Source organism: Triplophysa rosa, linkage group LG5 (assembly GCF_024868665.1).
Source record: "Triplophysa rosa linkage group LG5, Trosa_1v2, whole genome shotgun sequence".
In the NCBI taxonomy this organism is placed as follows: Eukaryota; Metazoa; Chordata; class Actinopteri; order Cypriniformes; family Nemacheilidae; genus Triplophysa; species Triplophysa rosa.
This window is the reverse complement of record NC_079894.1, coordinates 12,037,266-12,139,523: the sequence shown is the minus strand read 5'-3', so window position 1 is coordinate 12,139,523 and position 102,258 is coordinate 12,037,266. Positions and strand designations below refer to the sequence as shown.

Here is a 102,258-nt window from a genome sequence, read left to right as displayed (position 1 = left end):
ACTCACTTCCCTCAGAAGAACACAGTGAAACAATCCCCTCAATAGAACATAGTCGATCACTTTCCACAGAAGAACACAGCCACTCACTTCCCTTTGAAGGACACAGCCAATCACTCCCCTCAGAAGAACACAGCCAATCACTCCCCTCAGAAGAACACAGCCAATCACTCACCTCAGAAGAACATAGTAAATCACTCCCCTCAGAAGAACACAGTCAGACAATCCTGTCAGAAGAACACAACCAACCACTCCCTTCAGAAGAAGACAGGTGCTCCCTCCTCTCAGAACACAGCCGAACAGTCCCCATAGAAGAACACAGCCAAACACTCCCCTTAGAAGAACACAGTCGATCACTACCCTCAGAAGAACACAGTCCATCACTCCCCCAGAAACACAGTCCATCATCCACTCAGAAGAACACAGTCGATCACTCCACCTCAGAAGAACATAGTCAAACACTCCCCTCAGAAGAACACAGTCGATCATCCCCTCAGAAGAACACAGCCCACTCCCCTCAGAAGAACACAGCGCTCCCTCCCTCAGAACACAGCCTCACTCCCCTCAGAGAACACAGTCCTCACTCCCCTCAGAAGAACACAGTCAAACAGTCCCCTCAGAAGAACACAGCCCTCACTCCCCTCAGAAGAACACAGTCGATCACTCCCCTCAGAAGAAACAGTCACTCAATCCCCTCAGAAGAACACAGTCGCTCACTCCCCTCAGAAGAACATAGTCAAACAGTCCCCTCAGAAGAACACAGTCAGCTCACTACCCTCAGAACAACACAGTCGATCACTCCCCTCAGAAGAAAACAGTCATACAATCCACTCAGAAGAACACAGCCTCTCACTTACCTCAAAAGAACATAGTCAAACAGTCCCCTCAGAAGAACACAGTCACTCACTACCCTCAGATAAACACAGTCGCTCACTCCCCTCAGATAAACACAGTCAGTCACCCCCCTCAAAAGAACACAGTTTCTCACTCCCTTCAGATAAACACAGTCAGTCATCCCCCTCAGAAAAATACAGTCAAACACTCCCCTCAGAAGAACACAGTCAAACAGTCCCCTCAGAAGAACACAGTCGCTCACTACCCTCAGATGAACAAAGTCGCTTACTCCCCTCAGAAGAACACAGTCGCTCACTCCCCTCAGAAGAACACAATCAGTCACCCCCCTCAGAAGAACACAGTCGCTCACTCCCCTCAGAAGAACATAGTCAAACAGTCCCCTCAGAAGAACACAGTCGCTCACTCCCCTCAGAAGAACACAATCGCTCACTCCCCTCAGAAGAACACAGTCGCTCACTCCCCTCAGAAGAACACAGTCGCTCACTCCCCTCAGAAGAATGCAGTCAAACAGTCCCCTCAGAAGAACATAGTCGCTCACTCCCCTCAGAAGAACGCAGTCAAACAGTCCCCTCAGAAGAACATAGTCGCTCAATCCCCTCAGAAGAACACAGTCGCTCACTGCCCTCAGAAGAACGCAGTCACACAGTCCCCTCAGAAGAACATGATAACACACAATATAAACAGAAAAGCATGGATGTTTGCACTGACTGTGGAGAAAGTGAATCCTTACAAACATCCGAAAGTCTTTTATCAAAGGACATGAATGACAAACTCAGTCTAGAAAAGAGTGACAGTCTAAATTTAAAAAAAGTTGTTCACTCAAGTAGTGAATGTCACACGGACAGTGATTTAGCAAACATGCCAACATTTAATAGTGAAAATTCTTGCAACAAACAAGAGTTTATTGAAACACAGCTTTGTGGTACTCCTAAAAATTGTGAAAACGAAAATAAACTTTTTCCAGGGGCTCCCATGTATGTTTTAGAAGACATAAATAGAACCATGAAAAATCCTGTTGTTGCAGATTGTCCGAAAGAATGTACAATAGTTCCTTCAGTTGAGCAGTCAGTAATTTACTCCAATATTTCAGGACCCATGGAATACACTAGGTCTGTGTCATTGACTTTTGTGTGTTCTGACATGAAGACCACTGTGGTTGATGGATGTCCAAGGAGTCCTCTGGACAGCCCAGTCGAGTCTCTGGCTGGTTTGTTTGAGAATTTGTATGACAAGTCTCCAGTTAGCCCCACAGACATTTGCTTTGAGCTCAGCGATGACCTTCACATGAACTGTAAACAAACAGCACGTGGCATTGTAAATGTTATGTCTGACACATGTGAAGAGTACACAGAGACCTCTAAACAATTTCTGCCACCTGGCAACCTGTCTGACAAACGCACAAGGCTAAATGAATCAATTAACTCTAAACCGTTAGAGCCAGCCAGTATAGCCGAGCTGGGTGTTGATGTTTTTTCTAAAGCATGTTCTGATCCCTGCACAAATTCACAGTCTCCTTTTAATTATTCCCAGCTGAACAGTAGAAGTGAGGCTTTGGTGGTAAGAAATGAATACATCTCAGATACAAATAATAACATTAAGAATATTACCGTAGATGACCATGTCTCAGGTGTACAAAACACTTTACCTAGTTCCTTGCTAAAATACAACAGCTTTACTACTAATAATAAACATTTAGTCTCAGAAGAAGTTGAACACTGTAAACATGATGACATTTTTAGTGTTCCCACTGCTTTAAACAGTCTCGCTACCCCCTTTAAAGCACCTAGAATAATGACTGCAATGGACTGTAAAGATAATATTGCAAAACCGTCTGACCTAGCCGCATGTAGCAATCACAGAGATGTTATACAAAAGCAGTGTCAACTGCACTGGACTGCAGTGGAGGAGACGGGAGGAAGATTTCAGTTCAAGGACACAGACGCCAACAGTCAGGGTAGAATGGCAGTGTTACAAACCTTAACCTCCCTGCACACAGATAACAAATACAGCACCCATGAAATGGTAAATTCAAACTCTACAAACAGTGATGTTGTATATTTGCATGCGCCACAGACACATCTGGAGCTTGTCTGGGAAGAAAACAAGGTACCATTGAACTGCTCTGTCAAGGTTGCTGATACTCATCTGTTAGAAAACATGGAGAGAAGGCTTGTAACTCCTGAAAGCACTGATTTATTTTGTGAAACGTCTGATTGTAGAAATCTTTGTACACAGCCTTTGCAACCACCCAACACAGAGGCATGTTTTGCATGTTGTCACATGTTACCCATCACTAATTTAGAGGCCATTGTGGAGTCCGAATGTTCACCGGAGAGCCCCTTTGTGATGGAGGATGGATTGGAGGATCATCAGAGGGGATCTCCATTATCAGAAGGTGGATTTGATGATGAATGGAGCTTATGTGATAACATCCCAAACCCCATTTTTCCTCACTGCCCGCATGACAGCAATAATTCTGCCATAAGTAGAAATGCAAGGGAGATGAAAGAAGCAAATGCTGTTGAGAAAGAACCAGATGCTGGCGAGACAACATCTATGATGTTTAATGGGATTGATAACTGTGATGACCATAGTGGTTCCAGTTTTGTATCACAAGAACTCATCTCTAGTACCAACAATGAGGACATGGAGGACAGTACTCAGTCAACCTCTAGGTTCTCGAGAAGTAAGAGAAACCAGTCAGGGAAGGGATCCGTGTTCTCTGTATTCTCTAGAATGCCTTCGTTCCGCAAGACGAAACGAGAGCAAAAGGGCAACAACAAGGCTGATCCAGAAGTTGAGGACTCTGAGGATGGACATGAGCGGGAGGAAGGAAAGCCCAATGTAACACCTAGCAAGCTCCACCCATCATTTTACAAGAACCCCATTTCTCAGAGTTCAGATCATCTTATAGACATCATGAAGTATGGTGACCACTCCAATGCTGATGTTTCTGAAAAGACCTTTGCCTTAAATTTTCAAAATAGGGAGATATATGCACAGTGTGCATCTCAAAATTGTCATCACTCCGCCCAGCAGCAGAACAAAGATGGGGAAGCACTGAATTTTAAAACTTTTCCTATGACAGACGGATTACAGCAAAAACGGAGTAAAAGTACTGATAACTTAAACCTACGCATGAAGCTCGCAATGGCTCATAAGTCCCTGTCTAGCCTGTTTGAGTCCAAATATCCTGAGAGGGACAACCAGGAGCAGATCCTGCCCACACAGAATGAAGAGGTAAGAACCAGACAGTCCTGGAGGAAGGTGAAACGACCAAAAGATGTGGAACCGTACAAAAGAACCATATCTGTTCCTGGGACAGCCTGTGACACGTCCACACATCAGAACCACAGTGACTCTAGCTTCTGTTCTCCTCAGAGCAGGTCCAGACTTAACAGCTCACCTGGTTCCCAAAAGACTTTGAGGAACGCGTGTCATTCTGAACCACAGAGCTTCAAATCTGCACCACAGGAGCCGTCTGAAGATACAACTGAGAAAAACTGTCTGGATGGAGGTGAGCTGCGTAATGCGGTTTCCTCAGACTCTGACCATGCTTCTTTAGATGGCTTTGAGGCTGGGCACAATGTAGAGAATAGGTCGCAGTCTCCCGTACACCCCAGTGTTCTCGCACTTGCAAACCAGCCTACATGGGGCCGATCTGTGAGCTATTTCGAAGCCGCTGACTCTCCGACGAGACCTATGAGCCCCAAACCAAACAGTCCTGGGTTGTGGACACATCGGAGAAGCTTCCGTTACCCCTCAAGATCTGTGGCGTCATCTTTGTGCTCACTCGGTCAGGGAATGAGCGTCGAGGGTCTCTCCGATCCTCCTCAAAAGCCAAAATCTCTGAAGCCAAGGACAGCACAGCTTACTACAGCCCACTCGTTTGATTCTGAGTACTTACTAGAAGACAGCAGTTCAGATAACCAATCTCTATCCAGCCTGACATCAGGATCTATGACCAGTAAACCTGAGGTAAGTCAAAATGCATTTTTTATGTAATTGTGCATGTTTTCAACCATACAGATGGGGGTCACATAACTGGAAAGAAATCAGCAGTGTTTCGGAAAGAGCATACTTTTTTAATAGACATAATGAATAGGAAACTATTTACTCTCTGTATTTTTTTTCATAATTCTATTTCCGTTTCAGTCTCCCAAAACACTTTAAGCTTTATAAAAACAGGAATGTATATATGTGCATAAACCACAACGCATTGTGTTATTTAGCTGGATTTAGCTTGGAAATTTAGTTATTTTATGTAAATAAACCAAAAGTGCTGAAGAGTCTTCATTCAAATGTTCACCTCTTAAAAACAGTGCCATCTGGTGGCTACTTTAGATGCTGAACATGTATCTTTAATAGAAGCAAGAGAGTAATTACGTATTTTACTCTATTCTACTCAAATACATTTATTTGTATTTTGTGTATTTATTTCATTGCATTCTAAAGCCTAATATACCATTTACTATACCTTTTACCACTACATTTCATAAATACATTTTTGGTGTTTTTTACATTACATTTACATTGCACTTAAAGCATGTACAACATAGTGCTGAGCCAGCCGTCCAGTCAGCAGAGAGAAGACAACAAGGGAACGCATGTGTGCTTCGAGTAAAGCGCAGAGGACAGGTTGTGGCAGCACATAGACCCATGTCAGACCTGTACGGTTGGACGGTATCTCTTCAGGGCATCAGAGAGGTGGCAGGTGACCCGGAGAGGAAGAGAGAGTCAACGAAATCACGACGGCGTTCGTGCTCATACGACACACTGACGTATACGGAGAACATCCGTAAAAAGAATCTTAACGCACAGAGAAGTTTGCGCCAGATTAACATCCCAACATCTGACAAGCATGAGAAAGTAAGGATGTCATTGAAAAGAGAGACTTCCCCTGGCCGCCAGCATCTTCTACTGCATCTTTTCTTCTTCTGTGTTTTATTCCTGCTTCAAACTTTTGGACTCTGTACTCTTATAGCATCTATATAATTTTCGACTTCTGTTTCTTGTGTTTAGCCTGACAGTACAAATGTCGGCCGAACAATTTCACCATCTGTCAGAAATCTCAGCACACACGCTTTGCAGTTTTTTAATCTGATGTGATAAACTTTACATTATCTGTGTTTTTTAGTGTATTTTCTGCCTGAATGCTGTTCTCATCTATAGGTTCGCACTAGACTCTCCCTCGCCTCTCCGGAACAGTTCCCCTCCGTCACTTTCAAAGATCACTTCTTCTCTCAGAGCACACCTATTGGACTAGACTGCTTGGGCTGGCCTCACCGTGTGTCATCTTCAGGTGAGGAATCACGTGTTTTAAACCACTACATTCCTATACATTATATAGGAAGAAGATTATTTACTTTGTAAATCTTATCTTTAAATCCTGTAAGAGTTTCTGTAAGTCTGGGTGCTCTTTAATGACCTCCAGGGGGCAATGGTTGCCTTCATTTTACAACCTTTGATAACCTTTGGTGAGTTATTTATGGTTGTCTGCAACAGTTGGAACCCAGAGACTTACTAATGATGTCTTTGGTGTAAATTTATAGTCTTTCATCATCGAAGGTCGTCTCATTTAACTTTGTATACTTTTACATAAACCTTAAAAGTGGCTGCAGATGCAAAAAAAAAATCTGCCACTTTGAAAATATCTCCATCAAGGTCTTCCACCTACGAGTAGTTGAAATGTATGATTTCTTAAGAAGATGCTTTATTCAGTCGTGTCTCGTGTGTGCACGTCGCGGGAGCACAGAGGCTATCTTTGTGCAGTAATGCGTGGATCGAAGCGCTCAGGGCCCCCCAGCGCTAATCCTCTCTTTTTTTGCCAAACAATCCTGCTGATTATTTCTCACCCACTCACTGGCGCCAGGCCTTCTTTCACTCTCCTTCTCTTTCTCTTTGAGCTCAGAGGTAGACCTGGCATGCATATACAATACAGTTCCCCCTCACACACATTTTTTAAAAGGAGACTTTGATTTAAGAAAATTGAGTCAGTGTTTTAATAAAAGTCTAGACTTTTTATTTTAAAGTCTTATTAAATAGATTTTGGCCGACCTTGATTTGACTGTTTTGTTCACATGCTCTTATGCTCTTGTTCACAAGCATTATGTTTCTAATATCAACATCATTTTGTGTGTTTTTCCTAATCTTTGATGTAAACTGAGATTTACAGAGAACCGTTCTTTATTTATGATGACACGTTCTGTGTGTTTTGGTGAACATCTATAAATATTTTTGCCTTATGTAAAATAGATTCTTATGTGAAGAAAGACACATTTTGTCCCACTTTGACATCATGCCCACTCTACGACCTTTTCGTATACAGCACATCTAGCCTGTGCAGCATGCATTAATGCAGTTATGCTAATGTAAAAACTTGAGTCTTAGTTTGTATTTTGAGTACAAGATCACTTCATTTGAGAAACTAAGACAGATACATGCTGCTCTCTACAGAATCCAATCTCACCGCACCAGCACATGAGGATATTGGACAGCTGGGTGAGTTTACTCTTTCCATACCACAGTGTAAACTTGTCTTTTTTATATTATTGAAAACATTTACATTTCTATATTTGGCAAACAAAGCAACATATGGTGCATTCAAGCTGGTTTAAGTTTGTGTGTGTCCTGAGGATCGAACCATGACCTTGGCATTGCTAGTGTCATGTTCGTCCAATTGAGCTACATACGACAATTGATTTATTCTGTTTTTTTTTTGTTACTGTTAGATTAAACAAATTTTTCAGATTTAAATGGTTGCATACATATTTATATAAAAAATATAAATATTGATCTGACTATTCATGTTATTTATAGACTCTTGTCTTATCTAAAAGTCCATTTGCATTCTGAAGTGTGTGTGATCTAAACCAGTCAAAGGTTGAATATGTCATACTCAAGAATGTGAGGAATGTTCCCGCTGTGTTTTAGCTTTGATCTGGATCCAGTTTCCAGTTATGTAAACTGTAGTCACAGCTGCAAAGGGTAGAACATGTCAATATACTCAAATTTGAGTCTGATGAGAAAAACCCTCACTCAAACCGCATTCCTTTCTATTCAAAGTCTCATGAGATCGTGAGCATTTCCGTGCAATTGCGTATTTTAGTATCGCGTCAGCATGTTGCCTTCAACAAAGCCAATGCTTTTGTCACATTTTGGGCTCGTCATTAGCGTGATTTCAGATAATTATGGGTTAAATTCTTAGAAGGTGTTTGCAACCCTCGACATCGCTAGTGCACTCTCCAGGCGCTGCCTTTTGGTTTACTAACAGCTTGGCTTTAACAGTGGAGGAAGGGGGGCCTAAGGGGGGACTGAGGGGGAGGAGAAAGGCGGTCCGTTTCAGTGCCAGACTCACAGTTTCACAGTGAGTCTTGTGAGTCATATAAGCCCTATTCCCCTCAGAGGACCCCTATGACTGCGCGTGTGTGTGCGCATGAGAGAGAGAGAGCGAGAAGGCTGATTGTGTGTCTGGGCGTTTATGTTGAGCCGTGAGCTTTTTGAGACCAGCGCATCCGCGAGTGAAAGTAAAAGAGAGCAGGTGAGGAATGAGAGAAGAGGGCTGAAGCTACGTCGCAGACCCTGAGAGCAGGCGAGGCTGAGACGAGCTAGGAGACACGCACACGCGCAGCTCGGACCGAACACCTGCCGTAGCGACTCCACCCTTCTCCCCGTTGGTGTGCGGCCACATGCGCACGCAGCACAGTGCCAGCGAGGTGGGCATCCCGCTGGCAGGAGGCGGCTGCATCAGTGACAGCAGCGGCAGGGGCAGCTCAGTGCCATCACCTGGCTCTGAGTCAGCCTGCAGCCCCGCTCTGGGACTGGCTGGAGGGGTTAAGGCAGTACAAGGGGTCATGTCCCATTACTGGAGTCTGGAGAGCCTTCACTCCACCAATGGTAAGCCTCCGTCGCCTTTGAACCTGGACACAGAGTTGCACTTTGAGCTTGATGTGCATGTCAGCGGACGCTGTCATGGAATGGTGACATTCTCCTTCTGCTAGGTTTTTGTGATGGCTCTTGTTCATTGTATTGCGGTCTTTCAGTGTATGTGGTGGCATTGTCTTCAGCCCTTTATGGTCAAAAGGAGGTATCTGAAAGAGCTTCTGTCTCTATGCAAATGTAAACACATGGTGTTGCTGGCGTTCTTGCGTTTAGCGTGTTCGAGCAACAGGAGTTTGTATTGTTTATATATATATATATATATATATATATATACAGTACAGGATTAGTTTGAAAACAGGCTAGTTCGTGTAGCTAGCGGTAATCCAGATTAAAAATGATGTTTTACACCAATGATGTTGAACGAAGATGTGCCACCCCTTCTACTGTCTGCTCCTGCTTACATTATTGCATTACTGTTACGGATGTTGTGTATTGATCAATGATCTTGCTGGTTTGTAATTGGTTAAGTGGTAATGTTGTGGAAGGCTCTGTCAAGCGAGTATATATGTGTTTTTGATATAGACTGATGGCTCTGAGCGATGTGACAGCGTTCCTCATGTTCAGCAGCTACACATAGACCCTCACAGGAAATGAATGTACATCAACATCAACATTAACATGACAATACAATGGAGCTGTGCTAGCATTTAATAATGTTGCCAAATAACGCTAGGTCTTTACCTCAGTCTTAAGCTTTACCACAGTCGTGCATACAGTGTGCAAGCTTTGTATTCAGCACAACAGGCAGGAGCTGTGTTAAAAATATTCGAGGGGGAAACCAAACCTGCTTGGGTGTTAATCGACATATCAGTTCCATTCGATGAGGGCTTTTAAAAGCAAACCGATTCTTGAATTTCTTTTACCAAGAATAGAGCACCTCCGATCCGATCATTTACGAATACTTCCGCGCACCAGTGGCCGCATAGTACAGCTGTGCAAAAGGAGGTGAGGTGATATTAGATGCCCGTTTAAGCATTATTTTAGTCTCATTATCTTCTCTCAAGGTTGGCATGGTGACAGACAAGCCAATGACCGTCAGCCAAGGTAGCACTGATGTCAGAAACGGCCACAGTTAGCCATGTCAGCTGTAATTTGGATGTTTTTCTTTTTTTCTGCTTTGTCCTATGAGAGATGGGATGTGGCTTTTTCTATGATGGAGGGAAATAAATGGTGCGCTGGGAGCCGGGGGCGATAGCTACAGACATTTCAAACAGCACTGTCACCTCGTCACGGTCCACTGACCTCATTACAGCACTCATACAGTGTCTGTAGCTGATCACAGAACAGCGGAGAAATACTGACACGTTATGAGTAATGAAAAAGTAACACAAAAGAGTTTTTGGGAATATCTTAGAAGGATAGATTGATAGATGGTCGGAGTTCAAACCAGACTGGAGTTTCACAATTGTCTCATAGTCTTATTCGAGTTCTGGGTGTCCGATATGAAACAGTTTTTAGAATGACATAAAGATCAGTAAAAAATGACAGAATCTTAATTTTTGACTTTAAAATAAACCTGATTTAGTCATTATTGTTAAATTTGTTATGTTCCGTATATGAGCGTACAGTATGTTTCACAACATTTTTATGTCCTCTCCATCATGCATACTTACACATTGACACATTTAAAAGGCGTGAGGGGCTTTTTGGCCGTTTCATTTGCTGTAAGAGATGCGGATGGTGGGCTGGAGGTAAACACGCACCGAGTGGCCGCAGGTGTCAAAAATGAGCCACGCGCAGTGGAAACTGCCTTACAGGATGTGTCGCCGCCACTCATCATGCCATGCGTCTGCAAAGCCTCCTGTCTTCTGCTTTCAGTATGTGTGTGAAATGCCACCATCACCTCTAACTCGTCTCTGAGTCAGAAATAGAAAGTCTCAGTTCTTCTCAAAAGCATTTTCATTAAAGTCTTGAGTTTCCACTGCGGAGTAAGAGCAGATGTGCTGCTGTCCATGTTTCCTCCAGGGGGTACTTTGTCTTATTGCGGAATCTCGTGACCTCCCGGCGAGAGCTGGGGTCAAGTGATGTTAGTTTGTAAACGAACAATTGTTGGCTAATCCTCATAAATTAATGTTACTTATCTAAAAACTGAATGCATTCAGTGTTTAATTTAACAGAATGTTTTACACTTAATAAGCAACGGCTTTCTTCTATTCATAATCCATTAATTGCTGTGATAATCCAGTTAACGTTCATACAGGATTGGGAGGGGGGATCTGCGGGTTGTGAAGATGTTCAGCCCTCCAGGCATTATCACATCTTATGGCAGTAAGACAGATGGTGTTTCATTCACACCTTTTATACATGAACCACAAGCGTACAGTGTACAGTACTCAGCCTCCAAGCAGCAGTATTGTTTCTGGTATCTGGTTTGTGGTATGCAGAAGTGAAGAGATCGTGTTTGACGAAACCTGGTGTGAGTGTGAAGTCGCTGAACAGAAATTAAAATAAGGGAAGCATCTCTGTGGGTTTTCACTATGTATTCTTAAAAATGTTCTTTGTTGCATTTTAGATTAAAAAAAGCGCCTTCATCTTATCAAGAATTATTGTATATAGTTCTTTGGAGAGCAGTTATTTCGATGAAAAAAATTCCATGCTTGGTAGACTTAATAAAAAGAGCAAAAAAATTGTAATAGAATTTTTTTTAACCAAAATTTAAGATACTAATTTTTGTTGTTAAGATTCTAATGAGTTGGTTTGAGTCATTCTATATGAACAAATTATTGAGTGAACTTAAGTTCAGCCATCTTAAATTTGTAAAAAATTTAACTTTACTTTGTGTTTACAGACAGATTTAATGGCAAAATAGTGCAAGAGCGCAACTTCAAAAACAGCACAGATGGGAGTGGAAATTTCTGCGGGTGATTTACTAACAAGGCACACATTAAAAACACAGGCGTAATATCTCATTCCTATAATGACTACCAAGAGCAGAGCAAATAAGCGCAAGGTTTAAGACATGCTTTTTTGGGGGCGTTAAAGGACCAGTTAGTAAAATCTAACGGCAAGGTTGCAAAATGCAACCAATGGCTCACTCCATCCCTCCTCCCTCCCTTTCCAAGCACCCGCGATGTATGTAGACAGAAATAGCTCATTCTAAGGTAATAAAAACATAACGCTTCATTTATGCACCTCTGATGGCATAGTTATGTATATTATATTGCATTTCTGTGAAAAGATCATCCAAAAAATTACACACTGGACTTTTAAATAAAGCTGCAAATACCAGCACAATGACAACAGCAAAGCTCACTTAATCGTGTTGAGTGGTTCAGTTAAATACTGTCCTCCCATAAAGTTTGCGTCTGAAAAAGAAACTCCTACGATTGCATATCCAATAAGGTCAAAACAGCTGTGTCAACACCTTTTCAATGCTAATTTGCACTGCGTCTTTAGTAAATACCGAGAGTAGTTTTTTACGCCAAAAGAGGTGTTTGCGCTGCCGCAAGCCGTTAGTAAATCTGGCCCTTAGTGTTTAATGTTAATTTATCTTTAAATGAATAAATGAGGCATTTATATAGCGCTTTAATTTGTATTGCTGTACACCCAAAGCGCTTTACAATCGCTCACCACACACCAGCTATAGGTGGAGAGGAGAGGGAAATAGAGCCAATTCAGAGAGTGGGGATTATTAGGAGGCCATGTATGACAAGGGCCAGGACACCGGGGTTACACCCCTACTCTTTACGAGAAGTGCCATGGGATCTTTAATGATAACAGGGAGTCAGGACCTCGGTTTAAAATGTCATCCTGGGGCATAAGGACCCATACAGATCACAGGGTGAGCACCCCCTGCTGGTCACTAACACCTCTTCCAGCAGCAACCTAGCTTTCCCAGGAGGTCTCCCATCCAGGTACTGACCAGGTTCAGCCCTGCTTAACTTCAGTGGGAAACCAGTCTTGGGCTACAGGGTGATATGGCTGCTGGCAGATCACCCTGTAGTCATCTTTTGCCGTAACTTAATTGAGTAGATGTACCGTTTTGTTTTCAGTGATGATTTTTGTTTAGTACATCTACAAGAACACTGTAGAGCAACCACATCGTACTCAAAGTTTGTTTGCACTGTGACGCAGTTGCTTGAGTTTACCGTGGCATTTTACTGTGGGTGAAATGACACTGCAGTTTAATTGTACAGTGCTGGTAAGATCCACAGCGACAATGAGCTGAGGCCCACACGGCAACACTGAGCAAAGGAATTCTCTCCATTGTGTGAACGCCTCAGCTCTTAAACAGATCCACTTTGTCAAGCAAGACACCTCAAATTCTGCCTCTTCTGCCTGATCATGATAAACTGTCAACACAGGAGATGCCATGTCAGGATTGGTATATATTTTAAAGAAGACATGGCTATTGGCTAATGGTGTTTTAAGTCAGGATGTCATCTTCCAAACCCCAAACTTTAGTCCCTGGATGGAGAGATATTAGCTCTACTGTGAAATCATTCTGGCATGTTTCTATTTCTTGTGAGTTCATGAAAACGTTCCTGACACTCCTCACTCTGTTTGGGTCTTTAATAGACGTTCATCCTGTTCACAGGGTTAGTATTAATCTATTCAGCTCTGTTGCATAAAATGTATGACCGTCATGGGCTCTTTAAATCTCCTATAGAAATCTGAATAAAGCTTTCCACAGAATTCAAGTACCCATCAGTGATAAAATGATGTGTATAGAGAAATCTATATCAGCTCTTTGTAATGTGAATTTATATGAAAAATGTAAACACTGTAGAACGATCAGAAGATTAAACATCCCGATCAACCCGATATAGCAACTAAAAGTGCTTTCTGTTGGGATAATGATGTGCTTTAATGTAAAATATTTTGGCTGGTAATTTTTAAGATAATCAAAAAATTCAACTCTCAGCTCAGATTAAAATATTTTAACATACTACTAAACCAGTGGTGTAGTCGGGGCCATACGCACGTATACGCCGGATGCTTACTTTTTCCACAGCGCTGTTTGCGTATAACAACTTCTAAAGATCTATATTAGCGTATACCCACTTGTTCTCCTGCTTAACGTCTCCAAGCTGCTAAGGTGGTTGCTTTCCCTTTAACTGTATCACGTTCACTATTCGTTCGTACAATTGGTGCATTTCTTAAGAAAATACACAATATTTCCACGGCCCTGCCTGCGACAACCACGTCAAGCGCATCATCTTCAGTGTTGGCAAAAGCCGTCAGGTAATATTGATAAAACTGATCACTTTTAGTCAAAGCTGGACAAGTCAGAATCCTTCCATTTTCTCTGTATCCTCATTATCTTTCCGGTCGTTTTAAACCTTCTTGTTACATTTATTCTACATTTAAAATAATGTAGTCTGTTTTTTACCACAACATTTACTTCATTAATCTCTTCCCCTTAAATCATTAATTATTGACACAGAGATGGAAGTGATGACAAAGTTACATCTGTGTTCTGTAAAATCTTGCATATGTTTTTGCGTAATCTTGTATATGTGATATGTTAAAAAGATATGATTCTTTGTAAAAAAAAATATTGTATTGTGGTCAACAGCAGGACTACTGGCATAGACCTGTTTTTTCATAGAACTTATTTTTTTCCAATTCAACTTCATATTCAGTGCATAAGTGGAAAATTATGCATACATATTTAAAGGGGTCATATGGCGCGAATACGTGTTTCTCTGTGTCTTTGGTGTGTTATAAGTTGCCCATGCATGTAGTAGACACATAAAATTGCAAAAATGAAAGCGTCGGAACAAAAGATGCATTCTATCTAATAGCGAATGCTCACCCAGAGCTGCCTGAAACGCCTCATGTAACCACACCCCCACAAATCTACGTCATTTCGTGGTATGACTTGACTGCCCAAATGTATACGCAAGTAAGGTGGGTGTACTTGTAAATCTCATTGTATCGTCGCTGCCGCAGCCATGTCGTGGAGTGTGTTTCGTTGCGAAAAGAAAGCCTCTTTGTTTGCTCTTTCAAAAGATGAGACAACTAAAAACGAATGGTTACATTTTATTTACAATACTGTTCCAGAACAGTACAATCCGAATATTCAAGTGTGTGCAGCGCATTTCACAGATGATTGCTTCATGAACCTGGGAGAGATCAAGGCCGGCTGTGCATGAAAGCTTTGGTTAAAACGTGGGGCAATTCCAGTCTGGCGCTTCAGATTCGCAGCCTGTAAGTAAATATTCATTGTAAAAGACTTTGTTACGGACTAATGTGAGTTGAGTTTGTTGTGTGTTTGTGATCTACAAATGCAGACACACGCGCAATGTGAAAAAAGACAACATAAGTCCTAATAATCAGTAATTATGTTCCAACAAGAGGCAACAAATGTTCTGTTTATAATGGGGTTTATTGTCTTTGTTGAGTCGTGACAAGACATGGTGTAACACTGGTTGATCACTAACGGCAAATCTTTATAACATCGTATATAAAAGCTGGCAAAGTTGATGTATCGGCTTGATTATCTTCATTATCCGGATCAGATTCGGGCTCGAATTGATAAGGAAAGTACCGATGACATTTTATCACCTGTCAGTACAATTGCTTGGGAACATGATGTTCCAAATATGGTAAGAGGCGTTACATTTCCGTCCCACGCTTGCCGTATTCAACCAATCACTATGCACTGGTTATCATAGCACACCTTGCTTTTCAGAGCGATGAGCTTTGTAACATCAGCGCGTTTTAGAGAGGCGGGGCAAAGAGGAGATACAAAAATGCACGGAATGTGGAAAATACAGCGTTTTTGAACCTTAAAGGTGCAGTTTGTAAAAACAGCCGCTAGAGGGCGCACGATCAAAACAACAACAATGCCGTAGCTTGATGACGTTGTGAAGGCGCGTGGAATGATGGGATCTGTTGTCTTCAACTCCACTGCTGATGGCCATCAATCAGACGGGAACGAGAAATTATGTTAGCAGATGAGGTAAAGTTTTATAATTGTTGCGAATAATTGTGGTCCATAAATAAGTGACTGCTCGAAACAAGTGAGTGGCTTGCTAGTCGCTAGACAGACACTACTTCCGCATTTGTCCACGACACTGTTGTCATGTGGTTTCTACGTCAGTAAGGGCGGTAACAAAGGGGAACGCGGATATGACGCCATTGACAGGTGACTGCACAGCCCGTGTCACTGTTTAGAATGGCGATTTTCTCACGATTTACAAGTCGTTGGAAACATTTGAGATATTGTAAGTACTCAGCTGAACAAAATATATAACACTAGCTTAGTGTTTTTTGGATATTTTACTGCAAAATTGTTACAAACTGTACCTTTAAATCGTGTATACACATTGCATTACATCCAAAACAAATGATGATATTCGTTTTAGCCCTGTCATTTGACCCCTTTAACTGAAATATTTGTCATATGTTACTAGAAAAATAAACAAAGAAACACACTGACCTCTGTCTTTTGGCCATTTGAGGTCAGGGTTTTGGTTGTATAGTATAGTACACAACTTTTTTTGTTAGGACTAAATTAGCAGTTCATTAGAATATAGTCAGCCATAGTCTTGATCCTTTGTTACAGCCAGAAGACGAATCAGATGGAGGCTCTTTTTTCCCCTGACCCCTCTGTTTACTGTCTAAGAAACACTTCACCCAGAATTCCTCACCCAAGCGTCACTCTGTCTGGGTTCTATCATACTATCTAGGCAGCTTATGTTCACGTCAGTGTTCTTGCCACAGACATTTTCAGCTGAAAGTGAGGAATATCATGCATGTCTTCATCTGTCAGTAGATGGCATGTGTCTGTCTGTAGTGAGTACAGTTTATCAGTTTTCTCAAGTTTGTTCTCAGACACCAGTGGGAGTCCCCGACTGAGCTGTGCTAGGCACGGCCTGATCGGCCTGAACTCTATACATACCAGGGGCTCTGTCTGCTGTTGCATCGTCACAGGAAATTTGTTCTAAGCGCCCTTGAGTCTAATTTTCAGTTGCCTTATAGAACTTTGTTGTAGAAACTGAATTATGTTAGAGCGTGTGTATTGTATCTGATACAGAAAAACACTGTATTGGAAGAATGTTTATGGTGGTTCACTTAAAGGGATAAAACATCATTTATTAATCCTTATGTTGTTTAAAACCTATATGACTTTCTTGTTTCTGTGGAACACAAAAGAAGATATTTTGAGAAATACCTGTGATTTTGTGTCCATACAAAGGAAGTCGGTGGGATTTAATGCTATTTGGTTACAAACATTTTCAAAATATCTTCTTCTGTGTAGAAGAAAGAAAGTCGGACAGGTTTGAAATTACAAGATGGTGAGTAAATGATGAAGAATTTTTATTTTGGAGTGAACTATCACTTTAAATTTAGAAATAAATATTTTCCTATAACCCAGAGAATACTGTTATGCATGGCCATCAATTGGTTTATTGCTTTTACAAAAGGCAGTTTTAATTTTATTCTGTTCTGATATATTTTATTTTATTAAAAAATATGTTTTTTATTTTTTGTTGATGTTTTTTAGTTAGGGCTGTAAACATTTTATTGACAGAGAAAATGGATTACAATAACATGGCATGAGAACATAAATGGGGTTAAATGTTAAGTAATCACAATTATAATGTGATGGGGGAAATGAACAGTTATAACTTTTATTAAATATTTGTCATTTATTTGCAAAGTCAACTAATAACATCACTTACTGTATTTAAACTCAGACCATAAAAGAATAAGAACACAGTGATGCTGTTAGGCTTCATCATCTTCATCATCATCTCATTTACATTTAGTCATTTATCAGACGCTTTTATCCGAAGCGACTTACAAAATGCTCATATCATATCATTTTATTTTAAGTGTGAAGTCCATCGTAGACACATTAGTCTAGTTTGTGTAGAGTGAGTATATTAGTATGGTGTGGGTATGTGAAGTGAGGATTACTCACAGGGCCTGGTGTCTCTTCTCTGAGACTTAGGGAATGTCAGTCTGTCTGTTAGTTTGAATGTTTTCCAGTGCGGATCTTATCAGTGATTCACACACTATCTCTCAGTAGTCAGGCGCTCTTATGATAACTCTTCATCATCTTTATCTATATCTATATTTTATCTGTATTTCTTAAATACAGCCTCCATTAGGCTTTAAAACTTTAACACAAAGAGCACATGAAATGCACTGACTAGCACAGTTTTCTGTTCTGTTTCCTCACGTTTATTGACATCAGCTTTTTTAAGCTCTTAAACATCTGTTCCATGTGCTCAGGCTAGCAAAAGTTTTATATCATATGGCGTTTTAATACAGTATGTACACCTATCAGCATGTGCGTTTATAAAGCACATTCAGTCCTTGCTTGGCTAGTGTGTGTACTACTGTATATGGTCATTTCACGAAGCACACATGGGTTCTCCTGACCTGTGTACTTAAATGGAAGATTAAAGTAATTCCACTATAAACCAGTAGTGTGTTTTCCGTTCATAAAATCCTCCTATTGGTGACTTTTATATATAGAAGTAAATTGACTCTGTCTGACTCTGTTCTGATATCAACAATAAGCATGTAGTTATCTCAGGTTTATACATTTTTCACATTGTATCACAATAGCGATGTGCTTGGTTTACCTAACACGCTATCATTTCTCCTGTCAGGTGTGAACAGATGTGGGTCTTTCTGCTCGTAGCTCTCCTGTGAATTTAAATGTTTTACTAGGGCACATGTGTATCTAACATATGTTATGTCATGAAAGGGCTAATTTGAAATCAATCTGGTTTTTCAGCAATGCAATATGAATATTAATGGGGCTAATCATTTACTGCCAATTGGTATAATCTATTCATAAGCAACAATGTTATATGTTTAAAAGATAATGCATATTGTAATAATAAGGAAGTACAGTAGTGATTCATTTTATTTTGCCTGTTCAAAGTAAATGTAGGACACTGTTGGAGTGTTAAAACAAAGTCAGTCATGTGATAATGAGCTGATGAGTTTTTGCAGAAGGACCTTTTGGGCATATAGATCTGCATTGATCTCTTTGGCACTCAAAGTCAGTTTCTAAACCAACTCTTTACCTGCTATGCTATGTTTTAATACGCGGATGTGTATTAATCTAATTCTGTTGTGTAGAGACTGTGATAAATATAGAATGAAATCTGTATTTATTGCTGATGGAATTTGTGACTTTCATGAAAATGAGTTAAAACCAGCAAACATGTTTGATAACCACCCTACCTCTTTTACCATGGGTCACATTATTTAAAGTGGCTACAGACTATTTGGACACTTAAGCCACACTTAAAAACTTATGAATGTCATTGCATAAGACAACAGCGTATCAAGAGGCATTTATATTACAATTAAGAATATGTACTGTTATGTGCTTTTCAAAAATAGTAGAAACACTATTTGGACACTTTAAACCCTGGTTAAACATGTCGTGTCACAAAGTCGATGTGATAAAGTTGTACACTTGTGGTTACTCTGTAAGGAAACCATGTCAAAAAAAGTGACAGGTTGGTTGAAAGTAATATGTATATGTCTGCTGAAAAAACAATAGAACCCTACCCAAAACAAAATACAAAAGGTAATGGATTTAATGGTTATAATGGGAATCGTATTGTTTTAATGTAAATTATTATGGTGTCTACTGGTATGTGATGGATTCTATTGGTGGGATGTTATCTGGCAGATGGAAACCATTAAATCCTGTTGGAATAATGCCCAAAACACACTACAAAAAGGAATTTTGTAATGGATTTTAATGGAAAAAGTTAATAGTTCATAATGGTATTTTAATGGAAACCATTAGAATTTCTGTGATGGTTTCTATTGGGATTCTATAGTTTTTTTTTCAGCAGGGACATGTTGCAAAAATATATGAGAAGAAGATTCTTCTTGATATTCTGTCATCAAATACAATAGACTTTATACACTTTAAGCATTGCCAAAATACTTTTTGGAGCTATTTTATACAGTTACGGCAGTATTCTTCACATGTTATGCTAATCTTGATCATGGTTTGACTGTACATGGTGCTCTCAGTGTCTGTGGTCCTTCTCTGACTCCACACATTGATGATATAATTTCCACAAGGACTAGCAATCCACTGTGAAGTCCAAGTGTATGAAGAGTGCGTCATGGTCACAAAGGGGGCGCTCATGAGCAGGCTTTTGAACCATAAAATGACAAACAGAACACTCTCTCACGGATCACAAACTCGTGAGAAGACCTCAGCATATTTTAAGAGGAAGTATTTTCTTGCTCAGCTGTTAGCAGAGATGAAAACTCGAGTCAGACAGTTGCACCCAAGATGTATTTTGCAATAGCTGTTAAGTCTACGGGGGGTGTGCTTTAGCATTTTGCATTGTTAACAAATATTGCCATATCGTAGACGCATGTTCATTTAACATGGGTAAAACAAATATGCATTTCCTATTGCATTTTCATTTACAGAACATAAAACAAGAACTTGCCTAATAGTTACCAATGTACTAGATAATAAATTAAATATACATTTTAATGTATGTTATTAAATATTTAGCAAAAATTTAAACATTATATACTTTCTTTAGAACAGTATAACTTACTAAACAAGGAAGCAATGCATTTTTTTAACTGGTCATTCATTTCATGTTTTTCCCTTTCATTTCAGTGTTTTCAAAACTAAACTGAAAGCAAAATTGTACTTACAGTAAAGAGATTTTAGACTTGACGTGACAATTAACTTAAACGTGTCAAATTGTGAACATATGCTTGACTATTAGATGTCATACTTACTAACATAAATTACATCTTTGTAAAAAAGAAAGCCACCTTAGCAAAAACTTTCAATATGTGACTTTAAAAATGCTGAAGGTTGTGAAGTTGCACATACTATTATTTCATAGTCTTTTATCTTCAGTCTTGCTGTACTTTGCTACTCTAACTTTGCTTACTAATGTACAGTACGTCCACATTTTGATGACTTGTTATAATGGAAGTTTTAGAACTCAGGACTTTAATCTGTAAAGTGCAAGTGGATAAGACTGAGTGGAAGGTGAATTTGTGCAGTCGGGCGACTTTATTTGAAGAAACAGGTCAGCGCGCATTTACAGTCCTGCCTGTTTGAACGGCTCCTCAAATTACCCTTAACAGATCAAGAACTGTATAGATAAATATAAGTATATGTGTGTGTTTATGCATGGTGCCCTAACCTAGTAAGCCAGATAAAACATGCATGAGTTAACACACATAGTACATTTGAGGGTTGTACAGTATTTCTGTGTTATACACTTGGAAAGCAGTTTTGTTCATTACGGTTAGTTTTATACAAGTAATGGTTATGCAAGTATACTTTTAATTTCCAAAAATATAAGATCTGCGATAAGATGCAATCGCTTTAATTTGCATTAGTTATAATTAAAGGTTCAGTGCATTAAATTCAGTGGCATCTAGTGGTGAGGTTGCGAAATGCAACCAATGGCTCATTCCACCCCTTCCTTTCGAAGCACTATGGTGGCTGACACAGAACTAAGATGTCGTCACATTTTCACTACTTTGCAGAAGGATATAACATATTTACGAAACGCGCTCTGTAGAACAGTTTGTCCATTTAGGGGTACTGTAGAAACAACATGGTGAACCTGTTACGTCCCCAAGTTGTTTTCAACAGGTTCGTTGTGGCTAGCTCTGAAGTACACTTCTGATAAAAGCAAGACTGGTAACAAAGATTTATTTACAAAAAGGTGTAAGAATATATATACACAATATTTTACAGGTATTTACAGTTTTTAGAACATGAGCGTTGCTAAAGCAAAGAACAAAACAAAAACACACTCTAACTTTCCCCGTCCCCTGCTAAACTGCCTTCAAAAAAATAAAACACAGGTAATCGGCGTTAAAACGCTCTGAATAAACCTACACTCTCTACACCACATTACATAGCCTAAATATCATTTTATTTACTTTATTTGATGAAACCTTGCTATGCTTATGGAATAACCATTTTATAAAAGCAATAAGCCCCGCGAAGCAGTGCATTTTATAACAGCTAAGGCGCTGTGTCCACCGAGGCGTTTACGCCTGCAGCCGACGTGTTTTTTCAATTGTTTCCTATGGAAACGCCGTGCTTTTAAAAAAAGCCTTCAGGTGACGTTTTTTTTCCGCACTCTGCACTGGTGCTATGCGTTTTTTTCACACTCAGCGCCGGCGTTCGACCGAGCGCCCTGAGTTGAAAAATGCTCAACTTTGGGCAGAACGCTGCGCCTGCAGTGGGCTTTTCAGCCGAGCTCCTGCCATATTCAGCCACGTAAATGCGCCTGGGTGGACACAGCCCCTATGGTGGTGTGTCCACCGAGGCGTATACGCCTGCGGCCGACATGTTTTTTCAATTGTTTCCTATGGAAACGTCCGCGCTTTTAAAAAAAGCCATCAGCTGACGGTTTTTTTCTGTGCTCTACGCTGGTGCTATGCGTTTTTTTCACGTTCAGCGCCGGCGTTTGACCGGGCGCCCTGAGTTGAAAAATATTCAACTCTGGGAAAAGCGCTCAGCTCGTCAATGTCACTTTGTACTCGTCATCCAATCACAGTGCAGGAGGGGCGGGACCATACATAGCAACCACAGCGTCTCGTGGAAAATGCTGCGCCTTCAAAAGCGCCTGCAGCGGGCGTTTTCAGCCGAGCTCCTGGCTTTTCAGCCGCGTAAAAGCGCCTCGGTGGATACAGCCCCTAAGGGGATTTTNCCCCCACAGTCACCAGATCTCAACCCGATAGAACATCTTTGGGATGTGGTGGAACGGGAGCTTCGTGCCCTGGATGTGCATCCCACAAATCTCCATCAACTGCAAGATGCTATCCTATCAATATGGGCCAACATTTCTAAAGAATGCTTTCAGCACCTTGTTGAATCAATGCCACGTAGAATTAAGGCAGTTCTGAAGGCGAAAGGGGGTCAAACACCGTATTAGTATGGTGTTCCTAATAATCCTTTAGGTGAGTGTATATACACAATATTTTACAGGTATTTACAGTTTTTACCACAAACACGGAGGGAAAGAACATGAGCGTTGCTAAAGCAAAGAACAAAACAAAAACACACTCTAACTTTCCCCGTCCCCTGCTAAACTGCCTTCAAAAAAATAAAACACAGGTCTTCGGCGTTAAAACGCTCTGAATAAACCTACACTCTCTGCTAACCAAAAGTAGGCTACATGGGTTGGCAAATGCTCCTTACCTAATGTGTTTAACAGCAACCGAACTACATGATGCACAATCTAAGTCACGTGACATACTTCCCTGTTCAAAAACCCTCCGGTCAGGTGTTAACCAGCACAGGAGCCATGTGTCACTAAATACAAAAGACTAACAGCGTTAAACACTCAGAAGATTCTCAAACTACCACCCTGTTGAAAAAAAACAGCATATGCTGGTTTGGGATGTTTTGATGCTGGTTTGTGCTGGTTTAAGCTGGTCATGTGCTGCTTTAAGATGGTCATGTGCTGGTCCTTAGCTGGTTTAAGCTGGTCAAACCAGCATCAAAACATACCTAACTGCTGTTTTTTTCAACAGGGCAAACAAAGGACTATGCAGAAACAAGTGGCAGTGGGAGTAATGCTTCTAATGTTTCCGGTGTCAAGGAAGGGTTTTATAGGCTGAGCCTCGATGTAGATTGGTGGATACCACAGTCAAGTGTCAATTAGGACTGACAAGCCGGTTAACCAATGGGCACGATCCTAAAGAGCGACAGGCAGAGAGAGAGAAACAAAAACAAGAAAACAAAACAACACCGTACAAACTATTTCCCCACACACAATATTAGGCACGTAACAGACCCGCAGTGTATGTGGATAGAAATAGCTCATTCTAAGGTAATAAATTATAAAACGGTCAGTTCTGGTACTTGATTCTGATTGGCTGAGCCGAGTTCTAAGCCGTTATAAAATACCCCGATTTATAACGGCTGACCACATTACATAGCCTAAATATCATTTTATTTACTTTATTTGATGAAACCTTGCTATGCTTATGGAATAACCATTTTATAAAAGCAATAAGCCCCGCGAAGCAGTGCATTTTATAACAGCTAAGGCGCTGTGTCCACCGAGGCGTTTACGCCTGCAGCCGACGTGTTTTTTCAATTGTTTCCTATGGAAACGCCGTGCTTTTAAAAAAAGCCTTCAGGTGACGTTTTTTTTCCGCACTCTGCACTGGTGCTATGCGTTTTTTTCACACTCAGCGCCGGCGTTCGACCGAGCGCCCTGAGTTGAAAAATGCTCAACTTTGGGCAGAACGCTGCGCCTGCAGTGGGCTTTTCAGCCGAGCTCCTGCCATTTTCAGCCGAGCTCCTGCCATATTCAGCCACGTAAATGCGCCTGGGTGGACACAGCCCCTATGGTGGTGTGTCCACCGAGGCGTATACGCCTGCGGCCGACATGTTTTTTCAATTGTTTCCTATGGAAACGTCCGCGCTTTTAAAAAAAGCCATCAGCTGACGGTTTTTTTCTGTGCTCTACGCTGGTGCTATGCGTTTTTTTCACGTTCAGCGCCGGCGTTTGACCGGGCGCCCTGAGTTGAAAAATATTCAACTCTGGGAAAAGCGCTCAGCTCGTCAATGTCACTTTGTACTCGTCATCCAATCACAGTGCAGGAGGGGCGGGACCATACATAGCAACCACAGCGTCTCGTGGAAAATGCTGCGCCTTCAAAAGCGCCTGCAGCGGGCGTTTTCAGCCGAGCTCCTGGCTTTTCAGCCGCGTAAAAGCGCCTCGGTGGATACAGCCCCTAAGGGGATTTTAGGAACTTCGCTTCGCGAAGTATTTTTTGTTAGTTTATACCATTTCCTGTTTACATTACAACTTTTGATTATAAATATGTATTAGTACATGCGTAAATTAATATAAACTATGATTGAATAATAAGTATTGTTGAAGTGAATGTTAACTAATGTAGTTAAGTGACAAATTTGTAAACTGTTACCAACATCACTAAGAAAACGTCTGCAGAATATCAACTTATTTGTGCATGAGGGCAATCCTAGACAGGAGTGTTTGGGTTACCCCATTGTGACCGTCTGACTTCCAGCTCTGAGTGAATTATATTTGATATCATCAGCCCATGCGGCCCTGGAAATGCTTTACTCTGTCGACTGCACTAACATGTGCTGCATTTATGGGCCACTGAATGCCTGATAAACAAATTAGAGCGATTTGATTCGTCTATCAGTCTCCCTAATCAATCCAACAGCTTCCACAATTAACCTACATAGAGGATGACATTTTCACACAAACAGCCAGTTTGGTTAACAGTTACATTTCTGCATTAGCAGACGTAATATTCCGCTGGGTGTGTTTTTAATAACATCTACCCAATTGAAGTGTTATTGTATTACATTAAATTACAAATTTTGTTACATGACTTATTTAAATAAACAGACTGTTTTCTTCAGCATTGTTAGAACAATGGATCTCTCAGAGGTGTAAATATGAGGCTACCTGCATTTTCTCTCATCCATTCATTATGAATGAGTCAGGAAGAGAGAGACTTGCAGGTCTCTTGCCCAATGGTTCACTGCACACTAGTAAATAATAGCAGTGGTGTCTGTGAGAGAAGCCTACCAGTCTGCAGATAGAGTCTGTCCAGGACATAACAACAGCAAATGCGTGCTGTGTTGGGACCACCCAGACCGCTGTAGAACCAGATTTTGAAGTGTGTATAGACATTTTGTCAACACTGCTTTCTGCTTGAAAGTGTAAAGTTTTGGGAAGAAGTTTTGGGCTGCTGATAGAATGAGAGTCTGAGCTAAAACAAATATTATAAGAACATTATAAAAACATTATACGACAAAAACAACAAGCAATTCATTGTTTTTACTAATACCATCATTTGAGGTAGAACAAAAAGGTCACATGCTATACAGTATGTGTTGAAACAGCCAAAGCTTTTCTTTGATGCTGTCTTTATGAATGAGATGCGACTGAAACAGCACAGATCTTGCTTCAAGCTATTGAACAGAAGACTGACCAATCTAACTTGACCATAAAGCAGTTTCAATAAAACCTCCCCTTGGACAAAGGATTTTCAGTCAGCTGTGCTTGTGCTTCTGCTTGAACACCTGTTGTGCCACATGTTTAGCTTTGATTAGTATAACAGCAATCTTTTCTCATAACAGCAATCTCATATTCATGTGATGTGCACGTTTTAACAAACATCCAGCAACTATTAATGAGTTTCAGCTTAATAAATATTACAGCTGTTGTTCGGTTAATCCTTTTATCAGCAGTATACAAATCATTTAGGCCTACATGAAGAACATTGCAGGGTCATTCAGTTTCCTGTCTGGGAAATGGTTGCGTAACATCAGACTCCCCATGGTAAACTTTGTTCATCTGCAGACCATGAGTTCACTTACACGCTAAATCTGGAGTATTGATGTGAAAAATACATTTGAATTCTACAGTACATTCACACTCCTGTCCAAATTTTAGCAATGATTTAATGTGTTATATTGCTTTAATATGCTTTAATTAGGGATGCACCGAATGTTCGGCAACTGAAATGATTCGTCCGAAAATAGCAAAAAAGCGTGTTCGGTCGAATAAGTGAAATATGGTTGAATACATTTTAGCGAATACATTGACGTCTGATGCGATCAAGCAGGAACCAGCACAGAGAGAGAGAGATGCGCACGCTTTATTACACCTTCTGAGAGAACAGTCAGTCAGCTTTTGTGGGCGGAGTTTAGCGAGAAGTGAACTGAAACGGTTGTCAGTCAGCCTCAGCATGAATTGCTTGCATGGATGTTGGCTTGTTAAATGACACTTTTTAACGAACTACTTTGTTGTTGGCGAACAGAGTACATTGCATTCTTTATGCAGTCAGTTAGTTTAAAATATAAAAAGCACATTGTGATCATTCAGTTTATGCAATAGTGAAAAAATCGGCTAAATAAATAGAAGAAATGCAAAAAAACATGTTCGGTGTTGGATATTCGGCCTTTGGCAGGGTTCCTACACGTTTTGGAAAAGTATGGATTTTTATTTGATTGTTTTCCAGGTCTGGATTAGTATGGAAAAAATTAAATTATGGAGAAAATTGTGAGTTTCCAGACTATTGCCCTATTTGGTTTTCTAAAATATAAAATTAAGAATTTCTGTTTATAAATGTATTTTTATGAAGTTTGGAGCATGTTTCGAGCGCTGCCAGAAGATCCGCGCTAGACCAAGTCTGCTGGAGGAGTGTTTGCTGTGATTGGATGTTACACAGTTAGTCAGCAGTAACCTTAACAGTCAGGCTCCCCCTACTGTTCGACTAAACATGTTGAACACATGGCCGTACCCACCATTTCCATGGTATGGTTAGGGTTGGGGGGTTGTCATTCCAAACCAAAATGCTCCTGAAAGATTGATTGTATTTCAATCTGGTAATTTGTATAAAAATATCAATTGACCATGTGTTTACTCATCACTGATAAACATAAAAAGACAGACATGGTTTTAGCTATTGTTATCTAATTTGCACTCCAATTGTTCTAAAATGCACATGTAGCTCAAGACATCTTTTTTTTTGTTTGGGACAAACTCAGTTTTTGGACCTCGGATATTTCTAAAATCCTGCGTATGGCCCTGATTGAACGTCGTCAAATTTTGAAAGAAGCCAAGTTAATGGACTTTAGTTCTCTTTTCATGTTCATTAATGAATTGTATTTCACCAATCCTTCTGTTGCTGTGGGTTGAAGGTATACAGTTATTTAATTTGACGAATTATTAACATTGCACTAAATTCCAATAAAATGTACATTTATCATGTCTTGGTTTGGTGTTAATTAAATGTTTATCAGGTATAGCTATAACAGTCCACTGATTATTTGGCAAAATATTATAATAATATACATGTGAACAGTAAACCACTACTTTGTCAGATGTTAAATATTGTCTGAAAAATCTCCAGGGAAGTCTGTGTATGTTTGAGTCTGGAAAAGTATGGAATTTCGAAATGGAAAATGTGTAGGAACCCTGCTTTGGCCAAGTGTTTTATTTTTATTCGGCTTCGGCCAAGAATTTACATTTCGGTGTATCCCTCATTCAAATGTAAATGATTTACGTTTTTCTCAAACTTATTTGAAATCGCATATGAGGACAAAACATAACTTTTTGATTTTTTATATATTTCTAGCACATTTGATTGCTGAGCTCTCTGAATTAAGTTCCTGCAGAAACCACAGGAAGCTGTTGATTCTCATGGATGCTTCAAAAAGAACAAAGCAAAACATAAGAACCTCACACCATTCAAGCTCTAGTTTCATAAGGCATGGGAAAAGAATAAAGGAAAATAACTGAGAGCCATTATTTTCATGTAGCCTATTTATGTTGTTATTATATAATGTGTTTTCTTGCTGACTATTTTCAAGACTCGATGTTTAAAAATCCAGTCAGGATAGTTTTCAGAAGATTTTCAGAAGTTGCTTTGGAGTGAATCTGATGCCAAACCTAGCAGGGGGGTTAAATACACTGTACTGTACATTGCCCCTTTAAAAGGTTTTACAGAAACAAAATAATTTTAGGCTAAATACATAAACAATTTTTTTTAAAGATATGTAGAAAATGATGTACACTCACTAGAGATGAAGACCCGGTCATCTCTTTTAAGATGTTGAGATTACATGACCAGTCAAACACACAAATACACAGGCCCATGACTAATACTAATCTGTGTTTAAGAAACTCGAGTTCAAATGTTGCAGGACTGTGACATTGAGTTTTGTGTTTTATTTTCCAGCGTTGGTGATAACTGATGGACCACAGGATAAGTCTGGCCTCGCTGATGATGTGGGGAGTGAAGATGACCTGTACAATGAGTTTCGCAGCGCCTCTAACCGTTTTGGACACCCAGGAGGAGGAGGAGGAGAGCAGCTGGCGATAAATGAGGTTGGACATAAAATATGTACCTGTGTGTTTCAGTTTACTTGCATTCAGACAGTTTTTCATGCTTATCAAGTCAGAAAAAAAATATGTTATTTTGAGGATCCATTTAAACATTGTACTGTACTTTTGTAATAAAAAAATCTGATTTTGGCACATTTATATTTTTGGCTAAATATTTTTCAGTCTTGTACTGTATGTATCTTATAGAATTTTGTGCTTTGGGTTCAGTAGCTGTATTTAGCTGTTGCTGTTGCCTGATTTTTTTTGGTCTAAGAGTAAAGTATCATTTTAATCCATCTTTCTCTCTCCTGAGGCCCAAGACCAGTAGAATGACCTGCTGCTATCTTCTGCATGACTGAACATGAAGTTGTGCTATCTGAAGATGCTATTATGTAAAAACATTTTCAAAGTCTTATTTTCAAACTGCTTATGAAAATATGCCAAGTGTCAGAGTGTGATTAATGGCTGTTGTGCATCATTGTAAAGCACCGCTCGGTAGATGTGTTCAGCGTTTTAGTGAGAAACAGCAGAAAAATCTAATCAAAGCTTGGCCTCTGGGAGCTCGATGTGCACTGAGCTGCACAGAAACCCGGTGCTGATGCTGTTGTTGTTGTTGTTGTCGTTTTTAGCATTTCTGTCCTGATAAGGGGCCCTGAAACAAAATGATGGGGACATCGCAGGACAGTGTTATTGTTTTACACAGGGAAGCATCACTGTTGTCGATCATAATTAGGGTCCAAACATGATACACACATCAAAACATCCATGTTGTATGCAGCTTAGAGAAATAGTTCACCAAAATATGATCATTTTCTCATAATTTACTCACCCCACACGTCATCCCAGATGTATACGACTTCCGTTGTTCAGTTGAATATAAATAATTTTGTATTAAAATGCAGTCATGTGATCTTATATCAGAGCCAACAATGTGAGAAATGTACAATGTGAGAAAAATGATTCAAGGGTAGTCTGCAAAACACTAAAAGATGATATTTGGAAGAATGTTGTTAACCAAATAAAATTGGACCCTATTGACTTCCATTGTATGGACACAAAACCACTTGGACATTTCTCAAAATATCTCATTGTGTGAAGTCATATAGGTTTAGAACCACATGAGGGTGAATACATTTTTATTTTTGGGTGAACCTATCCCTTTAATACTTTGAGCTTCACATTGTTTTTGATATGTCATATTTTTTGATTTGCAGTTGTCATTGGCATGTGTGGTCACGAGACACGCAAGTTTCTGCGTTATTGACATTTAAACTTACTGCACTGAAATGTTTGTGGCCATGGATATGTGACATATTAATCTCTAAATATCTTATAAATATTAACTGTTTTCTCTCTGAATGTATCGCTGTGCTTCAGAAGACATTTATTCACCCAATTGAGTTTTTGTGTGTTTTTTTGTAGCAGATTCACCATGTTAACCTAACCCCATATAAAAAGCTGACATGATGGCATTTAATATAAAATTATTTGTTGTGTTCAATGTAAGAAAGGAAGTCATGTACATCTGGGATGGAATGAGACAGAAATTTGAGCCAGTCTATCTCCAGAGCTGGGTAGTAACTGATATACTTGTAATCTGGATTACGTAATCAGATTCCAAAAATCAAGTACTTGTAATTGAATTACGTTACATTTTAAAATACTCGTAATCAGAGTACAGTTGCTATTTTATTGTTACAGATTACATTACATAGATTACAGTACATATTACTTTTTTGTTTTTTGGTAAACCTACCACTTTAACTGTTAAAACAACCAACCCACGATAGTGAGTCTAACATGTTTTTGTTAACAAGCATTTATGTTCGCTATGTATTGTTCAAGAACAGTGTTAATCTTCACAATCTATCAACAATAATATTATGATTTGTGCGATTAGTGCAGATCACAACATTCATTGCGAAAAGGCATTAGTCATCAATCTAAATTGATTTGTGCTGCTGAATTGTGCCCAGCATTCACAATATATCATCTATTTTCAAAATTTTTGTTTTGTTTTGTATTTTTGTAAACAAATGTAATCTGAATGTAATTTTACATCTATTTTAGTAAGTAAAATATGATTTAAAAGTGGCAGGGCATCTTCAATACTAATTTCACCATCAAACTCCATCATGCTGATATTAAGAGACCTTAACGAGAAATCTTGTCACATTTTAATCTTGCGGCACAAGATCTTGTCACACCCCTAATAGACACCATTTCATTTTTAAGGAAACTCATGGGAAAACTATTCAGTGTTACTATCAGTAAACCAGTGGTGTAAAGTATTGGAGTAAATGTAATTAGTTACTGTACATAAGTATCTTTTTGGCTACTTTGTAGTTGTACTGAGTATTAAAGATATTAGCAACTTTTACTCTCTACTTGACTACATTTTTGAACAAGTATATGTACTCTTTACTCCACTACATTTGTAATGACTAATGCAATTACACATTACATTTTGCATGGCACCTATCTTTTTTTGCAGCAGTTCATTTTTGCTACAGAATAATTCATATTGCCATTTACAGGGCATTGAAGGTACTATAATCTTGTGGACTTTGCCCTAATTTACTAAAACTTGTCAACATGGCTTCTTTATGTGAATGCGAGTGCAGTATCACGTAGTTGTCATTCGCTGGCGGTTTATATGTGAAATGAGGACATGACTGCAGCTGGCGATGAGGCCAAAACCAGCATGTCCAGTGCAAAAAGGCTTTGACTTTTTAATTTTACCTAACATTATTTTATTTATCCGTTATATTGAAGAGACCTTTTTGAAGAATGTTGGCTTACTTATGAGCACTTGAGCTTAAATGAGACTTGGGTGTTTGTAATAGACGTAGGTTATGGTGTCGACCATGATTTGTTGCAATTTTGAGGTGTTCAGTCTTATTATGATTTAATAAAATAAATGCGATTGCTCTCCTCACGAATCGACTGTTTCTTGTTTTTCACGACATGTCTCTTAAGTGTTGAGGACTAGTGCTGCTTTGAGCCTACATTCAGTATGAGTAAAATACTCAAGTACTGTGAAAATCAGATACTCGAAGACTTTTACTGAAGTCGTTTTGGAATTGGTGACTTGTAACTTGTAATGGAGTTTTTTTCGCTGCAAGGTATCTGTACTTTTACTTAAGTATGGTTTTCAGGTACTCTTTACACCTCTGCAGTAAACACTAACAACAAGTTATATGAGTGTTAGTATTTTGTACGTACTGTTCTTTAAAAAGATGTTGAGACTCTTTATGGTGATAAAGAATGGAATATTTTTCCTCATTGTATCTGTCAAAGTGGTACACAATTATCCTGCTTCAATATATGTAACATCAAATAAGATTTAAATCAAAATCTAAATGTAATCCAAAAGCATTCAGATTATGTTACCAAAAATTTGTAATCTAAGAGATTATGTTACTGACTACAAATTTTGTCATATTAATTGTAATCAGTTACTGATTACAGATTACAAGTAATCTACCCAGCTCTGGTTTTGGGGAAAAGAGTTTTGAAAGACTGAGTTCTAGTTTGTGTGTGTCAGAAAGAGACATCTGCTAACTTTAAAGGTATGCTTCAATGCTGTGTGACAGTGCGGATGAGATTCGTGCGCAGACGAGTGTGAGAAAGTGAGACAGCAGGTTATGGGAATCCGAGGCCTGCACTAATCCCATTAGCTGTGCCCAAATTGATGCTCGGGAAAGAGCCGTGCGGGGATGACTGTGTTAATCCAACATCGGCCTGGGTCAGGAAATAAAAGCTCAAGAGCTGCTCTGCACATCACACAGCCTTTAATTAATATCTCAAGCAGAATTGTCAAAAGAGTCAAAAAAGCACTGCCTTAAGAAGACATGCAGGACGTGCTCGCTGCTCGCATTTGGACGGGTGTATGATCATGGGCAGCTCGTGCAGCCAATGAGAGGCTTGTGTAATGACAGGATAGTACCGCATTCTCTCGTCACCCTCCCCCCACCTCCGACGCTCCCCTGCTGCTGCTGCTAAGGCCAGCCTCCGCTACTCTGGTATCCTGGATACGCTCCGTAGCACTGCCACCCGATTGGCTGAGAAGGATAGGAGGAAAAAAATAGGAGGAAAACAGAAGTCAATACAGAGAGATGGATGGATGCTAGTGCCGCTAAGCACAGATGGAGCAACCGTTTCTGGCCCTCAGGTTGTCATTTATCAAATGAGATGTTAAAAGGACGTGCGCTTATCTGATCCGAGAGAGAATTAACACGGCCGCGCGTTTAAACGGCTCATCGTTGTCGGAGGCGAGCGAGCCAGCAAAAGGGAGGACAAAGCGAGGAGGAGACACGAGGGGTCAGAAAGAAAAACATAAAGATAAAAGGAGAAAAATAGATGGAGGCGGAGAGACGCATCCACCCATGTTCCTGACATCAGCAGCGCACGGGGAAAGAAACACAAGAGGAGCGACGAAAGAGGACGAGAGAGCGCGTGCGAGAAAAAGCGAGAGACGGAACATAAAGGAAGTGAGCAGGTAACTGTGGACGTGGAGGCTCTCCCACCCTTCCCCCTCGTGCTCCTAACTGCACTTTACGGAGAATATCAAGGGGACTCGGGAGCGAAACCGTGTGCTGTCAAACGATCGTTCGCAGACCTCTAGGCAAGGGGGTTCCCGGCGTCATGGCTCGTGGAGGCCAGCGAACGGCATCTCGGCAGAGCCTGGCTGACTTCCTGTTGCGCTGCAACCTCAGCCCGGAGGCCCAGAAGGTGGTCGTGTTCGTCATCATGATGCTGCTGGTCATCATCAATGTGGTACTGATGTTTCTACTGGCCTTCCAGTAGAGCGCAGGCGCGGGGGGAGGAGAGGAGGGCTGGAGAAGAGGAGGGAAAGTTACTCCCTCTTACTCACTCATGGATGGGTTTTCAAGATGCAGTCATCACAGTAGAACAGGTAACTGGAATGGGTGTGACTGTGTGCGTGTGTGTATGAGTCTGGCAGCTTTCAGGCTGAAGTGGTGTGATAGAGCGTGTGTGAATTATTTATCAGCTTGTCACAGGGTGGGAATGGCGTAAAAGGGTCCCGGGTTTTTTTTGGGGGGGGGGTGGTGTGTGGGGTTGGAGGTCACTCTTTAATTTTAAAGGATCTAAGGGCTCATCTTTAGATGTTGTGACTGGTTCTGGGAATGTGAATGCATTATTTGGGTATTAATGTGTGGAAGCCTTTTAATGACAATTTTTAAATATATTTTTAACTATTATTGTTGATGTCTATTCGTCTGTATTTTGAGTAGTGACAACAATTAATGCTGTGATGGCTCTCTTGTGAATTCTCTTACGGCTTTGGCCCATGTCAGGATTTGTTTTATGCCAGAATCAGCAAGTTCAGATCAGATGCCCAAAGGATTCTACAACATCAGTCGGGTTCTTGTCCAATAAGACCGATCTTTTTTAACATACAAATTGCACATCATGGTTTGGATCAGCTTTTTTGTCAGACGCTGTGTTTTTACTGTATTACAATGGAAAAATAGAAGAGCTGGACCAGTTTTACAAACAGAAACAATCCTCGTTCCTTTACAGTTAGCTTATTTTGTTTCATTTTTATTGTTTATTTGTACTACAGTATGTATGCCAAAGCTGTCTCTTCTTGTAGAGTCTTGGAAAGAACCAAGAAGCTGTAACTCACAGGCCGTGAAGAGGAGGCACATGGGAACATATGTGGGCGTGTCGCTAGGCAACAGACTACATAGTCACAGCTGTGTGTTGAGAAAGCAGCGGATGCTCTGGATTCAGGGGGTGTCAATACAGCCTTCCAGTGCATCACTGTGAGCAGAGAATTGAGTGTGATGATACTGCGTGGATGCTGTATTATGACATCATAAGCAGTGCCGTCATAGATCATGTTTTGCTGCACTGTTGAGATGGTTAAGCTTGGCAGCATTTCATACTAAATGAGGTGGTAATATATTATCCTGCGCTTCGTTTCAGTTGCCAAGCTGATCTTTGTAAGCAAAGGTGGAAAATTTAAACAACTAGTCATGGAAAATACAAAGGCTCAATTTGGTAATGTTTCTTCAAGGAATACAATGCAGTTTGGATTTGAAAGTTCAGTTCATGAAGTCTTATTTTTATACTTTTATTAAACATTCCGCCCATGGGCACATGAAGATACAGGAACTATTTCATGGTCTATGAAGATCCAATACTGAAATTGCCCTTTTACAGTCATCACGGCTCACCAAACCATGTAAACATAACTTTATTCCTATCACTTGCAACTAATGTGCTAATGTTAACCATGGTGCTGATCCCTTTACATTGTTTATTAAACAGTAAAGCGACAAGATGTAAGAAATTCAATGTACCAGTTACATGTTGAATAAACCTTGGAAATGAAATGCTGTAGACTTGATTTTCATGTGGCGCCATTTTGTATTATTGTGTACATTGTAATGGAATTTTACTGTATTTATGTGCGTCTCAATAGCTGATCAGTGATGGCAGCGTGTGCGCGGAGGCTCTATGGGACCATGTCACCATGGATGACCAGGAGCTGGGCTTCAAGGCTGGGGATGTCATCGAAGTAGTGGACGCCACAAACAAGGAGTGGTGGTGGGGCCGGGTGCTGGACAGCGAAGGCTGGTTCCCTGCCAGCTTTGTTCGGGTAAAAGAGAACAGACATCTCACTCCTGCTACAAAGAAGATTAGATTACTGTCACATTATGTCATCATTATTGCATTGCTCTACCTTGAGGGGGTCGGTTATGTCAGTGTGTTTTTAGAAAAGCAGGTTTTTTTTAAGCTTGTTTTTTAGCTGCCTAGTGAATGTACTGTAGGTAAATGCGTGCCGCTGTAAACAAAATTATATTGGTAAAATATGAATCAATGTATATTATTTATTATATTGCGAACTATTATCTTTGTTATTGGTAGTTACGTGTGAACCAGGATGAGCCCATGGATGAGTATCTAGCCCATCTGGACGGGGTCACAGACGGGGGTGGGGCCACCTTAGGGGGACCCCTAGGACCTGGTCTGCCCTGCAAGGAGCAGATGAGAGCCAACGTTATCAATGAGATCATGAGCACAGAGAGGGATTACATCAAACACCTGAAAGACATCTTTGAGGTCAGTTCCTCTCTCACTGTATCACATGGCTCACATTGATCAGTTCCACCTCAGTGTGTGGATCTTGTTACATAGCATTGTAGTGTGTGTGGAGTAACTGTTTACATGTTTAGAAAATGACCTGATGAATAGAACGAGGAATAATGAACAAAGCAAGCTTAATGTTTTCACTGTCATACAGTAGGGAGCACTGTTACTCATCTTCTGAACAAGTACAGCATCTGAATCTAAAAGCAGCAAATGCTATTTTGATAATGGTTCTGAATACAATCTAAGCAATTTTTCCAGCGTTTTGTTCAAAATGTTGCATATCCACAATCAAAAGGGTGATGAAATGGGAACGATTTTATAAGAGAGAGTACAATACTGTTGCTGTCCTTCTGAAACCTTATATCTCCATATTTGGTCATTTTTGGCCATAAATCATTGTTATTAGTCACCCTTTATGTTTGTCACGGGGTCTTCTTGCAAATATCTAACCAATAAAAAATGACAAAACAAGATTTATTCATTTAAAAAGAACAGTTTTCTGAATAGCGAATTTGGACATCCACGGTTTTAAGATAAAAGCAGGGGCTCTTTTCTTTCATTTGATGTATTGTATGTTCATATATTCATAAAAGAAAATATTCCGTTGACTATCAAGGTTTTGTGAAACTTTTTTAATGCTGGTGGGGAAAGAGTTCACAGCTGTAACACTGCTTAGATATTCATCACACTACAACTGGATAGTGGCGTAAGATGTTCCAATGGGTTTATCTAGCTCACCATGTACATTTTTATTCGATTTGAATGATTTTTCTCTTTTTGCATGTCAAAACCGTTTATACATTGCCAATAAATCAAGTCCCACTCTCGGCTAAAAATAACTTAGCGCTTGCATGTAAAGTTTTAGTGCTTGTAGCATGGAGGGTTTGACGGCTCTTTAATGATTTCCAGGGCTATATAAAACAGTGTCGGAGGAGGACAGACATGTTTACAGAAGAGCAACTGCGTACTATTTTCGGCAACATCGATGAGCTGTACCGCTTTCAAAAGAAGTTCGTCAAAGCCTTGGAGAAGAAATTCAACAAAGACCAGCCACACCTCAGCGAGATCGGCTCGTGCTTCTTAGAGCATGTAAGCTGACTTCAAAGGCCTCTTTCTGATTTGCAGGTTTCCACAGATATTCATTCCGTTCCTTTCTTTTCTCTATCCAGCAAACAAACTTCCAGATCTACTCCGAGTATTGCAACAACCACCCCAATGCTTGCGTGCAGCTCTCCAAACTTATGAAGATCAAGAAGTATGTCTTCTTCTTTGAGGCCTGTCGCTTGCTGCAGAAGATGATTGACATTTCTCTAGATGGGTTCTTGCTTACTCCTGTGCAAAAGATCTGCAAGTACCCTCTACAGCTGGCTGAACTGCTCAAGTATACCAACCCACAACACAGGTGCTGATCTTCTGTCATGGTACTGTAGATCTAGTATACTGTGCCTTGGTGCAATGGTCATGACCGAGTCTTTGTGTTCAGAGATTATAAGGACGTGGAGGCTGCCTTAAACGCAATGAAGAATGTGGCCAGACTGATCAATGAGAGAAAGAGGCGTCTGGAGAACATCGACAAAATCGCTCAGTGGCAGAGCTCCATAGAGGACTGGGAGGTAAAACACAGACCTCATCACTTCATATTGTCTCGCTTTTATGAGCAAGCTCTTACAGCCTCTTTTCCTGTTATTAGGGTGAAGACATCTTGAGCAGAAGCTCTGACCTGATTTTCTCAGGAGACCTGACCAAGATCTCTCAGCCACAGGCCAAAGGCCAACAGCGCATTTTCTTCCTATTTGACCACCAGTTGGTTTTCTGTAAAAAGGTGAGTCAGTGTTACAGTGAAGTATTAAACATTTCTATTTATTGTACACATTTATTTGTTGATCTATTTATCGCTAACATCATGCTCTCTACTATTTAAACTACAGCACATACAGTGCACTCTAATTTACGTTGAGAGCATTTGTGCCATTTGTTTCTGAATGCTAATAAAATGATTGTGTATTAATAAGTTGATTTACTGTCCCCGCAGGATCTGCTTCGGAGGGACATCCTGTATTACAAGGGTCGGTTAGACATGGATCAGATGCAAGTGGTAGATGTGGAAGATGGGAAGGATAAGGACTTTAATGTGAGTGTGAAGAATGCCTTGAAATTGTGTTCTCCCGGAGGAGAGGAGGTTCACCTCCTGTGTGCCAAGAAACCCGAGCAGAAGCAGCGCTGGCTGCGGGCCTTTACAGATGAACGGGAACAGGTCCAGCATGACCTCGAGACAGGTGAACATCACTCTAGGAATAATAATCAGAAGCATTGATTTGATCTCATTCAGGCAATACTTATTACAACAAATCTCCAATCATAAGTATCAAACTTTAATGTACAAAACACAGACCATGGCAGATGACCAAAAAATAACTTTTCTACACTATTTATATTGTAATAAACTGGTCAAATGTGTATTCTAGACGCATAGACCTTTCCAGTGATATTGTCATGAATTAGAATTTTTCACAATAAGAATCACAAAGCATATTAGTGTTTTTGTTTCTTCTCCAAACCAGGTTTCACGATCACAGAGGTCCAAAAGAAGCAGGCCATGCTGAATGCATCTAAAGGTCATCCAACAGGGAAGCCTAAAGGTGAGATGATTTTTACACACTTGCATTCTCTAAAACAATATAATCACGCTTGAGAAAGAAGTATGAAGAGTGAAAGTATTCCTGTTTAGCACGTAGTGTGTAGTAAAGATCATGTTTGTGTGTTGTGTTGTTCACTATCACTGCATTTGTGTTTGAAAAGCATTAGCTTTACAGCACTTGCTGGCACTCAGAGCTCCTTCACTTCTTCACCCAAAAACTTCCAAGTGTCTGCGTTTTTCTGAACCTCCAGGACCTCTGTCTCCCAGGGCCACCTTAACTTCACCTCTCCTCCCTGATGCCCCGCAGCGCAGGCAGGGGCAGGGGCAGGGGGTTAGGGTGCCCCCTGGGGTCCTGCGAAGGGCGATATCCTGGGTGTCCTCTCAGAGTAGAGAGCCAATCGAGTAGTCAAGGGTAATTCTAGAGTATGTTAATGTGATTTAACCCCTTCTAAGGCACGTCTAGTCTACGTAATCGACTAGCAATCCTTGTGCTTTTAGAGACACTAAAACCATTAATATGTCACAGTATTACAAACTGGCCCGGCTTAAATCTACAGTGTGTAATACAAAATGTGCAACAACTAAATTAAGCTAGTCTTACAACACATGCTAAAACCATGCTCGGTCACGCTGATCTCTAATGAAATAAATGTGGCTGCCGGTTCCCAGAGTAATGACCCTTGTTTATTTCCTCCACCCGGCAGCTGTGACCAGGCCCTACTATGACTTCCTGCTGCGTCAGAAGCATCCCACGCTCCCCACCTCCCTTCCCCAGCAGCAGGTCATCATGTTGGCTGAACCCAAACGCAAGACCTCCAATTTCTGGCACAATATCCTAACACCGTTCAAAAAATGAGGGACTGGACTCAAGGTTGTGCCTGCCCTGAACTTGTGATTTTATCCCCTTGTAACATTTTTTATCGTCCAAATGCGAAAGCACTTTATGGGTTGTTACAATCACAGCATCACTCCCAGACATTGACCGTTGTGGGGAGGGCATTCCTGCTATGTTATTTACATTGAAAAGACAGCTACTACTGCTCGACCGCTTCACTTTTCAGAACTGCTGCAAGTCATCATACGGACACGCTTTGACCGCTGCATCGAAAGGCTGGAAGAAAGGACTTCTTTCTATGTTGGATAATTTATTTTCAAATTTTCAGTGTATGCCGGCTATCCACAGTGCCCAACTACTAGCTTTTATATGTAATTTGATACTTTTGTGTGACCCATGATGATGTTTAAAGTTTAAAAGGGTTTTGCACAAGATATAGATTGTGTTGAGATTTATTACTGTATTAACTTGGCTGTCAAAAGAAATCTGTTAATATGTCCGTCTGTGTATGCAAACTAAGCTGAAATTTCTCGTCATTAAGCCTCTAAATTATACCCAGACAAAGTCCCATCAGTCCTCAACGGTTTAGATGAGCATTTCATGTATTCTGCTGCCCAAATAACTCCTCAATAACAAACTTCACTTTGAAGTGACATTCAAAACGTAACCCAGATATTGTGTTGGGGTTGCATGAATTTGCTGTGAAACCCAAACAATTTCAACCCCAAAAAATCCTCAATATTCTGTCATTCAGATAGATATTTGAACTATTAAATTAAAGAGTATGTTTGGGGGTTGTGTCAAATATGTATATTACCTTTGACCACTGAAAAAGTATGTTAATAAAATACATTTGTAAGTGTTATGATGATGATATTTTTGTGTCTGTTTTATTTGAGTAGATTTTATGCTCTGGTTTTAAAGGGACAGTTCACCCCAAAATGGAAATTCTGTCATCATTAACTCACCCTCTTTTTTAAACCCGTATGACTTTCTTCTGCAAAACGCAAAAGAGGATATTTTAAAGAATATTGGTAAACAAAAACCGTTGGTCCCCATTCACTTCTATTGTATGGACACAAAACCAATTCGCGTCAATGGGGACCAGCGGTTTTCTGTTACCAACATTCTTCAAAATATAGTATTTTGTGTTCGGCAAAGAACGAAAGTCATACAGGTTCGTACTTACATGACTGTGAGAAAATAAAAGAATTTTCATTTTGGGGTGAACTTTCCCTTTAAGTTTACTAAAGGAAAATACTGCCATCTAGTGGTTAAAATTCATGACTGCGTCTCTCTTCCGACATTCAAAATCATTAGCTCAACTTTGACTGATAAAATTGAAGACCAAAACATTAATCACATTACTCACACTAAGGATAATATTTAAGTACACAAAATAAAAAGACAACAACACCAAACTTGTTCATATAATATTTATTCAAGCACCATAGCAAAATCAAATAGGTTGAGCAATAAAAAAATCAGTTGGCACATACATCAAAGAAATAGTTGGCAATCTCAGACTGCTTTAGTTACTGTAAGGCTACTATGACACCGCTCGAGTTCAGACAATAAGACATGGCAGTGTAGAAGACTTGATATTGGTTTGCACTACATGAATGTGTAATCTCGTGATCACATCTGGAGTGTTACTTCTGTCAATCTCACATCATGAGTGTTTTCTGCTCTGCCACTCAATTGAGCAGCTCTAGGTAGGTAATTGGCACTTTGCCTTTCTGATTGCCCCGTTGACCCATCAGCCAATCAAAGTCCATGCCTGGCACGCTGGTCACGGTGATCACCTTTCAAGGAAGCGCATGCACAAACACTCCCGTGAAAAAACCACCCAATCGACTGTTTTCATCGAGTAAACTGAATTTTCGCTCACCTCATCGGCAAGTAGAGAAAGCTCACTGCTGCTGTCTGCGTCATAGTCGTACAGAACACGGGCCTTACGTGTACCGGAGGTGCTGCGGAGTTCATTAAGTGCAGGTGAGGCCTGGCTGGGTGGAGGTGCTGGCAGAGAGGCGGCCGCCGGTGCTGTCGGAACTGAGATGGTGGCGGAGGAGTTCCCACCTGGCTGATTGTTATTAGAGCTGAATGTAGAAGGAAAGCTGGAGGAAAAGAAGACACGGTTACCATTGGCCTTCAACACTGGTGGGTTAAATATACCACTAACCACATATATATCTACAGTACTCAAAAAGGAAAAAGCTTACATCACTATTTGACTGTTTATGCATTTAGCATAAAACATCAAAGCATTAGTGTAAATATTATAAATAAATGTATACACATTCACAAGTATAATATTCCCAACCTTCCCAGCTGTTTCTGCAGATTAACAATGTACTGGTAACCCTGTGCATAATAAGCAGTTTGGGCGTCCACAAAGTCATTCAGACAACGCAAATGATGAGCCTGATTTGACAGGAAAGGACATGACCATCAGGACACATACACAAACTTTACAAATATATTCTGTATATATAGCATAGTATATGGTAGCATACATGAGTGCTGCTGATGCCCTCCAATAAGAGTCTGGTGATCTCAGCCTGCCGGTCAAACTCACTCTGTGCTATCCTCAGTTCTGTCTCTGCCTGAGGGGGAAACGCACAAAACCAAAAACAACTCTGACTGAGATGCATATCTCCCTCCATCATTAAATTGACATACAGTCTGCACTGCTTTCTATGTGATAAGTAAATGTGACAGTGAGTCAAGTGGGATTATAAACAACCAAGCTCCCTCTGGTGAAAAAACTTGTGATGTTTGATTTTTGTCAATACATTACTGCAGTTTCCCAAAGCATGAGCTCATAAACAGAAATCAGTAGCATTAGGTAGCTCCCATTGCATCCCTAATAAAGGTGTTCATTCTATAGATCTAGACAAACACTGAGGACTGTGATCTCCCACTTACCTGCTGCACCTCCTCAGTCCACAGCTGGCCAGCATTCAGACAAACATTGACAAACTCATCAGGTACAGGAATGAGATCAAAACCACAAACTGATCACAACTCGCAGACAATCAACTTTCATAACTGTCTGGTTTTGTTATGAAAGAGGAAGCTAATGAAGTCGATCGTGCATAAACACATTCTGTGGGTGTAGCAAATGACAAGGAAGCAGTTTACCATCTACAAGAAATAGCAAAGAAGGAAGCAAACAAAGGGAAGAAGGGCTTGACTTGCCCAGTGTGTGTGTGCATTACATACTGTATGAACATTTACACATGCAGTCATGCACAAGACAAATGTAACCTTATGAACATAGGTAATAAACGTAATTTTCTTAAGTGTTCTATATGTCTTGTGAATTAAAATGAACAGATGTTTTACGTTTAAAAAAAATTTATGGTAATGTTTTAGCAGATAGAACCGTAAAATCATAACATAGTGAGGCTTGTACCCTTCGCTTGCTCTGTGCTGTGTGTATGGCCTCATACTTTTGATAGTCTAATTTGTTCTCGAGATAAGGACTACCATCCTAGAACAGTACCGAGATTCCAAATTTGTTGAAGCAACAAAATTGCAAAAAGTAATGAGGGTTTGCATACATGTTTTGTAAAAATCATGATCATGTTTCAACATAATATAGTATCGATATAAGTAATCTTGATAAACCAGATTCTCCCGTTTTTTTTCTTTAGGTATCCAAAGAACAAGAACAAAATTGAGTCGTATGCTGGCAGCAAAAAAAAAAGAGAGAGAGACACAACATACAAGAACTGCATTCTGTTGCCCTTATACAGATGATACAAAGATGTATGAATGACTAGAAAAAAAATTGACAAACAAAAGTATGATTTTCCAAAAAGTGGTTTTGAACATGGAATGTTCAACTGTCAAAATGACCTTTGGCATCGCCAAACATTTTGAGAAGGGCAAAAGAGGGCAGATGTTTCATTAGGCACAGCAGACAAACCTTTAGCCACCTGACATGCAAGAAGCTTAGCATGTAAGAAAAGTGAGCCACATACTCCTCTCCCAGCGGAGGGGTTGAGTTCAGCTCCTGCAGACGGAGGCAGGCAAGCAAACAGACGAGAAATATAATGAGAGAGAACTGGGAAAACAATACAGGTTAGTGATCCAAAGACACCAAGCGAACACGCATGAGAAAAGGACAATCAGTAATACAGACCGGTATCAATGCCATTAAATGTGGCAGGCAGCCATCACGGAAAAACAAAATTCAACTTTTACTATTTGAGTTTCTCCTCTCTACAGTCTTACACGGACTGTAAAAACTGAACCTATGGTTAAGCTGAAAATTTCAGGAAGGAATATAGCTAAGCATTAAATTCTGTGTGTGTGTGTGTGTGTGTGTGTGTGTGTAATACTAACTGCAGAGCGAGCATCAGCCACTCTGGCCTTCTTCAGTCTGTTTTTGGCTGCATCCAGATCCAGACGTTTATTCTGAAGCAGTTTCCGCTCTCTCTGTGAAGAAAAACACATCAACTGAGAAATGGACAAAATTTCCAATACGCTCACAACAAGTGTGTACGTATGCACATAAATGTGTTCTTGCTCTCTTTACGTAAACCTGAACCGTTCTAAATAAGGGGGAACATGCTTACAGTGATGAACATACAGTATAAACATAACACGCACGCAAACCATCTCCATATAAGGACTTCCTGTGCTTTCCTGTACACGCTCTTTGTGGCTGTATCTTTACTCTCTCTGAATATGCACCCCAGGCTAACAAATGTAATGCTCCTGGTTTGACTGTTGAAAATCTAACCCTGAATCATGTCTGCTTGTTCACACACAGGTAATAAATAAGACCCATAAGCACGCTTTTGCTTACCAATAGGGTTTTGTAATCACCCTCAATGAAGTTCCTTAAAGGAGTCAGAAAATTGATAGCAGAGCTCTGGATTAATTCTTTCTCCGCGCTGCCTAACAGCTTCTCAGTTTCCCCACATTTAATGAGAGCACTTCCTGTAGCACATAACAGAATGAGAGGACATCTTTGCATTTATCCAAATACAACACTGATGAGTTAAATCTTCTTGGAAAAAAATGCAATCCCAGCAAGACACTGGGTCAAGCGTAAGTGTATAGAGAAAACTAGTTTGGATTACACTCATCCTATCAATAAAGGGATGCGAATTAGCCGTTATATACCGTATGCTGTTCCAGGTCCGAACTCGTGCCCCGAGTCGATCATGCACTCCCCCAGCAACTCGTGGTTGTTGGCACGTGTTGGGATTTTCTTGTCCAGCATCTCGTAAAGAAACTCCTCCATCCTTACATCTACCCACATCAGACACATTCAATTAAGACCATTGAGAGTCAGATGAGACCACATGCATCCTGTTAAGCAAGGCCTACCAACCACAGGCATAATACTGTATAACTGCTGCAGAAAATATTATAGAGTCACACTGGAAATATGTTTTTAATGAAGTCCTCTTCCCATGTTGTTCTGAAATGTGGTACTTAGCATAGAGAAACAATTTACTAAACCAAAGTAAACTCTAACCCTGACTTGCAAGTTCACTTCCTCTGAATTGACAATATAATAAGCATGTATTTTACAGTGACCTGTCAGTATACATGAATGCTCATGTCTTACTGGGGTTGGGCTGAAGCACAACTTCTGTCTGTTTCATGATCTTCTCTGTCCAGTGTTTAGTGGATTCAGCCTGGGTTAAAAGCGTCTCCAGATGGGCATCTAGTTCGGTTCTTTCCGCTTGCCCGAGCTTCTCCTCTGTGAACTTAACACCACATAATCCAAACATTTAAATGCTCCATTAGCACATATTAACAGTTTATCGTTGTTATGTTTATAGTTATCCAAATATCGAAACATTCTAGTATTTTAGACCATTTCTAGTATTTTCCGAAAGCCTACATTTGATGCCATCACACACTAAGTTATATATTTGGCGCCTAACACTTAACGTTGACATGTTCTCATTTAGCAGTCAAACTCTTTTTAGCCAAAACGTACGACTAACAAATATTGAATTCACTAAATTGAATTAACTTACTACAGTCATCATTTAACACATTATAATTGACTTGACAAACTGCGCAGGCAGTAATTTATTTAGGACACAACAGTTTTATAGTAACGTTAACTTAGTGTTGTAACATGCAATACACAACAAGCCTACGTCCACATATAATAATGAAAAACAAACACGAAGATTTGATGTGTTTTTAACGTTTTTACCTGTACAGCACGACTGAGGAACGTGCCAGCATCAGCTGCCAGCCGTCTAACGTTGAACTCCATGTTTGTGTGTTTATGTGTGAAAGCTTCAGTCCGTTAGCATAGACAGATTAGCCTGCTACAGCCCTTCTTCGTTAGGCCAAAACACGTAACTCAAGTCGCTCTGTTGTGATAAACTTGTAGTCCATGTATATACTGCGATGGGGAGAAAAAAGTGACGAAACCTAAACGCGAGAAGCTGTCGTTTTAGCTGTCCGGTGTCTGTAACTGTCAGTAGTATAACGTTAGCTGCTATCATGCAGCAGCAGCTGTTGGAGTGACGGAGTGAGTGAGTGAGTGAGTGTAGTAAAAGGAGGAAGAACAAACCAACGAAAGTCCGTGTTTCAATCATAAACTGCAAATCAAAATCCTCTGAGAAACATAAGCTCCTTTGTAACTTTATGGACAGGACAGGATTTATACTATAACGTATTAATAATACAATAAAATGTTTATAAAAGTAGAGCGGACATACATTTGGAGTAAATAAAAGTTATGGGAAATGTGTATATAATACCAAAAATGTTTAAAAAATCCTTTAAGTTAATAAATCATAAAAATGGAAGTATAATAATAATGAAATAATACCATCAGCACATAGTAAACTGAGCATCATAGTTTGTTTACAGTATAGAAATTTAATTTCTTATTGACCTATAGACTTTTATTAAAGTATTTTTCATATTGCAGCTTTTTTCTATGTTGAAAAGTTTGATTCTCGAAAATTCACAGTATAGTAGGCTATACAGAATTTCCCAAAACAACTAACTGTTACGTTTGCTTTCCTGATGTCATTTTCCTAATTTCCATTAGGTGGCATCAGTAGCAATAAAGCGCTTCACAGCAAGACCTACACAAGACTGTAGAAAAACAGCAAAATAACAATTTGGACAATAAAAAGGCACCATGGTGGATGATGTAATGTGCAGATTCCAGGTTTACGTGTAGGTTTATTAGTGAATGAGATTATGACATTAGTGCGTGTGTGTTATATGAATGTTTATTATATTAATTAAACAAAAGATACAATCCGCAACAATAGCTACCGTCAGTACACAGTTTAGTGCTCTAAATATATAGTATATCATGATATGTAAATAAATAAATATGTATTCTTGACATATAGACACATTTTTCCTACAGCTTTTTACATGTTAAAGTTTGAATTTCTCTTAATTTAGTGTAGGCAATACATTCGTAATTAATATACAATATTGCCACGACCAACTGTTTCATGTTTGCTCTCCTTACGTAAGCTTTCTAACGTCCACTAGTTCACTAGCAAAAGCTTATAAGCCTATCTTTTTGGGCAGAGTAAACACAAGGAAAAGAACAAGGGCTCTGAGGCACAGTAAACATCTGTTTAATATATGTCACTTTCAGTATGACCTGCGATTTAAGAGAACAATGCTATGTTACATTGTTTAAAGCCAAATCTTTAGAGAATTGTCTTAATAAATCACAACTGTTATAGAAGATGCATAAGCAAAACAGATTTTATATTTGATTTTCATATTTACCTACTTAATTGTTTGCTTATAAAATTAATTTTAGACTGACAATTTTGTATCACAGTCTTGCTACTCCATGTACAGACTGACTGTTTAAATGATTAATTATTTGAAGACCTTTTACTTGTATTATAATTGAGCTTTTGTGTTCAACATTGATTTGTCCGTTAAACTTATTATGTTGAGCACATTTTTTTTGCATAGGCTATTCTTTTTAAAGTTGAACTTAATTGTAAAAGTACATCTCACAAAAGTAAAGTAATATGAACTGATTAAATGTAGCTATGAAAATGTCAGTGAGCTGAACTTCTATTGGCTAAAGAAAACAAAAAATACAAGCTGCTTAATGAAGAAATAATAAAAACAGTACACAATATACGCAAGTGAACATCATATTTTAAAATATATAAAATAATTAAGTATGTACTCAAGCCATGTCTGTGAAACCGGCATATATGTCATAAGTCTAGTCCCAGACTAAAACGAAAGTTTGAGCTGTCTTAACTGTGAGCATTAAATTCTTGAAAATAACTTGCCCTGACATATCTTAAAAATGTCAATGCCATTCTTTTGTCTTAAGATGCACACCAGTAATGTTTTTATATACGGCAATTTTATAAAAACGACTTAAATATCTTAATTTAACTAAGGCATAGTCCTGGTTTAAGCTTAGCCCTGTCTGTGAAACTGGGCCATAGACTTTTTTCTTTTGTGAAATGTTCTCCTAATGTCATTTTAGCTAATGTCCACCAGATGGCGTCATTAGCATCTTATTATTATTGCATCTTCATGAGCTCTTTACACTCGTTACAGTTTACAGAAATTAAAAATGATCATTCTAATTGTTTTACACAGTGGTGAAGTATTTATTATAAATAATTTATTTATTAAACGGTGGATATAACGCTGGATTTGGAGATTGTTTGAAACTGATATATGGAGCTGTCCCAGCGCTAAAAGATGCCGGACATGAACCGCATGCGGTGAGTGAAACTGATGTCTGTGTTTTGTTGGCAATGGGTGCACACATGCTTTAGTTCAGCCTACCCCCCCGGCACACGCCGTATGCTTTCGGAAATAATCGTACAACTGTATCTATCTTTTATAAATGTGATCAAACTAAATACTCTTCGAAGATACGAAGTATGCAATACTACTCTATAGATACTCAAGATTAATATGAGATTGGCAGAAACCGTGTGTGTTAGGGCCGCTTTAATATATGTCACTTTCCGCATGACCTGCTGCAATTTAACAGAACAAAGATATCAAGTTCCAACATTCCATAGTTTAAAGCTAAAACTTTCATTAATTGTCTAATTAAATCACAACTGCAAGATTAGCTAAAGGCAGCTGAAATATTTATATTTCATTTTCCTATTTAACAACTTGTTTGCTTATAAAGGACTAACAACTTTCTTTGCTAGATCTAGCAAAGTGTTGTATCGCAAAGTCTTGCTCCTCCATGTAGATGGGATTCCTTCAAGCCCAACCTAAAACAACAAGAGCCAAAGTAGTAGATATTGAGAATCACAGAAAGAGTTACTGTGCACAGTCATGGTGTCATGTATGACATAATCACCTAATGAATTATTTTAGTTGATTGCTCTATTACAGATAGGTGCAATAATAACTGAATAAAATAAACAAAACAAATTAATTCCTGATTTACACAGACTTGCAGTATGAATAGAACATATTTGGTGTAAACTAATGCCATACCTGAGCCCCAATGCAGGCTCCAATGAAGGAGCTCCTACTACAGGTGCATCCCCCACAGCTCATGGTGTCTCGGATAGCCTGCTCATAGCTTTTGGCTGTCAGAACTCCATGCAGTGCTGCCTGGAATGCACCAGGCAAACCTGAGAGACATCACAGGTGGTAAAATACCATGTGTCTGTATCTTATGTTGATCATAACTAATAGGCCTAGATAAAACAACAGGATAAAATAACAGAATAATAATAAATGCAGAAAAGTTCAGCAGAAGACTGGTAACTAACCTCAGGTGTTTGGGAACACAGCAGGAATGAGCTCTTTGTGTTTCTTGCTCAGATTCTCTTTTACTTGATGAATGTGCCCTAAATGAGAAAATTCATAAGACCAGTAGGATAGAACATCATGTTTGAATACCATCAAAGTTAAAAAAGATGACTCTAAGATGATTCTAAGAGCTTAGTAGAAGCATTTGCTTTGAGGCTTTGGCTAAGGATCCAGCTCACAATGTTAATAACAACATCAAGAGGTTTATACCAATTATAGCTTTGTCCAGCTCCTGAGGGTTACTTCTGTTTGGGTCACTAAGCTGTTCCAGTACAGCCTCCATAGCCTTTGGATCAGGACCATTCAGGATGAAATGCTCCAAGAACCTGGAGGAGGAAATATTTAGCACCTGAATTGTTCTATTTTATTACAAAGTAACACATTTGACAAGCAGGTTTTGTCATCAATTATATATAATACCAACCTTGCAGCAGCAAGAGTCACAGTCACACACATGTCATTGTTTTGAGTGACACGGATGACTTCCTCAACCCTCTCCAACATCTCTGGCTTTCCAGCATAGCAAGCAACAACGGGAGCAAGCTTTGCCACCCCATCTATTTGGTTATCTGTTTCACAACCTGAAGTGTCACAAAACAGTTTTATTAGAGACTCTTCCATATTTTTCAAACACAGTAAAATCATTATAGAATACATGTGAAAAACAAAAAGTATTCAAATTATAAATAAACAAAAAATACAGTTTAAGATTCTAGCTTTTTAATACTTTTAATACTATAAATAAGAAAGAGTAATCTCACAGTCTTGTGGTGCACCGTGTCCAGGTACCTGTCTCTGCTTTGCCAGCATCCACATTTTTAATAAAGCTTTTAAGGCTTGCCTGTCTCCAGGGTCCCTCAATAGGTAGTTGAGGCCTGGGAGCTTGGAAAAATAAATCATTTACAAACCCCACCGTATGGGCACAGTTAAAATGACAAACAAAAGTGAAGGCCCTTTTTTAAATGTCTGTTTCTTATAACAAATTGTCTTCATATCTTAGAAAAAAATCACATTTAACCAAGAAAGGTCCATGTTGCCACAAAGGCGAATCTACCTCCTTTGTCTCTGTATGGATCATTGAGTGGTGTGTCATATTCAGATCCAGGTCCAAAAAACCTGTAGGTGCGTTGCTGCAAATCGTCCACACTAAGACCTGTTTAAATAAATAAATTACAAATCAAATACTAAGACAATACGCACAACAAAGTGAGATGCATATCACCAGATTCAGTGTGTTACGAGCAGTGTTGGGTAAATTACTCTGAAAAAAGAATTAATTACTAGTTACTAATTACATATTCAATAGTGTAATTAGATTACTGTACAAATTACTCTTTCCAAAAAGTATTTAATTACTTTTTACTAATTACTTTCTATATCCTATATCAACCTTGATTAGAACTGATTCAAGGATAGACGTGAAACGGCTTATTTAATTCATTCAAATAAATAATAAATAACGACATCAATTATTCTTATTAACCAACCAAAGTATTCAAATGTGAGAAGGATACATTACAGCATACATTTTAAAGTTAGACTTATCATTTCGATGTCACTTCCACTATTGAATATATTACACAGTATTTAGTTTAATTACATCAGAAGTAACTGTTATTAAATTGCAGTAAAAACAAGAGTAATCCCTTACTTTTTTATTTTCAAGGGAAAAGTAATTAAATTACAGTAACTAATTACTTAGTAACTAGTTACACCCAACACTGGTTACGAGTACACAATAGTCCTATTAACTAATACTATTTACCCCCAGACTCAGAGAGGGACTCCAGGAGCACAAAAGCCTGATCTCCATAACAGCTCTGCTGCCCAGTGTTTCTCCTGTAAAATGGATTGGCCGACTGTGGCCAGAATTCTGGCTGAGGCATTTCAGAGAGTAACACACTTAGTTTCTGCAAGTCATAAACCCAATGGAGTGGTTGTGCTGCAAATACACACAGATCACAACAATACATACAGTGTCCATGTCATACTTACATTTTGCATGAAACAGTTACTGTAAATTGCTACTATGATACGTAATGACAAGGAAAAATTGCATGCAGGTTGTTTATTTGTACCCATGTAAAAACACAATAACATGCAAAGTGTAGCCTAATAATTATTCTGGCAGCACATTTTTTATTATTATTATATTTTAAATTATTATTTATTTTCTCTGATGCAAATGCAAACCTGCAGAATCGCCAACAGCTGCACCAATAATTGCTCCAATAGCCCTTTCAGCTTGGGCAAGAGCCATCTGCGACAGTAAGATAAAAACACGGAGGAGAAATGTTACCATCAACTGTAACCTACAAACCTAACGTTATCTTAGCATAGCAAAGCAATGTAATTTGTGGCTACATTACAAAGTAAAATTGTAACAGTTTAACAGCATTTCGAACAAAAATAATTTCTCACCTTGGTAGGTAATACTTTTATAACCGAGTCTGAAGTTCGCCAGTTACATAATGACAATTCACGTGGAAGTGTTTGTTGACTTCCGACTTCTGTGCTGCTGATTGGACACAAAATGCACGTGACAACACGACGTATCGTGCATGCGTTGTTGTACATTTGCAAAATAGACTGTACTGTAGGTTTGACAATATAATAATATAATATACAGTAGATAATATATTTCACAAGGTATTTGGATTCCAAATTCCCCCCAACTTGTGAATGGATCGATTTAGAACAGACTTGTTAGATTAGTTCTCGCCGTTACATCATGAATATAGATGCTGGAATGGCGTTTAAGAATGAAACGAATATATAAATAAATTCACAAGGTTGTTTTTTAGTGTCATTTGGTATAGAAGATATGAGTTAGCATAAAAAAAGAACATAAGAGGGAAAACTAATTTTAGACTTAATTGTATGTTTATTGTATGTTTCTATCAACATTAAAAATATATATTTAAAAATTGTATTGAAATAATTTATTGTTGAGCCGTATTTTAAATCCTCGTCAGTGTACATTTGAACTAGTAACTAATAGCCTATAAGGTATGACGTAAATGTGTACAATATAATCTAATATGGACCATTACTTAACTGGCATGCATGCATTCATTTTCCTGACATTTAACACTACAACAAAGCTTACACGTATTAAACAACAAGAAATAATTATTATAAGTATTAATATTATTAATAATATTTTAGCTTTCTTACCATAATTAAACTGATAATAACATTGTAATGGTACACAACCTATTGTAGTTTTGTGGTGTAGCCATCAACAAGCTAAGCGTAAACGCATTTGGACGAATTTACCATGCTGAAGCATTGGCTCTTAATATTCATGAAACGAATCACTATTGGATGTTCATGAAGTGACGTTAGGTTAATAAACATGAGCTGAACCTTTTTCATACTAGGTTTAGTAACTGGGGTTTATATTCCTTCTAGTAGACAGCGGATAAACCAAAGTCTCAATTTTGGCGACAGCGCGAGCCCGAAAGAAAATTGATGCTCAAGTGAAATTATAGTTCTGCACCCTGTTTGGAATATTTCTACATTTTACCTTCAACGGTGTTAAAATAATTGATCAGTTTGCAGAGTTTAAGCGTGTACTATGGAGTACTGGAGGCAGTGCAGTTTATGGTTGATTAGTTGTAAAGTTTTGCCCCGGAATCACCGGGTCACGGCGTAATCGGCGCAGGTTTTTGATTTAGCTCAAACGCTACGCGATGGAGTCCTTTTGTGCCAACTGCTGAATAACCTCAGACCTGACACCATCAACCTGAAAGAGATCAACCTCCGACCTCAGATGTCACAGGTGAGCATCAACAATAGACCGTGTCCAGTGTATTGTATACTGGCATTACTTATGACCTACTGTAATGTAAACCTTATATAGACTTCAGACTTCACTTCACTTTAGACTTGTCACTTATGTAGATTTATCCATATTCTGTCTGTCTATCTATCTGTCTAGTATTATTCCGTTGCTTACAGGCTTTTATAGTACTAGCCAGTGCTGTAGTACTGCTAGATTCCCAAGTGACAGTGCCAGTATAGACTCCGCTTTACAAAGGGTCCAGTAGCAGAAATACACAGAAGTCTTTGTATACACTATAGCATCATTCAGTCAATCCAATAGTTAAGCTAAACTCTAAACAAATTGTGTAAACAGTGCTAATAAAAAATCAATTTATAAATGAACATGAGTTTTTGGTAGGGACTCAAGTCGTCCAGATGAATGCCCTGTCTGATTTGCCTTCATGTTTGGTGCTAAGAAGTTTCAGGCATTCTGCCCAGGCTTTAACAACTCTTCCCAGATGCCCCCGTTTTTACTCCAGTGACCTGATAAAATAACAACTTTGATCTAACTGATTTTTAAACTCACAAATCTAGCCACTGCCCTACATTGACCAGTCTCCACCAGACAGCGGAAAAGAGCATTTTTCAACAACATTATCGTTGACATTCCTGATAGTTTGCCAGTTATCTGACTCATGAGGGTGTATTTTCATAATTGTGGATAAGTGCCTTTATCTCCACATGTCAGATTTTGTGATCTGGAAATTTAGCTCTGGAGTATGGTAACATTACTTTAAATAAATTACACCTGATCATATTAATTTAATACAATTAACTCTAGGAAACTTACTAGGAAATCCTACTTTACTGTCTAGTAAGCATATTACAGTAAGGTTCATCTTATTTCTTAGCTTTATTAATTCCATTAATTTGTCTCTCAGCACCTAGACTTTTCCCATGATAGCCATGATAAGTTGTTACTCTATCTGCAAATGTTGTGTATTACATTTATAAAACATTTGAAATACCTGTATTATTGTGTACAGTATGATATGTATTAAAAAGTGTATAACTTGTTATCACACAACATATAAAGAACTTTTTTTAAAAGTAATTGTTTTGCTGATCTTTTTTTTCTTTCAGTTCCTCTGCCTAAAGAACATTCGGACATTCCTGTCTGCATGTTGTGATGCATTTGGGATGAAGAAAAGTGAATTGTTTGATGCCTTCGATCTCTTTGATGTCCGTGATTTTGGAAAGGTAATAAAAATGTTCAAAGTTAAATGATGTACTATATGTATTAGTTCTTATTTTATTCTTAAACTATTCATTGTTTTTAATCATGCAATGCGTATGAATTTGCAGTGCAGTTAGATTAGACAAAAAATGCAAACATTAGCTAATTGGTCAGACAGTATGTATTGAGATGGGATTAAACATTTTAAAGTTCTTAATTACTGTATAAATGCAACTTTATTATAATATTAAACAGTATTTTCAAAATATTAAGCTCTGCATTTTAGATATTAACAGATCGCATTTGAAAAGCTATGCAACAATCATAATCCGGGTCTTGTACTTCTTGTGCCCGTTTTCATAGACAAGCCTTAAAAATAGTCCCAGACTAAAAAGAAAGTTTGAGCTGTTTTAACTGAAAATAACTTGCCCATTGTTTTGTCTCAAGATGCACAACAATAATGTTGCTATCTAAGGAATTTTATTAAAAGCGACTTAAATGTCCTAATTTAACTAAGGTGTAGTCCTGTCTTAAACTAAGCATGGTCTGTGAAACCGGGCCTCAGACTTGTAAATGACTGGCTGGTGGTGTTGTGGTCTACCTTCTGAATTTCACCTGTAATAAATAACTAAATTATTTTCCCAACCTTCCCATGTACAAGCTCGTCTTGAATGTTTAGGCTGTCTTTATCTGGTAATACAATAACTCCCTGAGCCACAGAAGTACCTTAATCCAGAATGTTTTTCCCAGCATTTCTCTTCCAGCACAGTGGTTTACAGTCCGGCTTTATGTGAGGTTAAACATAAATAAAATAAAGCATCCTAGTGCGGAGGAGATCAGTCGAGACATTGTTTGACTCTTCTCACATACATATGCAGCCATGCAGAATCATCACGGTCCTATAGGGCTAGACAGGAGAATAGAGAATGTGAAGCTGAAGTCACGCCCTATGTTGCATGTTGCAGTGGCGTACCATCTTGGGAGGATTATACTCCACTGCTATTGTTGTTTTGATATGTACCTTTACTTGTTTTGTATGATATATGGAGAAATCGAAAGTGAAAGAACCAGGGGCTTTTCCTGAACGACTCTGCGTAATGCTATTGCAGTTTTTAACACAGCAAGACCGACCTACCATAGTTATATTTCAATAAACAAGAAAAACAAAACATTTTTTTTATTTTTTTTTTTTTTTTCTTCCTATATTGTTTTATTTTTTATTTTGTTTTTTTTTTTTTTATTATTTTTGTAGACGAATGCACTAAAGCTGTACTTTTAGCACCACAGTATCTAAACTGTTCTCAAAACAGTTAAACTTTTCCAATAACTTGCTGCTTTAGTCCTGTTAAGCAAACGTAGCTTAACGTCAAAAAATAATGTTAACAAATCACAGTGTTTTGCCCCATTTATAAATCTCACCGTGTCAAGGGTTAAGTTTAGGGATGCACCAAATGTTCGGCCACCGAAAATGTTCGTCCGAAAATAGCAAAAAACTCAAGTTCGGTGTTCGGCCGAATATGTGAAATGGCCGAATAAATTTTACCGAACATGACTTGTGATACGATCAAGCAGCAACCAGCGCAGAGAGAGAGAGAGAGAGAGACGCGTGCGCTTTATTACTGCCGCAAACATTTTGGCTGTGTGTGTGTGCGTGCGTGCGCGTGCGTGTGTGGAGCATTTTAAAGTGTCAGAGAAAGACACAGCACGGGACTTGCCGCACGGAAGTACATACTTTACTTCAGACGGAAGCGGGCGGTCTGACAGTAGCCCCGCCGCTCGCGACATCCTTTGACATCATACAGTGGTCGCGTGCACACAGTTCCCTGTACTAAACAACTTCTCAAAGTATGTTCTGTGCATCCCGGACACTAGTGCACCTTCTGAAAGAACAGTTAGCTTTTGTGGGCGGAGTTTGGAGGAGAGACGTGAACTGAAATGGTTGTCAGTCAGCATCAGTCAGAATTGCTTGCATTGGATGTTTTTTTTTCTCAAATCATTTTGCAATGTAGCCTATAATAATCCCACAGTTTTAGTTTATTCGTATTTTTATCTTATAGGCCTAATGTGGAATGACAGTTTTTAATGAAGTGTTTTGTTGTAGGGGTTCAGAGTAACTTACATTACATTCTTTTAGCAGTCAGTTATAGGCCTAATTAATATAGGCTATTCATGAAGGGAGGGGACTCAATTTTTTGTTTGAATTTACTTTGTTTTGCTCAATTTTATATTAAGTTGTATTGTATTTTATTGAAAAGCAAGACAAATTATAAAAAGCACATTTTGACTATTCAGTTTGTGCAATAGTGAAAAAAATAGCTTAATAAATAGAAGAAATGCAAAAAAGCATGTTCGGTGTTCGGTATTATTCGGCCTTCGGCCAAGTGTTTCACATCATGTTCGGCTTCGGCCAAGAATTTTCGTTTTGGTGCATCCCTAGTTAATTTAATCCCTCTCTATAATCTTTGGCTGGCAGCAAACTACTAAAATGTATGTTGAGTTAGCCTTGTTAATACACCTGCTACATCTCTATCCATTAAATCTACTTTAAAGAAAATTATGAAGTAATGACAACATGACATCTTCTGTTGCATTCAGACCGATTGATCATGCTTTGAATTGCCATGCCACATCCAATCTCAGCATGTTTAGTCATACCATACAGTGTCATATTAATAAAAAATATTTGAACATATTTGAAAATGTTACTTGTGTCCTACAGTTTATGCACACAAAGTATGATCTTATGCTTTATAATTGCAATGTTACAGCTGATTTGTTTGAGCTTTTAAAATTATTTCTCATGGCGCGTCACCTTCAGGCTGAAAAACTGATGTTTTACACATGATTGTTTGTCATCATCATGACCACACAAATTCTCATCTTTCATCCAAATGTCTAGTTTCTGTGAAAACCGCACAGCACGTGCTATCCTAACATGTATTTTGTTTTAATCACCCCATGCATGTTTAAAAAAATTAAGATATGGATTTACTACATGCCTTCCAGGCAGTCTCTCCTTATTAGGTTACTAGGGTAGTATAGACAGTCAGGTACCACTGCCATATAAAATCAATGATTGTGCGAGTGTTATCTTTACCCTCCCAAACAGTGGAGATTTACTAACCTTCAAATTATATGTCAATTCTTTGCTTTCTTTTTGACATCTTCACTCTAAAAAATGCAGGGTTATTTTCAACCCAGCCTTGGGTCAAAATAGGGCAAAACCAAGCATTCGGTTAAATTTACACAGAAAATGTTTATATTTAACCCAAACAATGGGTTAAAACATCCCAGCATATAACCCAGTGGTTTAGGTTTGTCCAGACCCAATGCTGGGTTGAAAATAACCCAGCATTTTTTAGAGTGTTGTATGTATTTATCTGATCACGATGCTTAATGTGAAATCGATGGACTATTTAGTACACAGCCACATTATTAAGCTGATGGTTCCACTCCTGATTTCCAAATTCATCACACAGGCTAAAAGTGAAGACCTCTCTCAGTATAAACTATATATAGTATATATTTTTAACTTCTCTCTGAATGTGGTAAACCACAGAGGTGCAGGAAACTCTGATTAATATTCGTAAAGTAAGAAAAGACAGGAGTTAAGATAATATCTGAGACATCCATTTTAACATATTTCTCAACTTGAAGATTGTTGTAGATCTGACAGGCAGTCAAATACCAAAGCTTAGTTTCACAACAGACTGGCAATTGTGCACAAAGATTTTTTTATTATCATTATTATCATTATTATTCAACTGAATTAATTATTAAACTACATGCATGTGAACGCCTTCAATAAAAGGTGGGAATGTTTTTTTTTCATAATTCCTGTATACTCATTTGTGTTATTTCTTATAGTTTTGATAATTTTATTATTCTTAATTGTGCAAATAGTATGTTCAAAACGGCTAAAACTACAGTGATGTTTTTTTTTTAATAATGCAGGCTACATTTACATTTAGTCATTTAGCAGACGCTTTTATCCAAAGCGACTTACAGATGAGGGAAACAATGGAAGCAATTGGAACAACATAAGGACAACAAAAAGCATAAGTGCAAAAATAAAATTGGTCCCATATAGCCTATCACAGTATACAGAGCTAAGGTTTTTTTTTTTTTGAAAGAGTAGGAACGAGATAGAAGTCAGAGCTGATCAGTCAGGTGTTGACGGAAGAGATGTGTTTTCAGACGGTTTTTAAAGATGGCTACAGAATCTGCTGATCTTGTAGCAGCGGGCAGATCATTCCATAAATGTGGAACCGATCCCGAGAAGGTACGTGAGAGAGATCTTTTACCTTTTTGGGATGGCACCACAAGACGTCGTTCGTTTGCAGAGCGTAGGGATCTGGCGGGTATATACATCTGCATTAGCGAGTGAAGGTAAGGGGGTGCTAAATCAGTGGTGGTCTTGTAGGCCAGGAGCAGAGTCTTGAATTTGATTCGGGCGACTGTAGGGAGCCAATGTAACTTGGTGAAGAGAGGAGTGACGTGCGCTCTCTTCGGTTCATTGAAGACCACTCTTGCCGCCACATTCTGGATCATTTGTAGAGGTTTGGTTGTGCAAGCTGGAAGTCCAGTCAGTAGCGCATTGCAGTAGTCCAGTCTGGACAGAACAAGAGCCTGGACTAGGACTTGCGTAGCATGCTGGGATANGGAACAACATAAGGACAACAAAAAGCATAAGTGCAAAAATAAAATTGGTCCCATATAGCCTATCACAGTATACAGAGCTAAGGTTTTTTTTTTTTTTTGAAAGAGTAGGAATGAGATAGAAGTCAGAGCTGATCAGTCAGGTGTTGACGGAAGAGATGTGGCCTAGGGATGTCATGTATACAGAAAATAGCAACGGACCAAGCACTGAGCCCTGAGGCACCCCTGTGTCGAGATGTTGGGACTCAGAGACCTCTCCTCTCCAGGATACTCTAAATGTCCTACCTGTGAGGTAAGACCTGAACCATTGTAGCACCACTCCAGAGACACCCATAGCCTTGAGGGTCGACAGGAGTATGTGGTGGTAACAGTGTCAAAGGCAGCAGACAGATCCAGTAGGATAAGTACAGATGAGTTAGAGGCGGCTCTTGCCAGTCTCAGGGCTTCAATGACTGAGAGCAGCGCAGTCTCAGTGGAATGACCACTCTTGAAACCAGACTGGTTGCTGTCCAGGAGGTTGTTCTGGGTGAGAAAGGATGAGAGCTGGTTACATACCACCCGTTCAAGAGTTTTAGCAATGAAGGGGAGGAGTGATACCGGTCTGTAGTTCTCTAACAGTGCAGGATTAAGAGAGGGTTTCTTCAGTAGCGGGGTTATACGGGCCTCTTTGAAGACTGGTAAATGTACCAGTGGTGAGAGACGAGTTGATAATGTGGGTTAGAGCGGGGAACAACCGATGGAGAGATGGCCTGGAGGAGATGAGTGGGGATGGGCTAAACTGATAAGGCAATCATTTTAAGTAATTCTAATAATTCCCTCACTTGACCCCCTAGATTTAGATTTAGATAGATCTGTTATGCCGGAAAAGTCTGTTACGCAGTCAATGTACCACACAGTTCATTGCAAATATGTAAAAATAGCCCCAAATGCTGTAGTCTATTAACAGAAGCACAAGTGCAATGATAAATGGATTGTGAGCATTAATCAAACACAAAAATTGAGTTGCAGTTTAAGATGCACAAACGAAGAAAAGAAACTGGAGGAAAAGAAAGAAACTAGATGAAAACATCTTCACTAAAAATAACTTGTGAGGAAGCAGGTTTAGTTTTCTACAGGTGTTCTGAGACGAAGACTGAAACCCGAGATGACATGTTATCAGCTAGATCTGTGTGTTTGTATGTGTGTTCATGTGATCATGTTTGCAAGTGTGTGAACAGTATGTCGGTGTGTGTATTTCTGTGTTTGTGCATTAGTATAAATGTGAGAAAGCAAACCCACACGTAAAAAAAAACTAGCTTGGCATTGCAAGACCACTTCCTCTGCAGAGAATTCAGTGTCTCACTAATGGCATTCTTTTTCATATTTAAACATTCAGACTGCAGACATCAGACTTATGTACTTATTTCTTGATTTTTTCCTTCAGGGAATAAAGGTACACAGTAAAATCACCAGTGTTAAAAAAGGTTACTCTCGAAGTGTGGATTATATATACACTGTTTTGCTTTTTTGACCATTTGACATCTTCAGTATGACTTGTGCTGCTTTAACATAGGCTATATTCAACTTTTACAGCGCAGTATAAGACAAACTGTTTCAGAAACTTAATGAAAAAGAAATAGAGTATTTATAGACATAATGATTTTCATATATATGATCAAATCAAATCAGGATGCTTTTCTTCCAGGTCATCGACACCTTATCCAAACTCTCTTATACCCCTTTTGCACAGCGGGCAGGGATTAGGTGAGTTTGCAGTTTGTATGTAAAAATGAATCATTAGTAAATCAAAAGAAATCCTAAATATCTCCTTAGCTGAATAAAGTTCTCTTCTAAATTCACAGGGCATTTCCCACAGAGGAAAGCAGTGAAAATGAAGACATATATATCCATTTAGCAGATCTTATTGAGTAAGTCTAACGCTTAATAAACCTCAATGGGCACTTGCTATGATTTGTGTGAACTAGAATGTGATACTGAATTCAAATGAATCTCATTAGGGCTTGTGGTTTTAGTCACCCACGTGTCGTTTCTGGTAAACTCTTTAAACAAACAATTCATATTTCCATTATTATTTAAGACCCCTATATATTTTTTTAGTCAACTTCATTGTTTAAAAGTGCTGCGTGTGATTTTTTTGGAGGCTCTATTGGCAGAAATGCAATATAATATTCATAACTGTGTCTTCAGAGGTGTATTAAAACCTTACATAATGAAGCGTTATGTTTTTATTACCTTAAAATTAGCTATTTCTATCTGCATACACCGCGGGTGCCCTGACATGGAATTCGATATGTTTCTACAGTACCCCTAAATGGACAAACTGCTCTACAGAGCGTGTTTCGTAAATACATCATCTCTTTCGGCAAAGAATACAAAACGTGACTAAATCTTTGTCCTATGTCAGCCACCATAGTGCTTCTAAAGGGAGGGGTGGACTGAGCTGTTGGTTACAATTCACAAGCTCACCACTAGATGCCGCTAAATTTCATACACTGGACCTTTAAGCTCATTGTTTAAAATTTGTAAAAAAAAGAAAGGAAAATGGAAATCAAGTATTGGTGCAAACATTGAGCAAAAAACTGTGCCGAATTCTGGAGGATAATGGAATCTCCAAAAGAAATAAGTCGAATTGAAGATGGCCAGGTGTCTTTTGACGTGTAATGAAAACATGCATGATATCATGTTTTCAGTGTTGGTAAACAATGCAGTATATGGGGTGGTCTGTGAATTGCTAAAAATCTATAGAAGTTGATCTGTTTGATGTTACAATATGTTTTCATAGCAATTTTGAAATGGTAATGTAATTGTATGTATTTGCGTGCACAGTGAAGAGCTGGTAGAGGATATTTATGACGCTGTGTATGGAGAGGTGGAAGGTGGAGAAGTTTATGAAGATCTGATGAGGACAGATGCAGCTGCGTCTCAGACGGTATTTACAGTAGATGACTAAATACTGCTCACACACAAACTCTACAGAAAAACTTGTGTCTTCAACCTGACTGAGCCACATTGTGACCCTTTAAAATTTTAATAGGCTGTGTTTTCAAACCTTTTCTGGAAATCAAACTCTGCTTCTAGCTGTAGTCTTCTCTTAGTTCTGTGAGTTGTGTTGACAGAAGCAGGCCGAGGTGGACATCAGAAGCTGCTGTCTATCTGAGATCAAACAGACAGAAGCCAAATACACCGAGACTCTGGAGACCATTGAGAAGGTGCATGATTTGCATCATTTCATCATACCGCACTTCACTTTGACTGATAGACAGATATTCCGCTGTTGCTAAGCAGTATGCTGTATAACTTTTCCACACTGAGCTTCAAAAATGTTTTTTTTTGTTCTGTCGTAACAGTACTTTATGATCCCGCTGATGAAATTTATCCCAGCAACAGAAATGGATCAAGTTTTCATCAACATACCAGTAAGTAGAGAACTATCCAGTGTGATGGATTAATCACTACTACTTATCTTCAAAGCAGCTTATGAAAATCTTTACAGGCCTGCTTTTTTCCTTTTCTCATTTTTGCCCAAAATTCATGTTTTGGAACATGTATGCTCTTGCTTTACAGGACCTGGTTAAAGTTCACAAATGCCTGATGGCTGAAATTCAAGACTCCGTTGCAAATAAAAATGCAGAAAACCTCTACCATATCTTTATTGTTTACAAAGACAAGTATGAAACCAGCTTGAATTTGCATGCACACTGTATTTTTTTTACATATTCTGTCTTAGTTGTGGGGGAAAATGTTTACAGAATGGACCTACTGTATGTTTACAGAATGGACCTAAAAATGTCGTAATTATAAAGAAATATATTCACTGCTAATATGTGCTTTTTTGCTAACATTGATTCTGTATATCCTAGGCTTCTTCTGTATGGAAAATACTGCAGTAATGTAGAAACAGCCATTTCACACTTAGACTTCATCTGTAAGGAGAAAGACGGTGTTCGGCTAAAATTGGAGGTGCACAAAAATACTCAACTACTCATGTGTAGAATAGTAAACATTTTCATTTGATTTCATCAGGATTTTTTTTCACTTTGTTAATTTTTCATTATTTCAACATGCCTTGTTTTACAGGAATGTTCAAAGAGAGCTAACAATGGGAAATTCACTTTGAGAGACTTGTTAGTGGTCCCCATGCAGCGAGTACTGAAATACCCACTACTACTCCAGGTGCAGTAACACGCGCGCACACACACACACACACGCACGCACGCACGCACGCACGCACGCACGCACGCACACACACACACACACACACACACGCACAGGCTTTGGTTGACTATCCCCGTGGGGACAGTCCATAGGCGTAATGTTTTTTTATACTGTACAAACTGTATATTCTATCCCCTATCCCTAACCCTATCCCTAAACCTAAAGATCATAGAACACTTTTTTGCATTTTTAGATTTGTAAAAAATATTGTTCTGTACAATTTATTAGCTTTTTTGCCCGTGGGGACCTCAATTTTGGTCCCCACGGTGACACGAGTTCCCATGTGTTGTTGTGTATTCAGGTTTAGGTCCCCACCGGGATATACAAACATGAACACACACACACACACACACACACACACACACACACAGATTCATCCACGATATTAGAGAGGACATCTCTTTAAGCTAACCCTTAAAAAAACCTGTTGACAGTATTATATTTGAATTTCTATATAAATGTGTCTGTAATTGTACCCAGACCTGTATAACACACACAGGCTTCTCACTTGTCCTTTTTAAAAGTACCACATGGAGGAGCCATCTAGTTAGTTTTCAGTGACTGTGAACTATATAAAGGCCGTTTAGGGCAAAATTTCCAGATCTTGTCATCAATGCTTTAGAAAAAGTATCCTTTTTTGTTGTTAATGAATAATATTATCTTTGCTTCTTACATTTCACACTTACAAAACACAAAAGAGAGTTATTAAATAATTGCAAAAAAAAGAACTTCATTCTTGCATCACTCTTTGCCTGTATTATTTTGATGATTTATTACATAATTTATATACAAAATTATGATGATTACACAGGTCTGTACAAGGGCTGTTCATAGTGAAAAGTGAAAGGCATAGTTCAATTATGTTATCAATTATGTTTGTCATTTCAAACCTGCATGACTCTCTTTCTTCTGCAGAACACAAAAGAAGATATTTTGAATAAAGTTGGTAAACGAACAACAGCGGACCCATTCACTTCTATTGAAAAGACACAAAACCAATGCAAGTCAATGGGTCCCGCAGTTATAAACATTTTTCACATTATTTTCTTTGGTGTACTACAGAAGAAAGTAAGTCATACAGGTTTGAAATAACAAGAGGGTGAGTAAATGATGATGAATTACATTTTTTAGAAGAATCCCTTCAATATCATGAAATACTTATTCCCCTCTATAAATCTCTATACATGTTTTTACCATTAATCCATAAAAATGCTATAGTTTGTTTCTTAAGCGAAGTCACTGATGTGGGGTGTAATTTATACATGTGGTTAATATAATCCAGTCAACATGGTTACTATGCAAAGCCCATACTAAGGGTTGATGAGGGCAAAATGCCCTTCACTACAGGACAGATGAGAAGAGAAGTGACTGGACAAGTGTTTGAGACGTATGTCGCAACACACCTGCTGGCCTGACACACATGCATGCGAACAAAAGCAGCGACAGGTGGCAGTGACACTCAGTTCAACCCTGTTCACAAACACTGTGTTCCTCACTGTCTATATAGAGATGCCATTATATGTGCAACTCACTGCCACATTAGTACTGGCCGTAATGCATCTATTGTTAGTTTAAATGCCAGCATTAAACCCAGTGGTTCTCTAGCTGCTCTATCAAAACTCATGATGTGTGCAGAGGTGAAGGTCACCTTTGCCAGGATTAAATACATTTATGACTGCATGTCAGTGGCAGTATTTATTTGTTTTTGTTCAGGGACACAGAAATCTCATTTATGCTTAAAATAAATAAATTATATATATAAATTAGCTGGCATGTAATCCCAATAAAGTCATACTTTGCAAAAGTACACATTTAGAAGTATGCACCTACACTACATTTCCAGAAATAGGGAAGTTCGTCCACTAGGCATGCATGCCAAAATGATCAGATACTTTATGCGCTGTATGATGGTCGCAGCTTTGTCTATATAGAGGCGGGACTTCACATATTAAAACTAGCAACACATTTTCTTCAACCAGCAAACATTAAATGCTTCTGGGTAATAAAAAAGCAATATGTCTTGCATTTGGGACAAGACTACCCTTCTAAAACTCATACACTAGATGGCTGAATGCATAAAATAAGTTCATAGAAATTCACATTAGTCCCAGGGCTATTGAGAGGGAGAGTTGTGACGGTGGACGTTCAATGTGCTCGAGCGTGTCGGCGGCAATATTCCCATGGTGAGTGCACCGACATATAGCACCAGTGCGACCCGAGTTTGATTCCCTCTCATTGGGCCTTTGCCGATCCCACTCCCCTATCTCTGCCCTATGCGTTTCTGTCAGCTCTCCACTGTACTGTCCTATTAAAGGCATAAAAAGTATTTTTTTTTACTTTTTTTTATTTTCATGGTTTGCCATTGTTACTGATATCTAATAATAATGACTAATGTCATCTTCATGACTTTCAATTCTCAAGCCCTATGTTTTTGCCTAAATATGCCCTCTAAATTTATATCAATAAGGATCTAAACTTATCCCCTCATGTTTAATAACCTATATGTTAAATTACACAACAATAGTTGAAACTGCATTAAGAGAATGGAATTTACAATTAATATGCTGTTTGTCATTTATTATGTGTTTATCATATGTTGGTAACTTTATAGCTTTTCCTCTCTTAAAGGGATACGCCCCAAAAAATGCAAATTCTGTCATGAATTACCCCCCGCCCTACCAAGTTGTTCCAAACCTGTATGTCTTTTTTGCTGTCGAAAACAAAGATATTTGGAAGAATGTTAGCAACTGACATTTCTGGGACATCATTGACTACCATAGTAGGAAAAATGAAAATGGTAATCAAAGGTGCACTAGAACTGTTTGCTTTCCTACATTCTTCAAAATATCTCATTTTGTGTTCAACAGAACAAAAAAATATATAAAATAATTTTTCCTGCCGTGGTAGTCAGTGATGTCCCAGAAATGTCAGTTGCTAACATTTTCCCAAATATCTTTCTTTGTGTTGAACAGAACAAAGAAATGTATACAGGTTTGGAACAAATTGAGGGGGAGTAAATGATGACAGAATTTTCATTTTTGGGTGGAGTATCCCTTTAGTCTGTTATATGATAACCTCTAAATCTACAATTTCGTGAGGAATGATACACTAGAATGTTTTGATATTTTGTCTCGGGTGTACTTAAAAAGTCTTAAATGTTCATGTCAATTGGTCTGTTCTGCTGCAGCTCTGTTGCGTTGCTAGCGCAACTGTTCGTGAACTGACAAGAGGCACAATGATCCACCGTTGCTAGAAAAAAACTGACCCATTGGATTAAACGGTGTTGACGCAACTCTCTCTTTCATGCTCTGGTGTGCCTCAAATATTGCGTGGCTATGCACTTGATTGCTTGGCTCTGTTAGTAATGGGTGTTCCTAAAATAATGAAACCTGATTATTTGAAGGGGATCATCCACATTCGGTCCCGAATTGTATATGTCAAAGTCACAGACTCACAGCATTGAACTAGGTCAGAATTTAAATCTATAGCGTGTTGAACTTTCTAAGCACATTGTTTACTTGCTCTGATTGGGCTGTTTGTCTCTCTTCAGCAGCATTTGATAGAAGTCAAAACAAATGCATGTTTCTGATGAGCTGCACAGATTTCACACTTGGAACTGCACCATTTCTCTCCCAGCATGGTTCAGTGCTTTGTTTGCACACAAATCCAAAGACCAGATTTGTTTATCATGTTAATTTGCTATTTTATAGCATGGATTCCTAAAGGTTCTGTTCAGTTCTTCTTCATCTCAGAGAACAAATCTGGTTCCAATCAGAATTTCGAGCTTTCCACCCAAAACTGACTGTTCCCTGAACCTGGAACGCTTATTGGAAACTTGGCGTCTTATCGCTCTGTTTTGTCACTGGGTCTTTCAGAAAAATTTGACAGCTTTCCTAAGTTCTTACCAAGGTGTTGTTACAAAAACTCTTCAGGGGTTTCATGTTGTGTTCACATTCCATGATATAAAACAGATCCTGAACACAATTCTGACTCGACACATATTTTTGTAAATTTTCATTTAGGAATTGGTCAAATATACCAGCGACAGCACAGAAAAAAGCAACCTCCGTTTTGCCCTTGATGCCATGAGAGTAAGTATGGATTTCAAATACAGGTATCTTCTGTATTTCATTGTATAAACTTACATAAAGTAACAATTTTCACTTTTATGAGACTATTATTAAATGTTCAAGAGCCTGTACTCTGCACCGAGCTTGATTTATCTTTTATGTGAAATCTTTCCGTATAAGTCAAAATCCCTGCATGTTTTTAATGTTGATGAGGTCATAGAGTTTCTGCATGAAGTGATGTCAGAGACTCATTTCAGTCTCACTGGCGGTGTAGTTAGAAAGTAGATTAATGGCTATGCGAGAAGCGGTAATGGAACGGAGGCCTGCGATGATTTAATTTGTTGGAATTATCATCTCAGTGTTGATTGGTTTAGCTGGATGGGAGCTGTGAGAGTTGCTCAGACAGCGACTGTCTACCTGCCTGCCTGCTTGGAAAATGGTGCGTTTTATTTTGAATCACAAGTGAGTGTTCTCATCAGAGGCTTCCTTTTAAAATGGAAATCAGATGAGATTCACCTCATCCCAGTGGGGTCTTTGGAAAGGGCTCTTTCAGTGTGTGAAGATGTTTGTACTCACTGATTAAATGAAACAATGGTCTTTGGAGAGAGAAATAGTGGATATATTTCATTTCATCGGTTTGGATATACGTATATGCATATGGGATGTCCTCTTTTTGCTCTTGTTCTTTCTTGCTCTTGTTCCATTATCTCAGCATGATTTGAAAATGTTCCAGAGGACATCTTAATTGTATTAATGCAGGGGTCTTCAACCGGGGGTCCGCGGTGTAACTGCAAGGGGGCCGCTAATTACTGTTTACTCACAGGCAACATTTTGTTAAAAATGTAAAGCATGGGTACAGAAATGTTACAACCAATGTTCTCTTTAAGCTGCGCACGTGCGAACTCATTGAAGCTCCCGTGCTTTGCAATTATAACCTGCGTGCGTGCAGACAAAACATCCATTCAGGCCGCGGAAGCAAGCAATGGAAGAAACGTTTATACGCATCATAAAAACCGGTAGGGTTAAGCTCAAGTTTTACTCATGCGTAGACGACGCCGTCGTGAACATTTATGGTTCTGCGTTGATAGTATGCGTCGTACTGCAATTACACCGCCGAAACGCTAGTTGGCTCTTTGTGTTTTCACGGGTTTGCTCTTCTTCGCTGATGTTTTGTGTGTATGAAAGTGAAAGTGACCTATTAGTCAGATATGGTGACCCATACCCGAAATGTGACCTCTGCATTTAACCCATCCAGAGAGTAGTGAACACACGTACAGCAAGTGGTGAACACACGTACACCCGGAGCAGTGGGCAGCTATCACTGCAGTGCCCGGGGAGCAAGTAGGGATAAGGTGCCTTGCTCAAGGGCACCTCAGTTATTACCCGCCAGCCCTGTCGAATCGAACCGGCAACCTTCTGGTCACGAGTCCGACTCTCTAACCATTAGGCCATGACTGCCCCGACTGTATGCTAGTGTTTGCAAACGACAATGGAAGCTGATCGCATCTTAATGGAGTTGGAGCTGTATTTCCGAACCTCTTCAATCAGACGCTCAGTAACTTGGTTGATGTCGATGCTCGCCATGTTGTTCTTTTGTGGACTCTGAACTTGCCGGAAGAAGACGCCAGAGAAGAAGACGCCAGAAATGCGTAGAAGGAAGTACGATGCTGCCAAACCGACCAATCACAGCGCTTGCGGTCCGCGTTGAGTTGACGCGTTGTTACATTTTTGGTAGTGATGTTTCGTTCGTGAACGAATCGTTATTTTTGAACGAATCTTTTAAGTGAACGAATCGTTCTCGTTCACGAAATGCAATGACTCATATTTCTCGTTCACTGAAATCTCTCCCTCGAGCACAGAGTGTCTTGGCTTAAAAGAGTGTCTAAAGCATGAGCCAATGGCGTTCGAGAGTGAGCTTTGACAGAGCATACGATTGGTTGAATGTACTGAACGAATACGCCCTTCACTGAACGAAAGAGCCTGTGTTTGAGTCTGAACGAGACCCACTGATTCTCGTTCATGAACGAGCTGTTACTTCTCACTCGTAAACGAAACGAAAGATGAGGTCTCTTGTTCAACAAGTACAGAAACGGACACAATGTAAAGATCCTTACGAAAATAATAAAATAATGCAAGCTGATGGTTAAATGTAACAAAGACAAATTAACATTGTCATTTTTATTGCATGGAAAGTCAAGCCCTATTTACTCAGTTATTGTACTGCAAGCACAGGTGTTTTGGGTGCATTTTGTATCATTTATTGTTCTTTCAAATAAAAACAACTTCATTACGTTTAGTTCATGTCATGCACTTCTCTAAAAACTGTAAAACAAAAAAGTATTGGTTAGCTCTCATTCGCGTCACGTCAGCAAATAGCATTCCAGTTCCGGCTGTGAAGGGGCATGTAATTGGTTAGATCTTCCACTGAACGAATACGCCCACACTGACCAAGTCCCTGTTGAGTCTGAACGAGAGAGAGAGAGAGATCTCGTTCGTGAACGAATTGAACGAACTGGTACATGTCGTTCATGAACGAAATTAACGAGAGTGTACACTGTAGGTCGGTCATTTAGCATGTGAGACTCGTTCAGCAATCAGCAGAAAGCGGATGCAAAGCGCAGTTACAGGTAGGCTACTTTGCACGCTTGTTTATTTAAAATACATAAACTTCACGTTTAACATAATCCCAGATTTATGAATGTGTAAATGACCAAACAATTAACTTTTAAATTATGCAGAAAAACCTTGTGCGTTGGTCATCTGAACCACTTATTTAGACTTATTTTATTTATTTAATGAGTAGATCAGAGACACACATTTTAATAAAGCCTGTAATCAGTTTATATGTCCTTTAATACTTTCGTTGACATAACACAACTATTTTTCGCCACCTGCTGGCGTATTATAGAAATGGTCACTGAACGAATCAGTGAACGAATCTGAACGAATCATTTTGGTGAACTAACTGAAAAAGAACGAATCACTAAAATTAATCATAATTCCCATCACTAATTTTTGGAGAGGTGCGCGTCAGTCTACGGCGTAGGGTACGCGGCTCTGCGTAGGCGTAGGTCCTACGCACGAGTATAACTTGAGCTTTAGAATCAGTGCATTCTCTGTCTCCTTTCCGATATAAGTACGCATGAAAGGAGTTGCGTGCAAATAAAGTGCATTCTCATATGTTTCTGAACTTGTGTTCAAATGTGTTAAAGCTGTAAAGCGCTAATTTGACAGCCAAATGACACCTCACCGCTTCTGCATTGTAAACTCTGACAGAACTATCGTACGTGTTTAAAATCAATGAAACACGCACCGTGTAGTACTGATGATGCACGTCAAACAAATAAAAATAACGCGGACTCGTTGCATCATGTTGCTCTCCTTAGTCTGATATGATGCTCTGCAGAAAAAAAACTTGTGTTCATTTTCGTGTAACAGTCGCGACAATGTGGCCTTTTTTGTGGTTAACAACCTTTCATGCATTTAAATGTGACCAAATTTCTGTACTAGTGTGTACAGTATGAATCGTTAGCACTGTACTGACGTTATTATATTATGTCTTTTTGTGCCCATCGGTCTGCGCAGCGGAGTCAAACCTTTCTACCTTTGAACTAGCCCGAAAGGGTAGAAAGGTTTGACTCCGGTCAGCGCTCTTTGTTTGACAGATGTTTTGGTCGTCAGTCATTATAACTGTGTTGTCGGTGTTCATGGAGAAATACTCACCGGCACATTATCATTGCTCGTGTCTGGCGGGAGAGAGGCGCTGCTGCTGTAGGAGCAGCGGTGGAGTTTGTGTGGGGAAAAAGCAGAGACTTTGGCAACAATCTTTTGTAAATCGTCTTTTTTCCTCTCCGCTGGTGTAGCTACGTTTCTTTGTTGTTTTATTTCCCTGCGACTTTTACTTTGTTTTGCAGCTAATGTACCACACAATGACACTCTCGCTGTGGGCAGTTCTACTAATTTCGCCGCTGCGTTAACTTTCTCTAGCTGTTGTCGAACTCGTCTCGCGCATATACGGTGCTAATGGAATGGTCCACTCTAATCTATAATGGGGGGAGTGCCTTCGTACAGATGTAATAACGTAAAACGTTAACAGGGATATCCCGACTATTTTGATGATTACTTGGGTCTCTATGTGGCTGCTGACATGGCTTATTGGTTAAGTCCACCCCTTCCTTTTGGGGGCCCCTGGTAGCTCGGGGCCCCAGGCGATTGCCTACCTTTGCCTAATGGTAAGTCTGCCCCTGAGTGTCAGTCATCTCATTGAAGCCTTAATAAAAACTAAGGTTCAAATAAATGTTTAATTGTCCATCTCACAGTGAAATGAAAATGTTTGATGCTGCAAATCCCTTAAAATAATCAAGCAATCTATATTAAAAACAAAAATAATTCACAGAAAAGTATTTAGCCTATGTGCAACAATAACATAATAGTGCTAATGTAATGTCTTAACATAATATTGCTGTGACAATAGGGTTGTTTCTATTTAAATAGCTCCGTTTACACATTTAGTATTAGGGGGTCCCTGCTCCATGCATCTCTCATTTAAGAAAAACGTTGAAGACCCCTGTATTAATGGAAGGAAATATGACCTTACAAAGCAGTTAACAGGGTTTCTCCAGGTGCAAGAATAGTCATTGATGGTAGTTTACGACATCCTTGGTCAGTCGCAAGTGCAAAGCTGGTTTATGAGATTATTAGTATTAATGTAATTATTTTCATAAGATATATGAGTTAATTTTAGTGCAAACAAGAGCTAATATTAATCATTATTAGAACAACGTACACAGTAAATCACACTAAGCTTTTGATTTCATCCTTTACCTCTAGCTATTATGAAAATGTACTATACTGTATGTTGCACTGCGTGTTTTAGATGGGAAGAAAATTTACTTCTCATATAAAAGTACAGAATGCAACATAAAAAAGATTTTTGTGTTTGCTGTTTGAGATTTCCTGAATATTTCTGCTTCCTTAATAATCTTTGTTTTAGATTTATTTAGAATCATAATTTTCCTTTGTTTCCCCATTTAAAAAGTACACAGACACTGTTTGTTTACTGCTTGTATTGGTATTAGAGGATAGAAATGTACATGACAATTATGTTTTCTTTTGTTACTCAGGATCTAGCCCAGTATGTAAATGAGGTTAAAAGAGACGTTGAGACTCTAAGGGAGATTGATCAGTATCAAAGATCAATTGAGAATTTGGTACGTTCTTCATAAGCATGATATATATGATCAATGTTCACAGTTTTTACAAACATACGACACACGATTTCCTATAGTTTTTTCTCTAGCACACATCCAACAACCAGTCCACTACATATAGTATCTTTCCATGAACCTCTCTTTACAGAATACATCATTGCTTTCTTATGGAAGACCGAAGGGTGATGGTGAAGTTCGTTTGGTGTCAAATGTGGACAAGCGGAGACAGGACAGGTGAACCTTAATACAATAAAGTTCACTGGAGTTCACTGTGGTTTTAATGTCTTCATGATATGTGTCAATGCTGTAGGCATATTTTTTTGTTCGATGTGGCTGTAATTGTCTGTAAGCGGCGCGGGGACATCTATGAGATGAAGGAAGTGATCGACCTCAACCATTTCAAGATTACAGATAACCCCACCAGTGATAAGGAATGCAGAAAGGTCAGTGAGAAATATAGCAACAAAACGGTTCCTTGGACAATTATACCAGAATATCAAATATTCATGATTATTGTCTAATTTTAAAGGTTTTAACAAGATTGGACTATCATGGTTCAAGTGTACTAGACAGTTCTGCTACCAAGTGCTTTCCTCTGAGTGTTTCCAGAATGTTTGTGATGAGCAGGAGACACCATAGATATAGTTGAAGTCAAAAGTTTACATCCCCCTTGCAGAATCGGGAAAATGCTGAAAATTTGGGAAAAATAAGAGGAATTTTGAAAAATATGGTTTATTTTTCACGTAGTCATGCCCTGAACAAGTTATTTTATGAAAGAAATGTTAACATAAATTTGACACCCAAGAATAATAACTTAATTTCTAAAAATAGCCCAGGTCAAAAGTTTACATCCCCCTGATTATTAATACTGTATGATGTTATCTGCACAATCAATGGCAGATTTTATGTTTTGTCATATTTGTTTAAGGGTTTCTTGTTTGTCCTGATTCATTAAATTGTCCACTGATCTTCAGAAAAATTATCCATTTCCTGCAGAATCTTTGCTTTTTCAGCATTTCTCTATATTTGACTCATGTCCAACAGTAACTTTATGATGTTGAGATTCATCTGTTTACATGGAGGACAATCAAGAGACTCATACACAACTATTACAATCGATAGAAACATTCAGTGATACTCATGAAGGCAACTCGATTCATTTAAATTCAGGTGGGTGTAAACCTCTGAAAATGTTTTTTAGTGTAAATTGTTATTGTTTTGTTTTTATATATTTTTCATTTAGTAATGTCTTTCAGAGGCTATAAAAACACATAATATGTTTATCAGGAAATGAAATATAAACAATTTACAACAAAAACAATGTTCTCTATAGAACACCGACCAGGAATCCAAACAGGCACAAAGTTATTAACCACAATTTTTGATTTGTTGAAATTGTAAGTTATGCAAGTTAATCAATAGTTTTTCAACTAACTATATATACTACTGTATATATACTTTATATCACGTAACATAACTAATATAAATGTTTAAGTTTTACTGTATATATGCATATATTGTATATACTATATATACCAAATACAGGACAACTTATATATCATACATACATATATGTACTGTATGTATGCAAAACTTTTTTTTTCAAATATTGGTATTGGGAGAAAGCGCAGCCTCAGGTTACCTTCTGGATAGCTATAATGATATAGATGTAAAAATAATGTGGATGTGTCTTTAAACTTTTGATATGTTTTTCTCTTTTTTGCCTTTCACCAAAAGGAAGGCTTCTTCTGAACAGGTGGTCTAGTGAAATCTGTCTCGAGGAGACCTTGGTCAGGCAAAGCCCTGCTGCCTTTTCTGTTTGAAGTGCCTTTCTGCCCCTTTTCAGGACATGTACACACATTTACAACACTGATGGATCTTATTTCTTCACCTCAATGACAAGCCCTATGCACAACTACCAAAACACAGACACACATATAATAGATACATTAACATCATTAAAAAGATGATAACATAAGATCATTTTTACGCTTTGTAAAACAAATCATTTGTTAAAGGTCTTTAATGAGGTTAGAGAAATATTTGAAACCTTGTCAGCTTGGTCAAATATATATTCTTACATGAAAGTAAATTATCTGTAGACCCTTATATGATATTTGTTATTAAAAGTTACGACAAAGTGTTTCCAAAATACTTGAACACATCATTGTTAATCTGACAGGATGGCATCCAGTAGCCCTTAGTAACATGTGCAAATGCTACACAGACTTACACATATACACACATACAGTTCTGATTTTCACATACACACTGAATGGTAACTGTTGGTGATGAATGTATCCTCTCCCTCAAGGTTGCCCCTGGCTGACTATTACTGCATAAAATGAGCCTCCAATTCCCTCACCCACCACCCTCACTGCTGTCTCCCATCACTTCAGAGCTTTATACCAAACACCACAACCTGTTAATTTTCCAAAGCAACAGCTATATTTCATTTTCAGTACAACATGCCGTGCATATGCATATCTGAACATAACTGAAAGAAAGATCTTTATATAAAATTGATCTCATTTGTTTTTTTAAGACATTTCTTTTTTGTCTTGTTGTTTTTGCAGTGGTGCTACGGGTTCTTCCTCACCCACCAGCAGGGACAGATTGGCTTTGAGTTCCTGTTTAAAACCAGTGAGCTGAAGAAGAAATGGCTGGACCAGTTTGAGATGGCCATGTAAGTTCCCTAGTAAAAAAACAACACATTTAAAATGCATTTTATTTCATGCTAAGTATAGTTTAAATGTATTAACATATTTACTGACATGACTTACTGATATAAAATTATAATTAAACGTTATTTGGAGAACTATTTATACACAATGCACAATTCTTCATGTGTTTAAATAAAAATGTGTTCTAATGTCATTTTTGATAAGGATTTTATGATTTTTTTAATAAAATCAATCTTTCAATGCAAGATATTTAAAGTGTACCTGCAGCATACTTGCAATATTTCAGCACTATTTCTGCACAATTTAAGTATATTAAGTACAAAATTAGTTGTTCCAATTTAGCAGACTTTAAGTATACCAATTTAGTATACCACAAATACATTTGCAGTTTATTTTCATTAAGTACATAAGATGTAAATGGATATGCAGTATACTTAGCATGTAATAAATGTATTTCAAAAACATTTTAGTATATTTATTTTTCACTAGGGTTCCTCATTGATTGAGTCTGTTCATTGACCGTGTGACGCTAATGCCCACAAAACCGACTGATCTGACAAGCTGTTTCCATTGGTTGGCTTTATGCAACTCCAAGGGATAACGTGTTAACAAGATAAATTGTTGATATAATGAATACTTTGGATTAAATAATCCTCCAAAAATCATCAAATGTTGATCCTGAATTCAACAGGGCATCGGAGGTGATGTCATCCGATGTAAGGCAGCTTGGTTTTCTAGTACAATAACATATGATGTGATTCTGTTTGAAGGATCTTGTTGAGTTTTTATGGCGCAGTATACTTGCAAGGGAAATGTGCATTGGAGAATTAAAATAGAACGGATGTGGAGTCTTGAATTGGAGATTAAAAGGAAGGTTCTATCTCTCAAGCTGAGATGTAGTAATCATATGTTTCCTCACCTGCTTTATTTTAATGTCACCCTTTAAAAATGTGCATCTCTACGTGCATCCATACGTATGGATGACCGTGATGATCTGTAGAGTGTGTTCAAACAACAAATTACACCTGCCGCATGCTCATGGCTCACTTGATGCAGGAATCAATCTTAGAGTCATTCGGGTAAAGAGCTTCCCCGCTGCTCTGATTCGTGCCCAGAATCTGAAGGTGTGATTCGGTCCTCACGGTCAACAACGTTCACCTAACATTCAGCTTCCGTTCACTGTGTTCTTTTAAACAGGCATTTTAACCCATGCATTTAGTATGTCTGAGCTCATGCTATTATATTTTCATATTCCGCTGCAGATCCAATATTCGTCCCGAGAATGCCACCTTTAACTCACATCGGTTTAGAATGCACACCTTCGAGAGGGCCACCACCTGCAGCTCCTGTCATATGCTTCTCAGGTGAGCTGTCATTGCGCTTCTGAGACCTCTGTTGATTGTGTGTTAGAAAATTACACTTGGAAATGCAGTAACCAATTTCACAGTAGACCGCTATATCAACAAGTTAATCCAATATTTGTGGTGTTAAAGGGACAGTTCACCCCAAAATAAAAAATACTCAATAGTGAGTAAATATGTACAAGTCATCATTTACTCACCCTCAAGTTGTTCCAAATCTATATCAATTTCTTCTGATGAACACAGAGAAAGATATTTGCAAGAATGCTTGTAACCAAACAGTTCTTGACTACCATTGACTACCATAGTAGAAATACAAAGTGCCCCAGAACTGTTTGCTTTCCTCCATTCTTCAAAATATCGTCTTTTATATTCAACAGAACAAAGAACTGTATAAAGCAATTTTCCTACTAGGGTAGTCAATGGTGGCCGAGAACTGTTTCTGGTTACAGGCATATTTCCAAATATCTTTCTTTGTGTTCATCAGAACAACGCAATATATACAGATTTGGAACAACTTGAGGGTGAGTAAATTAGGACAGAATTTTTTTCATTTTTAGGTGAACTGTCCCTTTAAAAGACCCCTTAAATAATTTGTCAAGTGCAGTTTTATTTCAGGTGTTGACATTTTTTGTTCAAATATGACATACTGACGGGCACATTCTTCATGTTAAAATAGCCAGTGACATCACAGCCATTAACCATGGTTTTCAATCATGATAAACTAACTGATATGGACTAAAATCCACAAAAGTCTGATTTCAATATTGTGGGGTCTTTAATATTAATTATCATTAATATGTCAGTCAGATAACCTCCGTCACACATTCTCTACTCCTGCTTTTTAGGGGAATTTTTAACCAGGGATACTTGTGTCCAAAATGTGGTATAGGGGCTCATAAAGGTTGCCTGGGAAGACTAGGATTCTGTGGAAGGGCAGGTGAAGGTCAATGAAAAAGATTTACACGTTTTATTTGACTTTACTTTGAAATATAACTTTTGGACTAGTATTTTCATTCTTACATTTTTAATTTTCTTTTACTCTCATTATAATTTAGGTGCTGTTGTTCCAAAGCCTCAGGTAAGATGAAAAATAAAACCTGTATACTGTATGTACCTAAATCTACTTAAATACGAATTTACATTGTAAATCTAGAAAATAAAATAAAATTCATTTTATCCTTTAAATACGAATTTACATTGTAAATCTAGAAAATAAAATAAAATTCATTTTTCCTTTATATACCGTAGGCACCATGTACTCCAGAAATAGTACACTTTTTGTTTAAATATACATTCTGTTGTCATTTTAAACAAACGTTTATTGTACTGACACAATGAAATAGAAACACTATATTACTTTAAGTTAACCTGTGGTAATGTGTAATTTTCTCTCAAAATTCTAAAATGGAAATGCAACTACTTTGATTATTGTGAGTATTATAATAAAGTATATCTATACAACAATATACTATGTAGTATTGTACATTCTTGACAGAACTTAAATGCATTACTATAATGTAATGGCTCTCTTTCGCCACCTTGGCCAGACTATGAAGTTGGACTTCAACTCTAACAAATTTGAAGAGCTTTGCTATAGGAATTGTTTGTGCCAGTGTATAAATTAACACAGGAGAGAGAATATCATTAAATTCAATCAATATTTCTATCTTATTTCATAGAGACACACTATACCTATGCAACAGGAAGACCAGGGTAAGCAAGCATCCTACTATTTGTTCAATGCAGTATGATTGTCTTTTTAAATATATTTGCTTTTTAAAACAAATTATTTATTGTATCTAAACATAATAATTTGTTCCCAGATATCGCTTGTATGTTACCTAGTTACCGCTTGTATGATAAGCTTCATCTGGTTGCTAAATTCTGTGAACTGTATGTGTGTGATTCTGTGAATGACTGTGAACGACACAGAGATTTATGTGGCCACCCCAGGTGATCATGCCTTCTGAATAATGATGAGAAAAGGTTCTCTCTTGCACCATTTCATAATATTCAATATTGTTATATATTTCCTTCTCACCTATTGAAATTTCTTTTTTTATAAGAGTTACTAAATGTTTTTAATCCACTGAGTGATAAGCTTTGGGATAATGAAATTAAAATGAAATTTAGAAAACAACAATAACGTTTACCAAAGAAGACCTTAAAGATCCCTTTAAAGGGATATTTCACCCAAAAATGAAAATTCTGTCATCATTTACTCACCTTCGAGTTGTTCCAAATGTTTATACATTTCTTTGTTCTGAACACAGAGAAAGATATTTGGAATAGGGATGCACCGAAATGAAAATTCTTGGCCGAAGCCGAACATGATGTGAAACACTTGGCCTAAGGCCGAATAATACCGATCACCGAAAATGCTTTTTTGCATTTCTTCTATTTATTTAGACATTTTTTTCACTATTGCACAAACTGAATAGTCAAAATGTGCTTTTTATAATTTGTCTTGCTTTTCAATAAAATACAATACAACTTAATATAAAATTGAGCAAAACAAAGTAAATTCAAACAAAAAATTGAGTCCCCTCCCTTCATGAATAGCCTATATTAATTAGGCCTATAACTGACTGCTAAAAGAATGTAATGTAAGTTACTCTGTACCCCTACAACAAAACATTTCATTAAAAACTGTCATTCCACATTAGGCCTATAAGATAAAAATACGAATAAACTAAAACTGTGGGATTATTATAGGCTGCATTGCAAAATGATTTGAGAAAAAAAAAACATCCAATGCAAGCAATTCTGACTGATGCTGACTGACAACCATTTCAGTTCACGTCTCTCCTCCAAACTCCGCCCACAAAAGCTAACTGTTCTAGAAGGTGCACTCGTGGATGCACCGAACATACTTTGATAAGTTGTTTAGTACAGGGAACTGTGTGCACGCGACCACTGTATGATGTCAAAGGATGTCGCGAGCGGCGGGGCTACTGTCAGACCGCCCGCTTCCGTCTGAAGTAAAGTTACGCGACGCTTAGGACGCTTTCATTTGGAAATTTACTTCCGTGCGGCAAGTCCCGTGCTGTGTCTTACACACACGCGCACGCACACAAACACACACTGCCAAAATGTTTGCGGCAGTAATAAAGCGCACGCGTGTCTCTCTCTCTCTCTCTCTCTCTCTCTCTCTCTCTCTCTCTCTCTCTCTCTCTCTCTGCGTTGGTTGCTGATTGATCGTATCACGAGTCATGTTCGGTAAAATGTATTCGGCTACTTCACAAATTCGGCCGAACACCGAACTTGCGTTTTTTGCTATTTTCGGCCGAACATTTTCGGTGGCCGAACATTCGGTGCATCCCTAATTTGGAAGAATGCATAACCTAACAGATCTCGACACCCATTGACTACCATAGTAGGAAAAAAAACAATGGTAGTCAAAAGTGCCCCAGAACTATTTGCTGTCCTACATTCTTCAAAATGTCTTCTTTTGTGAACAAAAAAAAATGATAAAAGTAATTTTCCTTCTATGAGAGTCAATGGGTGTCTAATCTGTTTGGTTATAAGCATTCTTCCAAATATCTTTCTCTGTGTTCATCAGAACAAAGAAATGTATACACATTTGGAACAACTCGAAGCTGAGTAAATGATGACAGAATTTTTGTTTTTCCATACTCCTCAAGACATATAAGTAATAATAAAAAGTAAAAAATTATAATAGTAACATGAATGAGGTCATATTGGGCAAAAGATGTAACACAGACAATGCACTGTACAAACTGATTTTCATTGACTTTGCTCTTGTCTGGTTCCGGTTAGTAAAAACCTGCTAAGAGTTCCATTTGAGATGATCCTTGACCCTTCATACACTAGTACGTAGTTTAGGTGCATAGTGTCAAGTCAAGTCAACTTTATTTTTATAGCGCTTTTTACTATTTGAATTGTATCAAAGCAGCTGTAAAAACACACAATAAAAAAACATGAGATTTGTCATTCTGAAAGCTATTACATGTAAACAGCCAGAGGGAGCTTCTCATTTTCGTGGAAAATCATTGCCACATGATTTTATTTGCAGAATGTGGAAAGTTCGTGCTCAGCTTAAATAGGTGCTGATTTAAAAAATTGTTGCAGTTTGGGTTTGCTCTTCTGGGAGTAAATAACAAACCTGATGTGCTGTAGAGACATTCTCATGCAGTGGAGGCTGTGATTGTTTTGATAAAAAACTTGGAAAGAGAAATGTGTTCTATAGCTCAATTGGCCGAGTATTGCATCAGCAGCTCAATGGTCATGGGTTTGATTCCTGGTCAACAGACAAAAATGTACTGTATATATATATATTTTTTTGTATATATATATATTTATTTTAATATTTTATAATGAAGTATATACTAAAAACCACAATAACCTTTTTTTGGCAAAATTGATTCTAGATTTTTTAGTTATAAAAGGCTTTAAAATTAACTTAACTGTATTTATGTGAATAAACCTAATAATAATAACATGTATGTAAATTCTCAGTACTGATAATTAAGATCCTCGCCTTAGTATCCAAGGAACTCTTCTGTTCAGGCCAGCAGACCTCCATAAACCTCTCCAACACATATAAAACAACTGATTTTATGGTCCACTTTAAGACCTGGGCAGCTGGCTGTATAAAAAAACAACAAGTTTATGGACTAGATCCTAAGAAGTCGTTTTATGCTAGAAGAAACCCCAAACATTAGTCTGTGGCTTCAGGGTAAATTTATTGTTCTCGAGCCTTATTAAGAGTCATAAACGGAGGCTTTAGAGTATGAAACAGCTTCGCAAGATTTGATATCTCATTCATTGGTTGACTGGTGTGACTGTCTGTGATTTAGTGGATGGGCCTGCAATGCATCAGTTTTCTGGACAAAATAAAGTGTACACATGCATTGATTTGAAGGGTTGGATTTATAAATAAAACCAAAGCTAAAAGCCACCCAGAGAGTTTCAGCACAGTGCAGTGCTGGAGTGTTATTTTGAAGGGAAATTAATTTTCATAAGCTGTTTATTAAGGGCCGCTTTGAGAATGTTTCCTTATTAAGCAAAAGCATATGGGTAAACAATTTTCCGTGTAGTTTGAGACCAGCAGTTTAATTGCTGGAGTTATTTATTTGCATCGGGTGATTTGCTGGTTTAGGAGCTTTTTTCTGTTGTGTGTTTCTTTGGGGAGAGATGTGTAGAGAGATTTCCCTAATCGCTCTATCATCAGATTTGACTCAATTGAGGACATGTATCTGCAATCTTTTTTTACTGTACTTTGTTGTGTATTTAGAAATATGGGTTGGCAACCCATTCTATACTATACTCTGATGAATTGAAAGTAAGTGTAACAGGATATTCAAGAAAAAAAGCAGAACTTGAATTTATCTACCTGGAATCGGTTGTAGGTGGTTAAAAATAAAATAAAAGGGGATGTAATAATCAAAGACAAAATACGAAGACAAACCTTTTTATTTCAGAAAGACCAGAAACATAATATAGTCAATTTATATTGTTTAAAAATGTTCACAATTTTTATTTACATCTTTGCTATATTTAATGCTCTGTTGTTGTTGTTCTTTGTGTGTATTTCATGTTTTTACAGGGTTGCCTAAAATGCTGGTCATCCGAGACTATTTCGGCATCCCTAGTCCTCATGGTGGTCCGCCTCTGAGTGTTCAGATGGGTGATATCATCGAGCTCGTCTGTGCCGATCCACACAGTTCCTGGTGGCAGGTCTGATTTAACACATGAGCGTGTTCCTAATAACCTAATGACCAGTTTGTATCCTGTGGCAATTGAGCTGTTGGTGTGTTAGACATTTAATTATTATTCAATTATTATTATCTCATTCCATGTAGCCAGCTATTTTAACAATGACAGGCATATTAATACGCTGTTCATTAATTTTACTGGTAATTTGACCCACGCTCATGTCGAGCTTAAAGCTAATATGCAAGATTCGTGTACACATTGTAACTCAGTTTATAAACAGACTACATAATGCCAAATTAAAAAGTGCCAGAAAAACAGATTTTCAAATGAGTGTACATAGTTTTCTCCTAGTCAAATGCTTGGGGCGTAACCGTTTTGTCTCCACCTTATTGTCACAGATTGTTCCTGTTTTATTTATTTCTGCCTGTGCCGGGCCGTTGCGGGTCTTTTTCTCCATGGTTTATGGTGGCACTAAAACCTCATCTTCCTCCTAGTGTCTCTCCAATCTGGCCGACGCACCTCAAACAGCTCGGCAGGGAATAGACACTTAGCGAGATTTCCCATGCTTTATGCTGGGCCATTTCTGCCTGATAGCACACGCAGAGGTAGCAAAAAAATGTACAGCTCAGAAATGGATGCCAAGAGATTCACTAAGGCAACAGACTGCGACAGGCAGCGGCTAGACGTGCGTGTCAGCTGTGGTTCTTCACGCGACAGGCAGGTCACGGAGGGGAGCGAGGAGCGCTGCCGTTGAATGATAATGCACGTTGAATGATAATGCACATCACTGCTTTATTTTATCTTGTGTGAAACGACACTTAACTCCTAATAAGGCTACTAAATCTTCAGGGTCCCATGACACCGAAGAATGGAATTACAGAACACTGAGCATCCATCTCCAATGTTACTGGAAGACAATTATCTCTGTCCTGTTGCCAGAACAGTGCAATCGATCACTGTAATTTGATTTGATCCTTTAGGCTGCCAACTGTTTACTCTAATGAGGTAATAAGTTTAATCTTTATCATACGCTTATCGGTAGCGTAACAAATATAAAGGGCTTTCCAAAGCGATGTGAAACATTATTAAGGCAAATAAATCATGAATACAGTTCAACGTTGGGGTTCCAATCTAATTTGTGGCAGAGATGCATTTTGTTGAAATTTATTTCATACTTGATTTTAAAGGAAAGGCTGATTTTTTTTGTTGGGTTTAGTTGTTTGAGGAGAGGCAGATTCAAACTCATCACACCCTCAGTTAAACCTTCAGCCAATCGATCACAGGCTGCTCAAATTTGGCATCCGGTTCCACCACATTCACACTGTATTATGACCTCCCAGCTGTTGTTTCATACTGAGTCAGGTGGGGGGAATTCTGCTTTTATCCAAAAATATCCAGGTAATTGGGGCTGAGGCCATGCAAGAAATGAGCCTTAAAACTTAAAACTGGCATGTGGTCTGTGATTGCTCAATACAGCGTATTGCATTACACAGAATTCAGATCTAATGTAATTCATAAATCCAAATGTGCTCAGAGCAGCAACATCCAACAATGGCTTATTTTTGAATGAGTGCAATGATTCACGAGTTCTGAAAGCTGTGTGATTATGCAGCGTTAGATGATGCTTTTGTTCTGATGCGTAACCGTGGGCAGGGTCTGAACAGTAATTAAGTGTGGCTTTAAATTAGATTCACTGCTTGTTGTGAGCTAATTGTCTTAGATTTATTAAGGGGAAGGGGAGGGGAGCATCACCCCGAGGCAAATATAATGCAGTTAACAACCATGCGTCCTGGCAGGGCAAGATTCTGACGACGGAAGAGATCGGCTTCTTTCCGAGCGATGCGGTTAAGCCCTGCCCATGTGTAAGTATGTGTATTCGAATGGTTTGCATGATTGTTTTAATACTCGAGTTAGGCGTATGCTTATATGCACGCTATAATTTGTAAGTAAATGTGAAAAGCAGGCTAAAGTCTCAGAATCAAAATATGAAATAACAAGCATCAAAGCATTCATTTCATTATAATTTCAAGATATCAAGGTTATATTTTCACAGAATGTTCTTTACATTATGTATGATGATTCTATGTAGAATCAAAAATGACTTCAGCTTAAATACAGCTGTGGAAAAAATCAAGAGACCATTAATCCACACTTTCTTTTTTTCAGTTTTTCTGAATTTACTATTTATAGGTATGGGTTTGGGTAAAATGTTCTTTTTTGTTTAAAGGAGCAATGTGGGATTTTTAGGAGGATCTGTTGACAGAAATGTGATATAATATACAAAACTATTTCTTCAGAGGTGTATAAAGACCTTACGTAATGAACCGTTATGTTCGTAATACCTTAGAATAAGCTGTTTATATCTACATACAGTGCGGGCCTACATACATTGAATTCGCCGCCATGTTTTGTACAGCAGCCCTAAACGGACAAACAGCTCTAAAAAGCGTGTTTCCTCTCCCTCTACCCTGCGGTACGTAGTCCGGTTGTCCCTGACTTTACAAAGGGGGGGGAACGTCTACTAACTTACTCCTAACTGCTATCTTGCTGTCAGATCAAACGCCTTTAACAGCGTTGCTAATTACTGTTACGTAGCTCTGCCCTCACACGTGCTGTGCAATGGAAGCATGAAGTGCTTAGCTTTATCACAGCTTAGACCACGCAAATAATAATGCAAATGAATAATATAAGCGAAGACGACACAAGTAAATACAAGCAGCACATTGGTTCCAGATAAGCAATGATGCTCAAAACTGCTCCGTTACACAGCTAATATTACAACAACAACATATCTTGGTTCTAACAAACTGAAAAAACAATGTTACTCACATACTGATCCGAATCAAAGCTTCCTCCTAGGGGTGATTTTTTGACGATCTTTCTCTCCAACGTCTCTCTCTGCTGGAAGGTATCTCCAAAGATATCTATGAGTATCTCTGCTAAAAGCCTTAGTACCGCGTGTCCTAACGCTGTAAAGTCTTTATAATATTAACGCAGGTCCTGACTTTTATCCTTCTTTTTATACTTACATTTACATTTATTAATTTGGCAGACGCTTTAATTAGGAGACAAGTAGACTTAAAATCCACAGACCCTTTATTTTATGTAATAAATAAGACATCGCTCTTTCAGTCTTTCTAATGTCTGCATGATCTCTTCCCTTCGTCAACATAAGACACGCTGTCTGAGCCGACGACATCTTTTTGTACTGTGGTGGCCACCATCGTGTTTCGAAAGGGAGGGGTGAGCAGAGGACTGAGAGATTGGTTGCAATTCTCAAACTCACCGCTAGTGGCCGCTATAAATCCCACTCTAGACCTTTAATTCTGAGCTACTAGACAAGCTACAAGATTTCTCCCAAATTTCAGATACAAATATTGTTTCTATTTGCCTTTATTTAAAACTGGAGAAACAGGTCAAACTAACAGAAAAGATGCTCTGTATTTTTTCAGACTTCAAATGCTGCAAAGACAAGTGTAATACAACAGTAATATTTGTACATGTATTTAAGTTCAAAAACATTTTTTTATGTGATAACCTTGGTTTTTTTCACAGTTTTCATGTGTCTTGTCATGCTGTCAGTCTTTCATATTGCTGATGGATGACTTTGTCATTCCTGAGGTTTGATTTTGTTGACATTCAACAGACACTGGACTTAATGGCCACGATACATGTAGAAATGCTGCTAAAATGAAAATTTGGAATGGTCTCTTCATTTTTGTTCCTGCGACTGTATATATAATGTGGCAATAATTGCTAAGCGTGTATGTTTATGTGCTGAAGAGACCATCATTTAAGACATTCCTAATTTTCAGGTTCCTAGGACAGTCGACTATTCAGCCCAACCTTGGTAAGTCACATCTATCCATGTGTCTGCATGCCACATGAACTGCATGTGGTAAGCATTGTTGATTCAGTTTTAACATTACACACGCTGGCCTGGCGCAAGCAGGTTTGCCGGACCCATGGAGAGGCACCACGCTGAAGCCGAGCTCATGGGGAGAGAAAACAGCACCTATCTGGTGAGATACAGGAGCCGGGAGAGCAGAGAATATGCCATCAGCATCAAGTACGTCTGGCTATTATCTGGCTTCATGAATGTGCATGCTAGAATGTGTTTATTAGTGTGACGGATGGCTGCGGGGTCCTCGCATGCCAAGAGTGTCCTTTTGCATGCAAAGCTTCAGTTTTCTTCATGCATCACCCACCGTGCATCTCAATGCATCATGAAATTTGCATACAGTTCGATTTATAGCATGCACATGGTCAGTGAGTTATCTTCACGCTTCATGATATGTGTGTTTTAGGCTTCATTTACATACAAATTTACATTTTATAGATACATGTTTTATACCTGAACCTGTAACCTGTGTCTGTAATCTTTATGTGGTATTTTTAATCCTCTGAGCAGGAAGGTTAGAATTATTCTATCTCAATCTGCAGGTACAACAACAATGTGAAGCACATTAAGATCCTCACCAAGGAAGGCTGTTTCTACATTGCTGAGAGCAGGACATTCAAGACTTTGTTAGTAAGTAGGTTTTAGTTACACTGCAGCAGTTGGTTTCATCTTCATCTGTTTCATTTGTCCTAACTATATGAATACATATGTAGGGTGCTATAATTCAGTGTCACTAACTGTGCTGCAAAGACCTGCTTTTTACAGAGAACCAGAACCTTTGCTGATTTGCATATTTCTGTATATAATTTGCATACTTAATGTGTTGATCAGAAGGGCCTGACAAGGCAGTTCCAGCTATTAATCCATCAGAGTCATCAATACTCATACAACCTTGCTTCATTTTATTCCCACTTGTTGGAAACTTTTACAATGTAACAGTTTTGGTAATACCAAGGTACTTTGATGTATGTCATGGTAATAAAGGATTACCATATGCATGTACCATCAAAAAGTACGAATGATTAAGTGATTAAACGTGTAATGTGTATTAATTTCATCTGAGCACTTGAATTGGTCAGAAAAAAAAGTAAGTTAAAGGGGGAATTCTTTTGCTGTTTTTGAGGCTTTGATTATGTTTTTTGTGTGTTTAACAATTGATGTTCATGTTTCTAATTAAAAAAACGCTTTATATTTCAAGTTTATTGTTCACCGCTGTCCCCCTTCTCACAAAACGCCTGGATTTCTTCCGGTATATATGAAGTCCCTCCTTCCAAAACGCTCTGATTTGTGAAGCTGACCAGGTCTGTCGTGATTGGTTCCCCGCTTAGAGCGTGTGTGTGAATATGTCCCACCCATACCATATCAGCGAGCTTCCGCTTCTCAGGCTGTTGTGATTGTTCGGTCCCCCTCTCAGTGCACGTGTATTCATAAACTTTGTCTTTTAGCAATAAACAGTAATAATGGTGTCAACTTCACTTCATCAGTTAAAAACATTTGGATCGATCGAAGTGTAACGGAGGTTTGCTAGTGCATGTGCAAACATCAATCTTTGTTAGCTAGATTGCAATTTTACTATGGCGAGCGAAATGACACCGGACCGATTGGGTCAGACCGGTTATATTAATTAACACTAATAACAGAAGCGTTAGTTTTGCCTTTTTATATTGGACCTAAGTTTGATAATAAAACAAGCAGATTGACTAAGAGACATTTGCAAGCAGGACTTAAAAGGACGTTTCATAGAAGTGTTTTAGAGGTATGCGCGCACACACACACGCACGCACGCACGCACGCACACACACGCACGCACACGCACACACACACACACACACACACACACACACACACACACACACACAGATGTCTGGTTTACTATCTCCGTGGGGACAGTCCATAGGTGTAATGTTTTTTATACTGTACAAACTGTATATTTTATCCCTTACCCCTAAATCTTAAGATCAGAGAACACTTCTTGCATTTTTAGATTTAAAAAAAACATTGTTCTGTACAATTTATAAGCTTTTTTGCCCATGGGGACCTCAATTTTGGTCCCCACGGTGACACGATGCAACACCATGTGTTGGTGTGCATTTAGGTTTAGGTCCCCACCGGGATATAAAAACATGTCCACAATATCAGTGTGTTACACAGAACAGCTTTCACAGCCGATGTTAAAGTCATGTAAGCTGTTATTTGACCGTTGGTTATCTTAGAAAGTGTGTAGCTGAATTCTTATTCCCACCTGTGGGACTGTGATGAAAGTAATTAAGCACGTAGCGCAGTTAAATGTTTACAATCTCTGATAACCAAACACTTAATAATCTTCCTCTTTTCTAAGGAAGGCCTCGCCCCTTTCTTGGCATATTCCTGTGGGCGGAGGTTATTAAAATCACTCGGAATAGTGACATCATTTACCCGGGAAGTAAAGGGTTGTAGTCTGATTCCAGCCATTCTCTGTAGTCCTTGAAAAGCGAATTCTGTTAAAGATAATTTCTCGCTTGGCATTGAACTTTGAGCTTTATAATTTTGCAGGTACTATTTATGCTCTAACAGCAACATTACACACTAGCTAAAGGTTGAAAAATGGGATCGCGGGGAATGGCCCCTTAAAGGTAATACCATGGTACTAAAAGATTAATCTGGGGTTGCCAAAAAAATGATGGTGATACGATGGTACCTACTACCAGTGTGTTTGCAAAACATGTAATAAATTCATCTATGAATGTTTTTTTCAGTGATCTCTGGTGACTAAAATGAAATAAGTTTGTAATCCTGAGTTGTGATTCTATATAGGGATTGGTGGAATATTACAAACAGAACTCGCTAAAAGAGGGTTTCCGTACTCTGGATACTACTCTTCAGGTGCCCTACAAAGAGCTGGCTAGAGGACTCATTTTCAGAGCTCCTGGTAAGTGCCATACGCACATCTCATCATTAGCCTTTTTGCCATATTACTGTCTCTTTTTATGGAAGGAGACAAAGTTGGCTTTTCACTTGTGTTTGTGGCTGTTGGGGAGACAGCTTCTCTCCTAACACCTCCTCTGACTCTTTTGATTAAACATAAACATAAACGTCTAACACTAGACATGGTGCTTGTGTGTGTGCGCAAAGAGGTCATTTACTGTGCAGACATGCCTACACCATGGCCATTGCTAATTGTGTCACCACCACTTTACAAAATAGCTTGCGATCTAATGCGCTGGAAAAAATTCCCTTAGGCTGTTTTCGAAGAATTTGGATGTTATAATAAACGGCTTTAAACAGTTTAATAAAGAGTTTTCAGTGAAGGCATTGCCCCTTCGGACACTGTTCATTCTGTTGCTTTGTCATTGCTTAATATCTGTTTTAGTTAAATCACAAAATGCAAACAAATCTTTGTACACTATTGATGTACACTCTTAAAAATAAAGATGCTTTAAAAGGTTCTTCTCAGCGATGCCATAGAAGAACCATTTTTTGTTCCACAAAGAACCATTCACTCAAAGGTTGTTTAATGAACCATCTCTTTCTTGGCTTTTTATGATGTTAAGATCTTTTTTGTTAAAGGTTCTTTGTGGAACAATTAAGACAAAAAAGTTTCTTCCATGGCATCGTGAAGCACCTTTATTTGTTAGTGTACAGTACATGTGCGGATGTAAAGCTGCATATTTAGTTTAAATGCATTGCATATCACTGCTGTCCTTCTGAAACCTTGTATCTCCATACATGTATTTTGTATCTCCATACTTTGTGATTTTTATTTTTTGTCATTTATTATGAATCATTATTATTATTATTATTAGTCATCCTTTATGTTTGTCACTGGGTTTTGCAAGTATCTAACCAATATAAAGTATTAAAAGGTGCTGGTCAACTTTGACAACACAGTATGTAATCATATCAAAAATTTCCATTTCCTGAAAAACAGCCATGTAAACAACAATTATAGCACTGTAAATCAAAACTTAAGTCATTTAAATATTCGTTTATTTCTATGACCTTTTGATGTCATATGTAAATATGCAGTGTGAATGCAAAATACATTTTAATTTATAATGTTTACATGGTTTTACCTTCACTAGAAAATGATTAGCAAAAATGTAATTATAGTGCACATAATTTTTCACACAAACTGAAAATAAATATTGATCATTTGTGCAATAAGGGAGTCTATTATAAACATATTATATACAGTATATTCTACTAATCCATTTTTTTTACTAAACAATGCCTTAAAAGTGGGCAGTCGTGGCCGGGTGTACGTGTGTTCACCACTTGCTGTGTGTGTGTTCACTACTCTCTGGATGGGTTAAATGCAGAGGTCACATATCGGGTATGGGTCACCATACTTGACAAATAAGTCACTTCACTTCACTTCACTTCACTTCACTTCACTTCACTTCTTCACTTCACTTCACTTGTAAATAAAAGACTTAAAAACACCTCCAGTACTACAGATCAATTTATCATGTAAGCTATAGTTCAAATTATTTGTTTATGACCTTATTGAGCTCAGTGTTTGCCATTTCATGAGTATACAACCAGCACATCTGCAAACTCTCCCACCAATTACAAGACAAAGTGACGGCCGCACGCACACACGTAAGAGTTGTTGCTTTCATTGTAAATAAATGTACACCCCTGCTTCAGTTCTCATTGGCCAAGATGGTTCCTTAAAGACAAAGACAGATGCTGCAAGCCAGGCGCTGCACTTCCAGGACCTGGCAGCAGTGAAATGGCTGTTTGTGTTCGACTCCGCTGCCGCTGCAGGCGACGCGAGAGAGGATTCGGCTAAACAAGACACCGGCGCTCTGCTGAAGCAGCAGCATCAGTCTCTCTGATGTTACATGACAGTTTGCTTTGAGTTACAGGAAAAAGCAATGATGGATGCTAAGCTCCCACTCACCTGTGGGGACCTGTGATAGCGTTCCAGAGCACTTGACTGTTTTTCTACCTTACAGAAAAAAACAGTCTGTACCGAGGAATGAAAGGACAACCAGGGAAAACGTAGAAAAAGTCAGCTTTATTGAACACAGAGATGTGTCGGGTTGGAAAAGGCTCTGAGAAGGAGCACAGCTCCATTGCCGGAGAGAACAGGATTCTGGGGACTGAGACAGGATGCGAATTGGGGATTTCGCTTTTCTGTTTGTCCTTTCTTTTGCCTCTATCGCTTGGCATCTTCGGCTTGTTAGATATGTTTATGCTCGACTGCCACTCACGGTGATGCAGCTTTTCAGAAACCTCAGCAGAAAATCCGGGCCCGCAATGCATCCTGGGACACTCCTCTCACTGATGTGCCCCAAACCAAAACACACACGAATACAACAACAGATCAGTCGACGTGTGGGCGATGTGACACATCTGCAAGCGTTCGGTGTCTGGGAAACATGCAGAGCACCAAGGGAGATATGAGAGTTGTGTTTGATAAGCTAATGTGAGGAGAAAAGTTATTTACGAAGCAGATATCACGTCGATTCAATTCCTCATGTGATCCGGATGAGCTTCTGATTAGCTGCATGATTTCTGCGGGCAGTTTCTTTTGTGTATGTGAAAAAAGTAGTTGGCTTGTTGTCTAACGCTTGTTTCCCCCAGAGGAGATGCAAAGCAGGCAGGCAAACATATTGTGGATTTGACGTTTGCTAGTTTACATATAATAAAGCCCTGGATGCTCAGATGGGCGTTCAGATGGCAACAGGACACCTACTCTGTATAAGTGGTATCACAGCTGGGTTAGTGACAGGGCCAAGTACACTACACATTTGTGTGTTCTTGGCAAATGCTACCCGATATAGGACAAAAGGTGTTTCTTTAATATTGAAATTTATTTAGGGATAATTCACCCATAAAGTGATTCTGGTATCATTCTGTCATCTCCAATATTGACTGAAATGAACCATATTATGCAAAGTCTATATGACTTCCCTTAAGGAATGAAAATATATTTGGCTATATTTTAACTGTGAATATATTAAATCATTTAATATATATTTAACAAAATAGAGAATAATACATTGTTAATGCTATACTACAGTATACTGAATAATACATAAGGAATTGCCGCTTTTCATATATTGATAAATATAAGCACTTGGTTCCAATTTATGGAAATATATGATTTAATATATCGCATCATATTTTCCAGTGTATTCCCATATATTTTTGTTGCGTAAGGGTTAGGCTCCTTTTTCTGCTCTATTTGTTGATAGCTACGTATGTGTAAAAAGAAAATCTCTCCCTGTGTAGCTCCCAAGTATGGCAGTGTTTGACGTGTTGTGTTAGGTTTAATGTCAATAAAATAAAAAAATCGTCATATTGGGCTTGTGATTGAACATCAGGTTTGGCATGAGATTTTCAGTGACTCAGACAAAGCCATTGTATGCATTCAGTGGACTTAATGGAGCTTAACAGCGCCGCACACCCATTTTTACTTGTATTACTGTATGTGGAAAGAATGTCACCCTTGATTATGTCTAATTTATGTTCTTTTATTTATTTGAATCTATGTATATTTCAGGATGCTTTATGGTTTTATCGTTTACTTATGTGCAGCTTTTCTATCTTTGTTTTGTGGACATTTTCTCAGTTAAGCTCTCTGGGTTTTTATGTTCCTTGTTTTTTCACTCTGCCACTCCGCTTGGATCCTAAGCTCCAGAGCTGTGTGGGCTTTCCATTTTGAGTCCCACCAGCTACAGTTTTCTTCCTCCCTCCCCCTCACCCTTCTGGTCAGGTACAGCTATCAGCCACCTGTCTTATTCATTTTCCCTTTCAGACATTCTAGAATCTTCTCCTTGTGTTTCCTACACCTCCCTCTATAGTGTATGTTTGTTTTCTAAGTGAAGAATGTAGAATTATGAAGTGAGTGAATGTTTGAGTATATGAATTTGTGTCTGAGTGTGATGCGGTACCATTTGTGTCCAGTCGTTTGCTCCTATTTATGTGGTGCATTCATCTGTTTTGTCATTATTGGCATGTTGTGTGAAAACATCTGTATTTCTCTGACTGCATTTTTCTCTGACATCACCTCTTCCTCAGTATTGACCCCAAGAGTGGTTGGCATCGCGCTGGCACGATATGATTTCGGCTCTAGAGACACACGGGAACTCTCACTGCAGGTGGGAGACCTGGTGAAGATTTATATCAAGTGTGCTAATGGATGGTGGAAAGGCGAGGTCAATGTCCGGGTGAGGACAAACCTGTTATTCTATTGCAGTTTCTGCTCAGATGGTTTTGATGCAGGTAAAGGTTTGATTCACCATTAGTCAAAGTTTATTTGTTAAATTGAGGAGAGCTTTTAGTGGCCCAAGTATTTAATCTAACACAATAAAAAATTATAAAATTTTGGCAACGAGAAAATTTTTAAAAAGTTTACTCAACCCGATTTAAAAGATTAAGCTTTACTTACTTACTGTAAATAAAGCCAGCAAAACATTGTTTGTTCAGATTACACAGTTTGACTTTTTAACAAGTTTTGTACAAACACTCAAGTATCTAAGTCTCGTCAACAAAAAAATCTTTGTTAGCAACATGTTTAGAGTTAATCTTATTCACGAAGTCCTCTAACAAACATTTTTTTGGCCATCTTTATTTCCTTTGTTGGGAGAAAACTGTGAAGTTGGATTTTTTTTACATTGTCACTTTCAGAATGATAAGAGTAGGGATGCATGATCATGACAAAATTCATAATGGTCAATTATTTTCTATGATATTATAACACATCCAGTGTAGACAAGGTGTTAGACTTGCCACTCAATAACCCCTGATGCTTCACGTTAGTACTAAAGATTCTTGAGATTGTCATTGATATCTTATGGACTCTTAGTCATACTCCAATTGTTTTACCTATCATTGCAGATTTAGGAAATTAGAAAACAGCCTATCAAAATTTGTCGAACCCATCCTTTAACAATGCCCGTAGACAGCAATCGTCTCTTTTAAACTACTGTAGAGCTGCCCATGACTCAAGACACCTCAATGTGTCTTCAGGCGTTATTAGATTTCATTTTCTTCATTTCAGTGCATTTAGATTGACAATTAACTGGAGGCGATGACAGAAGAGGACAGAACTGCTCTTAATGATTCTTCTGCACACGTCATTATTAAATACAACCCTGTGATAATAACACTTTATTCACCGCTGCTTAAATTACAGGTGGGATGGTTCCCATCGACCTACGTGGCGGAAGAGGAATGACCACAGCTAGAAGTTTTCCAACGTTGCACTACTGGAAATTCCTCACTAGGCTGTTAGTGATGAGCCACCTGATCGATCTAGAAACATAATGGTGAACTATATGCTATTTTTAAGGGCAGGAAGCAATTATGAAGCTCTTGTGATGGGAGCTGGTGGACTGCAGTGGAAACCTGCAGCGTGATGCATCCGAGGCCTCGTTGGCTTTGACTGTTTAATAAGTTATGAATCTCCCTTGCTGCTCCATATTCGCTCTTCACCACATCCCGACATCTCTCTCTCTTGTCTCCCCTACTTTCTCTCCCTCTCGATCACCTTGTCACCTCCGGAAATCTTCACACAGGGCCCCCCTCTCTCTGGCTTCTAAAAATTTAAACTCCATTTCTGTGGTATGCCGGACCACCCATAAACTCAGGAGTGGCACGCAGAGAGAAAAGCCCTGAGCTGGTCGTTTTTTTTTCAGGCTCGGCGACCTTTATGCAGTGCTTTCTGCTCACCTTGTGTTATAATTGATGATGTCATTCGCCGGTCTGACTCTGCAAAGTTTGGCTGTGGCGAGACACCACGCGAGCTGTCACGAAGCCTTCTTCCCTGCCTCCTCCTCTTCAGCTCTGATAACACTTAGCATCGGGGCACTCGGAGCACGGCGCGGTGACAGGAGACCTGCCGTTCAGTGCGATATCCATCTCTGCTGGGCTATCGCACTGTGCTGTGATCAGTCACCCGCTCTGTCTGTTTCTAAACCTCAGGTGCTCCCAAACACGAGCAGAATGTTGTTGGCACAGGTTTTAAAACTCGGTTTTCTCACTCTTGTCATGCAGCTGAAGGAGTAAAGAAGTTAATGGTTCACTGTTTGCAGTAGGGCCACTGGGCACAGCCTGCAATACACCGCAAAAAGTGGCCAGTAGAAAACTAACAAATGAAATAATACATTTGGTGAGGTCTTCGCTTGTTACTAGTGACAATCTGTACAATACCTAAAATACTGTACCCTTATTAAGATTTTAACATTTTCTTGATACAGTTTTGCTGTTCAGGCATCAAACAGAATTGATCTTGTATGTTTTCATACAGAAGGGCTCCAAATAACAGATCGTTTTTATACAGTTTTATACAAATGATATTTTTTCACAATACCAATTTGGCAGTAAGGTTGTTAAACGAAAAATCACATGAGTTTGAGCATTGTTTAGTGTTTGGCATGTGCCTCTTTTGGTTTAATGACAGCATGCACTCAAGCTGGCATGGGCTGATATTTCATGTTATCCCAGCATGATTTGACAATGTTCCAGAAGCATTTGGTGTGCTTCGACAGAAGAAAGAGAATATGACCTTGTGTAGACAAGTTAACATGTTCAATGTCCTAAATTTGCTTATTTGATTAGTGACCTAGAATAGTGAAAAGTCTCTAATACATTTTACATCATAACGTATTTCTTTTTTTTTTTATCCAAAATGTTTTGTTTGTTGATGACCACATACCCTATTGTATTTTACTGAAACAAGAAAATGATGGCATTTGCATGTTTCTTATGGCAATTTATGTTTGTTCAGGTTTTCTGTTTTCCATCAAAATAAATACATATTTACTAATTTCATACAATACATTTAATTAAATGAGACGTCATAAGAAAAACAAATATGGACATTTTTTAGGGCATTTTAAAGTCAATCTTCTTTCTCAATACTCTTCTGACATGTTTGTTGCTGCTATGTTTCATCTATCCACTTGTTAAATCGTGAGGTATGGAATATTGTTTCCGGGTCCAAGCCTTTCATTTCAACTATTTAACAGCTGTTTATGAGCACTTTTCATTGACATCACACATTAATGCGAAACTTTTATAAACTCAAGGTGTGGTGTACACTACAGTCTCAAGGAATCTCCAAAATCAATATTTTAGTAAATTGTACAACTGAACCGCTTTTGTTTATGTTCACACTGCCTTAAGACATCAGTCAAAAATGTCAATATTCGATTATATTAATTATTAAACTGAAATAATCCAACATAACTACTCTACCTCTGAAGTCAGAGCTCTCAAATTGTGAATACGAGTTTGACGAACAACAAAAATCTTCTTTACTTGTCAGAATCTCATAATTATGTTAATTCCAAAAAAGATATAAACGCTGTCAGCAGCATTGGGCAGATTTTTTTCTGCAGTCAAAAAGTACACTTACTGTGCGGTATACAACAGGTAAAGAGATTTTCAAACCCAATTGATCCCGAAACAAGTGAATTCTGTCATAATGAGAAGCAGAGGGAGATTCTCTAGTGAGTGTGAGATGAAATGGTGCTCTCCATTCAGTTATAAATGTGAATAGTGATCATAGTCTGTAGATTGCACTGCAATGTGTTATGCTCATTTACAAGCATCGCATTGGTGTTCTGTATCCAAAGAAACAAAAATATATTTGATAATTTGTCACTATTCTTTATTTTGTTACACATTATTTTAAGGATATCCAGTGTGCCTGTCACAAATTGCCAGTAAACCTCTTAAATCGTCTTAGGACAGTAGAAGCTGAGCAGGACCAGTAGTTGAGATTTAACCTGAGGCATGTTCAGAAAGAGCTGTGAGGGCCTTAGCAAAGCACAGCACATTGATTGATGGCCAGTCTCATTTTGCAGAGGATGGAAGCAGCTCGATCTCTCTCCATTTCTGAAAGGTGTGAACTGACAGCGGGAGTCTTCAGAGAAAGAGAGCTAGAGCATCCCTCAATTCTATGACCTGAAAGTGTCACCTCTTGGTGTTGAATAAGAGACGGGAAGGGGTGAAGAGTTATGTGTTATATGGGTGTGACTTACCACACCACCTTTACCAATTCAGCAACTGTAGATGGAGAGAGATGGAGAGAAACTCAATAAAGCTCCTCTTCTGATAGGATTCTGATTGAGCGCCTCAAGGACTTCATCAGCACTATTGAGTAATTAAACACTAGAAGATCAAAGCTGTTCAGGGGAACAAATCCTGAGTGAGCCATATAGTGAATTTTATCAATCCGAGTTTGGAGCGAGTTTGTTCGGATGCCCTCATCGACCCTTTGGGGTGTCCACTTTGTATTACATCTGCTAGGGAATGTACATATTCATAAAATGTATAATGTCACTTTGGAGAAAAAGGTCTGAAATATTTTTTCCAATACGTAAATACTAAAATTGTAATGATTATTTTCATTTTAGAGTTGTGTATAACGTTTCATCGGTTTATTCAGCCCTTCCGATGCTCTTTCGAAACTAGCCCACTTCCATCACACACTCAATCTTGACAGGATGTCCCTCCATCAAGAAAGTGTCATTTCACGCCATCTGGTTTTATTGATTCTGCTTTCGCGCTCTAGTTTACACCCAGATGTTTTCTTCGGGATGTCATCCTCTCTCTCCAAACATAGTAAGTTGGATGCACTTGTGCTTAAGTTATTTTGCATGTTTTTTTTCCACCGTATTATTCGTCCCTCATTGCACTTGCAGTAAGTTTTATGTTTCCCTCTAATACCCACTACACGTTTTGAAAAAGTATAAATGTTTTTATTCTCGACACTGGGATCTGGGGCAAAATATTATTTAAAGTCTCTGTTGGTGTGATGCATAAATAATTAGCTCCAGAGGGCTAGTGGGGGTGGCATCGAGGGTGATGGTTTGCAGTTTAACTTCAGAGATGATGTTTGTGCTATTAAGCGACTATTTAAAATACACAGTTTTGCTACGACAGGGAATGTCGATATTATAGGGGATGGCTGCTTACCGTTGAAACGCATTCACGGCTAGAAACACCAAAGGGTTTGGAATATGCCTTAGAATAATCAAGTAAGATTACTTATGCTTGGTTAAGCTGTTTGGCAAGTTTACATTTATGAATTTAGCAGACACCCTCAATATTCTCATGGATCTTTAACAATAATGTAAAAGCATCTGTATGCAGATTTAAAGTACCGCTGGAAAACATTTGCATGAAGAAGCGTAAAAGCCATACCAAACTGTGTCAGCTCTGGCCAAACTCAGCCCTGACAGAGGAAACCAAAATAGAAAAACCATGGCAAGAGAAATCACACGTTTTTGACTTGTGAGTTTTCAGTTGAAGTACAGTATAATCTTTGTGACAACTTCCCCATTGCCCCTAATGCCTCTTTAGATGCAGATTTTGAGTAACGTTTATGTTGTGTATTAACAACATAACAAAGCATTCTGATTAACGCAGTGTAGTTTTTTCATGTTAGAATTTGATGAGTAACCATGACGACTTGAATCCGTGTTCTGCTCAGCAAGTATAATGCTTAACAAAACCTTGTTCATAGGTCCTTTCAACACAGCTGTTCAATTAGATTTTTATATTCATGTTGAAAAGCTGATAGTGGTGATGCTGTCAATATTTGATAAGTGAGGGACCTAAGAGCTGCATTATGTATTACTGGTGATGTGTCAATCAAACTGATCTTGTTATGCCTTTTTGATGAATCATCACTTAACAGAACCCATATGTCTCAACTTAAACATCCCTCTAAACTGGTAAGGAGTTATACAGTAGCTCGCAGTGCTCAGCTGTATGAAATTAAGCACATTAATTTTTTTCATGAATTATCTCATTACTTCCATTTTTGTCTCTCCTGAGCATTAAAAACTCAGCATTTAAACTCTTTTTTTTTATGGGTGTTAAACGCTCACATGATCACTGGCATTTTTTAATTTAATACGTTTTATTACACTTTTTTTGTACAGTTGAATATTTTCTCATTTCCTTCCGATCACAGTTTGTTTGTTGTATAGACACATTAAAAGAAAACGACAGTAAATACACTCTTAAAAATGCTTGGTTATTTTCAACCCTGCATTGGGCCAAAAAAGGATGAACCCAGCCACTGGGTTTAAATTTGACACTACAATTTGTTAAAACAACCCAGCATTTTGTGCTTAAACAACCCAGCACAGGTTATTTTACAACCCATGGCTGGGTTTGTCGCTTTTGACCCAATGGGTTTAAAAAACCCAGCACTTTTTAGAGGGGACATTCAAGCATATGCAAGACAATAGAGTTGATTCTTTGAAAGAATTTTTTACTGCACATGAAGGTCTGGTCCTCCAGCCTGCATGGTCAAGCTGGTTTGTTTTGATCAGTTAGGGCACTTTTGATGCCAATGGGCTAGGATGCCAACTAGAGGGACCATAAGATGCCAGCAAACCACCTTAGACTGGTGTTGTACAATGTCCGTTGGAATTTTTGAGGATTTTAGAAGAAAACTAGAATTTTTACTAATTGCACCAAAATTAAATTGCAGTCTGTTTATTTGAACTGCACCTGATAATACAGCTTTGGCTCAACCAGCAATGTGACTTTGGAAGTTTGAAACTTGTCTAAAAGCAATATTTATTTTCGCAATTACGGTTAATACTGGTAGTGGCACAGAAAATACACCACTCTCTTTCAAATTGAAGATGGTGGAATGCTGTTCTGAATTATTCTGGCGCAATTCAACCCCGGCTGTGAGCTATTCGGATATTACCCTAATTTAGTATTTTAGATGGTAACCGCATAACCTCCAGAAAACACACCGTGTACTTTCCTCTGAACCATGTCCTTCACAAGCACCGAGCTGAGCCAGAAAAAAACATGATAGCTCCTATCACAACAACATCTGCATGCTTCCAGCAATCTGATTATATTTCCCTTATTACAGATGAGAGGGTGCCAACAACTGAAATGTACAGTGCAAGAGAGGTGAAAAAAGATCTGAGACACTCACTAATGGCTTTGACTCTCGAAAAGTGGTTTTAAAACCTTTAAACTGTCTGCTAAATGGAAAATGTATAAGGGTGTCACATCTCCTTCACCCGACTTACAACTACATCATTTAGAGGTAATCCTTTTAGATTTACACTGTATTGATTCACCAGGATGGAAAGTAACCTGATTAAATGAAATCTAATCCAGATTAAATTGAAGCTGAAAAAATGTGTGCATTGTTAAAGTTGCTATTTAAAGAATCACAACCACAATGTGGCCATTTTCTGGATCAATTTTTGCTGTAATACAAGCAGTTATCATTTCTCACTGGAGTAATGCCCGATGATGTAGTCTGCATTTCTGACAAGTACAGCACAACCCATATTTTTGCTTGTCTATAGAAGACCATGGGGCGATTGTAACACATTTTCTCTCTCTGCCAGAGAAAAAAAGAATATGAACATTTCACGCTAAGAAAACATTTCTTTTCAACAGAAAATAATTTTCTGATATAAAAATGTTTAATTTAAATTGCTTTGCTCTAAGACTATTATGTGTTTATTTTCTTTAGGTTGTTGCAGGTAAAATTCTGTATAAATTACAGATGCTTATGCTGTCTCTGGTAGCAATGATGCAAGGTTATATGGCTGTGAGGTCAGGAGCAATTATAATGAAATCACAATTTTATGACTTAATTTAAAAAATGTAAACACCGTTTCCTTAGTGTATATAGTGGAAGACTGTTTCTCAAAGTAATGCTCTGACTTTTTATATGATTAAATATGATGTTATGACCTCGTCTTTCTCCTTATAGGTCAGTTACTGTTGCTGTTACTTGTGGCATATTCAAGTGCTTCTTATACCAAAACATGGCAGATTTGTAGTAGTCTGTGAATTAGGATAACAATGTACAGTTGCTCGAGGCCTGTCCTACCATTTATTGATGGGTTACCATTGACTAAATTACCTCCTGGGGAAATTAATAAAATGTATTGTATGATGCTGACTGGCAGAAACCAAAGAATGCATTGACTGCAGACTAGCCATTCTCCCACTAGACCTTGAAGAGATATGAAAGACATGACACATGCTGGGTCATAGCCGGAGCATGGGGGACAGATTAAGACCACTTCAAACACCCAGTATTTGGAAATTAAAATAAACAAGAAATATTTTAAATTCACTCCCCTCTGACAGATTTTTTTGCTTCTGTTGAAACACACAAGATGATCTTTGGAACATTCCCAAATCACGATGGGATAAGAGCATCAGGTTCAGAACAAACTTGTGGGGTCAGTGCCACCTCAAGTGCATGCTATATCATTAGCAAGAGGGGGACGTACGAAATGTGAAAAATGGAAGATTTAATTTTTACTAGTGCTCTCAGCCTTTTGGAGGTGTCTGCTAAATCTGGGTGATGTGTTATCTTGTGTACCTCAAAAGCATGTTAACTTTTCATGTAAATGAGCAGTTGCATTCACAAATAGTCACACCTTTCCATGAATAAAGAAACAGTCTTGTTCCTTGGAGATGAATGTTGCCTGAATGCTATTCTGCGAGAAGTATCATTCTTGGTAAACAGGCCACAATGTAAAGAAAAAGAGTAATGTTTTAGAGCAGCAGTGTAACACGCTTCAATTTCCATCAACTGGATGAGTTATGCACACATTCTTGATACTTTAACCTTTAAAAGTTTTTAGAAATGGCTCAGGAAGTTGGAGCAAAAGCATGAAGGCAGATAAAGATGTTTTACAGCATAACTGTAATGCACCCCGTGTTCTTTCTCATCTCAGGGGTGGGACATCTTGGCCTAGTAACTTTGTCATGGACGATCTCAAGTGAGCAGCTCCTCATGCTGCTCTGCCTCTTTGAAAAATGGGACCTTGAGAACGAGCCATTACTTCAGTAAGCCATTGATAATCCCACAATGATATCATAGGGGCCGTACTGAAAGAGTTTTTATGGTCTCCGAGGACTTTCACGCAGTGTCGAAATGGCGCAGAAAGAAAGAAAAAATATTCTTTTGGTTTTGGGTGAACCTGTATGTTACTCATGTTGATATCGTTTTTTACAGGCGACAAAAGCCTCACAAGTCACTCACAGCTTGGAGAAAATCTGAGAATTGTGTTTCACATTTTAGTCTAAAGAGTCTATAGAGCCTCTACTTGTATAACATGAACAAGAAAAACAACACTCAATGACTCTCAATGTCCATCAGAAAAACAGAGGAGTTAGTTTGCTGGGGGGAGTTTGTATCCAGACTCATTACACATCATTAGCATTCCGACAGCATTTGTATTCAATAATGAGATGCAGTATAACTTGTTTCTCGGTTGCAGTGTTTACACTCATTTATCTGCCCAATCTTAAATTTCCATCTGGAAGTGCTAAGTGTTTCTAATTATTTCACCACATTTATAATAGTGAGCAAAATGGGGCGGACAATAAAAGGGCAATCTGAGCCTAATCGCCAATTTAACAGTGAACTTAAAAGGACGTGGCAGTTATTCTTCAAAATAAAACGACATCTTCACTTGTCTTTTGGGAGGAAAGTTATTAAGATGAAGGGCGATAGAGGATTTCA

General features: G+C 38.6%; 4 protein-coding genes across 13 annotated transcripts; 2 read left to right on the top strand and 2 right to left on the bottom strand.

Moving 5' to 3' along the window:
- Nucleotides 1-779: 779 nt before the first annotated feature.
- arhgef4 (Rho guanine nucleotide exchange factor (GEF) 4) lies at nt 780-40,079 on the top strand. Of its 8 annotated transcripts, none has more exons than XM_057334132.1 (15): nt 780-4,830; nt 5,398-5,721; nt 6,025-6,154; nt 7,309-7,353; nt 28,468-28,616; nt 35,068-35,244; nt 35,514-35,708; nt 36,648-36,827; nt 36,908-37,140; nt 37,222-37,351; nt 37,429-37,560; nt 37,771-38,014; nt 38,300-38,377; nt 38,628-38,788; nt 39,081-39,194. In XM_057334132.1, exons 1-14 carry the CDS (start codon nt 1,543-1,545, stop codon nt 38,780-38,782), a joined length of 5,460 nt encoding a protein of 1,819 aa, XP_057190115.1. In that variant the 5' UTR covers nt 780-1,542; the 3' UTR covers nt 38,783-38,788; nt 39,081-39,194. The 8 variants fall into 8 exon arrangements, with proteins under 8 accessions (XP_057190115.1, XP_057190113.1, XP_057190116.1 ...); XM_057334130.1 differs by having other exon boundaries at nt 38,538-38,788; XM_057334133.1 differs by lacking the exon at nt 38,628-38,788 and having other exon boundaries at nt 39,081-40,079.
- A 553-nt stretch (nt 40,080-40,632) lies between these two features.
- On the bottom strand, nt 40,633-45,838 carry sh3glb1b (SH3-domain GRB2-like endophilin B1b). Of its 2 annotated transcripts, XM_057334139.1 has the most exons (11): nt 45,405-45,838; nt 44,802-44,943; nt 44,351-44,479; nt 44,031-44,164; nt 43,565-43,657; nt 43,146-43,232; nt 42,140-42,163; nt 41,728-41,817; nt 41,535-41,635; nt 41,103-41,328; nt 40,633-41,016 (listed from the first exon to the last, which is right to left on the bottom strand). In XM_057334139.1, exons 1-11 carry the CDS (start codon nt 45,465-45,467, stop codon nt 40,909-40,911), a joined length of 1,197 nt encoding a protein of 398 aa, XP_057190122.1. In that variant the 5' UTR covers nt 45,468-45,838; the 3' UTR covers nt 40,633-40,908. The 2 variants fall into 2 exon arrangements, with proteins under 2 accessions (XP_057190122.1, XP_057190123.1); XM_057334140.1 differs by lacking the exons at nt 42,140-42,163; nt 43,146-43,232 and having other exon boundaries at nt 45,405-45,815.
- Nucleotides 45,839-46,084: 246 nt separating this feature from the next.
- Nucleotides 46,085-52,190, bottom strand: selenoj (selenoprotein J). 2 transcript variants are annotated; one of them, XM_057334142.1, is made up of 11 exons: nt 52,175-52,190; nt 51,419-51,512; nt 51,191-51,257; nt 50,763-50,939; nt 50,052-50,150; nt 49,787-49,879; nt 49,422-49,578; nt 49,208-49,323; nt 48,958-49,035; nt 48,677-48,816; nt 46,087-48,447 (listed from the first exon to the last, which is right to left on the bottom strand). In XM_057334142.1, exons 3-11 carry the CDS (start codon nt 51,255-51,257, stop codon nt 48,352-48,354), a joined length of 1,023 nt encoding a protein of 340 aa, XP_057190125.1. In that variant the 5' UTR covers nt 51,419-51,512; nt 52,175-52,190; the 3' UTR covers nt 46,087-48,351. The 2 variants fall into 2 exon arrangements, with proteins under 2 accessions (XP_057190124.1, XP_057190125.1); XM_057334141.1 differs by lacking the exon at nt 52,175-52,190 and having other exon boundaries at nt 46,085-48,447; nt 51,419-51,589.
- A 107-nt stretch (nt 52,191-52,297) lies between these two features.
- vav3b (vav 3 guanine nucleotide exchange factor b) lies at nt 52,298-95,529 on the top strand. The gene is given in 27 exon segments (XM_057334138.1): nt 52,298-52,781; nt 53,909-54,025; nt 60,346-60,404; nt 60,503-60,568; nt 61,488-61,590; nt 61,778-61,870; nt 62,009-62,077; nt 62,226-62,329; nt 62,522-62,621; nt 62,739-62,834; nt 66,899-66,967; nt 72,070-72,156; nt 72,305-72,390; nt 72,467-72,599; nt 74,733-74,842; nt 76,103-76,204; nt 77,050-77,141; nt 77,260-77,282; nt 77,884-77,917; nt 81,774-81,904; nt 83,680-83,745; nt 85,699-85,733; nt 85,836-85,952; nt 86,327-86,414; nt 88,578-88,692; nt 92,796-92,944; nt 93,913-95,529. Coding segments are annotated over 27 exon segments (2,490 nt in total). The 5' UTR covers nt 52,298-52,577; the 3' UTR covers nt 93,955-95,529.
- The last annotated feature ends 6,729 nt before the right edge of the window (nt 95,530-102,258 follow it).

What these genes read in the sequence shown, in the direction of transcription:
- sh3glb1b (XM_057334139.1), bottom strand. Translation starts at nt 45,467, where the DNA reads ATGGAGTTCAACGTTAGACGGCTGGCAGCTGATGCTGGCACGTTCCTC. An exon ending in TGTGCTTCAGCCCAACCCCA is followed by an intron (nt 44,480 to 44,801) that starts GTAAGACATGAG and finishes TGATGTGGGTAG; the next exon opens with ATGTAAGGATGGAGGAGTTT. An exon ending in CTGCAGAAACAGCTGGGAAG is followed by an intron (nt 41,329 to 41,534) that starts GTTGGGAATATT and finishes CTTTTCCTCCAG; the next exon opens with CTTTCCTTCTACATTCAGCT.
- arhgef4 (XM_057334130.1), top strand. Translation starts at nt 1,543, where the DNA reads ATGGATGTTTGCACTGACTGTGGAGAAAGTGAATCCTTACAAACATCC. An exon ending in TGAGGATATTGGACAGCTGG is followed by an intron (nt 7,354 to 28,467) that starts GTGAGTTTACTC and finishes TTTATTTTCCAG; the next exon opens with CGTTGGTGATAACTGATGGA. An exon ending in CCAGCATGACCTCGAGACAG is followed by an intron (nt 38,015 to 38,299) that starts GTGAACATCACT and finishes TCTCCAAACCAG; the next exon opens with GTTTCACGATCACAGAGGTC.